This window comes from Mobula birostris, chromosome 13 (assembly GCF_030028105.1).
Source record: "Mobula birostris isolate sMobBir1 chromosome 13, sMobBir1.hap1, whole genome shotgun sequence".
NCBI classification, from domain to species: domain Eukaryota; kingdom Metazoa; phylum Chordata; class Chondrichthyes; order Myliobatiformes; family Myliobatidae; genus Mobula; species Mobula birostris.
The window spans coordinates 46,949,545-47,093,723 of record NC_092382.1 but is presented as its reverse complement, the minus strand read 5'-3'; the positions used below and the strand labels follow the sequence as shown (position 1 = coordinate 47,093,723).

The window sequence follows — 144,179 nt, the reverse complement described above, 5'->3', positions numbered from 1 at the left end:
ATTCCATCATATTTTTGTGGCTGCCAATAGCTTATACCAATAATCAACCCCAGGCAGTGATGCAGGTTCATTTCAGATCCTGCTACTGGACAGAATGATGAACGAGAAGGTCCCCGAATACAATTGAATAGATTAAGATTGTACCTTCAGTTACTAGACTTCCCTACTGTTGAATACATCTTGTCCCTATCCGCTCTATCTAGAACTCAGGATTTCATTGAGGTTCCTGTTCCGAGAGTCACCGCCCCTCCATTGAGAACAGTCCCAGAAACACCAAGTGCTCCTCATACATAAAACGTTTCATTCCAGAATCACTCCCGTGAACTTTGGAAACAACAACTGTAATGAGCACATGTCCACAGATTCAGATAATTTGGTGGCAGAATAATTTATTGAGCCAAATGTATTGTTTCTTACTGCTCAATTAACTGTCAAAAAAAGACCAGCGTGCTATCTAGTCGAGGAACCGAAAGGGATGGGGTAGATCTTCAATGATTTTTGCTTGTCCGTATTTACTTGAGAGGCACAAACAGAGACTACAGAAATCGGGAAAAGTTAGTCTTGTTATAGATTGTATGCAGATTACAGAACAGGTGGTTGCTCAATTAGAATGGATAAATCCCCACGGCCTGACAAGGTGTTCCCTCGGACCCTATGGGAGGCCAGTGCGGAAACTGCTCGAACACTGGCAGAGACATATAAAATACGCAGATCTACAGTATATGATATGCCAGAGGATGGGAGGATAATTGGTTTTGCTCACTCGAGTTGGAAGGGCTCGAAAAATAAGAAGGCATACTATAGGGACGTTTTCCTGACATCAGTCTTGGGTATGTCCTTGGAAAGTATTTTTAAGAAATGGAATTTGTAGTATTTCGAAATACCGTGGTCGATGAGGGATAGTCAGACTGGTAGGTCATGTTTAATCAAATTATTCTGCATGGGAGGCTGGTCCAAAAGGGAAAGGTGCGTAGAATTCAGGATGAAGCAAGTGGAAAAGCCAGAGAGTGCTTGCAAATGGTTGCCTCTCTGAATATAGCCATGAGACTCGCGAGGTGCTTCAGGGAAAGCGACTGGGTGCTTGGTACTGATGCTAATGATTGAGATAACAGATGAAAATGTGGCAAACTAGAGCAGCAAATATGTGGATTATACCGTGATGGGATGTAGTAGGGAGTGAGAAAGGTGCATTGTTCTCTGTGTCAGCTGGGAATTTAGGTTACAAACTGGCAGAGGGAATTTAATGCAAACAACAGGGAGCTGTTGCAATTTGGCAAGATAAACCGGGGTATAACTTGTACAGGTAATGCCAATGGTCTGCGGTATGTGACAAAATGAACTTAAATGGGGATGCAGATCCACAATTCCTTGAAAATGATCTCGCAGTTACCTGTGTTAACAAGCTACAAATGCAAGACACACTCAAGAGATAAGGAACAGAAAATAAACGAAAGGGGAAATAACAGAGCTGGTGGTGATGCAGGCTGGGCAGAGGTTGAACAAGATGGTTGATATGTATCACTAACTTGACGGGATACAAGCTGGACAGAGTTTGAACAAAATTAGCATGGGATAAGCTGATGGAACCACGTGGGAGAAAGGATCAATGACAGTCACAGATGGTCCTCCAGCGATGCACAGATACTAAATTAGTATTGAATGAATCGATTCTCAATTGTTCAAGTTAGAACAAAGTCTAGGAACTTTGATATGTTTCTCTGTCCCACACTAAATTTCATCAACCTACCATAGAGAGTATCCCAAAAGGGTACTTCACGCGTTCGTACGGCTACTGTTTTGCTCGTGACAGCAAAGAACTGCAGACAGCTGTGGAGAGCTGACGATATCACGGAAACCTATCTGCCAACCGTGGACTGTGCCTGCACTTCCTGGGTGATCAGGACAGCAGGCACAGCATAACCTCACAATCCTGGAGAGTTTGGCATCCCACTTCGGGTAGAAGATAAAAAATGGAAAACACTACAACCAGGCATAAGGACGGCTTCCATTCGCTGTTATAAGCAAATTGAACGACCCCCAGCTAGATTAGGTGGACTGTAACCTCACAATATAACTTGTTATGACCCTGCACTATATGTCTACCTGCCCTGTAACTTCTCTATAACAATAATGCTTTATTACTCTCTGTTATTGTTTTATCTTATATCACCTCAATGTACTGTTCTGTTCTTTTGATCGGTATGGGCTGTATGCTAAACAAGATTTTCATTGCCCCTCGGTACATGAGAATAATAAGCAGAATGACCATTTTAATTGTGTGGAGATAATTGACAATCTGGCCAAAAATAATTTTTATAAAGGTGCAAAGAGACTCGTGAGTGTTTGTGCGGTTCCCTACATATTAATATACAGGCTGAGCCGGTGGTGAAGAAAGCAAATGTTTTCAACAGGACTGTAATATAAAAGAAATGATGTACTTTTGAGAATTTATGAAGTCATGATGATGTAACACATAGAAACATAGAAAACATGCAGCACAATACAGGCCCTTTGGCCCACAAAGCTGTGCCAAACATGTACCTTGGAACTACCTAGGTTTTACCAAAAGCCCTCCATTTTCCTAAGCTCCATGTAGCCATCCACGAGTCTCTTAAAGGACCCTATCGTTTCCTCCTCCACCAACGCACCCGGAAGCTCATTCCACGCACTCACCACTCTCTGCGTAAAAAATAAAATACTCCTGACATCTCCTCTGTACCTACTTCCAAGCACCTTAAAAATATGCCCTTTCGTGCTCGCCATTTCAGCCCTGGGGAAAAGCCTCTGACTATCCACACGATCAATGCCTTTCATTATCTTGTACAACTCTATCAAATCAACTCCCATCCTCCGTCGCTCCAAGGATAAAAGGACGAGTTCACTCAACCTATTCTCAGAAAGCATGTGCCCCAATCCAGGCAACATCCTTGTAAATCTCCTCTGCACTCTTTCTATGGTTTCCATGTCATCCCCATAGTGAGGCGACTAGAAGTGACAACAGTAGTTCAAGTGGGGTCTGATCAGGGTCCTATATAGCTGCAGCATTACCTCTCGGCTCTTAAGCTCAATCCCAAGATTGATGAAAGCCAATGTAGATTATACCTTCTTAACCACAGAGTCAACCTGCGTAGGAGCTTTGAGTGACCTATGGAATCGGACCCCAAGATCCTTCTGATCCTCCACACTGCCAAGACTCTTACCAATATATTCTGCCATTGTATTTGACCTACCTAAATGAACCATTTCACCCTTTGAGTTGAACTCCATCTTCCGCTTCTCAGCCCAGTTTTGCATCCTATCAATGTCCTGTTGTAACCTCTGACAGCCCTACACACTATTCACAACTCCCCCGACCTTTGTGGTCATCCGAAAATTTACTAACCCATCCCTCCACTTCCTCATCCAGGTCATTTATAAAAATCACAAGCTGTAGGGATCCCAGAAGAGATCCCTGATGCACATCACTGTTCACCGGCCTCCATGTAGAATATGACCTGTCTACAATCGCTCTTTGCCTTCTGTGGGCAAGCCAGTTCTGGATCCACCAAACAATGACCCCTTGGATCCCATGTCTCCTTACTTTCTCAATAAGCCTTGTATGGTGTACATTATCAGATGTCTTGCTAAAATCCATATACAATACATCTGCAGCTCTACCTTAATCAATATGTTTAGTCACATTCTCAAAAAATTCAATCAGGCTTCTAAGGCACGATCTGCCTTTGACAAAGCCATGCTGACTATTCCTATTCATATTATGCCTCTCCAACCGTTCATAAATCCTGCCTCTCAAGATCTTCTCCATCAACTTACCAACCACAGAAGTAAGACTCACTAGCCTATAATTTCCTGGGCCATCCCTACTCTCGTTCTTGAAAAAGGGAAAATATCCGCAACCTCCAATCCTCTGGAACCTCTCCCGTCCTCACTGATGATGCAAAGATCATTGCCAGAGGCTCAGCAATCTCCTCCCTCTCTTTCTACAGTAGCCTGGGGTACATCCCGTCCGGTCCCGGAGACTTTTCCAACTTGATGCTTTCCAAAAGCTCCAACACATCCGCTTTCTTAATATCTACATTCTCAAGCTTTTCAGTCCATTGTAATTCATACCTACAATCTCCAAGATCTTTTTTTCCGTAGTGAATACTGAAGCAAAGTATTCATTAACTATCTCTGCTAACTCCTTCAGTTCCATACACACTTTTGTACTGTCACACTTGATCGGTCCTATTCAACCACATCTTATCATCTTGCTCTTCACATACTTGTAGAATGCCTCTGGGTTTGCCTTAATCCTGTCCGCCAAGGCCTTCTCACAGCCCTTCTAGCTCTCCTAATTTCATTCGTCAGCTCATACATGCTAGCCTTATAACCTTCTAGATTCATATCATTACCAAGTTTTTTGAACCTTTCCTAAGATCTTCTTTTCTTCTTGACTTGATTTACAACAGCCTTTGTACACCACGGATCTTGTCCCCTACCATCCTTTCCATGTCTCATTGGAACGTACCTATTCAGAACCCCATGCAAATATTCCCTGAATATTTGCCACATTTCTTCCCTGCTTTTCGCTGAGAATATCTGTTTCCTATTTATGTTTCCAAGTTCCTGCCTGATAGTCTCGTTTTTCTCCTTACTCCAATTAAAAGTTTCACTAACTTGTCCGTTCCTATCCCTCTCCAATGCTATGGTAAAGGAGATAGAATTGTGATCACTATCTCCAAAATGCTCTCCCACTGAGAAACCTGACACCAGATCAGGTTCATTTCGCTATACCAGATCAAATACAGCCTCTCCTTGTGTAGGCTTATCTACATATCGTGTCAAGAAACCCTCCTGAACACACCGAACAAATTCTATCCCATCTAAACTCCTCATTCAAGGGAGATGCCAATCAATATTTGGGAAATTAATATCTCCTACCACAACAAGCCTGTTATTATTACTGCTTTCCAGAATCTTTCTTCCTATCTGTTCCTCGATTTCCCCGTTACTATTGGGTGGTCTATAAAAATACCCAGTAGAGTTATTGACCCCTTCCTATTCCTAGCGTCCACCCACAGAGACTCCGTAGACAACCCCTCCCTGACTTTCTCCTTTTCTGCAGCCGTGACACTATCTTTGATCAACAGTGCCACGCCCCCACCTCTTTTGCTCCCGTTTTATCCTTTCTGAAACATCTAAAGCCTGGCACTTGAAGTAGCTATTCCTTCCCCTGCACCATACAAGTCTCTGTAATGGCCACAACATCACAGCTCCAAGTGCTGATCCACTCTCTAAGCTCATCCGATTTATTCATGATATTCCTCTCATTAAAATAGACGCATCTCAAACCATAGGACTGAGCGCGACCCTTCTTTATCACCTGCCTATCCCCTCTTTCTCACTGTCTCCAAGCTTTTTCTATTGTGAACCAACTGTCCTTTCCTCCGTCACTTAGAGTATTGTGCGCAGGTTTGGGCTCCTAACATGAGAAAGGATGCGTGAAGAGTGGAGAGGGTTAAAAGGAGGTTCAGGAAAATGATTCCAGATTTGATTCCAAAGCGCGAGTTCCCGTGATATACTATTCTATGTTTTATTCTATCTCCCTTCGTCCATACGATATAGGAGCAGAATTAGTCCATTTGGCCCATCGAGTCTGCTCCGCACTTTCTTCATTGCTGATCCAATTTTCCTGACATTCCCGATCTCCTGCCTTCTCAGCACATCGTTTCATGCCCTGACCAATAAAGAAAGTAAGAACGTCTGTCTTAAATACACACATAGATTTGGCCTCCACAGCAACCTGTGGTAAAAAAAAAACTTCCACAGATTCAGCATGCCTTCGCAAAATAAACTCCTGCTCACCCCGTTCTAAAAAGGTGTCCCTCTCTTCTGATGTAGCGTTATCTGCTTGTAGACTATCCCACCAGAGGAACCATCATCTCCGCAACCACTCTATCAAGTCTTTTCACCATTCAATAGATTTCAGTAAGGTCACTCCTCACTCCTCGTTCTTCTGAATTCCAGTGAATACAGGCGCAGATAAGCTCTCTTTCTATGACAAGCCATTCATCGTGGAATAATTTCCGTGAACAATCTTTGAACCCTATGGAGTTTCAGCACATTGCTTTTGAAATTAAGAGGCGTAAACCTGTTCTCAATACTCCAAGTGCGGCCTCACCAGTGCTTTATAAATTTTCAACATTACATCCTTGCTTTTATATTCCAGTCCTCTTGAGATGGATGCTAACATCGCATTCACCTTTCTCACCTCAGACTCAACCTACAAATTAATCCTTAGGGAATCCTGAGGTCTGTTTGCACCTCAGTTTTCTTTTGTATTTCGAAAGTAACTAACCCCTTCATTCCGTCTACCAAAGTGCATGAATATACATTTCTCAACACTGTATTCCACTTCTTTGTCCAGTTTCTTAATCGGTCCGTGTCCGTCTGTGGTCTTTCTAATTCCTCAAAACCACATTCCCCTCCACCTATCTTCATGCTGGAAGAAAGTGTTAAGAAGATCCAACATGTCAATACTTGAAAAATACAGGCAGACTGCTCACTGGGAAGCTTAAAAAGCTGAAATATTTTGGCCACATCATGAGAAGACAGGATTCCTTGGAGAAGACTCTCATGTTAGGGAGAATAGAAGGTAAAAGAAGGAGAGGATGACAGAGGCTATGATGGATAGATAATATTACTTAGAAAATGCCTACGCCTTTGGGGTATCTTAGAGATGCAGTTTCCAGCAAGGAGGCTTAGTGTGCGGTAACGCTGTTGTATTTGGCTGTATTCATGGGTTTTTACGTATGTTTTGAATGACTATTAAACTTGAACAGAAGTCGGACAATGATTGTATCATAAACAAAATACAGAATAAATACATATGTTTTCAGTGAATACCAGACTTGTAAATGTTGCATTCTGTCCTTCAGATAAATTGCTAATTCAGAGAGGAAGCAACCATACTCCAAGCATCTGTCCCCACAACACCCACTGGGACAGCCTGCTGGCCCAAGATGGGTTTGTTTATTCCATTGTTTAAACCCAGACACCTCAAACAAAAGGCGGCCACTGGGTCCCTCAAGCCCATTGTGTCATATAGAAAGTTGGTGAGTTGCTCTCAAAATCACCCCCCCCCCCCCCACACACACACCAACTGCACTTGCAGGGCAACTCATCACCGGTGTCCGCTACAACTATACTGAAACCTTCTTTATCCTCGCCACTTCAGAGGAGATACAGCCCCTGATCTCCCAGTTCAATCCGTCGCGGTTACAGTTCCGCCAAGTCCTTGTCGAAGAAGAGCGGCATTAAAAAAACGAGCTTATTGGATCTTTCACGGGACTCAGGGCAGTATACATGTGGCAGTGTCCACGTGTGGGCGGGGGGACTCCTTAATGACGAAACCCATATCCCCAATGGTTGGTATGCTAAATTGGCATTTGCTGTCACCAATGAGAGCTGGTGCGTGCGGTAAATGGGGAGACCGTAGAGTCAGCAACAGGGAAAGGGGAACGCGAACCTCGGTCTCATACCGTGCTGGCCAGCTCACCGAACGTAGCCGCTGGGGTACAACTCAAATCTCCATGTATTTACTTAATCAATGTAGTGTTTACTTTCAGTTCCACAATGTAATTAATATGCAAAAGTTATATTGGCTAATCAAACTGTCAGAACTTTTCTAATCAACACACCAAATGCATAAGTGGGCCACTCGGCTCACCGAAAAAGCTGCTGATGTAATTTAAACTTCCGTTACGCATTCCCCCATGTTCACCTCGATGACAATACAACCCTACTCTTTATAAAGGAACTGGGTTTTGAATGGAATCAAAGGCTTTACTTTCACTGGTCATTGAGTTGAAAGAGTTCCTGACTCCCGCGATTAACACCGACAAAAAAAAGGAGTGTGAGAGGGGGAGCGAGGGAGCGGGGGGGGGGGGGGGCGGGGACTGTTGCTGTTTTTCACTACATGATGCCCTGTCCACAGACAATCCTTCCACAGTCTCTCTGAACATTGCATCTACCTGAATATCAACTGGTTCATCATCTGAACGAACACTCTGGGGTTCCCATCCCGCAACGACTGGATTTAAACCGACTCCTGCAGCTCCAGCAGTCCTGGCTGCAAGGACGTTCGTTCATCTCAAGTACAGGTATAACCCGTGCCTTTGGTACAGGGTCAAATGGGAACATTGCAAAATCTATAATACTCAGTTGGACACGAGGCGACTAAACCAACAACAAAAGGCAACACGGATCTTGACACGGAGTAGCACATGAAGGGAAAACGGCTGGCAATCGCTTAGCTGGACACAAAGGGGCAGAATTCCTTACTCGGAGTTGCGGCAAACGGCTGACAATACTCAGCTGGACACGAGACGACAAAACCATACAACGACAGACAATTATTATCTTAACTCGAAACAGCGGCAAACGGTCAGCAATACTCAGCCGGACATGAAAACGACAGAATTCGCATCTTGACTCGGAGTAGCGGCAAACGGCCGGCATTCTCAGCTGGACACGACAACGACAAAATTCTCAAAGCAACCCCAGACACCGATGCAACTTAGAGTCTACGATTCTTGGCGGCCCGGAACATGCATTGCCGCACTGGCTACGGTAACGGTCCAGCCGGAGTAGATGTGAGCCGGAGATTTTATGCTGCCCGTTCGCATGAGAAACAGGTGCCTTAGTCAAGGAGCCCGTAAAACACAAGGAAAGAGAAAATAACAGACAATGAGGAATCAACGTACCGGACCGTGGCACAAACATCCGAATCTGGAATAACTGTCATCTAACTGACCTTGACTGTGGAATGACCACTTGTGCCAGAGAGGGGGGCATGAGCATTACTGCAACTTTCCATCTCCTGGGACCTTCACGCACAAAAGACTCGGTTTACAGAGAATGGTACGAAACAAAACGAAAGAAAATCCAGTGAGCAGCAATCTGAGGGTGAATGCGCCTTGTTAATCAAAGAGATTAAGCAGATTGGCCAGACTGATTAAATCCGAGAGGAAGGCGACAATTACTTAAATAACCATGCGCTCCAAAAGTGGGGTGCAGAAGAGCGTTACTGAACGCCGAACATTGGATTTGGACAGGGTACAATGATGAGTTTTCTCTAGAAAATTTGATCCGCTCCAGAGAGGAATCACAACTCTTATCCTGGTCAGGTTCGGTTGGTGTCATCGCTTTGATTTATTGATCACCTTGGGACCAGTTTATTGTCTGATTATAATCTTCCAGCGACAGTTCAGGGCAAAGATCGCTGTGGGTTTATTGCACAGAGACAGCAGAAGGAAGGGCGCTGTGAAATCTGGTGAAACACTATACATGGAGTTTTTTTTTGTAGACTGGGCATTTCCTTTCTCCGGATTTAACTGTGCCCCAGCTGCCTGGAGCTAACTTCAAGGTCAGCCTGTTCATAAACACCCATTTTTAACAGAACTCCGCAGTTGAACCATTACAGTAATGCACCGATTGAGGAGGAACTGTACCGAGATAACCATCTCCCAGAGATAACAACCGGTCAAAGTTGACAGCAAGATAAGGACGCCCTTCTCCTGCAGCCTATTGCTCACTTACAGACCGCTGCAATCATATGAAATTAAGACGATCTCCCGCTGGTGAATTTGCCTGACATCGCATTCACTTTACACATACATCAACCTTTTTTCATGAGTGACTGATGGAAAAACTCTGGGTGTTAAATTCACTGGGTCCATTTGTCGGAAGTTGCTGCTGGCATATTAAATTAGTAGCAGGACTTTCGGCCTCTCAGTCCTGTTCCGTCAGTGTCTATGATTCTGGGGTCACGACTGAACTGTGATCTGAGCGGCCCAAGCCTGCCACAGCCTGCAACACGTCACTCTCTTGCCTGTCAAGAATCTGTCTTCTGTGGAATTAAACACATCGAAAAGACACCGCTTTGGAAACTTTGAGGAAGAAAATCCCAAAGATACGCTATCCCACCTATTTTCACCTGTTGCAGCTCCCCCTGAGGCAGCAAACATGTTCTCCACGTTCCTGTCAAGATGTTCCGTTATGTTGTATATTATCAGCTCATAACTCATTTATCAAAACAAGCGGATAAAACTCCTCTCATTCATGTAAATAAAAGTGAATACCATCAACTCCTCATCTTTATCTAATACCCACGCATAAAGTCAAATTCCCACATTCCTCCAGTAACAAGGCAAAATATGGATATAATTCTATTTCGACAAAGTCCGCAAAAAACAAGCTGAGGTTCATAGGCAATTCCTCACTAGGGAATTCAAGTAAACCATCTATCAGAAAATCCGGAATGGAGCCCTTAAACCGCTGGACGTAACGAAACATCTATCAGACAGCTCCTGCAGCCAAGCATGTGCCAAACACATTGCTTTGCTTTCCATTGGATTACACTGGTGAGGCCGGGAGTGGTGTTCCATTGTCATCTTATGGTCTTATGGTCTTATGGTCCCAGCAATAAAGCCTTTCTGCTTTCTTAGAAGTTTGCAAAGATTCGGCACGTTATCTAACCAAGTTCTGTTATGTTCGCGGTGGATTGTTCAGCAACAATTTGTACCGCTCAAACAACAGGCTCCAGAACCAGAGTAGATAACTTCACTCAATCCAATACTGAGTTGATTCTACAACCTGTGAATTCACTTTCAATAATTTATAACACGTGCTCAATATGTGTTATTTACTTCGTTATTATTTTTATTATTGCTATTTATTTCTGTGTTTGCACAATTTGTTGTCGCTTGCAAGTCGTCTGTTTGCCTGCTGCGTGTAGTTCTTCATTGATTCGATTGCGTTGCTTTATATTTTCTGTGAATGCCCTCAATAAGATGAAACTCGGGGAGGTGTATGCTGTCATCTCTGTACTTTGATAATACATGCATTTTGAGCGTTTATCTTTGAACAGTAATGTGGATTCTATTCAGATTTCCGGTTCAGTTTTACGATGATCTTTACCTTTATGATTCAGGAAACACGTTCGGGATCTGCTGCCCACAAGATCAGCTTGACTGTCAACACTTTAAACAGAAATTTTGAACAAAACACCCGCAATAAATATTGACAAGATTTCAATCGGGTAGACGTCATCAAAATCTGGCGACGTAAAGGCATCCTGTCTGCATTCAATAGCCCAAGAAGGGCTGCCAATCGTTTACTGAGTCTGAAATAAATCCAAGTGGGGGATGTTTTTTCAAGGAAAATCAGAAACAGTGTGGTCGGTGCAAGGACTCTTTTCAATCTGCAAGACCTCGTTTTAAATTTCTGACAACATACATCGACACACATTTGCATGCCATATCCACTGCCAGAGACTCAACTGAGAGCGAATTACAAAAGATACTGGCAATTGAAAACTCATGCATCTCAAGGGGACAATACTGTTACAGTATATGAAAGATACCGCACACAAGCTTTACAAAGCCTTTATACCATCTATGATGTGATGAAATGCTTTATTGCGATCCGGTGGACAAAATACAATGGCCCTTCCCCACTTATTCACTTCGTTACTGCTCTGAAACCTCTGTCAAATTTGCGCAAAAGTACATCACTGCAAAAAAAGAAAACTCACGCTGATGCTGATAATCCCTAATAGGTCTCCTAATTTTTGCATGCAAACCCAGACTGTCCAAAACGCCCTTTATAATAATTTATCTACTAATGACCCTGTCCTTCATTTCCGTGTTCCTCCTTCGTGAAACTTTTCAAGAAATGAACAATATGGGAGAGTCTGTACTCTTTTATTAAAGTGAGGCCACAACTGTGGGGAAAGGCAGATCACAATCACAATATATTTCCCATCTCATCTCATGCCTCCATCGCACCGTCGGCCTCGGAAATTCCAGGCGGCCTTTTTCCTCCTTTGGTTTAGTACTCCGGTGTTCCACGATTTGCCAAGAATGCCTCAGCACAGCAAATAGTATTTGCAGAATTTTAACATGATTTTCCCCACCATTCTGAGTTAATTGCAAACTGAACACTTAGCTCTTTTTCCCCAGATTGTATGCCGAGTCTATCTCCAGACAAACTATTGGAGCGGATGATGTTTGGCCTGTACGTTCAATCGGCCCTAAACATAGGGATCCTGACAGCTCATGTTCCTCATCGTAGCTACCCACTGCTGCGGACTCCGGTTGGACTCTGATTATTTTCTGTTTGGACACCAAGATCCGACTGTCCTGCGCGCTCGGCAGCGTGATATGTTATTTTGATCAATAGCAGATGCTGAGAAAAGATCAGGCAGAATCTGAAGACAGATATAGAGTCATGGAGAAGTACAGTACAGAAACAGAACATTCGGCCCATTATTGCCTGCTAAAAACACTTAAAATGTCAATTCCCATCGATATGCTTTAGCCTTCTATATCCCGACTATCCTTGTACCAATCCAAACTTCTGTTAAACGTTGAAACCAAGCAGTGTGCCTGCACTACTTGCGCTGGCAATTTATTCCCCACTCTCAAGACCCTTGGGATGAGAAAGTAAACCCTCATGATCCCCTCAAATGTCTTACCTTTTTCCCTTAATCCATGACCTCTGGTTGTATTTCCGCCCAATCTGAGTCGAAAAAGCCTACTTGCATTTACTTTATCAAACCCCAAGTAACTATGTATACTTCTATCAGATCTCCTCCCAATCTTCTACGTTCTAAAGAATACAATCCTATCCTATTCAATTTTTCCCTTCAGCTCTGGTCCAACAGACCCAGCCACATCCTTGGGCATTTCCGCTGCACTGTTAAACTTTGTTTCCATAGTTTCTGCTCGCAATGCACCAAATCGCGCTTCAAACTCTTTTTATACAATTTCAAAATAACATCCCATCTTCAGTACTCAATACATTGATTTATGAAGGATAAAGTGGTAAAAGCTTTCTTTACGACTCTATCTACATGTGACGCTACTTTCAACCAATTACTTACCTGTGTTCCGAGATCCCTGAGTTTTATCACAATCTTCCGTGCCATACTGTTAACCGTGTGAGATCTACCCCAGATGGCTCTACGGAAGTGATTTTTTCTGCATTAAATTTCACTTTCCTTTTTTTTTTCAGCCCACTTTTCCAGCTGATGCCGATCCCGCTGCAAGGCATGATAGAATTCCTCGCTGTCCACTACACCCCTAAACTTGGTGTCATCCGCAAATTTGCTGATCGTTAACCACAATATTATTCAAATTATTGACATTAATGGCATACAACAAAGGACCCAACACCTCTCTCTACGGCAGGCTACCAGTCGCAGACTTATAAACCAGTCCCTGATATCTCTTTCGGTTCGCCTTGGTCTCCGTTCTCCGGGCAGTCAGCAAAATCGATCTTCCCCTAATCATTTTGTGCTTGCAGAGTTGGAGGAGATCTTCGGTTGCAGGGAACCTCACCTCGGATTCTTATTCCAAAATGAGAGGCCGTGGATAACCAAACTGGCACTTAAACGGTGAAATCCACTGCGCCGAATGTTGTAAGGTGTTGAGGGCGACTTCTGCCAAAATCAACTGGTCACATTATTCAACACGCACAAAAGTTGCTGGTGAACGCAGCAGGCCAGGCAGAATCTCTAGGAATAGGTACAGTCGACGTTTCGGGCCGAGACCCTTCGTCAGGGTGCTGCCTGGCCTTCTGCCTTCACCAGCAACTTTTGTGTGTGTTGCTTGAAATTCCAGCATCATCAGATTTCCTCGTGTTTGGTCACATCATTCACCAGGTCTTTCCAAGACCAGGTATCTTACATCTTGGTTGGTTCATTCCGTCTGGCCGTCGGAGTATGGGCGAAACCAAGAGAAAAGAATTGTTGTTGCCCCCATCAGTTTACAGAACGCTATCCATAAGTATAAATTTTAGTGTGGATCACGATCCGAGATAATGTCTTGAAGACCTGTTCCAGAACAATCTAGGCTCCCTCAAAATCCCGGTCACAGTGTGTGCTACAACTTAACCACAGTGTGGGCATCGGGGTCTCCCAGCACACGGGTCAGTCACAGTGTGGGGCTCCCTCTACACCACATTCCACAGTATGTACCCCACTTTATCCGCAGTGTGGGCACCGACCGCCCCTGGGACACTCGTCAGATATACTGTGGACATTTATTTATCGCCCTCAAAGTGTGTCCCCACACGGTAAAGGTTAGGGAGTTGTGTTTAAAATGTCCGGCATGCTCAGCAACGGAGACATTTGTCACCTCATCTGGCTCACTGTTTGATACTAGATCCCACAAGGCCAGTGCGGGGCGGGGGTGCGGAAAAGCAGTGTGGTGTCATGGAATACTCCCAATTGTGTGATTGTTCCTTACCTGTTACAGCGGCTTGCGCGTCTGCTAATTATAACCGAACTGGTGACAATAATACTTATGGTACATTGCTCAAATGAGAATATTTTTCCGAAAAACATCATGACATTTCACCATCGATAGCGAAGGATAACAGATTGGTTATTTACCTCCTTCAGGTGTATCCATTACGGGAATGACTGGAACTGTCGACGCTCCAATTGTTCATCACTAAGCACACTGGTATCATCACTGCTTGTTCACACCTATCACCAACCATACAGATAAGATCTCTGCTTGTTCAGTTCCCTCAGTAACGCAGTGTTATTATCACAGCCAATCCGGTCTCACTGCTAATCACAGGGAGAATATCATTGCATATTCGGACTCACCTCTGGCTATAGTGGTACTTTCATTGCTCGTCCAGTCTGTTGATCGACACAGAGAAAACATCCATCTTTATAGTCATGTTCCTCAACGCAATCACACTGTCAGAGATGATCTGACAGTCATCTGATCACACTGACACTCGATATCAGCACACATTTGTCATGGATTTATTGGTCAGTTCCGGTTCTTTGCCAGCGAATAAAAATGCTGATAATGCCAAAACTTACAAACTGCAGAATGAATTCCTCAAAACTACAACGATTGTCGGAATTCGTGATTGGATGCATAATACCAGATGACTGGCAGTATTTCCATTCCGTGGAACGTGTCGTTTTGGATTGAAGTTTGCCGGTTATACAGTACTGAGAGAGAGGTGCAAGGACAATGTACCAACACGCGACCAAAATAACAGCAGAACAGAAAGACATTGAACTTATATTTTGTTACTATTTTCAAGAATGACCAGGCGGTTACGAAAAATACTCACTCATATTTTTTGTATCATCAGTTTGGGCCGCGTTTTTATTTCGAGGCAACCAGAGAAATCTAGCGATTAACTGGCACTTTTTATTTTTGTATATCTAAATGAAATTCGGTGCTATTCATTTATTTTCAAGACATCTTACGGTCTTATATTTGCGCGCTCCAGGCTCGAATGCAAATCCGGCATTACTCAGTGGGTAAAGAATATAAATTATGCAAATAAGTGCGCCTTGTATCGGTGAGTGCTGATAATCTAACCATCGGAGAGCATTAGAATATCGAGCCGACGTCATTTACAGCTTTAACCCATGTTTAGCAGATATTTAATACACATAACATTTGAACGAAATATATGTTGTTCTGATGCTGCGAATAAATACACACATTTTTTTGTGGTTTCAAGCAAGATATGTAATAACAACAACAAGGGAGAATTATTACACAATCCTAATCAGATTAATTACAGTCAAGAAGCGACCTAGTTAACTCGTTATTGTACGGATATGTATAAGGAAAAGAAGAGAATTATCTTCTGAAAGATTTTGAAATGATTTGTAAATATTGCTGTAATAAGAGGAAATGAACAGACTGAAGAGGTCTCTGCAAATGGAGATTGAAGTGAAACACAGTCAGATGAAGTTGCTCAAACTATTCAACAAGCGCACTCACCCTCATCTGTCTGATCTTTTGCAGCGTCACAACCTGGACTGGGATTGCACGACATCTGACATAAAGCGGACACTTTGTCTGTAATATTGAACTGTTTGAATGATTAAGGGCCTGGTTTACTGCTCGTATTGATACTTCCGTTACATAAGTAGAATGGTCTGTACCGGCTTTCATTGAACGTCACTTGCCATTGCTGATGTTATCACTGCTTCTCAGCCATCACTAAACTGAGATGATGATATCATTTCGGGCAACGCTGACGGCGTCATTACTAATCCACCCCATTGTTGACCATTATGATAATATTGTTTCCTCTGCACAGTCGCTGACCAACGTGATGATGTCACAGCGTACGCTGGTCATTCACTGAAATGCACTGCTAAGAATCCATATTTTAAATTTATCCTCTCTGTGGAACATTCAGCTGGTGATTTATACAACTCCTTGAGCGATCGCTGCAGTCAGTCAGCTGATCGCCCACGAGCTAGATCAAAGACTTCAGGTAAGTGCAGTCCTGTATTTTATGCATTTCTGTTTTTAGTTGTTGTCTTCGTGGACCGTATTGGCATTACTGCCCCAAGCAATAGCACAAATAACAACTCGAGTAAGAGTTAGACCAGATGCTCCTGTCCTTCAGCTGCACCGCCCACCACTAATGGAGGATTACTATCTTCCCCCTACACCGGCTTCAACATTCCATCTGCAACAAAGTCGCTATCGCAATGCAAGTAGATTCCAATTTCTCAGAACGCAACTGATCTCGTTTCGAAATGGCTAAGCCCTGTTAATAATAGTCGATAAAATTGAAATAAAAATCTACGAGGGGCCACGAAACAAGAGTGAAATGCAACTAAACACAACGGTTAACAAGGTATACTTTATGTAGGCAGAGTGAAAGCTAGGGTCGACCGGCTGAGGACGGTTGTTTCGATGATAGAACAAGGACGGTGGTTGAGTGCTGGGGTTAAATAGGCTGCAGATGACGAGTATTTAGTGAGTGACAGGGTAGATAGCTGGGTAGATAGGGAACGTAGCAGGCTAGGCAGCATCTATAGGAATATATGCAGTGGACGTTTCGGGCCGAGACTTTCCTGAGAGCTGATGCGGCGGAGACAGAGGAATTGCGAGAAGGGGGCGGCATTTTTACAAAAGACAGAGTGAGAAGAGGAATAGTCCAGGTAGCTGTGAGAGTCCGTAGGCTTATAGTAGACATCAGTAGATAAGCTGTCTTCAGAGATAGAGACAGAAAGATCTAGAAAGGGGAGGGTGGTGTCTGAAATGGACCAGGTAAACTTGAGGGCAGGGTGAAAGTTGGAGGCAAAGTTAGTAAAGTCAACGAGATCTGCATGCGTGCAGGAAGCAGCGCCAATGCAGTCGTCGATGTAGCGAAGGAAAAGTGGGGGACAGATACCAGAATAGGCACGGAACATAGATTGTTCCACAAATCCAACAAAAAGGCAGGCATAGCTAGGACCCATACGGGTGCCCATAGCTACACCTTTAGTTTGGAGGACGTGAGAGGAGCCAAAGGGGAAATTATTAAGTTTAAGGACTAATTCCGCTAGACGGAGCAGAGTGGTGGTAGAGGGGAACTGATAAGGTCTGAAATCCAAAAAGAAGCGTAGAGCTTTCAGACCTTCCTAGTGGGGGATGGAAGTATATAGGGACTGGACATCCATGGTGAAAATAAAGCGCTGGGGGCCAGGGAACTTAAAATCATTGAAATATTTCAAAGATGCAGATTTCCTCGTGCGTGCTAGGAGGTGTCAGCGGCTAGGATCCGGCAACGACGGCCGGTCTGTAACGGTTCAGGATGTTTCGGATGGATTCGATGGAACTCTTCGCTGAGCGATTGATCCAAGATGCAATAACGACATCCTTTCTCATGGATCGTCCAAAGCAACGTGCATGCAACAACGTGGGAGTCGTGTACAAAGGATCAGATTCCACCAGCAGAGGTTTTGGTGCTGCAGACTCAGGTAGGTTGTGTGATCAACAGACGGCCTGCTTGGGGTAGACTTTGTGGTTGTGAGGTGTGATCCTGAGGGACGGTGGCAGCTGGGGACAGTAAGTGACTAAGTGAATGCACTGCATGATCTTCAAACCGGAGCGAGAGCTTCCGAAAATAGTTGTGCAGGGGCGGATATCTGGTGTACATCCAACAAGTTTCCCAAGCCTGTTAGGTCTGGTTGTACTGCAGGGTAATTGGCACGGCGGCAATAGGCATAGTTGGCAGCTAGGATGGTCCTAAATGCCGTCCTGGAAGTGCATGGCTGTGGCTAACGGAACCTACACCGGGCTCCTCTGCAGGGAACAGCGGAGGCTGGTAGCCATAAAGACATCAAAGGGTGACATACCCGTTGCTGAGTAGGCGTATAGCTTTTGGGATTGCTCGGTGCAGAGAAAATACTTTTCCCATGTAGAAAGATTAGAGACGGCAAATCATTGAAAAACGTATAAAACTGCTGATTTTTTCATTCTGACTGACCGTTGGTCTGCTGATAATAACCAGAGGAGAACTTTACTGATGTCGGAGGAGGGAATGGTACACTCTCTGGATCGGAGACGAATTCGGAGCGCCGGCACTGCATTATGTCCTGGCGGAAGCAGTGGAGGTGAGCTAAATGTTGTCGAACCAAGATCGCCGTCTCATCGGCTGACGAAAGCCTGGGTAGGGCAATCAAATGGCCGCTTTGGACAACTGCTCTACCACACTCATGATCACGTGGCCCTATCAGAAGGTGGTAAACTCATTATGAAATCCATGGGGATGTGTGCATTTGATTGTCGAGGAAACCCTAGGCACCGCAGGAGGTAAGAAAGCCGCTGTTTGGACACTCTGAAAACAGGCATTGACGAACTGACGTGCATCTGCGATCATGGAAGGTTACAAGAACTGGCGTCGCAGAAAATCTAGGTATATCGTGCTCTAGAATAAATCTAGAGTACGTAGCGAAATTAAGATGGCTCTAAACTGTGAATCATTTGCTTGCATCTTCGGAAACAGTCCTTGTTCCATCTTTAATATATTTATTCTTTACCTTTCAGGATTCTTTTGAAGACCCTGTCCTTGAGTTACACGCTGACATCGGTTCATTGAGCAATGAGACCCGTTCTCGGGTTTGAGGACTGACCGTTGTTCTGCACGCCAATGGTTCCGCCTCAGAGTCCGGCTCGGAATTGGAAGCCTTAGATCTCGGGGCTCTGGACATGGGCGGATTGAGAGTCGGTGTCACGGCAGGTGGTCGGTGTGTCGTCGGGGGAGGCGGAAAATCTACTGCTGTGTGCCCGAAGACCCAGGACCTTTGCGATCTTCAGGCACAGAGCTCGAGAAAAGCGAAATAACGGACTATTATCATTGTAAACTAGCGAGTTCTTCATTCGGTTTCCCCGCTCACTGGGAAAATGGAGACATCTTTTTCTCCCTTATTAGGGAGAGAGAGAACCTGCAGTATGTCCAATGCCGCGTGAAACGCGAAATCTTTCGGGTAACCGCAAGTCTGTGTCTTTGCTATTGCTTTGCTCCCGTTTGAGTGCTCGCTGGCGGTGTCGATGCTTGCTTTTTGTGCAGGTAGGTGGAGGGGAGAGAACCTGCGAGGATAGAATAATGAACTAAGGGTCGAACTCTGTTTCAGCAGTGTCTAGCTGCCGTGACAGGGCGTTCAACCTTAGGTAGCTGGAGGCGAGTCGGATGGAGATTGTGAAGTAGAATTTTCTGAAGCGGCGGCTTCAGCAAGCAAGAACCGGGACAGTTTGGCGGGTGTGATTAATAGATATAGATCTGGTAGTTAGGCCAGATCAGGAAGGGCTCGATGTTTCAGACATCCCTCCATTCATCCAAGGCCTATTTAGCGAGAAATACATCCCTGTTTCCTACTCCATAACGGTGCCGGAGATTTGAAATTGCGTGAGGAGAAGGCTCAAGAACGTACCTTTTGGTACAGTCCTCGCTGGGAGAATATAGCCATGCCGCGCAGATCAGATGTGTCAATCTTTACCACAAAATTTCCAGAGGTGTTTGGATAACGGAGAACGGGAACTAGTCCTCTGCTTGCTTCCTGTTATTCAGCCAATCTTCTGTGCACCATAGCATCGTCCATTAATACCTAGGGTGTTCTATATTCTTTAGCAATCTCGTGTGTGGCATCTTGTAAAAGGCTTCTGAAAATCCAGTGGAACAGCATTCATTGATTCTCCATTATCTAGTCTGTCTTTTCCTTTTGACAAAGAATTCCAAAAGTTTTCAAGCCGTATTTTCCCTTGTGGAAACCATGGTAAAATTCGGCCGATTTTATTATGTATCTACATCTAACCGAAGCTCATCCTTCATAATGGTTCATCTTTACATCGACTGAGGTCAAGCTACCTGTTGTATAATGTTCCGTCTATTGATTACCTCTCTCCTTAACGAGTTGGCTGGGTTGACATTGCCTATATTCTAGTCAGGCGAACTATTCCAAAATCCAGTTTTACTGAACGTTCACCGCTAATGCTTCCACAATCTGTCAGATCCCTGTTTCAGAACGCTGAAGTCTCGTCCACCTGGTCTATAGAACAAATTTAAATTCACATCTTTCGGCCTCCCAAACACCTTCTCCTCGGTCATAGCAACTCCCGTGCCTTGACAATCTCGAACAACCGGCATACTGCTGGCGTCTCTCCCGGTGGGAAATGTCAGAAATTATTGAATTCGGCTGTCATTTCTTTGTTCCCTAATTCAAAGAAAAAAATAGATTATATTGGTTATTGTATTAACAGAAAATTACAAACGCCATGTTCCTATTGTTGTCATTCGTAACCGAGACAATTTCTAGAGTGAAACCGAGCAGCCCAATGACATTATACTATTGATGATAAATTCGATGGACGGCAAAGCCTGGGAATGGACAAGACGAACAACAACAATAATAATAAAACCGAGAGGTGAGCCAGAGACTGTTTCCCAACAACATTCACTGACTTCCCGAATAGTCTTTGAGATTTTGCAATTTCGTGTCAAGCTATCCATACCTCATCACGATTGGGATTTTACTTGAATGACATCATGTTTATTTTTACCCGAGATGTTGGAAAACACGCCAGCCTTTTGTAGTGTTAAATATTCAGTGTGCCGGAGCGAGTATAAATGAATTAGCGTGGAGATTTATCAGCTCAGAGTTTCTTCAGTGAGATCACGGCCGGTGGCAGACAGTCTGAATCTCACACAGTATGCTTGAAGCATTTTACAGCGTGAGAAAGATATATTACATGATCGTTTCCGCTATTGGTGTTCCTGGTAAGAACAGAGGAGAATTAACATTTGCAGATTTGTGTACACGGTATTTGAACTCGTTCAGTTACTGACAGCGTTGTGTATCAGGGAGTGCCGTGCAGACATTGTGACAAAACTCTGTGTTCGTTCAGAAGTTCCCTTGCCGTTCATTGCGTGGGCTCGGCTGAAAATAGACCGGCAGCTTAAACAGGTGTAGAGCCAAAGATTTGGGAAGTGGATTCATGCAAGGCAGTTTTCATATATCAATGCAAATTCGCTGGCAACGTGAACTCCGATAATCGAACGTGACCGGTATCCTTGCGACCTACTTGGTGTTATTTCATAGTGATAGTGCAATATGCTTCAGTTTGAAATTTAAATATATTGCGCTTTGTTTTAAATAATTGCTGTAAGTTTGAATGGAACGTATAAAGCATATTCCCGGCGAGATTCAGGAAAGACCGGTAAACATCGCTTGTGATTCAAACTCCGAACCATCGGGAGCATAGAAAATTCAAATACGGGTCTGTGTGTTTTGCTGTACCAGGGTTAGTTTCAATATTCTATTTTTTGTGCAGCGGTGTCCATTAAATTTTAGACGGGATGAGGTACGTGTGATACTCGGCTCAGAAACGAAAATCATTCAGAATAATGTTCCAGTGTTTTGGAGCAAATTCTGAAGGACAAGCTGTTGCGAAGCATCTACATCGGCTTTTCTTTAGAAATTAGATATTTTAAGCACTAAATGAAAGATGCCTGAAAAGTTCAGCGGGTAACACAGAATATTTAAAATCGAAAATGGGAATTTTCTGATCTAATACCTAGATACAATGAAAAGGAGCCGCGGCTAAGAGCAGTTGCAGAATATAAAAGAAGCGAGACAAGCGTAGCCCCTGTGGGTGAGTGACAAAGGAGAGTCGAGCAGGAGACGAAGACATGCAAACAGGTGAAATGAATTTTGTAAATCGTCAGAGGCGGAGGGAGAAGGACTTCGCCGTATAGAGGATGTGATAGGACATGGGGACGGGAACACTACCCCTGAGAAAGCTGCCAAGGTATCCAGCCTTTACACATCAGTCGATAAACTGATGGTAGGAGATTTACATAGATTTATCCAAAGCGCACTCAGTGATGAGTCGACAATACATCATTCCCAAACACAGCTCTTTATCCAGTACAGAACACTGTTACCTTTCACCCAGCATGCACGCGTGTGAGGCATCTCCGTCTCCCGCTCTGAAAACTTTGAACCTCCTGAAATGACTGGAGTGCAAATTCCAACTTATCCCTGCCCTGAGATCGACAGAGCGGCGATACAGTAATTCACTCTATCTTTTTGCTGTTCCCCCAGTGAATTTAGTGGCGATTGTGATCCTGTCCCGGGGAAAGTGCGGCCTCTCCATCTGCAGTACTCGGTACCTGGTGGCCATGGCAGTGGCGGACCTACTGACCGTCATTTTTCAGGCCTTATTGTGGCGGGTCAGTTATTATTACTTTCCCGGGACTTTCCTGGATATCACCCCGGTGTGCAGCGCGATCTCTTTCGCGAGGGTGGCAGCCACGGACTGTTCTGTCTGGTTCACCGTCAGCTTTACCCTTGATCGGTTTGTCGCCATCTGTTGCCAGAAGCGAAAAGCAAAGTATTGCACCGGAAAAACTGCGGCTGCGGTTCTGACAACAACCACCGTTCTGCTCTGTTTTAAGGATGTACCCTACTTCTTTCGATATCGTCCTGTGAAAGTCATTGACAATATACCCTGGGACTGTATTACAAAGCCGGGCTACTATACGGATCCCGGGTGGGTGGGATATGACCGGCTTTCTACGGTTCTAACGCCGTTACTCCCGTTCGTGTTAATACTGCTGTTCAACGCTCTGACAGTTAGACACATTTTAGTGACCAGTCGCGTTCGTAAGGGGCTGAGGGGTCAGAGCAAGGCGGAGAACCGCAGTGACCCGGAGATGGAGAGCAGGAGGAGGTCTGTGATCTTACTTCTCACCATCTCCGGAAGCTTCATCACCCTGTGGTCGGTGCGTGTTGCCGAATTCCTTTATTACACCATCGCCGGACTGGATCAAAATAATTACAATGATTCGGAATACATATTTGAACATACTGGAGACATACTGCTGGTATTAAGTTGCTTCACAAACACTTTTATTTATGGAATAACTCAGAGCAAGTTCAGAGAGCAGTTTATCGACGCAATGAAGTATCCACTCACGTCAATTATTCACTAATTAATAAACAAACTACTTAAGTTTTTCACAGAAGCAATCGCAGTGTTTTCTATCTCAGCACTACAGAACGAACTGTCATTGTAAGTGGGGTTATGGGGAGAATAAAACCGGTTTCGTGCCCGAGAGAGATACAGCACAGGAAAAGCCCCGCAACTCGCGACGCCGACCTCCTACCAGTTATTAAACTCATCCAAATTTTTATATTTATTCCCCCATGTTCCCGCATCACAGCATAAATACTCAACGCTCAAGTGGCCTACAAAGCGGTTGCATCTCGGCAATGGAAAGGAAACTAGTCTCCTAGCGCAAATACTACGGCTACCGGGAGAAGAGGCGGATTTCACTGAGCGCCTGGAGATCAGATCGGGACTGGCACGGGTTGCTCAGATTGAGCAGGCAGCGCCGCGAAGAGAGTTAGTTGATTATATCGAACATCGCCACATCTCTCAGTTCCCTATCAGCTGGCAACATCCACGTCTACCGATATCCTAACTTCAACAGTCGAGTTTCTCTGTGTTCAGTGAGATGGTATGAATTTTTGCATGTGTACTGCTACACAGAGTATTCTCCTCAGGGTCGATTTATCATCTGAAGCGAGTCATTTTCTAAAGATGATTGCATGACTTCATGTGGAAGCGACCTTCATTCCCCGTTTACCTAGGTGTACTTTAGTCGGTAACAAAGAGGTTTAATGAACGCAATGCAGGAGAAGCCGCCGATAAGCATTTTAGTAAGGCTTTGGGCGGAGGCCAGATGGTTGATTCAGATAATCAACTGACATGGAATAAAACTATTAAACTACGGGAGTTCCATCGAATTCTTCCGCCTATCCTTTTTGGATAATCTGTTCCTCAACCACAATGTCCTTCCTCCCATAAACCTCTAGCACCCTCTCCAATCAAAAATCTTTAAACCCTTTTCTTAGTTAGAACCAGTAACTTGGCCTCTCTACCTTCTGAGGCAGCAGATTCGAGTCCTCTTGAAATGAATTCCCGGTGTAATGTCAATAAGAGTAGGAAGTTTGAATATATTCGACATGCCTCGACAGGCGGAAAAGCCTTGTTTCTACATTGTTGCTTCTCCATGAATGCTGTTATCAGCAAAAGAAAGAGGGGTAAAATTAGAGGAGTAACGGAGTTAATGGGCAGGAAAAACATGGCGGAATTTATACTAGAATCCAAATCTCTGTGATATTGATAAAGGCAGGAAAATAACTGAACATCGATATAATGCCGTAAATATTGGACCAACTTTCATGAACGCAATGAAACGAGGTCAAGCTATTTAGTGCGCAATTCTCGGTGCTTGGGGCGGAATGGTCTCTTTCTGTGCCGTTGTATTTCTGTATATAAACTGCAGCCGGACTCGTGACAAAAGGCTGCTTGACTGTGTGTTGAATCACAGGAGGTTTGCGATTACTTTCGACTGGTTGAATTCATGAGGGGTCAGGGGAAGCAATAGCCACAGTATTTTTTTCAGAATAAGAATCAGAATATAACCGACATAGGTCATGAAATTTGGTAACTTTTCGACTGCAGAACATAATAAACATAGAAAATAAAACCATATTATTGTAATAATATACTATATGTACATTAAACTGCTCAGTTAAAACAAGGGTTACAATAACATAAGATATTTAAAATAGTAATTTAGTGTTCATGGCTTCAAAGTCCAATTAGAAATCCACTGGCCGAGGGGGCGAGGCTGTTCCTGAATCGGTGAGTATGTGCCTGCAGGATTCTGCACCTCCTTCCTGACAATTAAAGTTAAAGTCTGTCCCGAGCCTAATAGGTTCATCAGGTCGGTGCTTTTGCTGGTTTCCCTGGCGTGAAGCGACTGAGAGTACGAAACCTCCCCCACCCCCCGGATAGGACGCCAGTCTATCGCGAGGTTAACCCCCAGCATTTTGCCGGTACCCATTTTCAGCTGGGTGAACTGGAGCATCGTGTGGGTCAGTGCCCTGCTCAAGGACACAACACGGTAACTCGGCTGAAGCTCGAACTCACGACCTTCAGACGCATTAACCCATTGGCCAGGCGCCAACACCCTTCCTGACAGTAACAATGAGAAAAGGGCATGCTAGGTGGGGGAGGGGGTCCTTAATGATGAACGCCGGCTTCCTGAGGCTACACTCCTTGAAGATGTTCTGGATACCACGGAGGCTCGAGTCAATGATGGAGCTGACTTAGTTTTCAATCTTATGCAACATATTTCGATTCTGCGTAGTGGCCGCCCCACCATACAACACCGTGATGCAGCCAGTCATCTGCTCTCGACAGTGCATCTGTAGAAGCCTTTGAGTGTTGTAGGTGACAAAACCAAATATCCTGAAACTCAGAAAGAGATGTAGCCGCTATTTTGCTGTCTTTATGGCTACATGGAGAACAGGCTATCTCGTCAGCGATATTAGCACCGAGGAACTTGAGATTGCTCACTCTCTCCACTGGATTGCTTTGTGTTCACTTGTTCGACCCTTCCTGAAGTCCACAATGAGTTCTTTGGTCTAACTAACATCAAGTGCAAGGTTGTTGCTCCAATCCACCACTCCACCAGCTAGTACATCTCGATCATGTACGCCCTCTCGTCAGCATCTCAGATTCTGCCAACAATAGTGGTATCATAAGCAGGTTTATGGATTGCATTTGAGCTGTGCTTAGTGACACAACCATGGGTGTACGGAGGGTAGAACAGTAGTCTTATTCTTGTGGCGCGCAGTGCAGATTATCAGCGAGGTGGAGATGTTATTTGCAATCTGCACAGATGGCAGTCTTCCCTTTGGTAAGTCGAGTATCCAGTTGCAGATGGTGGTGCAGAGGCACATGGTCTGTACCTCTTCGATCAGGACTGTAGGAAAGACGGTGTTGAACGCTGAGCTATAGCTAATATACTGCATCCTGAAGTAGGAATTTGTATTGTTCAGGTGACCCAAGGTCGCGAGGAGGTTCATTCAGGTCGCGTCTGCTATAGACCTACTGTTGTGTAGGCAAACTGTAGAAGATCCTAGACAGTTGGCACTTTTCGTTCAATTGATCGCCGTTTCTGGCAGAAAATGGGATATCTAGCAGCCGTTGATATTCCAGGTAAGGTCGCAGAAATGCCCTATATGTGACATACTGTAGTCTTTATGTTATGCGTTGCAACTTAGAGCGGATGTGTTTTCTTATCCAAGTATTTTCATATCAACTCTCTCAGGAAATTTTGAGAACAGAAACACGGTTTTTGTTTTAATATATTTTATTATAACCGTACAAATTTATATATCGTATGTAATGAATTTCACGACATTTTCCGCAATATGAAACCTGGTTCTAGTTCAGAATCTAATGCTAAGTGAATGTGCATGATTCACGATGTCCTCTAACGTGAATACTTATGGTGGTTCTACTGTGCATTCCGTCTAATGTTGTGACCTATCATTGGTGTTGGGACCGATCCTTTTCAATGATTTGAAAGAAGGAACTGATGGTCATGTGGACATGTTTTCGGAAGTTAGGAAGAACGGTGGTGGGGCAGATAGTGCTAAGGAAGCCGGGTGTTTGTAGAAGGAATTTGACAGAGTGGGTCAATGGACAGCGAAGTGGCAGGTGAAGTTTGGTTCACCGAAAAGTATTGAACGAATAAAGGAGTAGATAATTGTCTACATGGGGAATACATTCAAAAATCAGAGGTGCAAAAGGAACTGAGTGTCCTAGTTTAGGATACCCTTAAGGTCAACTTGCAGGTCTGTTCAGGAATGCATATGTAACCTTAGCATTCAGTTTATGAGAACCGCGAACGCAAACGCCAGGATGTAATACTGAGGCTTTATAAGGTATTCATCAGAATGCACGACGTATTATAAGAAGTTTTGAGCCTTTAATCAAAGGGAAGATGTGTTGACTTTGGGGAAAGTCCAGAGAATGTTTACGAGAGGGATCCCAGGAGCAAAAGGGCTAATATATAAGGAATGTTCGATAGATATGGGGCCGTACACGCTAGGGTTTACAGTTGATATCATTTAAGTATACCGAATATTGAACAGTGAACAAAATGTGGAAGTCCAGAGGATGTTTCCAATAGTGGGGAGGTTTAGGACTACAAGTCCCAGCTTCAGTATAGAAGACATCGAATTTAAACAAAGATTAGGAAAACATATTTCGCCAGTGAATCTCTATAATACATTAGCACGGGTGACTGTGCAGTCCAAGTCTTTGGTTATATTTAAGCTGGAGGATGGCAAGTTCTTGATTAATCAGGTCACAAAGGTTACCGGGAGAAGGCGTAAGAATAGGGTTGAGGAATACAGAAACAGTCAATAGAATGGCGAAACAGACTCAGTGGGCCGAATGTTTTATGGTCTTATGGTCTTGCATTCTTCCTTCCCGCAACGTTTCTGTAATGGCATAATATCACGATAGCGTGTTGCTATATCGTCTCTGAATGCATTCAATTCACTTTGCCCCTGTCATTGTCTTGCTTGTCTACTGAAGGTAATCCGACTGACTTCTGTACCAACTTCTTGCTTTGTTATTGCTCCTCATTTGCCTCCCTTGTGCTGCTGAATCAATCACCTGGTCAATTTAATCGTAGCATAGCAAACCCAGGTTTATTGCTCCTCGACCGTACAGGTGCAAAATGCCCTTCTTGTGCAGATCACTGTAGAATAAAACGATGACAATATTCAAAAAAATCTGTCTTTGCATTTTCCACATTGCTTTTCAGCCACAGATTCATCTGAGAACCGCCAATTCCTAACTTCTGCAGCAGACGACGCTGGTAGTAATCCGGACGAGTAGAATGATTCCATTACGACTTGCCCGGCCTGATATTAATTTATTTCCTGGAACATTATTTCCACTCTGCCCCTTTCTCTGCCGGTGCCTTTTGTCCACCCGTGCACAACCAATCCCCACTAAACGAGGGGAAAGAACACGAGAGCATCATAAAACAACACCAGAGAGAAGGACATGGCGCAGGACAGTTAACGAAGGATGCCCTCAACCAATCTGATCCAGATATACCCTGTTTTCTGTTCTCTGCCATAGGAGGTTGTGCCGCTTTTCTTCTTGCCCATTGTCATCTCGGCGTGAAAATGGTGAGAGCTCAGTTGCATGTCGCTGAAGGTGTGTCAGAGTGATCGATCACCAACACCGCATCTCAGTCAGCGCAGGCGCTCTCCGGCAGCGGCACGAGCTCGTCCACTAGCCTTACCATCCAGATAAAGTCACACTGAGCACTCGAGACCCATTAAGCAATAAATATTTTTCTTTTGTTGCAGTTAATTTAGCGGCGATTGTGATCCCATCTCGCAGAAATTGTGGGCTGTCCAAACATATCACTCGCTACCTCGTGGCCATCGCGGCAGCTGATCTTTGGTGTTGTATTGGATAAAGTCAATGCTGTCTATTTGCATGCTGACTTTGTGATGAAATCTCGGCTGCGTGCTCTGGGATCTAGTCTGTCGATTGCAGCCATGGATTGTTCTGTTTGGCTGACTGTCACTTTCACTTTCGATCGCTATGTCGCGATCTGCCTTCAAAAGCTGCGGACCCGATATTGTACGGAGAGAACAGCCACCGTGGTGATCTTGGCAGTGGTCATAGGGAGCTGTGTTCAGTCATTTCCATTTTACTTTCCAGCAGACTCAGAGAAACCCAAACCCGAGTATGGTACTATACATCATCCCTGTGGGGCGGGTACGAGTTATTTAACACCATCATGACCCCATTATTGCCAGTTAGTTTAATTCTGCTATTCAATGTTTTAACCACCAGATCTATTATAGCAGCGAATATGGTTCGCCGTGGACTTCAGAACCGGAGAAAGTCAATGGTTTTGTTGTTAGCTTTATCTGACAATTTCATATTATTGTGGACAACCAATATTGTGCAGTCCATGACCTGGGCAGCGATAAACGTTTATTTCACGGACAAATATTACAACACACCGACATTTATCCTACAGGAGTTTGGGTATGGTTTGATGTTGCTCAGTTCCTGCACCAACACGTGACTGACACAGAGGGGATTCAGGGAAGAGCTGAAGAATGGGGCGAAATAGCTGTTTACACTTCATGGGAAGCTTTGTAAATAAAATGTAAATGTAATCATCCCTAATTGTGTTTTGCCATAAATCTGTAGAATATTTTACTTCTGTATCCCGGCTCAGTGGAGTACTGATTTCAGCTCTCACTCCATAACTCAGTGTGTTTTGCATGGAAACGTGACCAGCAGATTAAGCAGCAACAATGTGATAATTATCTTCGCGCACCGCATGACATACGTATAACATTAAAGTCCTCTGTTGCAGATGAAGAGCTGAAACTCAGAACTAAGACTGACAAAGTTCAAATCTCAAAGTAAATGTATCAAAGAAGTACGTCGATGTCACCAGATACGACAATGAACATGCAAAAGAAGACAAAATGTGCAAACCACTGTGAGTCTGGAGAACTTTGTAAAAGTGTAAATGACGTGCAGAATCTGAGAAGTCTTCTAAGAAGGCAAAGGCTCTGTTCTGCCTTCTCTATTTGGGCACTTCAATATGTGTTCACAGCTCGAACCACATCACCTTACTCCGACTTCTGTCCACATCCTTTCCATTCTTAATAAGGTCACGGGTCACGACTACTAGTTTCCCTCCATAGATGCTGCCTGGTTTACTGAGATTTTGTTGCGTGTAAGAAAACTCTGCTGAATCCAAAATGCTTGCTGTCCGTCAGGGTCACTTATGCATGCGCAGCTATCAGTGATGTTTTTGTTACGTGCGTTGCAGTTCTAATCTTCAGTATTATGACGTCACACGTAATCATGGTTGAGTGTGACGTGTGATTGGGGACATCACATTCCCTGACCTATAACGGAATAAGGATGGCAGAGATTCAGACTATATCAGGGTTTCAGGCACCTACAGGATCGCTAGCCGGTGCATTTCGTTATCCATGAGCTATGTTACGTTTTGTTAACCCTGCATTTATACAAACTCATTGAGAATATAGTCCTGTGTAATTTAGTTTGCTTCCATTAAATCAGATTTAGCTATGTTGTACTCTAGGGGTTTCCAAATCTTTTTTATGTCATGGATTGCTACCATTAACAGAGGGGTCCGTGGACCCCAGAATGGAAAATACATTTGTAACTATTCCATTTGAATTCTTCATTAGGTGTACTAGAATTCCAGACAGAAACTGTGTTTTTGTTTTGCAATTTGATGGTCAAGGGACGGAAGCATTCTTTCATGGCCCGTGTGCCCGCTGTAGTTCTGTTGTATAACTGAGGACCAGGAGAGAACATTATGCGTATTTCCCCGATTTTTTTTTATATAATTGAAACGGGTGCAAGTATTGTGTTGCAGAACCTGAAGGCAAAGTGTCCTTCCATATCCGAACAAAGTGCTCCGGTGATAAAGACCCAGTCGAATCCTAAAGAAGGGGCTCGATCAGAAGCATCGACTGTTTATTCTGCTCCAGCATGTTGAGTGAATTTCGCTAGATATCCGTTATATGCGTAGTCTCTTATATCGGCATTACATATAATTGGCATTATAATTGTTTGATTTTGTTAGCATTCTGTATGCAATCATTTATCACTGACAGCAGCCAGTTCAAGCGCATAGATTTGCGACTTTCTCTGTGCGGATGTTATTCTCTGGCTCCGGGATGGCCTATCAGTCTATACTTAAGAAGCAGTGTTAGCCTTTTACCAGGGAGCTGATCCGGCAGCACAGAAGTCTTTACAAAACACAATCACCTTGTTAATTCCTCGGATGAATCTGATACCTCAGGCTGTAAATTCTCCCTACCAAGGATAATACGTTGGTATCTGCATTTTGTTTGAGTTCCGAACAATCAGGGCGATCTTTCTTTGAAAATGGATGTTTGTAATGAGACAGAAAAGCTGTTGAATAGTTCTCAATTTTCTGCCACTCTTAAAAAGGCGGATTCCTGAATAAAAACTGATTTTAACTGAAATGCATTGACACAACATTCCCTGAAATGAAGATCATTAGAAGTAGCTCATGCGAATTAAATGAAAGGAAGGTAAAGCAATAGCGAGCGTTTCGGAACTGCCATCGAAGGATTACGGATGCCGGCAGGCACACATCTGTCATTATTGAGCCGAATACCAACGCAGGCGTGTGAGGCCTTTTGACACACTGTTCGTGCAGTCTTCTTCTGTTCTGCCTGCCTCTCCCTTCCATTCGTAAGTAGTGATGACAGCCGTAAGCTGTTATATAAGAGAGCACACATAATATGCGAACGACGCCAAACGGGTTGAAAAGTAAAGGTAAACAGACATTTTGCTTGAGTAGTTTTTTCAGTATATTTTCTGTATGAATTCAACCCTGAATTTTGAAAAAGATCACCTTGATTCTTCCAAAAACCCAAACAAAATGCAGGTATGAACGGATTATCCTTTGCAGGAAGAACTTACAGGCTGCAGTATCAAATTCATCCTGGCAATTAGCAAGGCGGTTGTGTGATTTGTAAAGACTTCTGTGCTGCCGGATCAGTTCCCTGGTAAGAGGACATTTCCAAAATGAATGGCATACCTAGGTAATAGATGTTGTATAAGGAAGAACAAGGGTAATAAAATGCTAAACCAGTTGATTAGTATTTGGAAAATTAAGATCACTTATGCACATTTCTGATGGAGTTTAATCCAAGCGTGTGCGGGCGCTGCACTAGGAGTTCTAATGTGAAAGTATGCAATTAATGACAGACCGTTAACAGAATTTGTACGCTATTGCTTTACAGAGTAATCTGTCCGCCTAAATATAGGGCTCACTGACAGTTTGTATGCAAGCTGGCAGGATGCTGAAAGCGAAAATGGCATGTTTGCCTTCAGTGGGACGGCTAGTGAGTGGACTGGCCAGGAATTCATTTAAACCTTGGTAGGATTTCAGTTACAATTTTGTATTTAATGTCAGTTACCGGGAGGATTGGGCATAGAACATTACAACACATCACAGGCGCATCGGCCGACGACGTTGTACCGACCGTTTAATCTGCTCTGAGATCAATTTTTCCATCCGCTACATCACAGACTACTATTTACATAACCAATGTGCCTAACTTAAAGCAACACACATCAAAGTTGCTGGTGAACGCAGCAGGCCAGGCAGCATCTCTAGGAAGAGGTACAGTCGACGTTTCAGACCTGATGTATGTTGCTTGAATTTCCAGCATCTGCAGAATTCCTGTTGTTTGCCTAACTTAAAGTCTTTTTCAAATACCCCTAATGTATCCGCCTCTACAAACACGTCTAGCGGAGCGTTTCATGCGCCCACCAGTCTCTGTACAACGAATGTCCCTCTAACAAACCCGTGGAGACCATAAGACCATAAGAAATGGGAGCAGAATCAAGTCATTTAACCAATCGCGTGTACTCTGCCATTCCATCATGGCTGATCCCAGATCCCAGTCAACCCCATTTACCTGACTTCTCTCCGTGTCCTTTGATGCTCTAACCGATCAGGAATGCTCCGTTCCAAACAAAATAATCCTCCACTCTGTCGACGACTCAGTTAACGTTCGTATCATCTGCAAACTTTCAAATCCAATCCCGCCTCCACTGCTCCAAACAAATCATTTTAAATATCTCAAAGAGCAGTGGTTTCAGAGCAGTTTCCCCTGAAGACGCCAATGGTCTTAGACTTCTAAGCGGAATACTCTCCCGCTACTACCATCCTCTGACTTCTCTGCGAAAGCTAATTCTGTATCCACACAGTCACATTTTACCGACTCCCATGCCTCCAGAATTCATAAAGGACCCTACAATGGGGAACCCTATCAGGCGCCTTACTAAAGTCCATATATACCACATCCACTGCTCTACCTTCATCAATGTGCGTCGTCACATTATCACAGAATTCAGTCAAGCACGTGATTCATGACCAGAACCTTAGAAAGCCATGTTTATTATTCTTAATCAGACTGCATTTCCTCAAATGCTAGTAAATCCCGTTTGTTCAGTAATTCAGCCACCGCTGATGTAAGACTCTGTCTGTAATTCTCAGTATCACCTTCTCCGCATTTCCTGACCAAAGGAAGAGCATCTATCATCCTTCAATCGTCTTGTACTACTCCTCTGGCAACTGAGAATACGACAGATTTTGAAAGAGTGCTTTACCGGGATACTGTCTGAATTGCAGGGTGTGACCGGGAAGACAAGGAGTTGGCCTACAGAGCCAAAAGATCAGGAAATCCCGTCACTTTCGGAGACAGGATTGCAGAATATGAAAGTAAAGACAATATCACAGAGGAATAATCGACCGAGTCCCATATGTCTACTTGGGAAGAAGTTGTTGTGATGCAGTGACTTTGGGTCCGACCAACTTTCTCCGAGGTTTTCCGCATCGAGCGCGGCAGCTATTGAATCGGGCACTCTGAGTTCCGGAATCACGTGATGAATCTGGTACTATGGATGCCTGGTCTGCGCACAGTTCCACCCTCGCAATTAATCAGAAAATTCTGGACCCCTTGTGAAGCTTACTGTGGGAAGTATGGTGCCACCGTTAGCGCGTCACTGTGAAGAGACTCACTCTCAAACATAATATCTGATTCACTGCTAAATATAATGAAAATATTGCCTCCTTGGTCTGGACATTGAGTCCTTTTATTTTTATACAACTCGTTCCAGTGCAGTCCCTTTGTTTGACCCCTGTTTCATATACCCCTCCTCGTTACACTGAAAGGGAGTAAATTAACTATATTTCCGACACATTTTCTGTTGCTTACAATCCACATTGTTTCGCTGCCCAACTTATTGTCCAGTGATTTGCAATTTTCCGTCCAATGCCAAGTATGTAAAGCTCTACATGTGAAACTCAGGGTAATTTGCCCATAGATAATAGAACATAGACATTTACAGCACATTACAGGCCCTTCAACGCACAATGTTGCTATCCACACTGTCAATGCCGCTCATCCTATTATACACCTCTATCAGTTCACCTCTCGTCCTCCGTCACTCCAAGGAGAAATGGCTAAGTACACTCAAAATATTGTTTCTATGTTTTTATGTTTCTATATTCTCATAGGGTTCACCCTTTAATCCAGGCAGCACCCTCATAAATCTTCTCTGCACTCTCTCTATAGTATCCACATCTTTCCCGTAGTGAGGTAACCAGAACTGAACACAGTACTCCAAGTGGGAGTTGGCTAAGGTCTTACGTAGCTGTAACATTGCATCACGACTCTTGAACTCAATCCCACAGTTGATGAATGCAACACGTCTTACGCGTTCTTAACACTGTGAAACTCCGCAAAACTTTGAGTATCCTATCGACACGGACCTCAAGATCTCTTAGATGTTCCAGACTACAAAGTATCTTATCATTTATATTATATTCTATCTTCACTTTGGACCTACAAAAATGAGCCACTTCACCCTTATCTGGGTTGAAGTCCATCTGCCGCTTCTCGGTTCCGTTCTGCGTCCTATCGATGTCTCGTTGTAAACTCTAACAACCCTCCGGACTATCGACAACACCCCCAAACTTTGTGTTATTGTGTTATCAGCAAACTTACTAAACGACCCTTCTTCTTCTTCATCGAGGTCATTTATAAAAATCAAAAAGAGAAGGGGTTGCAGAACAGATCTATGCAGAACAGCACTGATCACCGACCTCCATGCAGAATACGAACCATCCACCTCCACCCTTTGCCTTCTGTGAATAAGTCAATCATAGATCCATAAAGCAAGGTCTCTTCGGATCTCATGTCTTCTTACATTCTGAAGGAGCCCTACATGGTGAACCTTATCAAATGCCTTATGGAAAACCATATACAGTGGCATGCAAAAGTTTGGGAACCCAGGCCAAATTTTCTGTTACTGTGAATAGTTAAGACTGTAGAAGATGAACTGATCTCCAGAAGTCAGATACTTAAAGATGAAACATTCTATTCAACATTTTAAGCAAGATTAGTGTATTATTTTCGTTTTGTACAATCTTAGAGTGAAAAAAAGGAAAGGAGCACCATGCAAACGTTTGGGCACCCCAAGAGATTTGAGCACTCTGATATCTTTTACCAAGGTGTTAGACATTAATTAGCTTGTTAAGGCTATGACTTGTTCACAGTCATCGATAAGAAAGGCCAGGTAATGCAAATTTCAAAGCTTTATAAATACCTTGACTCCTCAAATCTTGTCCCAACAATCAGCAGCCATGAACTCCTCTAAGCAGCTCCCTAGCACTCTGAAAATTAAAACAAATAATGCCCACAAAGCAGGAGAAGGCTATAAGAATACAGCAAAACGTTTTCAGGTAGCTGTTTCCTCAGTTCGTAATGTAATTAAGAAACAGCAGTTAACAGGAACGGTGGAGGTCAAGTTGCGGTCTGGAAGAGAACTGATCGTAGGGTTGCTAGAGAGGCAAATTAGAACACCCGTTTGACTGCAAAAGACCTTCAGGAAGATTTAGAAGACTTTGGAGTGGTGGTGCAGCGACACCTGCACAAATATGACCTTCATGGAAGGGTTATCAGAAGAAAATCTTTCCTGCGTCCTCACCACAAAATTCGCGTCAGAAGTTTGCAAAGGAACATCTAAAGAAGCGTGATTATTTTTGGAAACGAGTCCCGTGGACTGATGAACTTAAAATAGAACTTTCTGGCTGCAATGAGCAAAGGTATGTTTGAAGGAAAAAAAGGTGCAGAATTTCATGAAAAGAACACCACTCCAACTGTTAAGCACGGGGGTGGATCGATCATGCTTTGGGCTTGTGTTGCAGTCAGTGGCACGGGGAACATTTCACTGGTAGAGAGAAGAATGAATTCAATTAAATACCAGCAAATTCTGGAAGCGAATTATTCATCGGGGCGAATTACAGCTGAGGTGACCGTTACATATTACCTATTTGATGAAGGACACATTTCACCTGTACGGGGTAAACAGCGAGTGAAATATATCATCGCAAAATTCACGCGTATTTCAAAGGCCTCAGTTGTTACCCGTGGTTCTACACATCAGCAAGTAGATAGATTATGAAGGAAACATGGTGTTTGACTTAAATCTCCGGCAGAAAGCAACAAGTCGCTCTATGATTTAAGGAATTTGGTTAACAGTTTCAGTGGGTATATCACCGCGTTCTTCAGCTCCTCTCTGAACTTGCTCTGAGTCACGGCGTAAATACATGTGTTGGTGCAGGAGCTGAGGATCTGCAGCATTGTCGCCGTGGAGTCTGCGATATAAATCGGACCAGGGTCCGAAAAATGAGGGATGCTTGCAATCAGTACGTAGATGTCAACAACCAGCAGCGTTAACCACAGAAATAAAACAAAACTACCAGTTATACTGAATAGTAAAACGACCAATTTCATTCGGTTCTCCATCTCCGGGTCCTTGTCTTTCTTTCCGTTACTGCGGCCCCGGAGCCCCATCCGGACGTTACTGGCGGAAAAAAACCGTCTAACTATCAGAGAATCGAACAATAAAATCAGAACAAACGGCAGACAAGGCATTAAAGTACGATGAATCATCAGAAGTGCGGCCCACGAGGGGGACGTATAGAAGCTCTCTTTGGTCACACAGCCATAGGAAACTCCATTAATTATCGCCAAAGGCCCCAATGTAATGTAGAAAGTGACACTTTCTGAACAGCCCAGAACACTCACTGTCCCGATAACCACAGCTGCCGTTCTTTCAGTGCAATATTTTGTTTTCAGCTTTTCACAACAAATCGCCATAAATTTGTCACAGGTGAATGCGACTGTCAGCCAGACAGAGATCCCGGTGCTTGCTAAAAGCAGGCAATGAACAGCCCTACAAACGGGAGTCCAGCAGAGGAAGGAAGACCTAAAGTATACGTAAACAGTCCACTTCAGCAGGGGGTCAATGATCACGACCAGGAGATCGGCCGCTGCCATTCCCAACAGGTAGAGAGTGATACATTTGGAGAGACCGCACTTTCCTCGGGACAGGATCACAATCGCCACCAGATTAACTGCAAGAGAGAGGGAAGGAAACAGAGAAATTACTGACCTGTCAGGGAAATACAGCAAAATTATAATAGTATTATACTTGATCTTTTTTTTTCTGCTTCAAATGGTGGAAACCGGACCAAGGACATATGAAGCTACTGACAGTGTGCAATATCTGCGTGAGAGAGAACTTGCCGCGAGTTTTGTAAATGAGTTAAATCTGGGCGAATTTCCAAACCGACGAGAGGACAGCTGGTTAACTGCTTCCTCGGCAGCAGTAAGGAATGGGTATTAACTACCAGCATAACTGCTCTGAGCAGCACAGGAATGAAATGAAATCCACATCGGCAGTTCCCTCTGCTCATATATCTAACATCAATGAGCCACCATTCGCGTTGTTCCATCACCCACTCGCGCAATTCACGGACAAAACAGAAGGTCCCCTGGCTCTCACAGATGCAGTGTCGCCCGGTGTCCTCCTGTGCAGTCATTGCAATTCACTATTATTACGTGATATCGAGACAGTAGAGAGGATTTCAGTCAAAGGCAGCATCTCGGCTCCAATGTGGAACTCTGCCTGCTACGAAAGCAATGAGATGGATATTGTCAGCGCTTCCGCCCATGACTGAAATGCAGGGACCAGGCAGGTGGTTGTGGAAACAAGTAGCGAGAGAAACACTTCAGAACATAGGAATTAACTATCAGTTCCTGCCGATTGCAGGTGTGACAGCGGCTTACCGGGAATTCCAACGGCTGAAATAACTGGGTAGTAAATGTCTTCTATCCGCCAGATTACTGGATATCCCATTTGTGTGACGCAGTGTACGCTATTGCTCTGAATTCCACAGCTCGGCAAGACACTCTGGGCTGACGTACTGCAACAGGCTCTGATTTATACAGGGGATCAGTCTCCAGTGACGAGGCCCCACCTCTGACCATTGTTATTGAACAAACACATTACACCACCAGCGTTGTCTCCAGTGCAAATGTAGTGGGGATGTATTCACATCACGTCAATTACCATATTTCGATTCCTCTGTGTAATTCGAACAAAATGTGCAATGAGACCAGTGAACGGACAATGAGCATCTCTATTTACAACTTGTCCACAGTTGTATTGGCAGCCGTCACGATTGTTCCCATTTTTAAAACTGAAACTTTCACTGTGGTTCTGTTTCCACAAGCAATTCGGAATCGATGTTTCCAGCATTTTCGGCACTTTTCACTGTCACACCCGCTGTTTCATCTCAGATAGATCCGGTTTCCCCTCAGTGTGCTCTGGATCCAGGGACACATGAAAACCCCTCTCAGTCTCCTCCTGCAGACTTTAGTTTAACATCTTTCACTTTTTATTAATTCAGCAGCTGCACATTGGCCGCTCAGTCACCAAACCCAACCCACCCTTCACACTATGTGCCACCAGATCATTCCCGCTGTGGGTACAGACACTCCATCCAGTTCTCCGTCAGCCCTGGGCGACATCGATGATGACGTCATTTTGATTAGTCTCCCCTGTATAATATTTATTTTCGATACCTTGAATTCCAGAGCTCTCGATAGTTTCCTTGATCGCTTAAGCTATCTTCTCCACATCAATCAGTAGTATGTGTGTGTGTGTGTGTGTGTGTGTGTGTGCGTTTGTGTGTGAGCGTGTTTGTGTGTGTGTGTGTGTGTGTGTGTGTGTGTGTGTGTGTGTGTGTGTGTGTGTGTGTGTGTCTGTGTGTGGGTGTGTGTGTGTGTGTGTGTGTGTGCGACTGTGTGTGTTGGTGTGTGTGTGTGCGACTGTGTGTGTTGGTGTGTGTATGAGTGAGTGTGTGTGTGTGTGTGTGTGTGTGTGTGTCTGTGTGTGTGTGTGTGTGTGTGTGTGTGTGCGTCTGTGTGTGTTTGTGTGTGTGTGAGTGTGTGTGTGTGTGTGTGTCTGTGGGTGAATGGGTGTGGGTGTGTATGTGTGAGTGTGTGTGTGTGTGTGTGTGTGTGGGGGTGTGGGTGGGTGTGTGGGTGTGTGTGTCTGTATGTGTGTGTTTAATTGTGCATATATAGCTATGCGTGTATGTTTTCTATTTTCTATGTGTTACTATATGAGTGTTTGTGTGTAGTAGTACCGCTTATATATCTTTTATAGCATATGAATACAATTTCCGATTCCTGCCGTGGATTGTGAAACGGTAAGTTAACGGAGAAAGCCGCTGTTGAATCCACCTGAGGAACAGTTTGATCCTGAAATACTGCAGCGTTCAATTGTCTATAGGAATACAATGGGCTGATAAGACCGCCATTCAGTGCGCTGTGGGTTCCGAGCACAACCATCAACACGATCGTCTCTGGTGTAAATACTGGCATGATATATTCTGTCATTTATAGGGTCAATTCAGTAAACAGATGTCTTTATCTCCTACTTTATCATAAAATACGGGCGCAGTTGGTATTATCTCCGCACTGCCCTCGTGTAAATAGACGCTGGGGAGCCAAAGAAGGTCACAGACGAAACAAAGTGAAATTAGAAACCATTATCACCACGGACACACAAATACAGACACACAGACACACACACACACACACACACACACACACACACAAACACTTTTTCCATCTTTCTCTCACACACGCACACCCTATCACACTCACACACATTCATTTCCTTCATCTCCCTCTTTCTCTCACTAACTCTCTCTCTCCACAACACACAGATACTCACTTCCTCCAGCCCCCTCTCTCTGTCTCTCTGTCTCTCTCTCTGTCTCTTTCTCTCTCTCTCACACACTCTCTTTCTCTCTCACTCTCTTTCTCCATCTCTCTCTCTCTGTCTCTCTCTCTCTGTCTCTTTTTCTCTCGCTCTCTCTCTCTCTTTCTGTCTCTCCCCCACCCCCTCTCTCTCTCCCTCACGTGCTCGATCTCTTGCCAGTTCACTCACTAAACTATTTGCAAATGTCCCTGTTCATGTCTTTCTCTCCCGACACCGAAGGCATTAAACACGGTATGTTACGGTTGAGTCTGCAAATAGATTAAGAGACAGAAAACAAACCCGAAACGACATTCAAACGGTCGCACGGCCATGTTGCAGAAAGAATGCAACGGTAGCAGCATGAATGAACCAACAAACAGTGTGTTGGGGGAACAGAGAGTACATTTAATCCGAAAATGAAGAGGAGGTGATTTGCAATTCACATAAAATACAGATTAGTGGTAGAGAACAACAGCAGTGCAGAGACAATCAACAAATGGGAGACGTTCAGTCGGATAATATGAGAGTGTGCGTTTCATTCTCCGTGTGCTTGTCGCGTGAAGAACGTGAAGTGGGTGGTTCATTCTGTACCCACCAGTCTCCGGTGCTACGTCAGAGTGTGGGGTTCATTTTGTCTATATAAGCCCCTGGTATAGACTGAGAGAGTGGTGTTCTGTAGCTGCCAGTCTCTGGTTCGACGAATTCATTCTGTAAGAACCAGTCTCTGCTAAAGTGCGAGAGCCGGGGTTTCTTTCTGCGTCTTTCGGTCTCCGCTCCTGGGCGAGAGCGCGGGGTTCATTCTGCATCCGTCAGTCTCTGATGCAGTGCGAGAGCGTAGGGTTCATTTTGTGTTAGTCAGGCTCTGTTTGGGCAGAAAGTGTGTCGTCTCTGTCCAGTACCTGCGCACCTCTGATTCAGTGTGAGCGGGAGTATATATATATCGTTTCCGCTCTTCCTCAAGTCAATTAAATATATTAAATCTGGTAAAAATATATTCTATATTCCCAGAGCAGTTTTTAAGAAGACGAGTCTTCTGCAGTTGGTTATGTTAAAATTGTGAGATGGACAGTTCACTTATGAATGATGACGTTTTATGGAGCAGTACATCCTGTACAATGGAGTCATATGATAACAGACCGTTCGGCCCGAGTTCATTCTGCACGCTATTGGTTGCTTAACCACATAGAGACAATTGAGCGGCGCCTGATCTGAAACTTTATATGGCTTGGCAACACAAGTTCTTAAATGTTGAATGAAAATAAACAAAATATTGAAATTAATTTGTTCGAGCAATGTCCCATTCATAAATAATATAACATTCATTTCGATTTTCTTGTGACAGCTTCAGGCTGGTCTGCAATATATCTTGCATATTTTGTTTCATGGAGAGTGATGGGACGGTGCGGCAGGAGCTACACTCTGTCTCTAACCCCGGGAGAGTGTGTGATAGCACAGTGTCGAGGGAGTTTCACTGCTTTCCGACAGCCGTGATATACTGTATTTACTGAGGCAACTAATGCTGTCGAACCCCTGTCATGCTATCGCGATTGCATTACCGTGCTGACCCTATGCCGGATCCTCGGAGGGATTATCGCCCGAGATTTTGATTCTGCTCTCCGTATCCACAGCTGAGCCATCAGAGAGGGTTGCTGTTTTCTCCCGAATTCCTCTTCCGGAGTGCTGCCATCAGTCCCTCAGTCATTCTGATGTTGTTGTGCGGGATAAGCGTTTCCGCAGCATTTAACTGGCCGGACTGGTCATGGACGATTGCGCCGAGAATCTCTAAAGTTAACGTTTAACATTTCATCCAATCATCCCGATTTATAAAGCTGTAGTTTTGAATTTCAGATACTTTGCTGACATACCTCTTTCTACTGTTTGATGAGATACCAGGCTGCGTCTCTTGCTGAGAAGAATTGTGGTTCAGTGTTATGATATCATCATTGTCATCATTGTGAGGAAATGTATCACTTTGTAGGAGTTTAAAATTGCACCTGACTTGCTATTTATCTGAGTCATGTCCCTGTGCGGTTTGTTCTTTTGAGCGGATTTTCTTTTTTGTTTATTTAGTATTTTTGCCGATTTTAAGATTGTATCGGGTTTTGTATACGGAGAGAAAATAAAGACCGTCATTACACTGTTGAACAAGACTCTGCATCCCGTGTGTTAAAGCAGCTTTGTGCGGTGTTACATGTAAAATGGGGCAAGGACCTGATCTTGATCTTTCCGTCTCTATCTCTGGAGACAGCTGATGTCCGTATACTGATGCTTACCATAAGCCTACGGACTCTCACAGCTACCTGGACTATTTTCTTCCCACCATGGCACTTTCAAAAATGCCATCTCCTTCTCGCAATTCCTCCGTCTCCGCCGCATCTGCTCTCTGGATGAGGCTTTTCATTCCAGGAGATGGCTTTCTTTTTTAAAGAAAGTGGCTTCCCTTCTCTGCTCTCAAACACATCTCTCCCATTTCACGCACATCTGCTCTCACTCCATCCTCCCGCCACCCCACTAGGGATAGGGTTCCCCTGGTCTTCACCTACCACCACACCAGCCTCCGGGTCCAACATATTATTCTCCGTAACATCCGCCACCTCCAACGGGATCTCACTACCAAGCAGATCTTTCCCTACCCCCCTCCGCCAACTTTCTGCTTTCCGCAGGGATCGCTCACTACGCGACTCCCTTGTCTATCCGTACCCACTCCCCCCGCCCATCCCTCCCCACTAATCTCCCTCCTGGCACTTATCCTTGTAAACGGAACAAGTACTACACATGCCCTTACACTTCCTCCCTCGCCACCATTCAGGGCCACAGACAGTCCTCCTCGGCTGGGATGATATACTGCGTCCGGTGCTCCCAGTGTGGCCTTCTATATATCGGCGAGACCCCACACAGACTGTTTCGCTGAACACTTACGCTCTGTCCGACAGAGAAAGCAGGATCTCCCAGTGGCCACACATTTTAATCCCACGTCTCATTCCCATTTTGTTGTGTCAATGCATGGCCTCCTCTATTGTCAAGATGAAGCCACACTCAGGTTGGAGGAGCAAAACCTTATATTCCGTCTCGGTAGCTTTCAACCTGAAGGCATGAACATTGATTTCTCTAACTTCCGTTAATGCCCCTCCTCCCTTTCTTACCCCATTCCTTATTTATTCGTTTGTTTCGTTTGTTTGTTTGTTTACTTATTATCCCCTCGCCGTTTTCTCACTTTTTTCTCTCTCTGTCCCTCTCACTCCTTGCCTGCTCTCCATCTTCCTCTGAGCTCCCCACCTTCCTTTTTTTTTCTCCCTAGGCCTTCCGTAGAATTATCCTCCTCCTTCTCCAGCTCCGTATCCCTTCTGTCAATCAACTTTCCAACTCTTAGCTTCATCCTTCCCCCTCCTGTCTTCTCCTATCATTTTGGATCTCCCCCTCCCCCTCCCACTTTCAAATCTTTTACTAGCACTTCCTTCAGTTAGTCTGACGTAGGGTCTCTTCCCGAAACGTCGACTGTATCTCTTCATAGAGATGTGCCTGGCCTGCTGCGTTCCACCAGTATTTTGTGTGTTTGCCCTGAGGTATTGTATTTATTTGGAGAACGCCCTACCTGATGTGTTAGAATGTTTATTTTGAATGCTTGAGTTTTATTCTGAATCTCGAACATTGCTTGACTTCAAATCAGATTGAAGTATATTCTGTATATTACGGTACCAGGGTCACTGTCTATTAGGGGGAGATCACTAATCATGCTGTTCTGGGTAATTTTCATGCCCTCTTTGGCCCGAATAGTTGTACAATTTCAACTAACATGTTCAATTGTTTTATTTGTTCCATGTTCCTTCAACTTTTATCATTGCCGTGGTCAATGCTAGACTGCAATATAGACGCTTTATCGGCCCGCGGTGCTGGAGGCGTGATTTCAGATGAAGATGCTGAAAGCGTTTTCCGCAGTGCTCTGCACGGTCACAATTTCTTTGTCGGGGTGCATCGCTGATTCGAATTTGACCTTGTCTCCATCAGTTTGCAATTGGATCTGATGATGATGACCTGTGGCACAGTAATTCTGAATTTCTCTGGTTTTCTTATATTTACAACCATTTATATGTATTTAGTTACGACCTCAGAAGCTGAATTGTCTGAATACGGTGCACCTGTCTTCATCAATCGTGGAATTGGGTTTAAGAGACAAGACGCAATGTTGCAGCTGTATAGGACCCTGGTTAGACCCCACTCGGAGTATTGTTCTCAATTCTGGTCTCTCACGACAAGAAGGATGTGGAAACCATCGAACGGGTACAGAGGAGATTTACAAAGATGTTGCCTGGGTTGGGTAGCTTGCCTTATGAGAATAGGTTGACTGAAATCGGCCTTTTCTCCTTGGAGCGACAGAGGATTAGAGGTGACCTGATAGAGGTGTAGAAGATGATGAGAGGCATTGATCGTGTGGACAGTCAGAGGCTTTTCCCCAAGGTTAAAATGGCTTGCACGAGAGGACATAGTTTTAAGGTGCTTGGAAGTAGGTACAGAGGAGATGTCAGGGGTAAGTTATTTTACGCTGTATTGGTGAGTGCGTGGAATGGGCTGCCGACGGCGGTGGTGAAGGAGGAAACGATATGGTCTTTTAAGAGACTTCTGGATGGCTACATGGAGCTTAGAAAAATAAAGGGCTACGCATAAAGCCTAGGTAGTTCTAAGGTAAGGACATGTTCGGCACAGCTTTGTGGGCCGAGGGGTCTGTATTGTGTTGTACGTTTTCTATGTTTTTTTTTGTAAGAGATAAACTATCACCGGCTATGTATTATTTTGAGGTACACCAGCGGTGTGAGGTCTTGTATTACTACAGGGTCCTTTGTCGTTCGGATAAATTCCATCACTATTAACAGCAGAAAATCAGACGGGATATATTTTGTTTATTTTTGTGCTGAAATTTATTCCTGCCACAATTTCTTCCTTTCACATTTCCCCCGAGAAGTTAATCTCCGAAATCACGTGCAGTGGGAATTATTTGTGAATGAGTCTGTCATCCGTGCATCTCCATCCATTTCAAATTTTCAAAATACTTATATTTTAATATTTCAAATATTTGAAATCCTGCACATGATGGAATCCGAAGCAACACACAAAATGCTGGAGGAACTCAGCAGGTCAGGCAGCATCTATAGACATGAATAAGCAGTTGAGCTTTATTCCATCATCTACCCAAGACCTTTCTTCAGTTCTGATAAGCAAGCGGGGAGACGCCAGAATAAACGACGTGGGGAGGGAAAAGGTGATCGATGAAGTATAAAAGATAAAGCGCTGGAGCGGAAGGAATCTGGTAGGAGAGGACAGAGGAGCACAGGGAGAAGGAGCAGGACGGGGTCGATGTGTGAGCTGATAGGCGGGTGAGTATAAACATGAGGCCGGAGCGGTGAATAGAAGTAGAGGGGAGGAGGAGGGATGGATTGTTTTAACTGACATTCATGACATCAGGTTGTTGCTCCTACGTCTTGAGTGTATCCTCACCGTGGCACAAGAATAACCCATGGTCCGAACATATCGGGTCGGGATTGGAAATCGGAATTCAAATGTTTGGACACACCGGACATCTTCGCTTTCCACGTCTGGAGCGCTGGTGCTCGACGAAATGTAGCCAGTTAATCACAAGCCTCGCCAATGTGGAGAAAGCCGCAATAGATCAGGTAAAGTGTTACCTCACCTTGCAGAATTGTCCGAGGGAACGAAATAGTGCTAACGGAGGAGGTGAATGGCAAGTGTGGTAGGCTGGCCGCTTGCAGGGCAAAGTACCGTGAGGGAGATCAGTCGTGAGGACAGGTGACAAAGGGAATCACGGAGGGAGTGATTCCTGCCGAAAACGGAGTGATAGCGATGGGAGGTCGTAATATGTTTGTTTGTAGCATCCCTTTAAAAATATGGTCAGCCTATCCGCGCTCACCTATTCTTCCCCCTGCCTTAACAGTGGCAGAGTTTCTCTTGTCCTTGCATACCACCGAATATCACCTTGCATTCAACATATTCTGCACTGCAATTTCAAGCATCTTACTAAGAAACTTATGTTTATCTCTCCCACACCCCCAACTCTCCGCTTTCCGCACGGTTCAGGTGCAACGCTTTTCAATTTTCATTCCAACCTAATGACGTGAATATCGGGGCTCCTACCGGTAACAATGCTGTCTCTCCGCTCTTGTTCTGTTCTCCACACTGGCCTCTTCTCACTTGCCTATCACCCGCTCGTGGTCCCCTCCTTCTTTGCTTTCTCCTATGATGTATTCCCCTCTCCGATCCGAGACCTTCCTCTCCAGCGCTTCAGCTTCCCGGTCCGGCTGGCTTCACCTATCACCTTCTTGCTATTCCCCTTCCCCTCCTCCAGCTTTTCCATTCTGCCGTCCTCACCCTTCCTTTCCAATTCTCAAGAAGTACCTTGGACAGAACCGCCAACTGTTATCTTTTTCACTTCCGTGAATACTATCTAGCCATCTGAGTTCCTCCAGCATTTTGAGTGTGCTGCTTTTAATATTGGGTGGTGTGATATCGTGCCGGAACATCCGGTTCAAATGCGTTATTGCAATGTTCTCTTCAAGCCCGTGATGCTTCGCTGTAGTTCAATGTTGAACTTGCTTTAAAAATCGGTTCCCTATAATGTTCAGGTTAATTAATGACTATGGAAACTTACACTCATATAAGGTGTTTCAGAGGCCAAATACTTCCCATCCTTGCAGCTACAACAATTTGCAACTAGTTAATGTCATGAGCACCAGGCTGTCATTGTTCTCACTATGTGATTTGAGATGGTCATTTGTCTAAAAATACATTGTAGGAAAACAGTGTTGAATTTACTTGTAAGTTTTACGGCTCCGAGTTGTGACTCGGAAAGAAAAGGCTGCACCTGCTTGAAACAATTGGGCTGAGTGAGGTATTGAAACCAAATGAACAGAGTCGCAGATGACAACAGATGAGACTGTATCAGGGCAGCGTCAGTGTCAGGGAGTGTTGAATCAGAGAGTTGTGTCCGTCCATCCAGGGAGAATCTGGAGCGACACGGAGCATCAATGGACAACATTCTGACCTCCTTCTTGAAAGGTGAAGAGAAGGATGCTGGTCACATGGGCCCTCCGTTTCGAATTCGTTTCCAAATGAGAGTGAGAGAAGAATTCAGCACCTGCTTCAGCTGCTGACTGAACTTAGTCTGGCTGACGGCGTAAAGAGCGGTGTTTGTGCAGCAGCTCAGAAGTTGCAGCACGTAGCACAGTTCAGTGAAAACTGAAGGCATCGTCACCCAATACCGGGGCTTCACTACATGAGCCATTCTGTTCCAGATAGCCGTCACGACATACAAGGCCCATAATAGAATGAAATTTCCCGAGACGACCAGCAGTAAAACGAGGGATTTTCTGCGGCTGTGCATCTCCGGATCTCTGGAACTCCGACCGCAGCTGGAAGCCCGGAGTCTCCCGCGGGCTCTACTGGCCAATAAAACGTTTGTGATGGTGAAAGCATTGATCAGGATAACAACGGGGAATGGGATCACAGTTGAAAAAACGGAACGAGCGACATCAATTGCTATCCAGAACAGTGATCCCTGTAATTCCCATCTCTGCATGCAAGGCCACGGTATGTTAGAGAAAGTATATTTATCTTGGACCATGAAGAACCAGAAAACAGTCTTTAAACAACTCAGTGCAGTCACTGTGCTCAGACCCACAGCCGCCGTTCTCCCAGTGCAATAGATGGTGTTTAGATCCTGGAAGCAAATGGCCACAAATCGATCAAAGGTGAAGGCGACGGTGAACCAAACAGAGCAATCTGTGGCGGCCTGCAACAGGAAGACGTGGGTTCTACACACGTGGACGTAAAACAAGATGGAAAATCATCCGGAAAAGCCATGGGAATTTTCATCAATATAACGTCCAAGAAAACGACGCAAGGTCTGCCGCTGACATGGCCAACAGATAGCGGGTCACAGTTTTAGAGAGTCCGCACTTTCCCCGTGACAGTATGACAATCGTCACCACGTTTACTGTGAAAAGCAGAAGTACAGAAATTATACATCAAACTGAGAGCATCGTTGTAAAATTTACTAAGAACAAAATCAAACACTTGCACGATTCAGAGGTAGAAGAATATATCGCTGATTGGAGACGGATTTTGGGTTAGTCATTGATTAATATTCAATAAGAATGCTAATTAGTGAAAGTGACGTCACCCACTGGACAGAAGACGCTTTGAAATCCGATATTCCAGTGGGGACAAAAATGAGCGGAAGTCGTTTGCATTATTTCTCTCCCCAAGTAAAAAATACCATCTGAGAGAAGCAGCAATTATTAAGTTCAACAATGAGCCAAATTCAGACGAACAATTCAAGCTGTTATTTGTCCCGGTTCAGTGCAGTATCACCGAGCTCCGTACATCATGGTAACAAACGGTCAAAGTCAATAAGGCAGAGGTTGTCCTTTTTGATCGAATACCTTGGCTGCAAACAGAATGGTACTGAGGTCAATAAAACTCATAACATTTCAGCTGGATATGGTTCGGGTAAATGCCAAGCCTTTGCATCTGCTATTGCTTTTGCTCCTGCGTTATCAAATCAAATATTTCACCAAAAGGCAAGGATCTGATCAGTATATTATAATTGACCACCTCTTTGGTCTCTTTGAAAGGGCAGTAATCGGGTGCATAGAAAAGCTGGAAACAGTAGAGTACTGCAGTGTGATGTTTCAGATGGGAGTAATGCGTAGAAACGCCCGGATGCAGTTCATGCGGAAACTGTCGGACGCTCATTGAGCGCCTCGGCTATTAAACCACAGGTGGAACATATTTGGAGAGTTATGGAAAGCACTAATACCCAATGAACACACGGGGACACAATGAGAGTGTGAGGAGGCTGCAAGGAATCGAAACTGGTGGCATGAGCAAAAGCGTAAAAGAAAATAGTCAGGTAGAGATCCGGTGGAGAGAGTAAAACAATGTGACCAATAGTAAATTAGGTACGGGTAGATTCAACGTGCATTGGTCGCATTATGAATGGCTGGGGTGGACTATTTCAATTTCCTCAAAGCCACCGGGGCAACATTAGTGAACAAACAAGCACGAAGCTTAATGGGGCGGGATGCAGATTAAGTATTAGCTTCACGCACTGAATAGATGGACTTCAAGTTTTCATTAATTCTAAGCCCACTGATTTTCCGTCTCATCCGACCGTAATATTCCAAGCTCTCTAACACCACCCCCCCCCCACCCCACCACCACCCACCCCCGGACTGATAGAGCTGTTATTTCTGAGCCATTTTACTTCTGTCACTAAGGTCATTACTCCGTATATACTAATCTTCCTGATTTGTTAAACAGTTACTCTTTCTGCGGATAGAAAATGTTCGACTGTCTGTCAGCGGTGCAGATGCCATGTACTGTTTGTTGGTTTAACCCTATCAGAGTTTGCAATCCGTGTTTTGGACTAACAATCCATAGAAATGCATAAGGATTTTTTTTTTATTCTTCACGTATCACTGTTTGGTCCGCGCTGAATACATTGCTTGCCTGACCGGCCTTTAGCGAGAAAGTCAGACATGGCTCAAGTATTCGTGAGGAGCAGAGTTTGAAGTCCCGCACAGATGTTGTTTAGAGCTTCGGGAGGGGGACAGAGTGTGGATGAGACTTCTCTCTCTCTCCGAAGCCGGGAACTTAATAGGGAATTATGGGTTCATCATGTCCGGTGACAGGGAGAATCAAAGTCATTATCAGACGAAGGACGTCGATTATCTCCATGAGGAGCTGATTCGTGAGGTTTAGTTTAATTATTGAGTAATGGAGAGGACAGAGGCTTGTACTGTGATCAGAGTCAAAAGCAAACGGGGATGAAGACGTCCATTGCAGCTGCTCGTGATATTTATGGAAGGTTAGTGCAGCGGACAGGAACAGATTTTTGAATCGGCGCAAAGGTAAAAAGCAACACAAGAAAAGAGTACGGCGCGTAACTTTGAAAATCTGCTGTAACTGGTGCTGTCTGCACTATACACTGGAGCAACTCAGCAAGGTTCATTGACAAATTCCTAACCTACGACTGCGACCACCTGGAAGTGCAGGAGCAGCACTGCATGGGGATTCCGCTGCCTGGACATTTCCCTCTAAAATACGCCATTCTAACGTGGAAAAGAATATCACAATTCCCCTACAATTTCTGAGTCAGGACCCTGGTACTGTCTCCCCAACAGCCATGTGGGATACCGAGTCCTCAAGTACATCAGCTGCTCCACAAGACAACTGACACGCCCGTTCTCTAAGAGAGGTACGGATGGACAATACAATGCTGTGTCAGCTTGAGAAATTCACGGCTGTTGAGCAAATAAAACAGAAACTGAATGTAAAGATTTGACAGCATCCCTAACTGTCGGAAAAGAAAATAAGTCGTCAGTCTGACACGGGCGTTTTCAACATTTAACGAATATAAACGTGGAGTTACGAATATATATCAAGCAAACAAAGAGGACATTGTGTATTTGTGGGTAACATGGGGAGGAGTGGACGTGACATACGTGTTGTGTGCGATCATAAGACCATGGTATAGCTACCGCTCGAAATAGTTTCTACATAAGGTTTTGACTTACCAGGGATGGCAACGACAGCAAGAATTGGATAGTAAATTGGCGCGAAGTCCAAGAGCGCAATTTGGATCCGCTGTGATATTGTTAGTTCAATTAAATGAGTTTTGATGTGAGCATCTGCATTGAAACGCTTTGATCCATTGGAGTAACTTTCCACTGAACTGATCCCAGATTCCGACTCATTCTTGAACTGTCCCGCTCTACTATCCAGGATCGGTGCGTCGGAACTCCGATTCGCAGGACAATGTCATTCCCGGAGGCGTTGCTCGTACTGACAATCACAGTAGGAAACCCCTATTTGTACTAAAGAAGCACAAGCCGATGACGCAATCAGATCCCGTGGATGTTCACGTAACTAATCCCAATGGATCAACAGGTGCAGTTAACCCCTGCATCGACAGTGAAATAAAGCAGAAAGGATAGAGTGGAGGGAACAGTACGTAAGGAGCGGGGTTTAAACCTAGATGTCATGAGCATGCGGTAGAGTAAACTAATAGAAAATAAGTAAGTAAATAAATAAGTAAATAAATAAAGGCATCCGTTGGTCTTGCGAGACCATGGATCTGTACCTGGAAACTCTTCACTCTCCAGGGCGCAGGCCTGGGCAAGGTTGTATGGAAGACCGGCAGTTGCCCATGCTGCAAGTCTCCCCTCTCCAGGACACTGATGTTGTCCAAGGGAAGAGCATTAGGACTCATACAGCTTGGCACCAGTGTCGTCGCAGAGCACTGTGTGGTTAAGTGCCTTGCTCAAGGACACAACATGCTGCCTCGGCTGGGGCTCGAACTCACGACCTTCAGATCGCTAGTCGAATGCCTTAACCACTTGGCCACGTGCCCACAGAGTAAACTATCACCGGGACTAATACACCGACCATTTTCCCAAGACGGCTGGAGCATTAGATAGTTGTTTTGACATAGGCAGTCTGTAGTCGGCTTACAAGCCCTCGGTGATAAGTTTTCTAAGGCTGAAAGGACGAGATCAAAGCCTCAACTGTACAAAGCCACAACTTATAAAAAGAGAAATGTTGGAAGCAGCAAGGTGCCTGTAAAATCTCGATGTACAAACACGACAGAGCATATGGTAGACCGAGCAGCTCACTAAGGATATTGCACTCTCCGGCTATATTCTATCTTGCACACTCGGCTTCTATACTCCCACCACGTTCGCTTTTTGTAAATTAGGATATCATTCAATTACTCATTTTAAGTTATTGAGCGAGGGGCAAGTAACAGTTTCCTGTCAATTACTTTGGACTGGCAGTAGCTTCTGATTACAGTATGTCAGGAACGGGATTTAAGCGCAGATGTGATGAGCATGCGGCAGAGAAAACTATCACCGGGACTGATACTTCGAACATTTTGTCCTGACAGCTGGAGCATCAGATGGTTAGTTGTTGTTGTTTTGACATGTACGGTCTGTAGTCAGCTTGTTTCAGCCCTCGGTGATAAACTTTCTAAGGCTCAAGGACAAGATCAAAACCTTAACTTCACAAATGTACAAACCGATAAAAAGCCGATAAAAAAAAGCGAACGGTTTAAAGTAACAAGGCGCCTGTGAAAAAATTAGATATCGAAACATGATAGAGCATAAGGCGGACAATGATGCTTCGCAAACAATATGCGCTTTCCAATACCAGCGCATATATTCGTTGATAAGCGGTTTCAAACAGCTCACAATACTTCAAGTGTGAAGTGACCAGCGACATCTTTCACCCACTACGACAGGAGCCACCGTAGAACAAGGGGTGTAGGATGGGGAAGATTTTCTTCAGTAAGACTACTGAAATCTCTGCCATGTCACATCACGTGCGATGCGTCAGCACCGTTACGCTGTTTACTTTTTTCATTTGTATCGTATATACACTTCATTACTTGTGAACCTATGTGTGTAATGTTACTTCTGTACTGAGTGGGTGTTACAGGTATAGTGTTGTGCACCACGGTCTGGAGGAACGTTTTCTCGTTTGGCGGTGTACATGTGCACGGTTGAATAACAATAGCCTTGAACATACTTGCTTTTATTTTCTGTCGAAATGATTGCTAACATTCTATTTGCCTTTCTTATCACCGACTCAAGCTGCAAGTTATTATTTAGGGAGCCCTGCATGAGGTCGACCACGTCCTTTTGCACCTCTGATTTCTAAATTTGTTCCTGGTTTAGAAAATGGTCTGCGACTTCATTCGTTCTCGCAAGTCGTGAGAGCATACAGCTCTCTACACGCTTTTCCATGTGCCACTTCCATGTGCAACCTCCGAATCTGTCTAAATTGTTCTGCAGACTTCCCGCTACGTTAAACATTGCCAGTTCCTACACCAGCCTTCCTACAATGCTCCATCTTAACCACAAAACCATCAGATCCATTGGCATTTAACGGGAAAACGCTCATAATTATAAAACTCTTTAGAGATCACACCTACCACGTATTATTATTATTATTGTTATTACTACTACTACATTTTCGCAGCTAAAGCTGGTAAAACCTGACATACGGACATAGCCAAGCATACTCATTTGTCAGTCGCTGGAAACATTTGGGCTATTCTAGTGGGTTTTAGTTTTGCGGCTTTCTGAAGGTTTACATAAATATTGCTGTCCAGGTTTAATTGCTGAATGCTATTGTACAGTGGTTTTGTGATGATAACAATTATAGCTATTGGGGATCAACGTTTGTTGCCGGCAGCCAACCAGAAACTGCTCCCTTTATTTCTATTCCTTGCGTCCTGCCAATCAGCCACTGTTTTATTCATGCCAGAATCTTCCCGGTAAAACCATGCTCGTAGTTTGTTAAGCAGCCTCTTGTATGGCACCTTGTTAACGGCTTTCTGAAAATCTAAGTATACAACATCAACCGATTCCCCTTTGTATATGCTGCCTGTTAGGTCTTTAAAGAATTCCAACAGATTTGTTAAGCAAAATTTTCCTTTGAGGAAGCCATGCTGACTACAGCCTACTTTATCATTATGTCTCTAACTACCCTGACACCTTGTCCTTAATAATTGACTTCGGCATCTTCCCAACTCTGAGCTCAGAATAACTGGTCTATAGTTAGTTTTCTTCTGCCTCTCTCTCGTTGAAGAGTGGAGTGACATTGGCAGCTCTCCAGACTTCCGGAACCATTCCAGAAACTACTGATCCTTGAAAGATCACAACCAATGCTTCACGATATCTTCAGCCACCCACTTCAGAAACCCGGGTGGGACACAATCTGTTCCAGGTGACTTACCAGCTTCAGGTCTTCTAATTATGACCCCTGACACCTGGAAATTCTACCATACTGCTCGTGTCTTCCACAGTGAAGACTGATTCAAAATACTAATTCTGTTCGTCCCTTACTTCATTGTCCTACGTTACTCCCTCTACAGCATCTTTTTACAACTGTCTGATATCCACCCTCGCCTCTCTTTTAGACTTCCTGTGTTTGAAGAAGCTTTTGGTGTTGTCTTTATACTATTGACTGGCTTGCTTTCATATCCTATCTTTACCTTCTTGATATTTTATTTTTTCACCAGGACAGACTGTGGCATTTCCATTAAGAAATACAGGATCTAGTTACACAGAGAGGTGTTGAGACCCAACAAGGACCGTTTACCCACAAGTTTCTGAATGATGATCTTTCTCAATGCCAAGCTGAAGATGTAAAACAGTATGCTGGCGTATGAGTTACTAATTCCTGGTGGGATAACACAGAGTGGAGGTGCAGAAGCATCCACTAGATCGATTTCAGTAACAGGCGAACTAGAAATGTTCCAATGAAGATCGGATTTAATGCCATCCATAATAGGCCACTCAAAGCAATTCATTTTGCCCCAGAGGTCAGAGTCTCTGGACGATAGTCGTTGAGACGTCTTTCTAGCGGCCTCTTGGGAGCCACGATGATGGAGACCGCCTAGAAGCCCGAGGGTCAGCGAACTGTTCCAGAGAGATGCTGAAGATATTTGTTAGAACCTGTTAACCAGGCTGCACAGCCCCTCAGAATCCTTCCATATCAGTAATGAGGACCCGCCACTTTAAGTGGGTTGATTCTGGCTTGGGGTCTTCCTCACATCAGCTGCAGTCAGACAGGATGCCTGTTCCTTGGGGGTATGGGGGGGGGGCGCTCGTCTCCGGCACGTCGTTCCCTGAATCAGACTGAGTATAAAAGACCTGAGAGCTGTCTTTTCCGTGATATGACGGCAGCATCCCGATCTCAGCCGTGCTCGGACTTCTGTTGCCAGCCATAAGCCATGATTTGTCCTCACATAGATATGTTTAATAACGGTGACGTTCTCAATGCCCTTGAGAGACCTCGCATATTTATCGATGTCAATGTGACGGTCGTAGGTAGCCGCCTCTATGAACAAGATCCAGCCTGTGTTTTCAAAACAGTCCGGAAATGCCGAGATTACTCCCTCTGGTCAGGTCTGCATCTTTCTCTGAACTCGTTTGACTAGTTTCATCAGTGGGTGATATGCAGGAATCTGCATGACAGATCAGATGTCAGGGAGGCAGACTCGGTGCCAGAGACCCGGCCACTGTGACTTTTCTCTGTTTGATCACCACCCCACAGCAGTATGCAAAGTGGCGAGGGGCTGGCCACAGGGATACTCTACAATGATTCCGTAACCCCTTTCCGCTTCCTGTCTGTCCTTCAGTTTCCTGTGTCCGGCATCTTGGGTGTAACGACCTCCCTATTTGTCCTATCCATCACCCCTCAGCCTTCCAAATAATGCGGAGTTCATCCAGTTCCAGCTCCAGCTCCTTAACGCGGTTTGTTAGAAGCTGCAGCCGGATGCACCTCTCGCAGTTGTAGTGGTCAGGGACACTGGCGATCTCCCTGTCTACCCACATCCCTGAAGAGGAGCGTTCAACTATCCTGCCTGGCATCTCCGCTGTCCTCACTGAGCAGATGTAGTTTTAACCGAGATTATAATTATTTATTTCTCAGACTGAAGTCTGTCTTCTCCGAAGTCTGGAAGAGCTGAAGCCTCGAGATCGCCATCTCACTCTATCCACTCAGACTATGGCCACTGCGACAGTATGCAGACACTGAATTAATTCTACATATTTCTATAGAGTTTTATAAAGTTACAAAGTAGCTTACTGGCTTTTTAACTCAGTGCCTCGACTAATAAAGTCAACCCTGCCATTCGCCTTCTGAACCACCCTGTCAATCTCTGTAGCCACATTCAGGGAGCTGTGGACTTGGACTCCAATATCCCTCTGCTTATCAACACTGTTAAAGGTCTTGCACTTAACAGTGTACTGTCTCTTTACATTTGACCTACCGAGGTGCCAAGGACAGGGTCCAGCGTAGGTTCACAAGGATGAGTCCAGGAATGAAAGGGATATCATACGATGAAAGTTTCATGGCTCTCGGTCTGTACTCGCTGGAATTCAGAAGGATGAGGGGAGATCTTATTGAAACCATTCGGCTATTGAAAGATCTAGACAGAGTAGATGTGGAAAGGATGTTTCACATGTTGAGAGAGTCTAGGACAAGAGGGCACAACCTCAGGATAGAGGGGCACCCTTTCAAAACAGAGATGCGGCGAAATTTCTTTAGCCAAAGGGTGGTGAATTTGTGGAATTTGTTGCCACATGCAACTGTGGAGGCTAGGTCGTTGGGTGTAGTTAAGGCAGAGATTGATAGGTTCTTGATTGGGCATGGCATCAAAGGTTAAGGGGAGAAGGCTGGAAACTGAGGTTGAGGAGGAGGAGACAAAAAAAGGATTAGCTATGTCTGAATGGTGGAGCCGACGCGATGGGCCGGGGGGCCGAATTCTGCTCCGATATCTCATGATCATCACTGCTCAAATCTCACTGAGCTGTCTCAGGTCCTGTTGAATTTATTGCCAAGTGCACAAGTACGGGAAGGTACAGGTACAGGGAAACACTGACTTGTGGCAGCATCACAGGCAAGTACATTCAGATAACACACGGAACATAAATTATACGATTATGTGTCATTATTAACATATAAATATACATTTTGTGTCATTCGTCTTTAGGTCGCATCTGGAATTTCAAGTTGGCGGACGATTTCCCTCCACGCCGTTCTGACATATTGGGAAATCCTATACCTGGCAGGTTACTGCAGTGATTTGCCTTTGCCTTCTTCTGGGTGAGTTTAAAGAGATCACCACCTCTTGCAGTGGATGACCAGGACGTCTACCTGCCTTGTCGTGCTCTTAGCATTCCACCAACGCCTGCTGGCCTGCCTTCTAGAGCGCTGGACCATTAATCGGTCTCCTTCGCTCAGTCTGCCAGGACCAGACTTCACACGCTGGGATAGACAAATCCCCTACCTCACAGAGGGTCGAAGCCCCGTCGGCTACCCTCAGCTGGTTTGGCCCGTCTGCCGAGACAGTTTACCGGGGTGTGGTAAACCACCTTGGAGCCACAGGTGAGAGCTGAGCGCCCGGTGGGGAACAAAGGTAGACGAGCGGCCCTGAAAAAGGGCACGGTAGGCCCCCTGCCAGAGGTGCTACCCCTCTCTAGACACCCCATATGTGTAATGTGTCATGAACAAGGTATAAATATAAATATAAATTTTGTGTCACGACCGATATATAACTATACATTTGTGTTATACATTTTGTGTCCATAACGGCCTCGGAAATATTGAATTTGGTCCCTCAGCCAAATAGTTGACACAGTTTGGGAACAACTGAGCTCCGATCTCCGGTCCCTACAACACCAACTGGATCACCCTGCAGGCCCAAGAAGGGTCTGATTATTCCTTCTCTTTAAACTCTCAGACAACAAGAACAGGAGCAGGCTACAGGAGATGGGACGGTGCACGGAGAGATTATCTCAATGACTGAAAACTGATGGTGTGAGATGCGACGCTGTGGAGGGATCCTCACTCTGTGCCTGACACAATAATTTTGTAATGGGTCGGCCCATAGTTGATTTTCTCAAGGTCTGATCTTGGAAATATATCGTGGGATGGTGTGAAGGGAATTCTCTGTCTCTCACCCTGTGACTGTGTGATCCAACGGTCTGGAGGGAGCTTCATTCTGTGTCTGATCCGGGATGTGTGTGATAGTATGGTGTGTAGCGAGCGTTACTCTGTGTCTGATCTGGGGAGTGTGCGATGGACAGACAGTTTAAAGGGAGCCTCACCCTGTCTCTGACCCGGGGAGTGTGTGATGGGATGGTTTGAAGTGAGTTGCATTCTGTGTCTGAGCCTGGAAGTGTATGATGGGACGGTGTGGAGGGAGTTTAAATCTGTGTCTGATCCGGGAAGTGTGTGATTGGACTGTGTCTTGACAGCTTCACTTTGTGTCTTTTCCCGGGAGTGTATGATGGGGTGGTGTGGAGAACAGAACACTGTGTCTGAACTGGGAAGTATGTGATGGGACGTTGTGAAGGGAACTTCACCCTGTGTCTGAACACAGGAGTGATTGATGGGATGGTGTGGAGTGAGCTTCCTCTTCTGTATGATCCAAGGAGTGTGAGGTTGAGTGTTGCAGAAGGAGTATCTCTCAGTGTCTGACCCTGGAAATTTGCGATGGGACAGTGTGGAGGGAACTGTGATCTGAGTCTAATCTGGGAAGTGTGCAATGGGGTGGTGTGGAGGTAGCTTCAATCTATACCTGTTCCGGGATTGTGTGTCGGGACACTGTTGGAAGGAGCTTCGATCTGTGTCTGTCCATGTGTGTGTGGAATGAGACGGTGTGGAGGGAGCTTCATGCTGTACCTAATCCAGGGATTCAGTGATGGGACGGTGTGGAGGGAGCTTCATTCTGTATCTGACCACGGGAGTGTGTGATGGGACAGTGTGGAGCGAGATTCACTCTGTGTCTGACCACGGGAGTGTGTGATAGGACGGTGTGGAGGGTGCTTCACTCCGTGTCTGATATCGGGAGTGTGGTGGGACGGTGTGGAGGGTGCTTCACTCTGTGTCTGATCCCCTCGTTTTATATAAAAGTTTCTTTATTACATATTCAGTGCTATACAGTATATACAGACCAGTGACTAACACGAACATTTCACTACAAATAGGCAATACAAATTGAACCTATTTTTTTCCATCTCTGTCAATTATGGCAATTACACACCGTGGAGCCCAACGGTCCCGGAACGCCTCTAAGGTCACCGTGGACTGTGCGTGTTCCTTTCCAGGATTTACCCAGGAACGAGCATATTCCTTAAACATTGCCAGGCACTCCACCCAGGCAACTTGCCGCGCCACCCATTTCCAAGATCCACGGATGGCTGTTTTCGCCAGCATCAGGAGCAAGTTGACAAGGACATCCTCATCCCTCCATGCCCCCCTCCTTACTGGAAGACCGTATATAAATAGTGTGGGGCTAAAAATAGTCATAGTCAGACTTTATTGATCCCGGGAGAAACTGGTTTTCGTTACAGTTGCACCATAAATAATAAATAGTAATAGAACCATAAATAGTTGAATAGTAACATGTAAATTATGCCAGGAAATAGGTCCAGGACCAGCCTATTGGCTCAGGGAGTCTGACCCTTCAAGGGAGGAGTTGTAAAGTTTGATGGCCACAGGCAGGAATGACTTCCTATGACGCTCTGTGTTGCACCTCGGTGGAATGAGTCTCTGGCTGAATGTACTCCTGTGCCCACCCAGTACATTATGTAGTGGATGGGAGACATTGTCCAAGATGGCATGCAACTTGGACAGCATTCTCTTTTCAGACACCACCGTGAGAGAGTCCAGTTCCATCTCCACAACATCACTGGCCTTACGAATGAGTTTGTTGATTCTGTTGGTGTCTGCTACCCTCAGCCTGCTGCCCCAGCACACAACAGCAAACATGATAGCACTGGCCACCACAGACTCGTAGAACATCCTCAGCATTGTCCGGCAGATGTTAAAGGACCTCAGTCGCCTCAGGAAATAGAGACTATTCTGACCCTTCTTGTAGACAGCTTCAGTGTTCTTTGACCAGTCCAGTTTATTGTCAATACGTATCCCCAGGTATTTGTAATCCTCCAACATGTTCACACTGACTCCCTGGATGGAAACAGGGGTCACCCGTAACACACATCAAAATTGCTGGTGAACGCAGCAGGCCAGGCTGCATCTCTAGGAAGAGGTGCAGTTGACGTTTCAGGCCGAGACCTTTCGTCAGGACTAACTGAAGGAACCTTAGCTCTCCTCAGGTCTCCTTAGTCTTTTTCACTTTGAGCTGCAGATAATTATGCTCACACCATGCGATAAAGCAACCAGAAGGTGAGAAGCAGCCCACGCACACACGCAAAAAGAGGCTGCAGCCTCACACACTCCACGTAGTGGCATGAAGCTGGGAAATCTGTTCACGAGATAAAGAATTTATTACAAGTCACCACTATATACAACAGCCTCCACTCCAGATCCCCAAGGTGCATGGGAAGATCTCCCTCTTAAAGAGACTTCCACTGGGGACTCCCCTCACCTCCAAGTGGAAAGACCGACCGCCATGCCGTGTCGGGACTGTGGGCAAGGATTAGGAAGTGGAGGGTGTGGAGTAGCAGCCCATAGAGGTACCTCCTACATGCATTCCTGAATGGGATTGTGAGTGTCGAGGAAAGACGGCTCAAGTTGTGTGGACTCGGTCACCGGAAAAGATTGGCGGGGCCTGGGCCTGACAAACAGCTCAGCCTGAGTTAGTCCACACACCTGAGCCACACCGACATCCGTTGAGACAGGGCAAGGGTCGGTCAGAATTCTACCCTCTGCCAGAGGAGGGGATATCCGGCCTGAGGCAACCATGTTCCAGACTCTCAGTTGGTGCTGATAGAAGCCGGGCAGACTCCGAAGAGCAGAACGGCTGACGCCCGCCGGTGGTAGCTGCATATCATCGTGAAGACAGCAGCCCCTCCGGAGGAAGAATGTCGCCAACACGTGTCATCTGGGAGGGTGCTCGGCGTACAGTGATCTCTGCAGAGTCCTGAGGCGGAGAGCCGCCAGTCGTGTACGTACACAAACCAGCGACTTTCGACCGTCTCCCACTGGGAGACTCAGGACCACTGCGGAGACCCAGTGTTTCCTGTTACCCCAGAACAAGTTCACTAACTTCCTCTGCGTTCTCTCTGCAAAGGGGGCAGGAGGGGCCATGTAGACTATCCGGTACCACAACATAAAAGCTACCAGCTGGTTTATTACCATCACCCTGCCTCGATCAGAAAGCACCCTGTGAATGCATGACCCACGCCCGAGCCGGGCCATGACTTTCGTCTCCAGGTCCTGCCAGTTCGCCAGCCAGGTCTCCCCAGAAGGACTCAGGTAGACTTCCAGATAGAGAAGACGTCTGGTGCTCCACGCAAAAGCTCTCATCTCCTCCGGCAGGGAGTCCACCTGCCACTGACCCACAGAGAATCCGAAATATTTTGCCCAGTTGATCCTAGCGGAGGATGCCGCCGAGAAAATTTCTTGGCACTCGCTCATCCTCCGCAGGTCATTGGGATCTGTCATCATGAGGAGTACATTATCGGCGTAGGCCGAGAGGACGACCTCCACGTCCGGTTCACGCAGAACTAGACCCGTCAGACTTCGCAGAAGAAGGCTCAGGAATGGTTCGATACAGATCGCACACAATTGACCAGGCATGGGTCACCCTAAACGTACTCCTTTCTGAAGGGAATGGGTGCTCTCAGTGATACATTAATCTTAACTAAGCTCTCTGCGGCAGAATATAGGAGCCGAAATCGGGCCACAAGGTGTGGTCCGAGCCCAAAAGCCTGCAGCGTGCCCACCAAGAAACTGTGGTCTATCCGGTCAAACGCCTTCTCCTGGACAAGAGAAACAAACGCTGCCGGGGACCCAGTCTCCTGGAGCAGGTGGATCAGGTCCCATACTAGGTGGACATTGTCCTGGATGGAGCGGCCCGGGACAGTGTAAGATTGGTCAGGGTGGAACACCGAGCCAAGACAGTTGGTCATTGAGCTGGCGAAGATATTGTAGTCCGCGGACAAGAAGGAGACGGGACTTCAGTTTTTTAGCAGGTGGTGGTCTCCGTTCTTGGGCAGTAGGACCAGGACAGCTCTCTGCCATGAGAGGGGCATTTCCCCGGTGCCTAGGCTGTCCCCTAGGACAAGGCTGTAGTCATCTCCTAGGACATCCCCAAAAGCCTGGTAAAACTGGACACTCATTCCATCTGTAAGGGGGTTTCGATTTTTATGTTACTGCGGAGGCTAATTAAAATGGCGTTTTTGTTATGTTTATCTGTGGAATGCGGCTTTGTTGTGCTTTAACGCTGAGAAAGTTTGCACTAGCAGCTTGTTGTGGTTTAGAGGGTGATGAGAAAGTGCTATTAACCAATTGGGATAGTTGTTATGGTTTTGGTGTATTTGAAGATACTGTATGCGCGGGGTTTTTGGGCAGAAGGCGGGAGAGCGAGACAGAGGATGGACCAGGTGCTGTGAGTCCGCTAACGGGGTCGGACCCCGAGCGGGACGTTCGGCGAGGAGACGGAGACGGACTCGTGTGGAGCGTCTGGTCGACCACCGTTGTTGGTCCCAGGCGGCCGGTCGAGGTGGTCCGAGGGGTCACAGGGTGAAGAAGAAGGTCCTTGAGCTCCAACGGTTTTGTGCACGAAGAGATTGAACTTTGATAAGTGTGGCGCCTTTTATTTTCCTTTTATATTTTATTCTCTTTTAATTATATAGTTCCAGTAATATCTATAAACTGTAAATCATTTAATCGTATCTGGTGTATTGTCTGTTATTTGGGCGGGGTGGGGTACCTCACACAGCATCCACACAAACGAATTACCCAGTTTGGCGGGGCCGAGGCTGTTTCCCTAGACGACAGCGAGCCGAGCGACTCTGAGGGTAGCCGGGGGGGCTACACATCTAAGCCAGGGGACCTACCCCACCCGATTTGCTGAAGGGCAGTAGACAGCCCCTCCCGAGACAGGGCAGAGAAGTTGGGGGTCGCTCAGTGTCGTTTACAAACTCAGTTTACAGATGGATAATTAGCCAACAAAAACGTGAGATCTGTCAATGTGGCTGCCCCGTGACAAAGATCAGTCGATGTCATTACATCTCTGGCATGACGGCTATGTCATTACGGTTCCACCAGATACGTCACAGCTGAGGTAATGTCCAAGGCTTTGAATGCACATGTGATCAATCGGACCAATGTTTGCGCAGGCGTGTTGAAGCAAAGTGTTTGTTCAAGTAACTGTAACTAAAAGGTTAGTCAGGGGTATAACGGTATCTCCGGAGACTGATCGTCTGTATAAATCAGGGCCACTTTTAAAGCATCAAATCAGAGGGTCTGCCGGTGCTGTGAATTCGGGAGTAACAGCAGTCACACATTCTCACTGAAATGGATTATCCAGTCATCAGGCGGATACAAGAAGTTTACTATCTTTTAATTTCAGTCTTTGGAATTCCCGGTAAGCCGCAGTGTCAGCTGCCGTTGGTGCGAATAACAGTTTAGTCAATGGTTTCCACGGCCACATGCCCAGTCCCAGTATTCAGCATTTCAGGAATTGAATTGAGGATTCTGGGATCTGGAACTAAAAACAAACCGCTGCAGGAATTCGGCTGATCCGCCAACATATCCGTAATTCAACGTCTCAGGCAGTATTCTTCCAGCAGTTTGTGTTCATTAATGTGATGTTCGGGTGTCTGTGCTTTTGGTTTTGCAAATACTATGTTGAAACAGCACGCGAAGATTCCTCCAGTTGATTCTCTGCATTTGAATGTGAGAGGTTGTCTGAGTTAGGTGTGACAATCAAACTATCGACTTCGGCAAATGCGACCATTTCCATGTTGTGGCATGAAACTTGAGGATTTTCTTTTTTAGTAAATGTGTGCGCTATGACTGAATGTGAGGCAGTTCATGGACAAGGCAATGAATTGTTTGCTGACCCAATTAATACAACCGAAGCGTTGCTTTATGGTTATCGATCCTATTTAATGTAATCTATTATATCTACATCTCACACTTTGACAGACATCCGACTACGGCACTGAGCTTGCTGCTGGCCGTTGAAATCCTCTCCCCGGATTCCCTGTGATGGATTCATTGGGAAGCGGAATGTCTGACTGTGAGGTTGTGTCAGACTGCGCTGTATCTGCTCGGCTCGGCCAATTTCCTGTCGTGCAGTCAGTGAGGTGTCAAATGCTAGATAGGACACAAACACGGGGAATGCTCGAATCACTCAGCCCCGAGTAGCTGTCTGGAAAGAGAAACCAATTAACATTCGTATCAGGATCCTCTCTGAGAACAGTTCTGGAGAGAGACAATTTAACAGTGTGTGCTATATTCCGCACGAGAGATTCCAGCATTTCCTGTTTTTGTTCCGTCCATCGGCTGTTCTGTCGCTGACAGAAAGCGCCATGGAAGTTAATGATTGTGCAATGGAAGAACTCGCCATCAGCGTCCGGATTTATTCATTTCATCCTGACTACACGCGGAAGGCGCCGGTAGAAAACATTCCATTCAGTGTTGAATTTGTGGAGCTGGTGGCCAGTATTGCATTTCCTCTGTCACTGCAGAGTTCGATCGTCCTTTAGGCATCTGTATTCAGATCACATTCACTGTATGTTACTCCGCCTAAGTCTCCCACTGCTCTGCGCACCCTATTGCCTCTTCCAACGCTGAATGCAACAGAAAAGTGGAAATATTACAGGATCCCCTCAAACTGCCGCATTAGCTTCTGCTCAGTATTTTGTCAACTTGCTTTTCCCTCCCTCTTTTCCAGCGAACTTGGTGGCGATTGTGATCCTGTCCCGGGGCAAGTGCGGTCTCTCCAAATGTGTCACTCGCTACCTGGTGGGAATGGCCGCGGCCGATCTCCTGGTCGTTATCTCGGATCCGCTGCTGAGGGGGACTGCTGTGATTTATTTTCTCCGATCATTCCTGTTCATCACGCCTGTGTGCAGACTCCGTCTATGGCTTATTTTTGCGAGCACTGCGTCCTCTGTCTGGCTGACTGTCGCTTTCACCGTCGATCGATTTGTGGCTATTTGCTGTGAGAAGCTGAAAACAAAGTATTGCAGCGAGAGAATGGCGGCTGTGGTTATCGGGACAGTGAGTGTGCTGGCCTGTTTGGAGGGTGTCCCCTGGGGATTTATATACGGGCCCTTAGTAATAATTGATGGCGTTCCCTGTTATTATGTTCTTACACCGAGCTACACAAGTTCTCCCTCATGGGCGGCATTTACGCTGATCCACCGCATTTTAACACCTTGTGTCCCATTTTTTCTGATTTTGCTATTCAATATTCAGACTGTCAGGCGGATTATATCGGCCAGTAGAGCTCGCAGGGGGCTCCGGGGACAAAAGAGTGGAGAGAATGACAAGGACCGGGAGATAGAGAACAGACGCAAATCGATCGTTTTGCTCTTCAGCGTAACCGGTAGTTTCATATTGTTGTGGGTAACACAGCTGGTATTTTATATCTACCAACGGATTTCAAAGAGTGTCGCTGTCTATTCTGTCACAGATTCCCGTTACATCGTAAAACAGACAGCAGGAATGCTGCAGGTTCTCAGTTCCTGCACCAACACGTGTATTTACGCCCTGACCCAGAGCAAATTCCGGGAGGAACTAAAGAATGCGGTGAAATTTCCATTGAACCAGATTTTGAAAACCATAAAAAGTAAGAAATAAATGTTCTAATAGATCATAATTCAGCTGCCTTCATGCTCCCTGTTCTGCACATCCACTAACATGTAAATGTAAACAAGGTGATGCAGAGAGTTAAAAAAACAGACACGAGAACATCTGCAGATGCCGGAAATTCAAAACAACACACACAAAATCAGAGTCGTGATGAAAGGTGTCGGCCAGAAACGTCGGCTGCTTACCCTTGTCCATAGAAATCTCCTTTGCACCTAACCTCCTGGCACTTTTAAATAGAACTTCCAAGCACACCTGTTACCCCTGCTTCCCTGTTTTGACAAAGCCGCCTGATCCTGCTGTATATTTTCGTCAGTATCAGTTGCTCCTGCCGCCGTCATTATCCTTCGTTTTCTCCTCTTGCTCCTCCTGTAGGTTCTCCAACGCTCTGGCGCTTTCAATTGTGATCCAGCTGGAGAATATGAGCTGTTTTACAGAGTATGACAAAAGACAATTGCCTTTACTTGTAGCAGTAAGAGACAAAACGAAAGATATATACAGTATATATACCCATGCATATATTACAATATTTATACTGTATATATATGTGTGTGTGTATATGTATATTTAGAGAGGAGAGGGAGAGTGAGAGAGAGAGGAAGGGAGAGAGAGAGAGAAAGAGAGAGAGAGAGAGAGAAAAGGAGAGGGAAAGGTAATGATTGGGAGACGGAACAAGGGAAGGAGAGACAGAGACAGAGAGAGCCAATGAATAATCGGAGGGTGAATGCGAGGGAGAGCGAGAGAGGGACAGATAGACAGGATGAGATCAGTAAAAAGGTATGCTGACACTCTGTGCCGTACTGAAACAAAGGAGGATCTGGTGTTGGATCAAATAGCACTAAGTTAGGGAAATCCTTTGGGGGATTGAATACATAGGGAGAGGCAGACCACATGCAGTTTAAATGGTCACATTGTCAGCACACACACAGTGAGCTGAGTGAACTGTCCCTGTGCTGTACTGTAAGCTATTTGTTGGGCAATGGCTGGAGGCTCAGTGGGGACAGCATCCTCGGGGCATGTGAAGACATTTTGTATATCTATACTGACTGTGATTCTCATCTGGGGCTCTGCCTGCAGAGATGGCGGGAACAACCAATCGGAGTGTTCAAAGCGGAAGTGGACAGGGCCTCCAGAAGATTTAACCTGCCGAGTTTTAGGAAAAGAGTGGAGAACGGGACAGTGAGAACGTTTTACAAGATCAGTTTGTGTAATAAGAACACACTTCTCTAAAAGCACTTGCACTGCATTACAAGTACACAGAGCTGCCAGAGCACAATTCTGTCTGGTGTTTGCACAGGCCAGTACAATACTCTTAATACAAGGACAGAGGCTTATCAAAACCTAGTACTGATGACACTGAGCTAAACAATCCCAGTTTTGTTCTGTAATTCTGACATACAGACATCGCCAGCACCGTACTGTAAGGGCACAGACCTTTACAGCAGCTGTCACCAGACTAAGGACAGAGCTCTTTGCAGTAGTCAGCACTATACTGTAAGGACATAGAATTTACAACAACTGGCCACATAGTGCAAAGCCACAGATCTTCAGAACAGCTGGCACCAGACTGTGCAGCCGGTGTGATACTACAAGGGCACAGATACTGACAACAGATAACACCACACTGAAGGGGCACAGACCTTTACAAATGCTGGCAGAATGCTGTAAGGAGGCAGGCTTTTACACCAGGTAGATTGGAACGACCTGTATCACCATGAAACAGTACTGGAAGGGCAGCGATTCTTGCAATAAAGCGACACTCACTTGGCGCCCTGTGTGATCAAAGATCTGCAAAATCCCTGCAATGAACAAAAACTTAACAATAATACAGATCTCACTCTGTTCTGCACTCTGTGACAAACCCACTGGGCTGACTTAACATAACATTAAATGGCGGAACACAGATCACAACAAACGCAACACTGCTACGTCGAGGCACATATTCCAGCACAATTCATTTGCTGTAAAGTTAAACTTCTGAACAACTTCACATTTTACTGTGAGTTCACAGCAGACCATACGCAGCCTGCTGAGTACACCAGCAACCTGTAACACTGTAAGCTGACAGACCCACTGAGTACACCAGCAACCTGTCACACTGTAAGCTGACAGACCCGCTGAATACACCAGCAACCTGTAACTGTGTAAGCTGACAGACACGCTGAATACACCAGCAACCACTAACAGTGTAAGCTGACAGGCCCGCTGAATACACCAGCAACCTGTAACACTGTAAGCTGACAGACCCGCTGAGTACACCAGCAACCTGTAACATTGTAAGCTGACAGACACGCTGAATACACCAGCAACCAGTAACAGTGTAAGATGACAGGCCCGCTAAATACACCAGCAACCTGTAACACTGTAAGCTGACAGACCCGCTGAGTACACCAGCAACCTGTAACACTGTAAGCTGACAGACCCACTGAGTACACCAGCAACCTGTAACACTGTAAGCTGACAGACCCGCTGAATACACCAGCAACCTGTAACACTGTAAGCTGACAGACCCGCTGAGTACACCAGCAACCTGTAACACTGTAAGCTGACAGACCCACTGAGTACACCAGCAACCTGTAACACTGTAAGCTGACAGACCGGCTGAGTACACCAGCAACCTGTAACACTGTAAGCTGACAGACCCGCTGAATACACCAGCAACCTGTAACACTGTAAGCTGACAGACCCTCTGAATACACCAGCAACCTGTAACACTGTAAGCTGACAGACCCTCTGAATACACCAGCAACCTGTAACAGTGTAAACTGACAGACCGGCTGAATACACCAGCAACCTGTAACACTGTAAGCTGACAGACCCGCTCAATACACCAGCAACCTGTAACACTGTAAGCTGACAGACCGGCTGAATACACCAGAAACCTGTAACACTGTAAGTTGACAGACCCGCTGAGTACACCAGCAACCTGTAACACTGTAAGCTGACAGACCCACTGAGTACACCAGCAACCTGTAACACTGTAAGCTGACAGACCCGCTGAGTACACCAGCAACCTGTAACACTGTAAGCTGACAGACCCACTGAGTACACCAGCAACCTGTAACACTGTAAGCTGACAGACCCGCTGAGTACACCAGCAACTTGCAACACTGTAAGCTGACAGACCCGCTGAATACACCAGCAACCTGTAACACTGTAAGCTGACAGACCCGCTGAGTACACCAGCAACCTGTAACACTGTAAGCTGACAGACCCACTGAGTACTCCAGCAACCTGTAACACTGTAAGCTGACAGACCCGCGCAAACCAGCTCTGGACTGCATGGCCACTGACCAGTACAACTCCAGCACTTCGCAGCAGACCGGTGGAGAAGTAGAAAGCAAAACCTGTTGCAACACAGCATGTTAAGGAAGAGTAAGGTGTAACCGTGGTATAAGCCTGTCCTGCATACGAACCTGTACAAGAACAGTCGACGACGCGGTATTGAACTTTGCAATATCTAGACATTCACTAACAGGACACAGACCTATGCAACTCAAAACATTGTGCAGTGGGCACATAGACCTTTGCACACCCAGCACCGTACACCATCTTTAATGGAATGGGCGATGAAAAGCTTTGGATGCAGCCAGTCCATCACAGGTGAAGCCTTCCCCACGACTGAGCACACTGACACGGAGAGATGTCACAGGAAAGCAACATTCATCATCAAGGCCCATCATTCATGCCAGTGATTCTCGCTTCTCGGTGCTGCCATGAAGAAGGAGTTATAGCAATGCCCGGCCTCATAGCAACACCTTCAAGAATAGATTTTACTCGTATTTGATCAGGCACTTGAAGTGTGGGGGATAATTTCACTCACCCGAGCAAGGGACGCACATTCAAGGACTCCACAACAGCTGTCCTCGATATTTACTTCACACTTATAGATCCTTTCCCCCCCCCCCAGATTTGATGCCTTTGTTGTCCTTTACACATTGGCCTTTTGTCTGTCACTGCTGTGTGGAGTTTTTTCATTGATTGCATTGCGTTTCTTTGAATGTCCAGTGCATACACGCAAGAAAATGAATCTCAGGCTTGTCAATGGTGACAAGTATGTACTTTGACGATAAACGTACTTTAGACAGTGAACGACCTAGAGCATTTCCTGTTGGGAAAGTATGAGTAAGATAGAACTTCTCTCTTTGGAGGGAAGGAGGATAAGGTGTGACGTAAATGAGGCATACGAGATTATAGAGGACAGAAATCGAGTGAACAGCCAGACAATTTCCAGGAAGGGCGGGGTGTGATGCTAATGTTGAAAATAGGAAGGCATGATGTTAAAGTAAACAGAGAAAAATAGACAGATGGAAAACCTACAGCACAATCCGGGCTCTTCGGCCCACAAAGCTGTGCCGAACATGCCCTAGGGTTACCTATAGCATTCTATCCCTTAAAGCTCCATGTACCTATCCAAGAGTCTCTTATAAACCCTATCATATCCACCTCCAGCACCGTCGCCGGCAACCCATTCCACGCACTCCCCACTTCCTGCGTAAAAAAATTGCCCCTGACATCTCCTCTGTACCTACTTCCAAACACCTTAAGCCTGTGCCCTCTCGTGCTAACCATCTCAGCCCTGGGAAAAAGCTCTGACTATCCACACGGTCAATGATTCTCATTTTCTTATGCAGTACACTTCTACCAGGTCACCTCACATCGTCCTTTGGCCCAAGGAGAAACGGCCGAGTTCACTCAACCTATTCTTATAAGACATGCTCCACAATCCAGGCAACATCCTCAAAAATCTCCTCTGCACCCTCCCTATAGTTTCCACGTCTTCCCTGCAGTAAGGCGACTGAACTCTCGGAGATACCTGCAACAGTAGGAGAATCGCTACTCCCCATATCGTGTTAGACATGCATTGCTATATTTCAATGGCAATATCCACTTCAACTATACACCCGATACCGGCCATTTTGTTAAGGAATATCCACAGATTCCGTATCGCAGTTACATTTCCCAACTGTCGTCACTCGGTAGCTTTCATTCAACAAGAATATCGGCTGTCGTCACTTTGCCTTTGCCCCTTTAGAACGCGAGCAATGATGGGAAAATGTGGAGAGAGAGAAAGAGAGAGAGGGGTGGAGAGAGAGGGGTTCGGAGCGTGCGAGAGGGACTGAGAGAAAGAGAAACAGAAAGAGATTAGAAAAGACAAAGAGAGAGGAGAAAGGGGAAGACAGCGACAAAGAAAGAGGGGGAGAGAAGAAAGAGAGAGAGGGAGGGAGAGAGAGAGAGAGAGAGAGAGAGAGATGCACAGCATACAAGATTCAAAATGGCACATTCTTTCTCCACATAAACTAGACTGACATGATAGTTTTATCCCTTCACTTGAACCTGAAAGCGGAACTATTTCTGGCTGTTTAACTGTTTGCTCGCTTCATAATTATATTTTATGATAATTAGTGAATGCAACCGTGCGATACTTTGTCATGTTATTAAGTGAAGTATTATATGTTTTATTGTACCAGTTATAGACTGAAATGTAGTGATAGGTTACATCTTGTTCATGTCATAACTATCACTATATTTAATGTCTTAACTATCACTGTACCCCTGCTAGGGGAATACAACGTATGAACACTGTAGAGTTTATAGATACACGAAAACAATCATTGGGTGCATCCGAAGCCCGACTAAATAGATACATGAAACACACCCAGTGAAGAAAACAGAATTATCAGGTCAGAAATAATTAAAAAATGGTTTATAGAAACCACTGAAACTAAGTTCTATGCAACAAGGCGACACGAATCCCAGCACATATTTATCCAGAAACACAGAGATAATGAACTTTTGCTCTAATAGATAGTTAAACAGGGTTATGCACAATCAAGAAATAAGCTGCATTCGAGAGGAAAAAGATGGCACACGTACGACTGAAGAAATGCAAATACCTGAAGTTAGAATGTAAATGCTTACAGAGGTTATAAAAATCTCCACAACTTGAAAAGTACTGGAAATGATAATATTCATAATTATTGTTGTAAAAATTAGCTTGCCTTCATCCTTGCCTATCAATACATGTCAACAATTTTCTCAAAAATCGTGAAAACGTAGGTGAATTGTTGACAGAAGGTAAAAGATATTTATTCCCCAAAGAAGAAATCACAAAAAGATCCATCAACGTATAGTCCTATTACTTGTGTACAAACTATATGTAAAATTGTGACATCATGCATCTCGCAACTAATTACTACTCATGTCGATATCCACAATATATTTACACGAGTACAGAAACGATACCGTAAGGCTATGACAGGATGTAAAGAACAACTGATAATAGATTCCGTAAATATAAATCAAGCCCGGTAGAAAATCAGAATTCTTTCATGTTGCTCTATGGACTGCAGAAAGACATGTGTCCTATCTCTTACCTTGAACAGTAACCGAAACAAGCAGCTTACACAGAGAACAGAAAAGTGTAAAAGAGAAAAAAAATATGAACCATGCGAACCAGGGCATTACAATTTATTTATTTTTGGCATAATATCTTGGTCTGAAACCGATCTGGAAATTTTAATAAGAACTGGAACGACACATTTCAGAAACCATTATGTACATTAGAATGCGATTAGATTAACACTATCTGGGACAAAAGGGTGAAGAGGAATAATAGACGTTAAAAAAGCTACACAGAAGTCAGATGAATCTTCAAAGGACGAAAATATGAATCAGAGCTCCACGCAAACACAGGCAATTCCAATTATACGTGTACATCACACAACTAAAATGAGACCACAACCCAGAAAAAAAATGAAGACATTATCACTACTGAGGAAAATGTTAACCAGTGGAAAACACCACCACGATCTGCGCAGAATAAATGCAGCAAGGATGCGTAGACCGCCTGGCTCAGAGTTCTGTGAAGGATTCCTTTGGCAATACAGCTGCAGGTGGTTAACACACAAAATAAGATCAAAAATACATAATAAAAGACCGACATATTCGAGAAGATAAATGTAGAGATTGCTGGGGGGGGGGGGGGCGGAGGCAGTCCAACGTATTACAGGATCTTGTTGCAGATTAACAGAATCTGATTACTTACACAGGCACACTCAGTGACAAACATCATTCGTCATGAAAACACACATAAATAAAATTACACTAATTAATATAATCACACCTTATTATAAATGCAAGCTTGATCCAGTTTTTGAGTTAGAATACCACGAATTATACTATGACCGATTATTTATTACGGGTAGGGCAATTCATAATAATCGTTCAGATATAATAATGCAGGATAAAGAAACAAGAGCATCTTTTTTTTTAATAGATATAGCCATTACAAACAGCGTTACCTACAGACAATCAACAAGTTTAAAACACAATAAATATGCTGAATTAAAAGAGGAATTTGAATGTCTTTGGAACATGACCAGGGTATACATTATCCCGCTGATAATATCTGCAACAGGAATCACTATACAGAATAGTATTCAAAAAATAGGTCTACACTGTAATATCTATGTAAATCGTCAGAAATCCACAATGCTAAGTACCATTGGAAAAGCCTCATAGGTTGCTCATGTGTTAACCCTCTCATTCCCGGAATCATTGTAGTGAATCTTCTCTGTACCCTCTCCAACGTCAGCACATCCTTTCTTAAATAGGGAGACCAAAACTGCCCACAATACTCCAAGTAAGGTCTCACCAGCGCCTTATGGAACCGCAACATCACATCCCTGCTCTTATACTCTATTCCTCTAGAAATGAGTGACAACATTGCATTCGTCTTCTTCATCACCGACTCAACCTGGAGACAGACATGAGATTAATGAGGAACATCTGGAAAACTTCTGAAATGCCCGCTTCGCTGCCGCTGCTACTGTGTGGTAACCAGATTCTCGGGAGCAGAAGGCCCCGAAATTCTCGGCTTTGCGTGTTTCTGCGGCGGGAGCGAGGCTGCAGGCGCTCGGGAGACTGTTTCGGACGGCTAGTCGGAGGCTCGAAGTTATTGGATGGACGGACTTAGTATCGGCTGTGGTCGGCTGCTTCCAAGGCATAGGCAAGTTGACGGTGCTTGGAGATTTATGGCAAGGAGTTTCTCCCTTTTCCCGCCTGCTATCGGGGACTGGGGAATTTGAGACTATTTTTACCCAGCCCATGGTTTGTTCTTCATCAAATTATGGTATTGTTTTGCACTGCTGTAATTATATGTTATAATCATGTGGTTCTGTCAGTGTTAGTCTTTGGTTTGTCCTGTTTCCTGTGATATCATTCCGGAGAAACATTGTATCATTTTTTAATGCATGTATGCATTTCTAAATGACAATAAAAGAGGACTGAGTGTTCTCATAATCTAACCTTAAGGGTATCCTGCACGACGACTCTCAAGTCCCGTTGCATCTCAGAACTTTGAAATCTCCCCATTTAAATAATAGTCTGCTCGTTTATTTCTTCTGCCAAGGTGCATAACCATACACTTTCCAACATTGTATTCATTTGCCATTTCTTTGCCCATTCTTCCAATCTATAGTAACACACTCACGCGCAAACGCAAACACATAGAGTGGACACACACGCAGCACACACACAGACACAAACACACTCAGACACGTACGAACACAGATTTAAGTATGCCGACACAGACAGACACACACACATACACACACTGGCGCACACAATTACTGAAACAAGCAAACAAGCTCACGTAGACACAGATCAACACACACGCAAATGCAAAGACACATGCAAATGCATACACACATCAACACGCAGAGCCGCACACTATCACACTATTACCTTCACACAAACACGGATGCAGACACCGAGACACACTCATACACATTAACGCGCAGAGACAGACACAACGAAATAGAGAAACACAAACCCAATCACAAGAGCATACAAACACATAAAGTCACAAACATGCACAGCAGCATTTAGACACACCCACCCACATAGAAACACTGATAGAAACACACCCACACAAAGACAACTACAGTTTCTCATCTCCATCTCCAGCTCTCCGCTGTGCTCTGTGTTCTTTCAGTATTCGACAGATTTCAAGTGATTTCCTCCTACTTTTTCTGAACTCAGCGAGTACGGTCCCAGAGCCATCACGCGGTACTCATAGATTAACTCTCACCTTCCCTAAAATGTATTGAGTAGAGACTGTCCGAGCTCTACCCACTTCAGATATAAGCCCATAATTTTCCTGTTTCCCTTACGAACAATGTCATGCTTTTTAGCTCCCCGAACCAGTATATACATATCCCTCTGGAGAACTGAATACTTTCTTCCACATGAGCCCAAGTGTTCTCTGTATCCACGCTGTACCGACACAGACTGAGTGTTGTGTGCTTGCTGATCTCTTACAGAAACACATACAGACAGAGACAGACACACACAACACACACATCACACACGGGCACGTACAGGTATGTATCAAACACACACACACACACACACACACTCAGCTACAGGAACACTCAGCCACTACAGACATACACACAGAAAAGCACGCACTCACTCAACAGTAGACGTTGTGACCAAGTCACTGAAGAAATTGGAGATTGGTGGATATGAAAGTGTTTATTCATCAACATAAATAAACCTTTTCCTGACCCACTCCCCGCAGAGGCTCTCAAACTGAAACTACGTCGAGTTTATACTCTGGCAGACAATGTTAACAGTAGCCGATTTAATACAAGTTCACAAGCAGTTCTGGCACAATTTACTTCAATATTTTGTGTCTGATATCACGTACTCCGTGACGAGTTAAAGAACCAGCAGACATAGAAATCACTTTGGAGTCTTGTATTGCTATTAACTAATACTATTTATTACTAACAATGTAATGCAGTAATAAAAATCAGATACATCGAACAGGATAGCAAAGATTATATGTATATAATTGTGGAAATAGAAAAAAACAAATTTCATCAAGCCTAGGGGTAAATGGTGATGAGTAAAGTTCAGTTCAGTTCAGTTGGTGGTATTGAGTTGAGTAGTGATGGAGAGAGAGAGGTGTTGTTGTTCGAGTAATCGGATGCTGTCGATTCTTCCCGTTGTCCTCCGAAATCCTTTTGAATTCACTGAATGTGAGCACAAAAAGGGGACCGCTTTCTGTGGTGGAGTTATCAACCCAGGCGAGGAGTGGCCCCACTAATAACTTCCCAGCGGTCACACCTTTTCCACACTGCAAGAGACACTGATCGATTCTCCTTATCGATCCTCTAAAAAAAAAAACACTTTTCTGTGGGCACAACAAAGCTCATCCAGTCTCCAAAATCATGTGTCTGTCTGTCTACCAGCCTCTCTCTCTTAATAACAAGGTGTTTGTCTTGTACACCCCTCTCTCTCTCTCTCTCTCAGTTCATAAGGATAATTCAGGTTCCCGTCGCACTGACAAAATGGTCCTTTGACGTACATATTTCCAGTAGAAGCACCTTGCAAGTTATAAGACACTTTGAAGGTTCAGACACTTTTGTTGGATCCAAGTAAATCACACATATGGTTAAAAACCTTCCGAGAACAGAAAACCCAGAAGCCCAAGACACCTGCTGTGAAGTTTGACAGGTAGAGAATGTAGGGAGACGATCACGGGATCCGATTAACATGACGTCACGGTTGGCACAGGTTCTGCGTGCCGAAGGGTCGGTTTCTGTGCTTGACCTTTCTCTGTCCTATGTAGGAGTAAGACAACAGACGACCCCAACGTTTATTTTCAGAGTGCGCTTTTCTCACAGTGGTGACAAACATGTTTCTGAACCAGGACAAAGTTTGGTACCCTTCACACCAACAAGCTGAGGATGTTTGCTGGTAATCGGGAGTGGGAGATAAGGTTACAGTGGGATGAGCCGTGATTACAATTGGTGGAAAATCAGAGTGGGACGGCCGCATTACTCTCAGCGGGTCTCCTTATGCGATGGACAAAATGAGCACTGGCACATCATGAGGAGCAGAGTTCTGTCTGATGGTGTTTGAAAATACCCCCTTTGCTGGATGAATGACAATCGCAACCCCTTAACACCCTCACAATTTCCATTGTTTACAGTTTCACAATTAATTCGCTAAATTAACCAGAATAGTGCACCTCTGGGATTGCTCTTGTCTAATGTAATCACATTGTAATTGATCTGAAAATATTTTTAAGTAGGTTGAAATCTGCCCCTGCGGAGCGCTGAAATGTATTAAAACACAAAACATGTGCTGCCTCAACATTTCATTGGGAGGGATCGCCTGCAGCATACGGAAACAAATCACCGGACGGAGAATATGTTGTCAATGTTGGAAAGCTACTAGGGTGTGGAGAGAATATTGTACGTGTGCATTGCCGTCATTGGAGTTCCCGGTGAGTGAGCAGAACAACTCATGTTTGGTATCGCTGTGTGTTAAACGGTGTGAATCTGTTTATTTTCATTTGACAAGCTTCCAACTTGATGATCATTCCACAAATATCCATCAGTGATATTGATCCTGTCAATTGAATATTATAATTGAGCATTTTAATGACAACCCTCTGTCTCTCCTCTGATACACAGGATAGTCTCGAACGTTGTTTTTGCCTTTAATGGCACCTTGTCCAGAGTGTACTAGTGTTGGCGACAGGTAGCTCTCTGAAAGGTGTGACTGGAGAATTATACATTGTAGTGTTGACTCTTTCTGAGGTACTGGTATGAGCGAATTTCTGATCCTTTAATGGTACCTTGTCCAGAGCGGTACCAGTGCCGGGGATAGGCATCTCTCCGGGAATGTGTGACTGGGAGGGTATTAATGACAGAGTTGTGCGGAGTTGTTCCAGGGCTGGGGACAGAACGCTTTCCGAGAAGCTGTAATTTGGACGTTTTAATGTGCCCTTCTCCAGAGGTGACCCAATGCTATGGACAGTGAAGGGCGACTCTGAGGGTAATACATTGTGAAGTTCACTGTTCCTGAGTTCTGGTTCAGAGTGAACCTCTGGTCGTACGTGTCGCGTCTCCCTGTGGAGTCTGTCACAGTCGGATTCTACTGCCCGTCGTTTAATTAATTGTGTCTGATCGCCTGAAGCAGTGTCCACGGATTGTGTGTTGTTGAAATGAACTCCCCTGAGGAATTAACCAGCTCAGCCTTTTCTTATTGAATTGTCCCCGCTTTCCCTTTGAGATCCGTCGTAAAATGGGACACAGCTCCGACCTGGAGAACGATCTCAGTCCAAAACGTTCTGTTAATCTGTATGGATGCTGCCTGATCTGCCCAGTTGTTCCAGCTTCCCTCTGGATCTGGATCACTCCTCGGCCCCATCACATGCTGAGTTTCCAGAGGCCTGGTCAGTCACGGTTAAATCAGTGAAACCGGTTCCACCAGTGACTGGAATCGGGATTAGCACAGATTATTGTTGTTCATGCAGATTATTTTTATTCCCGATCATCCTCCACACATCAGTTTATCCCCACACTGAAAAAGACAGGTCAGTGACAGTGTGACCCGTGTCCGATGCTGCATTAGCAGCCGTTCAACAACACACAGCACTGCTGATCTTTAGCTGAAACCCGGTGCACGGTTAATTCGCTGAAGGTACGTTCAGTAATGGCCAGTGTCTGTTCTGCTCTCTCTATTTCTCTCCAGTGAATTTACTGGCGATTGTGATCCTGTCCCGGGGGAAGTGCGGCCTCTCTACCTGCACCACTAGCTACCTGGTAGCCATGGCAGCGGCGGATCTACTGACCATTGTCACCGAGCTGATCTTTGTTGCAATTAAATTCTATTACTTTCTCTGGAGCTTTGTGAGTGTTACTCCCGCATGTAAGGCTATCGAGGTTCTGAGGTACACAGCCACAGACTGTTCTGTCTGGTTCACCGTCACTTTCACCTTCGATCCGTTTTTCTTCCATTTGCTGCCAGAAGCTGAAAACGAAATATTGCACCGGGGAAACTGAGGCTGTGGTTCTGACAACAACCTGTGTACTCTCGTGTCTGAAAAACATTGCCCGCTACTTCACACAAGAACCCTTAGTGATCATCGACAATGTACCGTGGCTCTGTAAACCTATAGACAATTATTTCACTGACCCCGGGTGGGTAGGATATGACTGGCTCGATACCATTTTAACTCCGTTCCTCCCTTTCGCTGGGATCCTGCTGCTCAACGCTCTGACAGTCAGGCACATTTTAGTGGCCAGTCGGGACCGTAAGGGGCTGCGGGGTCAGAACAAGTCGGAGAACCGCAGTGACCCGGAGATGGAGAGCAGGGGGAGGTCTGTGGTTTTACTCTTCACCCTCTCCGGCAGCTTCATCCTCCTGTGGATAACACTGGTTGTGAATGTCATATATTATCAGGTCACAGGAGGAGTATACGAATTCAATGATTCAGAATGGATCTTTCACTACGTCGGATAACTGCACGAAGACATTTATATACTCAGTGACTCAGTCGGAATTCAGGGAGCAGGTGGTCAGCGTGATGAAATATCCGGTGACCTCGGTGTTTCAGTTCATTAATAAAGCCGCGAACTGAGCACAAACCGGAAGCGGCCATAGTGTCGTCATTCTGGGCTCCAGCTGCCTACATTCACCGCCGGATCTCCCGGGTGTTATTCCCTGGTCGATTGTCCTATGGACCGGCATCTCCGGGACTTTAGAAACAACAGGGACGTGGACAGCAAGACGGTAGACGATGGAGGATAGAGGATGGAGTGTATGCATGTGTGTTTGCGTGTGTGTGTGTGTGTGTGTATGTGTGTGTGTGTGTGTGTGTGTGTGTGTGTGTGTGTGTGTGTGTGTGTGTCTGTGTGTGTGTGTGTGAGTGAGAGAGAGAGAGAGATACAGAGAGAGAGAAAGGTGGAGATAGAGATAGATAGACAGAAGAGAGAGAGAGAGAGAGAGAGAGAGAGAGAGAGAGAGAGAGAGAGAGAGAGAGAGAGAGAGAGAGAGAGAGAGAGATGTGGTTACAAACTGGAGAGTGTGTGGAAAGCGTTTGCGGCCGGGACTAGGGGGCCTGAGCTATGGAAGAGTTTGGCCAGGATGGGCATTTATTGCTTAAAACTTAGGGAAGTGAGAGAAAACCAAACGTTAACGATTAAAATTGGCAGAGTTTCAGATCAGCCGGCCGGCGACAGTACAAAATCCCGCTGACGAATGGGTCTATAATACAGCCCCACTAGAGAGACACATCTTGCTTTTAAGTTCGACCCACAGTCAGTGTTGGGCTGGCGTTGTAGAAGGGGAGGGAATTCACATGCAGTTTTGCGGTCAGTCCGCAGTGCACTACGGGGCTGTAGTGATTGGGTCCCATTTCTGGGATCAGTGCACAGTCACAGTGAGCTGGAAGGATTGTGTGAATAAAACACGTCCGAGTTGTTTTATGGCTTAACAGAACTTGCAGACATTTACGTCCATCGTGAACAAACCAAAAGCAGTCGCGGTCCACAGACGTCATTACGTCAAGCTCCATCTCTTAAAGTGAATAAACGAACTCAATGACAGTGTTCGTCAATTAGTCAAACAGTTAACCTTATCAGCAGATGGTGTTATTTTCCACACTTGATATTACCCTGCAGTGGCATCGTGACAGTGGGGCCTGTGGTGACGGAGGGGAGAATCAGTGTTGCGTCACCCTCAGTTTTGGGATCAGAGCACACTCTAAATCCAGTCTCCTTCTGACTCGAGTCGTCCAGTCTCAGCAGCAAAAGTCGTGAATCCTTACCGCGCCCTTCTAGGATAATTACGTACTTTCTGAGGCGGCCTACCGCAGATACACACACTACTCCAGCTGTGGTCTCACCAACGCGGAAGAGTACAGCACGGGAGATGGCCAGTCTACTCATCATGTTGTACCGAATCAACTGAACTTCTCGACATACCTTACTAGTCCAATCCCTGCCGCATACACAGGGTTCAATCCCTCCATTGTCCACACATTCATGGAGTATCTCATAGTCCCGTTCGCATCTGCCTCCACCAGTACCCCGGCATTCATTCCAGCCACCTACCACTATCAGTGTGAACAAAATCTTGAAACGCATAACTCCTTCAAGCATTCTGAGTCAGGTTTAACATGATTGTCTTAGATAAGATGATTACTTTTAAATAAGTGTTTGGAAACGATAGTCCCTCTTTGCACCATTTATTTAAGTTGTAATCTGGAGTAGCGTTCACCATATCACCATAAGCGCTTGCCCTCTGGATTTAGACATTCCCTCCTTATGGGAAATCCCGGCTCTCCGCTCCGTGCCGACCTCTCATATTCCTATAGACTTGTATCAGGCCTCGCGCGGCCTCTGCTGCTGCAGAGAAAATATCCCTTGATTGTCCACACTCCTTATCCAGGCAGCATCCTGTTAAACCTCTGTTCCGGTGTGAGATGGCGAGCTGCCTTTCGGTGCAAATGGAGAACGGTAGCCTGTAACTGTGCCAGATGGCCCAGAGTGCTTTGCTGCCGGGTCTACCTCCAGCTCCGCCCCACGTAAAACAGCCTCAGGTGTTAATAGGGCCGACTGTCCGGAATCCTCCCACTCATGTCTGGCAAATTATTTTCCGAAAGATAAGAATATCACACCGAAGATTTATTTGAAGTTACGACCAACCAATGAGCAATGTTGGCGGAAGATGGGCTGCGTTTACGAGTGTCTGTATTTGGGGAAGATAGCGCTCTCAGTGTTACATGGCCATGACTCGGAACAGGACCTCTCGCACTCAATTGCCTACTCCCACCGACCTGCATCGTGACCAAAACCCTCCATAACTTCGTCAACTATGTACTTATCCAACCTCATTGAAAACGAGTGCAAATGCAATACTTTTGCTGACAGCTCGGCCACACTCTTACGACCCTCCGAGTGAAGAGGTTTTCCCCGATGTTCCCCTGAAACTTTCACCCTTAACCCATGACCTCTGGTTGTAGTCCCACCAAACCTCAGTGGAAAACGCCAGCATGAATTCACCCTATCTAGACGCCTCATAGTCAAGTATGGCTCCACCAAATCTCCTCTCAATCTTGCACACTCGAAGCACGACAGTCCTAACCTATTCAATCTTTCCTTGTTACTCGGGCCTCCGGAGCCTGTATTATCCTTCTAATTTGTTCTGTCCTTTTTCAAACATAATATCCGATCTCTTGCACTCAGTATTTTGAATGAGGGAGGAAAATGTTCCAAAAATTGGTATTTCTGACTCCATTTACCTGTGACAAACTTTGATGAATTATGCACCTGTATCCCCCGATCTCTTTGTTCTACCAAACTTCTCAGCACCGTACTGTGGACTGTGTAAGAGATAACCTACTTGCTCCTACCGAGGTGAAACGCGTCGCTTTCGTCTGCATTAAATTCCGTCTTCTCCTTTTCAACCCATTTTCCAATTGATCCAGATCCCCCTGAAAGCCAGGATGTCCTTCCTCGTTGTTCGCTGCACCATTACTGCTTGCATCATTTGGAAATCTGCTGATCCATTTAACCACACAACCATCCAGCCTTCATTCATTCGCATTTAAACCACGTGATATCAAAAACTGAGTCCGGACACTAGCAGAATAAAGTTAATGGTAACGAAACGTAAAGCGGGTGTTGACAAAAAGTTCTTCCATCCAACCTATCCCAACCCAGTCACAGTTTCTTGTCAATAATATATAAATTGCCCAAGTGGAACGAACATGAGCAAAATAATTTGACTGATGAAAAACAAAGAATCGCCGATTTGAATGGGCAGCGACAGGTTTGCGGCATCTTCAGCTGTGTTATCAGCAACAGAGGATGGCAAACTTCCCATGTGTGGATAAAACCGGGACCACTCGGCTTCAGACCTCATCACAGCGATGCTCTGAACATGGTTGAAACCCCCATGTGTAGAGATAGTCACTGGCTCTGATAACAGGGTTGCAAACATCCCAGCGAGTGTAACGTTGATCAGCACATTCCACCGGCTGCCTTTGTACAGGGGCGCTTCCGTCTGCTTCCCCACAGTCTTTGAAAGTTAGAATCTGAGCTCTGAAAGTGAATGACAGCACACTCGGCAATGACAACCAAAATCTTCATAAAATGTTCCTTCAGCTTCGCTTCCCCTACACAGGCCAGATTCTAATCAACTGGAGCGTGGCAAAGGTGCAGCGCGGAAGAAGGCCATTCGGCCCCTCCACCGTTCTGCTGCATAGCAGTTTTATATAAGATAAGTTATATGCTCGAATCATTGTGAGCTATTCTCGGGCTCTTATATGAGAAATGATCTGCTGGGATTGGATGAGGTTTGAAGGAGCTGTACCAGGAGTGATCCTGGGAGTAAATAGGTTACCATACGAGGAGCGTTTTATGGCTCTAGGACTGTACTCGTTTGAGTTTAATACAGTATACTGAGGGGGGGAGAGTAATCTCAATGAAACATATCGGCTATTGAAAGGCCTACATGGAGTGGACGTGGAGCACGTCTCTATAGTTGCCCTCGAGGACCAGAGGGCGCAGGCTCAGAGTTCAAGGACGTTTTTTAGGAAAGAAATGAGGAAGAGTGTTATTAGAATTTGTGAAATCCATTGCCAGAGACGGCTGTGGGACCCAACTCTTTGGGTACATTGAAAGCGGTGGTTGACATGTGCGGGATTAGTGATTGGGTTAATGGTTACAGGGGTAAGACATGTAAATGAGATGGAGACGCATATTTAGATCAGCCATGATTGAAGGGAAGTCCGCCATAGAAACATAGAAAAACTACAGCACAATACAGGCCCTTCGGCCCATAAAGTTATGCCGAACATATCCTTACCTAGAAATTACTAGGCTTACCTATAGCCCTCTATTTTTCTAAGCTGCATGTGCCTATCCAAAAGTCTCTTAAAAGACCCTATCGTATCCGCCTCCACTACCATTGCCGGCAGCCCATTCCACACACTCACCACTCTCTGAGTAAAAAACTTACCCCTGACATCTCTCTGTTCCTACTCCCCACTCAAACCTGTGTCCTCTTGTGCAAACATTTCAGTCCTGGTAAAAAAGCCCCTGTCTATCCACACAATGCCTCTCATCGTCTTATACGCCTCTATCAGGTCAACTCCCATCCTCCGTCGCTCCAAGGAGAAAAGGCCGTGTTGACTCAACCTGTTTTCGTAAGGCATGCTCCCCAACCCAGGCAACATTCTTGTAAATCTCCTCAACACCCTTTCACAGGAGAGTTGCACAGGAGGGTTGGGTACGAAGACATCAACGCCATCCCGTTTGAAACAGAGCCAATGAAACGCCAAAGGAAATCTCTAAGCTGTTCTTCACTGGGAAAGGAAGAATCAGTGAAGATGGGTTGCAGATGGGTACAATTTGAAAGGAAGAAGAGGAAGAAGAAAGCTGGAGGGCGAAGGAACGACTCTGTAGGCCGAATGGACTCATTCTTCTCATGGTATCGTCTTACAGTCTATAAGGGTCTGCACTGTGCTGTCATCTTCTAAGTGGAGGTCTGAGATTAGTGGTATTCCATAGGGATCTCTACTGGAGTCTCCGCAGTTTGTCTTATATATAAATGACGCGGTGAAGATGAACCTGGTTGGATTAATATTGGTGGAGAGTACAAAACCGACGACTGGCAACGAATACAGTGTGATATCCTGTCAATCATTTGCAGATGAGAGCAGAGAAATGGCAGATGGAGTTTAACGCTGCCAAATGTGAGGTGTGGCAACTTGGTGGGTCAAATGTAGAGAGGCAGTACACTGCTAAATGCAAAACACTGAACAGTGTTAATGAGCATAAAGATCTTAGGGTCGAAGTTCATAGCTCCCTGAAGGTGGTTCTGCGGGATTATTAGGTGGTTCAGATGGCAAATGGCACATTTGGTCTTATTAGTTGAAGCACTGAATCCAAAAGTCAGGAGGTTATGTTGCAGCTTCATAAAACACCAGTGAGGCCACATCTGGAGAATGATATACGGTTGTGTTAACCAATTATAGATGGACGGTAAGGATTTGGAGAGGGTGCAGAAGAGGATCACAAGGACATCGCCTGGATTAGAGGGCACGTGCTATAATGAGAGGTTGGCCAAGCTTGTTATTTACTTTGCAGCGGCGGAGGCAGAGGGTAGATCTGATGGAGGTTTATGAGATTATGAGAGGCACAGATAGATTGGGCACACCGTATTTTTTTCCTAGTGTTGAAATACTGTATCTAATACCAGAGGACATACATTTACTGTGAGAGGGGATCAGCTCAAAGGAGATTTGCGAGGCAAATTCGTTCACACAGTGTGTTGGGTGGCTGCGGTGGTGGTGGAGACAGATACATCAGAGATTTTTAAGAAAAGCTTAGATAGACAATTGAATGTGAAGAGATTCGAGGGATATGGATATTATGTAGGCACAGGGATCAGTTTAGTAGCCATTTGGATACTAATCTATTTGGTTCAGCAGAACATTTTGGGCCGGAGAGTCTGTTCCTGTGCTGTACTGTTCTATGCTCTATGTCTATGCTCTATAACATTGTTAAGTCGACAATGTTTCAATGTGATTTTCAATTTAGTGTGTTATTTTACCATAACGAGCTCCAAAACTTCTTTCAGCATTTTGTCCAACTTTGCCAACCCATTCCTCATTTCCGCAAGAGATTCCCACATCATTCCCTGAGACTGGGAGCCTTTCCCCATCACCAGGCTGAAGAAGAGCGGTGAATCCTCTGTCGGGCTTCGCTTCTCTGTGAGTTATGTGATTTTCTTTAAACAATGAACTTGGTGAGTGACAGACTGAGTGAGAGAGAATGGAGAAGACAATATCTGCTCAGTGATGGGAAGTCCCAGTGACATTGAACACAGGAACTGTCACTGGACAGCCTCTTCACCCACTCTGTAAATTTCTGGGTTCGGTCATTAGCAGAAAGGTACTGATTGTGGAAATTACAAATCAGAATATTATGAATTAATTATTAATTTTATAACTTGGTCAGTTCTGCTAAACAAATGGCAATTGATGAAGGTCCTTTTGTATTATTTAATTAATATTGCTTCCTTACGCCAAAACTAACCCTCACTGTGTCAGAATCAGTGATTAAATCCATCCCCAAACACTGTGCTTTCATCTCTGCACATTGCAACTTGAACCATCTCACTGAGGGTCTGATGGAGACACAACCCCTGCCCTCTGCACATGTGATCACATCTCCCCTGATTCTGACATTTCAAATACCCTCAGAATAGTTTTCTGATTCAGTCTGAAGATTATGGTACATTCAGCTCATCTTCAGACCTGACAAACTATGTCTTCCCACAGCTGGTTCCACCTGTTGGTGTGTCCTCTTTCCTCCACCTCCAGGGAAGCTGCATCTGCACACAAACCCCTCACCTGCAAAGATCGCCTATACTCCTGACACAGGAAACCACATCACTGCCACTTTCCCGATACTTTGTCTGAGTTGCTAATCCCCGGGTATACTCCCGGCTCACTCTCCTCCTCAGCAAGCCTCTTTCCTCAGTCACCATCTGTGAGATCATAACAGAACAACCAAACGATCCATTAGACAGTCCCTGTACCCCCCCACTGCTGACCAGTAAAAACTCTGTCTGCTCAGCCCCTTCTTTGAATATACAACCAGATCCGCATCCATTGTAAGGACAATTATATTTCTAAAGAGACTATGCAAACTCGTGTCCTTCTCTGATGCAGAGGTCACTGACACCCCACACCACTTCCCAATCTGCACTTGCAGCCCATGACGGTGACAGATATCCCAGACTCTGGGGCTTTCTAAGAAACACAGTGTTAACAGCAAAATTAGACAATAATTGATTTGAAGAGAGAATTGTTTCTTCCTGAAAGGACACCCGAGCTGTCTGACACAATGGACCAGATCCTCCCTTGTTTACCCCGTGTCCCGTGTCCATAATCCCCGGGTGGCGGAATGTTCAATCATCCCACTTTCTCCCAACAACATCCCCCCACGCCACCACATCTTTCGCATCACTTACCCCACACCCACATGTCCACCATAACCTCTCCCAGCACAGACAGAGAGATTCCCTTCACCCCAGACCCCCTCCCAGTTTTGGGAACCTCAATTTAACGATGCCACAGAGAAGGCACGGGCGGAACGCTCAAACCAGAGCAGCGGGATCGGAGAGCCCAGAGATTCCGACCATCCGGCAGTGCTCGGTCCCGGCCCTTTCCCACTGCAGCCGGTCCCCGACTTACACAAACCCGGAGTCATTCTGTTCCTCACCCCCGCCCGAAAAGGAGAACCAGCGGCAAATCCGGGGATCGGCACTGTGCCAGCAGTGGCCGAAGGTTCCCGCAGCGCTCCTACTTTTCGCCGGAGGTTACCACAGCGCCACAAGCGGCCGGAGGATCCCGCAGTGCCCCTGCGCGTTGCCGGAGGTTAACTACAGCGCCACCGGTGGCTGGAGGCGGACAACGCGGGGTGTTCAGCAGTTCGGCCTTTCACTGGGAGACGCTCGACATCCACATCAGCTTCAACCAGCCAACTGTGTGCGAACTTTGATGATTAAACAAACATAATTCCTCTCGGCGATCAGCTTTCTGAATGAGTCACTGTCTTTTAGAGGAAGGGGCATCTATGGTCTACATTGTCAGAGTGTTTTAGTTTTCCAGTGGACGAAGATTGCATGGACGAGAGGTCTTCTGTTGACTAATACGATGTGTATCTGGTCCGCGGACGTTTCAGGATTACTTTAGTAAAACAGTTGTTTATCAAAATACGAGAGGTAACCGATGTCACTTACTAATTAGGCCGAATAGCGGAGCGGATCAGTCGAGAGGACATTACCACTGCTGATCCACCACCAGCTCCCGCTTAGAACTCGCCATCTAAGCGGAGCAAACCTTAAAGTAAATGTCGCTTTTTAAATTTTATTTCGATTTCCCTCCGAGGGTAGATAGGGGCGATTATATATCATCTCCTGCGGCCAAAGTCTGAAGTTTCGCTGAGAGGTAGGAGGAGACGCTCGGAGCATCGCCTTGATGACGGTTCCCTGGGAGGGAGAGATCCCGACATGAGAAGCGGGGTGGAGGGGGGATGAATATGGTGTGACAGCGGGTGGACAGGATGTTTGTCAGGAAGGGTTCATCTGTGGAAATGTCTGAGCCCACGGTGGTGGCGAGCAGAGGGATTCACCACATTGGGGGGCAAACACCGGCGGACTGTTGACTTGCAAGTGGGGCCAAAGATCTGGGCAAAATGGGGATAGGAGTGGTGTTGGAGGAGACGGATGGATCGGCCCGGGGTTTTATTGAATGACAGGACGGACTGGAGTGGCCGAGTGACCTGCTCCTGTTCCTTCTGTCTGTGTGTTTAAATACAAGGATTAACCAGACCCTTCCTGAGCCTACAGGATGTCCCAGTCGGTGTTGTAAGGACCGATGCTTGGAAACAGGGTGTTCCCAAACTGTGTCAGCAATTTGGCTGAGGGACAAATTTCAACATTTCCAAGTCCGTTGTTGACACAAAATGTATATTTATATATTAATCATGACATAAAATGTGTATTTATACACTGCTAATGATATAAAAATTTATATTTATTTATTATTCAATGACATAAAACCTATATTTCTATATTATTAATGACAGGAAATTGTATAATTGATGTTCCGTGTGTTATCTGAATATACTGCCCTGTGACGCTGCTGCAAGTGAGTGTTTCTCTGTACTTGTATCTTCCCGAACTTGTGTACTTGGCAATAAACTCAACAGCACTTGAGAAAGCTCAGAGAGATTTGATTAGTGATGATCGTCTTGGCAGCTCAGCAGGTCGAAATTAAAGAGACGGGACACTGTTCCATGCAGAGCCTGGATAATGTCGATGAGCAGGAGCATCTTGGAATCCAAGTTCATCGCTCCCTGACAGTGGCCACACAGATTGATAGAGTGGCTAAGAAGGCAAATTGTATGCTTACCTTTATTAGTCAAAGCATTGAGTTCCAAAGTCAGGAAGTTATGTTGCAGCTTTATAAAACGGCTATTAGGCCTCAGCTGGAGTATTTCATGCATTTCTGGTCGCCTCATTCTAGGAAGGATGTCCGGGCTTAGAAGAGGGTACAGAAGAGTTTTGCCAGGATATTATCTGGATTAGAGGGCATGAGCTATAGCGAGATTTTGACAAACCTGGGTTGTTTTCTCTGGAGCCCCGCCGGCTGCTGCGATACTTGCAGAAGGATTATAGGATTACGATACTCGTAGATAGAGTAGACAGACGATGTCTTTTTCCCAGGTTTGAAATGTCTTATACAAGAGACCATGCATTTGAGGTGGAAAGGGTAATTTTAAAAGCGATGTGAGGGGCAAGCTCTTCCACACAGAGAATGGTGAGTAGCTGGAAAGTGCTGACTGGGTGATGGCGGATGCAGATACATCAGGGGCCTTTAAGAGCCATTTACATTGGCAGGTTGATGGGAAGTAAATGGAAGAATATAGACACTGTGTAGGCAAAAAAGATTAGTTCAGTTGCATGTTTGATTAGTATTTTTTTAAAGCAACACACACAGCGTGTTGGAGAAACTGAGCAGGTCAGGCGGCATCTCTGGGCAAGAGTAAACCGTTGACGTTTCAGGCCCAGGCCATTCTTCAGGACTGCAATGGAAGGAGAGAAGTCAGAATACCAAATGGTGGGGGTGTGGAGGAAGCAACCCAAGGACGCAGGCGATTTCTGGAGTAAAGATCTGGAACGTTAATTGGTGAACGAGATAAAGGTCTGGGGAATGGGGAACCTGATATGAGAGGGTAGAAACCATGGATAAAAACTAATGGGCAGGAGCACCAGAGGGAAGTTATGGGCACGTAAGCAGATAACTGGGAAAGGTGAGAGAGGGGGTGGGAAATTACCGGAAATTCGAGAAAGTCATGTTCATGGCGACAGCTTGAAGGCTGCTCAAACGGAATATAAGGTGTTGTTCCTCCAACCTGAGTCTACCCATGTCGCGGCAGTAGAGAAGGGCATGGACTGATATATCGGAATAGGCATGGGGAGTGGAATTAAAATGGGCATGATCCCTCTTTTTCTGGCGAAGCTGTCTCCAGTCTACGTCGGGTTTCACTGATACAAAGGAGGCCACACCGGAAACAGCGGGTGCAGTAGATGACCCCAACAGGAGAAATGCCGATTTCTCCTTCCGGTGATCAAAATTTGCACCTTTCCCCCTTTCCCTATTCCACACTCTGACCTTTTACTTCTTCTCACCTCTTATTACTACCCCCTGGGCCCCTGCTCTGTCACTTTCTCCAATTGTCCATTCTCCTCTCCTATAAGAATATTTCTTCTCCAGCACTGTCCCACCCACCTGGCTTCCCTTATCCCCTTCCAGAAGGCCTCTGCGCTCCCACTCCCAGGTCGGATCATCATGTGAAGAAATATCAATCGCGATAAGCTTTTAATTTAGAGAAACGAGGACGAAGAAGTGAATACATTGAAATACACAACGTCATTATCGGTTGAACCAATGAAAAATGGTGTGGATTCCTGGGGACTGATATGAGTGGAAATGTCTCCGAGGGTGGTGAAAGTTTGCAAATCCCCACCACAGAAGGGAGTAAAGATTCATGATTGTCCACACATAAAACAGAGTTCGGCAGATGTGTGGAGACCGAAGGGATCGAGGAAATAATGATCAGGGAGAAACATGTGGCTGAGATGCGAGCGCAGACGTCATCTTGTTGATCGTTCGATGGGCTGAATGGCCACCTCCTGCTGTTTCTCACTTGGTGATGTTATTTTTTCACTCTCCAGTGAGGGTGGGGAAATACGAATAGAAGTTAGTGTTTGTAAACATAGAACCGATCTGAATGGAGCCTGCGCATTTCCGTTCTGAGTGTAAACTATATGGCGGACTGGTATGGGGACCGAAACCGTAAATGTTGACCCAACGGAGGAGAAAGGGAAAATATACGGAGGAATAATTAAAAATGTAGCTGGTGTAAATATGAAATAATGTGGAAAATGCGGCAGGTGGGTCATGCAGCGTGTGAGGGGCGAAGAGTAGAGTCACCAGTTTAGGAGGGAGACCTTCAGCCCGTCACTTGATCCCGCTCTATTTTCCTATTTTACCGCAGATCTGCAGCATCTGTGGGTTTGTTTCTCGTGGTTGTGCAGTTTAATCTTCCTTCCGTTCAGACAAGGGAGTGAGATCCAGATCTGTCACGTCCTCGCATTGTGGGTGGGCATTTATTTTTCTTGACTCATTTCACTGCTACGAGCTGCAGTGCATCTAATGTTTCCCCATGTACGACAGTATTTATGAGAGAATTAAGCCTTTTCCATTTATCAGTGTGTCTCGAAAATGTATACACTTCAGTTAAACCCCCTTCCAGAAGATTCAAAGCAGCAAACAAGGTTGTCTAATATTTTCATAAAATTAAAATGGAGAATCGATTTATTATTATTTATATTATTATTATTACTATTATTTTTAAATTTTGAACAACTTTATGCTCTATGGTCTATCGTTCCTTTCTAACCTCTTTGTTCTGCCTCCAAAACCCCCGCCCCGGCTCTGAAGATTTGGAGCTCAAAATGCGCATGCTCAGCCTCCGATGTTCATTGGTTTTCTTGCCGTTCTGTGTTGAAGCGGATCGTCGCGGGGAGACGGGGGAAGGATTACTGTCTGCGAGGCAAATACATCAAGTTCCCATCGGTGAGTATGTGAGGCCGTTCCGAGCGGGCATGTTTGAATCCCGTTAACTCACACGAACTGGCGGGTCGGTCCGGGTTGATGGAGCGAAGCTGCCGGGGTCGATCCGGGTTGTGGGGCCTTCACACCGAACCTCCTGCGATGAGCTGCCGCTCAGCCCCTGTTGCTTTAGTCTTAGGAATAGGTGAGGTGGTGATGCCGGGACTGCACTCATCCGTTGAGTTGTACCTGGGAAAAATTGCCTCTATCACCTCGCGCGGTATCGGATCCAAACTTCACCTGGTTAGATGCCTGGGTCCGATAACTGTTTGAGGTAATACCAGGACACGGGAAGCGGCTATTTGGCCTGTTGTGTTCTTGCAGCCTGTAGTTAAACGAATCAATCGCATCTGCGGGACGCTGCTCCACGTGTATGAGCGGTTTCATCGTTCGTCAGTTCAGACAAAGCAGTGAGATCCAGATCTGTGACGCCCCCTCTTTTTTGTGTGGGCAAAAAGTATATTAGGTAAAACATTAACAGAGTGTAACAAAGGCTTATGGTTACAGAGAAATTTCAATGCAGGTAGACATGATGCAAAGTCACATCCAGTTACATTGTGAGGTCAGGAGTCCATTGTATCATGATGAGGAATTTTCAGTTTGCTTATAACAGTAGAATGGGAGCCGTCTTTGAGCCTAGTGGTATGTTTCCTGTTGTTGTTTTTTTTATCTTCGACCCGATGGGTGGTTGAGAATTGAGAATGTCTAGGGTTCTGGGAATCTTCGATTATGTTTCCTGATTCACTGAGGCAGCGGGAAGCATATAGACAGTGGAGTTTCTATGATGTGCTCAGCTGTGTCCATAGATCTATGCTATTTCCTGCAGTCAAACGAAGAATAATAGCCGTAGGAAGTTGTAAAGTATCCGGATGGGATGCTTTCTATGGTACGTTCAGGGGCTAAGGTTACATTCAAACGTTCTTATTGTTTGTTGTAGCTTTGACATTTCAGGTTCATATATATACTGCATATAGTAGTATGTACTATTAATTCAGTATCTGTGTAATGCTGAAGAGCCATCAGTGATTGTTCTCGATCCCTTCTCCCAACTGGTTCTATCTGATCATTCCGTGCCATCTTGTTAAACCTCCTTCCAGCCTGTATCTCACCACGTCAATGATGTATATCTACCATCTTTCTTCTAACCTTTGCCTCATTCTGAAGTATTGTACTGCACTTTTACATCACTGAGCCTTCCAGGAGCTGTGTTTTTTTTTGTTCGATTAATTGATGTTTACTTGAATACAGCACGAGGCAGGATAAATGCAGCAGCCATTAAACCATTACATTTTAATTTCACCGTTACAAAATGGCTGCAGTGCTTTTTTTTGTCATTATGAAACACGTAGCATATTATATTGAGTTTGTTATTTCCTTTCGCAATTATTTGCGGTGAGCTACTTCCTCCGTTTCCAGGGCAACAGCCCCCCGGAGCTGCAAGAAGTGTTGCACATGTTTCTCGCTCTGTGATCACCGTTACTTAGCGTAGAGACGGTGACCTCAGGAGCAACTGCAACAGAGTGATAGATGGACGAAAGGATGCTGTGAGTATTGACGGTATGGAATGTATTACACCAGGGTCGGAGTGAACTGAAAACTAATAAATTGGTGTGGTGCAGCTGGCATTACACAAATCTGTTAAACAGCTTTGGCCGCCCCAAATATTTTGCAGTCAGATATCATCTGTGCAGTAAAACAAAGAGAGAAAAAAGACAATGTATTTTTGCAGGAATTTTACATTAAGATGGATAGACGATCGTTAGGTTCGTTTCTCCTCAGTTTGTGAATCGGAAATGCTAGGAACACCACGGCAATCGCTGATGCCAAAGCGTCACAGGGCAGTCATTGTGTAGGTTGTAATATTCGGATGGAGTCTTGGAGAATATGGAACGGGCAGTATATCGGTAATTCTATAGCTGGGATTAAAATGTCCACAGTCTGCAGTGATGCTGAAGATCGTGGCGATTGTCTGTCAAACAATTTGTAGTTTTACCAGAACATAACTATTTTGACCAAACTCAATGACAGCAAGCGAAGGGTGATGATTGAAGATGGATTTAGTAAATAGAGGCCTGTGACGCGTGTGATGTGTGTGTCAGTAATGATAGTGGGAGGAAAGAACGCTGTGAGCATTGACGGTATGGAAAGTATTACACCACCTTCTTCTCCTTCTTCTTCTTCTTCTTCTTCTTCTTCTTATTATTATTATTATTATTATTATTATTATTATTATTATTCTCCTTCTCCTTCTTCTTCTTCTTCTTCTCCTTCTCCTTCTTCTTCTTCTTCTTCTCCTTTTTCTTCTTCTCCTTCTTCTTCTTCTTCTTATTCTCCTTCTTCTTCTTCTTCTTCTTCTTCTTCTTCTTCTTCTTCTTCGGATATCCATCCCATAGGATGATGATGGTTCTTTTTAGTCAGTTAGTGGGGTTTATATTCCACTCCTCAGAAAGGAATAGCGTCTGCGTGAATGAGTTTTAGGTCAGTAGAGGGTTGCACAGGTCCAGACCCACCCTGTCGACATCCCTCCCGGATCCTGCGGCACAGTGGGGTCCAAGACGCCTGGGGGAAGTTCTGTTGCAGTGAATGGCCAGACCAAACTTGGTCTGTATTACACCAGGGTCGGAATGAACTGTTAACCAACAAATTGGTAGGGGTGGTGATTGCATCTCCACAGATATGTTGAACAGTTTTTGGGTGTCCCAAACATTTTGCAATTTTAATATCTCTGCATTAAAATAGACAAAAAATACCACTGTTGCCGGAAATGTAAAGCAAGAAGAAGAAAATGCTGGAATCGCTCAGCAGATCTGCAGCATCTTGGACAGCCCCATATCTGAAACCGGGTGTTCCACCATTTCTCTTTTCACAGATGTAGACTGAATTACTGAGCTCCCAATATCTTATACAGTATTTTACAATTTTACATTAAAAGCATTTCGTCCCAGCCACCCTGAGGAAAAAATGGCAGCCAACAGTGCTGAGCAAATTCTCGCTGACCAATAAGATAGTGAAGAAATGAGATCCGTTTAGCTGCTGGAGACAAGCAGGTTTATCTGCATCCTCTCACAATCTACAGACCGGTGAGCCAGTCTGAGCCCCGACCCAGGCAGAGCTTTGTTAGCTTCCAGTTCCACCTTAGTTTGAGAATCAGAAATGGCAGGAAAACCACGGCAAATCGCCGGCTGCAAAACGTCCCTATGATAAGGAGGGCGCTGGGGGTCGACCCAAATGCAAGACACAGACAATGAAGGACTAGGAACAGGACTTGACTAGAGAGCTGGGGAAGAACACAGACTTGGGCTGGGACATTGGCTAGGCAAGCGGGACTAGGACAAGGAAATGGGAACTAGGAGCCTGGGCTTGGACTCAATGCCGGAGAGTGGACAAGGACACAGAACCTGGTCTTGACTCGGGTTCGGACTCCGTAACTAGGCGAGGACATGACGTGGCTACAGGAATGGACATGGCTTGGGTTCTTCATGGCTTGGCTTCTTCGAGGCGAGGACATGACGAGGCTTCGGCTCGGACTCCGAGCCAGGGACTGGGCAAGGACCAAGAACCTGTGCCTTGACTTGCGCTCGGACTCTGGAACTAAGCGAGGCTACAGGACGGAACGAGAGACTCCTTTCAAGACGAGGGAACTCCAGTACAGGACGAGGAGACTCCAGCACAGGACGAGGAACATGGGGAGGACGAGGCACATGGACAAGACGAGAACACGAAGCCTTGACTTGGTACTCAGGAACAGCCGAGCCTTGGACCTGGGACAACAGGAACCTCTGAACCCTGGACTTGGGACGACAGAAACGCAAAACATAGAGCACGGGTAGACGGATGATTTTCATTCCAGGACGAGGGAGATGTCCTCCTTTTTTAAACTAAGGGGCTTCCCTTCCTCCACCATCAACTCTGCTCTCAAGCACATCTCTCCCATTTCATTCACATCTGCTCGCGCCCCATCCTCCCGCCACCCCACTAGGAATAGGGTTCCCCTGGTCCTCACCTACCACCCCACCAGCCTCCGGGTCCAACATATAATTCTCCGTAACTTCCGCCACCTTCAACGGGAACCCACCACTAAGCACATCTTTCCCTCCACCCACCCTTTCTGCTTTCCGCAGGGATCGCTCCCTAGGCGACTCCCTTGGCCAATCGTCCCTCCCCTCCCTCCCCACCGATCTCCTTCCTGGCACTTATCCTTGTAAGCGGAACAAGTGCCCTTACACTTCCTCCCTTACCACCATTCAGGGCTCCAGACAGTCCTTCCAGGTGAGGCGACACTTCAGCTGTGAGTCGGCTGGGGTGATATACTGCGCCCGGTGCTCCCGATGCGACGTTCCATATATTGGCGAGACAAGGCGCAGACTGGGAGACCGTTTCGCTGAACACCTACGCTCTGTCCGCCAGAGAAAGCAAGATCTCCCAGTGGACATGCATTTTAATTCCACGTCCCATTCCCATTCTCATATGTCTATGCACGGCCTCCTGTACTGTAAAGATGAAGCCACACTCAGGTTGGAGAAACAACACCTTATATCCGTCTGGGTAACCTCCAACCTGATGGCATGAACACTGACTTCTCAAACTTCCGCTAAGATCCCTCCTCCCCCTCGTACCCCATTCGTTGTTTATTTATTCATTATTATATAGTTATATTCTTTTTCTCTCTCTCCTTTTTCTCCCTCTGTCCCTCTCACTATACTCCTTGCCCATCCCCTGGGCTTCACCCCTCCCCCTTTCTTTCTCCCTTGGTCTCCCGTCCCATGATCCTCTCATATCCCTTTTTCCAATCAACTGTGCAGCTCTTGGCTCCATCCCTCCCCCTCCTGTCTTCTCCTGTCATTTTAGATCTCCCCCTCCCCCTCCAACTTTCAAATCCCTTACTCACTCTTCCTTCAGTTAGTCCTGACGAAGGGTCTCGGCCTGAAACGTCGACTGTACATCTTCCTAGAGATGCTGCCTGGCCTGCTGCGTTCACCAGCAACTTTTAAGTGTGTTACATTAGTGATGACTTTGATTTGTATATTAATGTACATAGCCTGGTTAGCAAGTTGTGAGGCTAAACGACGGAGTCTTGTGGATATTGCGATATGTTGGAATGTATTTGAAAGAGATGTTTGTCAGTTATGGAGATAGAACCGAGAAAAAGTAAATGGTTTGCAACTTGGACAAGTGAAAGATGGTGCATTTTGGACAGTAAACATGGTGGGCCTGATATGCTGAATGGCGGATCACCAAGTGTGGTGGAACAGAGCGAAATGGGATTACAAGGGTAAAGTTCGCTGAAAGCAGATCTACAGATATAGAGGGTGGAAAAGCAGGCTTTAATCATGCTGGTCTTCATCAGTCAGGCATTGAGTTTTGGATTACAGACATTACATTGTAGTTATACAAATAGCTGGTGAGGCTACAACGAGTATTCTGTACAGTTGTGATCACCCTATTGTATGAAAGATATTATCGAGCTGGAGAGGACGCAGAAGAGATTGATGACGATGCTGCCTGGACTAGAGGGCCGTGTCATAGGGAGAGGTTGGCCGAGCTGGATCTTTATTCCAGAGAAGCACGGGAGAATTTGGGTGACACTATAGGTTTATAAAATCAAGAAGGAGAAAGAAGTCGATAACCATCCCCTTTGTCTTGTTGACATTGGGAAAGTGGTTATTTGACTGGCTCCAGGCCTTAAGCTGTTTTCTCTGTCTGACATATCATTATTCTCACTGATGAGCCGCACCACAATCTGCCTTCGGGGAAATTTTTCAATGTGGTTATTGTGTGCTTGGCCATTCAGACGTGTGTGAGCAGAGTGTACAACACGCAGCCGAGTTCACGGTAATGGGAATGGGCGAGCGGTGCAACCTGACTGGCTGCGGTCTGTTGTCCAGGAAGCCCAAGGTGTGTTTAGATGGCTGACAAGGGATTTGTTCACCAATGTCTGTGGGACAATAGTGTTACCTGCATAACTGAAACTCAGAAACAACGTTCTGACACAAGTGTCCCTATTTTCTATGTGTGTCAGGCCAAGGGGAATGACAGATGCTGCGGCATCTGCCCTGCAGTGATTCGGTAGGTCAACTTATTGGTGAGCGCCCAGTGAGCAAGGATTGGAGTTTCTGATGTGTGCCGTTATCAGCCGTTCAAAGCACGCCATGCAGGTCCACCGGGCAGGAGTCGTTTTGTTCTGAATGTGTAGAGTTCGTTGGTACAGGGAGGATGGTGGCTGATTTGAAGCATGTGGGAACAGCAGCCTGGACGAGTGAATTGTTGACGATGAAGACATGAATGCGCTGATGTGCACACTGTATGCGAGCTCAGCCTGGATGGTTTCTGTCCCAACACCTCTGCAGATTCCTTATTACGTCTGGTGTTACAGACATTGATTGCTCAGCTGTCGGGGGTGGGGGGGGGTGCGGGGGGAGTTAGTTTTTGTGGCTGGCTTGTATTGCATGTCTCGAAGCAGTGTTCAGAGCGCCAGGCAGGACAACGTCACTGGTACAGTCAAGCCTATTTTTTCCCTCACGTAGTCTGTCAAGTCCTTGATGCCCAGCCTCATACACCAGGCTGGACGGCGGAGAATCCACTAAGGCGTTCCCAGTCACCAGTGTCGTCAAACAGGGCTGTGTGCTCGCACCAACACTGTTCAGCATGATGTTTACTGCCATGCTGAATGATGTCTTCCAGGACAGTGATGCTGGAATCAGCCTCAAGTACAGAGTGGATGGGAAGCTCTTCAACCTAAGGAGACTTCAAGCTATTATCAAAGTGAAGTAGACTGTTCTGAGAGACTTCCTCTTTGTCAATGACTGCGCCCTGTATGCCGGCTCGGAGCCAGAGATGCAAGTCAATATGTACAAATTCTCCACGGCTTGTGACAACTTTGGACTCACCATCAATATCAAAAAGGCCGAAATCATGCACCAGCCTGCCCCTCATGCACCGTGACCAGAACCGAAAATCATGGTCAAAGGACAGAAACTACAGGCAGTGCACCAGTTTACTGACCTTGGCAGCACCCTCTCCCGACCAGTGACTATTGATACAGAAGTTAACTGCAGAATAGCGAAGGCAAGTTCTGCTTTCGGTAGACTGCGCTCCACTCTATGGGGACGTCGAGGAATCAGTCCAGCAACAAAACTGAAGGTCTACAGAGCAGTGGTACTCACTACCCTCCTGTATACCCGTGAAACATGGACTGTGTATCGAAGGAACGCAGGACAGCTCATCCATTTCCACATGACCTGTCTTTGCAGAATATTACGCATTAGATGGCAAGACAATGTACCAGACACTGAAGTTCTCTTTAGTGCAAGTCTACCATCAGTGTAAACACTGCTGATGAGAGTATAGACCCGGTGGGCAGGTTATTCATCCGTAAGCCGGACGAGCCGGACGAGCTCCTTTTGGGAACTCGCTGCTGGATGACGCTCTCATGGAGGGCAGAAGAAACGTTACAAAGACACACTAAAGGCCTCCTTGAAGTGGCTTGACATAGAGACGACCTCCTGGGAAATGCTGGCACAAAACCGCCCGACCTAGCGCGGCCGCGTCAACAAGGGCTGTCAAGCTTACGAAGCAAGGCGCATTGCTGAAGGACAACATAAGCGGGAGCTGCGCAAGTCCAGAGCTACTAGCGAAACTACATGTGCCAGGACATTCCGTTCCCGACTTGGCCTGATCAGTCACCTTCAGACACACGGAATCCAGTCTCAAAATGACTAATGATGTCGAGGTCTTCATCGACGACGATGGACCAAATACATACACCAGGGCTCGTTTCCCAGGGTTGTGGAGTCCGATGAAGGCACCTGAGAGATGAAGGTTCAATGTAGTATCTAAGAGATGTTTGAGCAGGTAGATAGATGAGGGAGGTATAGAGGGCTATGGTCCGGATGCAGGAGGATGGGACCAGACCGAACATGGCACGGACTGGATGGGCTAATAGGAATATGTAACTGGCAGTGATTGTGCTTCGGTCTACGTTGGTGCCTTCACTGATGCTGCGGGATGTTCCTCCTTCAGCAAAGAAGCAGACGTCTCCGGGGGCTGGATATTGGTAGCGTGAATCTCTCGGTGTGAGATGTGGGAACACCCAGCGTCAGATGTGGAAGAGATGTGCGAGGCTCTCGGTGTGGGCTGTGACCCTCCGAGGTTGGATTCGGGAATAGAAACATAGAAACATAGAAAATAGGTGCAGGAGTAGGCCATTCGGCCCTTCGAGCCTGCACCGCCATTTATTATGATCATGGCTGATCATCCAACTCAGAACACCGCCCCAGCCTTCCCTCCATACCCCCTGACCCCCGTAGCCACAAGGGCCATATCTAACTCCCTCTTAAATATAGCCAATGAACTGGCCTCAACTGTTTCCTGTGGCAGAGAATTCCACAGATTCACCACTCTCTGTGTGAAGAAGTTTTTCCTAATCTCGGTCCTAAAAGGCTTCCCCTCTATCCTCAAACTGTGACCCCTCGTTCTGGACTTCCCCAACATCGGGAACAATCTTCCTGCATCTAGCCTGTCCAGTCCCTTTAGGATCTTATACGTTTCAATCAGATCCCCTCTCAATCTTCTAAATTCCAACGAGTACAAGCCCAGTTCATCCAGTCTTTCTTCATATGAAAATCCTGCCATCCCAGGAATCAATCTGGTGAACCTTCTCTGTTCTCCCTCTATGGCAAGGATGTCTTTCCTCAGATTAGGGGACCAAAACTGCACACAATACTCCAGGTGTGGTCTCACCAAGGCCTTGTACAACTGCAGTAGTACCTCCCTGCTCCTGTACTCAAATCCTCTCGCTATAAATGCCAGCATGCCATTCGCCTTTTTCACCGCCTGCTGTACCTGCATGCCCACATTCAATGACTGGTGTATAATGACACCCAGGTCACGTTGCACCTCCCCTTTTCCTAATCGGCCACCATTCAGATAATAATCTGTTTTCCTATTTTTGCCACCGAAGTGGATAACTTCACATTTATCCACATTAAATTGCATCTGCCATGAATTTGCCCACTCACCCAACATATCCAAGTCACCCTGCATCCTCTTAGCATCCTCCTCACAGCTAACACTGCCGCCCAGCTTCGTGTCATCCGAAAACTTGGAGATGCTGCATTTAATTCCCTCATCCAAGTCATTAATATATATTGTAAACAACTGGGGTCCCAGCTCTGAGCCTTGCGGTACCCCACTAGTCACCGCCTGCCATTCTGAAAAGGTCCCGTTTATTCCCACTCTTTGCTTCCTGTCTGCTAACCAACTCTCCACCCACACCAATACCTTACCCCCAATACCGTGTGCCTTAAGTTTGCACACTAATCTCCTGTGTGGGACCTTGTCAAAAGCCTTCTGAAAATCCAAATATACCACATCCACTGGTTCTCCCCTATCCACTCTACTAGTTACTTCCTCAAAAAATTCTATGAGATTCGTCAGACATGATTTTCCTTTCACAAATCCATGCTGACTTTGTCCGATCATTTCACCGCTTTCCAAATGTGCTGTTATCACATCCTTGATAACTGACTCCAGCAGTTTCCCCACCACCGACGTTAGGCTAACCAATCTATAATTCCCCGGTTTCTCTCTCTCTCCTTTTTTAAAAAAGTGGAGTTACATTAGCCACCCTCCAATCCTCAGGAACTAGTCCAGAATCTAACGAGTTTTGAAAAATTATCACTAATGCATCCACTATTTCTTGGGCTACTTCCTTAAGCACCCAGGGATGCAGACCATCTGGCCCTGGGGATTTATCTGCCTTCAATCCCTTCAATTTACCTAAAACCACTTCCCTACTAACATGTATTTCGCTCAGTTCCTCCATCTCACTGGACCCTCTGTCCCCTACTATTTCTGGAAGATTATTTATGTCCTCCTTAGTGAAGACAGAACCAAAGTAATTATTCAATTGGTCTGCCATGTCCTTGCTCCCCATAATCAATTCACCTGTTTCTGTCTGCAGGGGACCTACATTTGTCTTTACCAGTCTTTTCCTTTTTACATATCTATAAAAGCTTTTACAGTCCGTTTTTATGTTGCCTGCCAGTTTTCTCTCATAATCATTTTTCCCCTTCCTAATTAAGCCCTTTGTCCTCCTCTGCTGAACTCTGAATTTCTCCCAGTCCTCAGGTGAGCCACTTTCTCTGGCTAATTTGTATGCTTCTTCTTTGGAATTGATACTATCCCTAATTTCTCTTGTCAGCCACGGGTGCACTACCTTCCTTGATTTATTCTTTTGCCAAACTGGAATGAACATTTGTTGCAGTTCATCCATGCAACCTTTAAATGCTTGCCATTGCATATCCATCGTCAATCCTTTAAGTGTCATTTTCCAGTCTATCTTAGCTAATTCACTTCTCATACCTTCAAAGTTACCCCTCTTTAAGTTCAGAACCTTTGTTTCTGAATTAACTATGTCACTCTCCATCTTAATGAAGAATTCCACCATATTATGGTCACTCTTACCCAAGGGGCCTCTCACAACAAGATCGCTAATTAACCCTTCCTCATTGCTCAAAACCCAGTCCAGAATAGCCTGCTCTCTAGTCGGTTCCTCGACATGTTGGTTCAAAAATCCATCCCGCATACATTCCAAGAAATCCTCTTCCTCAGCACCTTTACCAATTTGGTTCACCCAATCTACATGTAGATTGAAATCACCCATTATAACTGCTGTTCCTTTATTGCACACATTTCTAATTTCCTGTTTAATACCATCTCCAACCTCACTACTACTGTTAGGTGGCCTGTACACAACTCCCACCAGCGTCTTCTGCCCCTTAGTGTTACGCAGCTCCACCCATACCGATTCCACATCTTCCCGGCTTATGTCCTATTGTGTTAATCTCTTCTTTGACCAGCAACGCCACCCCACCTCCCCTTCCTTCATGTCTATCCCTCCTAAATATCGAATATCCCTGAACGTTGAGCTCCCATCCCTGGTCACCCTGGAGCCATGTCTCTGTGATCCCAACTATATCATAATCATTAATAACAATCTGCACTTTCAATTCATCCACCTTATACGAATGCTCCTTGCATTGACACACAAAGCCTTCAGGCGCTCTTTTACAACTCTCTTAGCCCTTATACAATTATACTGAAAAGTGGCCCTTTTTAATGCTTGCCCTTGATTTGTCGGCCTGCCACTTTTACTTTTCTCCATAGTACTTTTTGTTTCTACCCTCACTTTACACCCCTCTGCCTCTCTGCACTGGTTCCCATCCCCCTGTAGTGAACTAACCTCCTCACGCCTAGCCTCTTTAATTTGATTCCCACCCCCCAACCATTCTAGTTTAAAGTCACCTCAGCAGCCCCCGCTAATCTCCCTGCCAGGATATTGGTCCCCCTAGGATTCAAGTGCAACCCGTCCTTTTTGTACAGGTCACGCCTGCGCCAAAAGAGGTCCCAATGATCCAAAAACTTGAATCCCTGCCCCCTGCTCCAATCCCTCAGCCACGCATTTATCCTCCACCTCATTGCATTCCTACTCTCACTGTCGCGTGGCACAGGCAGTAATCCCGAGATTACTACCTTTGCGGTCCTTTTTCTCAACTCCCTTCCTAGCTCCCTATATTCTCCTTTCAGGACCTCATCCCTTTTCCTACCTATGTCATTGGTACCTATATGTACCACGACCTCTGGCTCCTCACCCTCCTACTTCAGGATATCTTGGACACGATCAGAAATATCCCGGACCCTGGCACCAGGGAGGCAAACTACCATCCGGGTCTCTGGACTGCGTCCACAGAATCGCCTATCTGACCCCCTTACTATCGAGTCCCCTATCACAACTGCCCTCCTCTTCCTTGCCCTACCCTTCTGAGCTACAGGGCCAGACTCGCATGTTTTGACCCAGATAAAATGCATCAGGGGATCAAGTTGTCTGGGTTTATGAGATGTTCAGCGAGTATTTCTGTTCTGGGTTCAGATATTTGGTTCTGCATTTCCTTTGGAAGGAAAGCAGGGAATGAATTCCCATTCCATCCCTCACAAGGAGAGGCTGTGATTAAATGCGCTGTTTTGTGTTTGCACCAGTAGAAATAGACCGGGGTTTCAGAATTCAATTCACGTTTGGAAATTCCCCTCACTGCCACCTGTCTATCTGCCAGTGGAAGTCAAAGAGAAACTCCAGATGCTGGAGAGAGAACAGAATATAGCACAGTGCATCACAGGAACAGACGCTTTGGCCACAATGGTGTGCCAAACCAGCTGAAAAGTAAATAAACCCCACTCCCCGCCCAAAAAAAAAAACTAATGACTCCTACCTACACAATGTCCATGTCCTCTCAATCTTCCTCACACCCATGGGCCTATCGAAACATCTCTTAAAACCCTCCAGTGTATTTGCTTCCATCACCATAACAGACAGCGCATTCCAGGCATCCACACCTCTCTGATGTAAAACAACTTACCCTTACATTTCCTTCGCACCTACTCCCTCACACCTTCATTGCATGTCCTCTGGTATTAGACATTTCTACACAAAAAAATGATGCTCCCTGTCTACTCTATCTATGTCTTTCATAATCTTATAAACCTCTATCAGATCTTCCCTCAGTCCACACCGCTACATAGAGAACAACCCATGACTTTCCACTAAAAACTGTATGATGTTTGATCCGTTCTGACGAAAGATTAGGAAACCGAATCGCTAGTATTTTTCCTCTCCCACACAGCTGTTCCTTACCAGCTGAGCGTTTCCAGTGATTCCAGTTACTCTTTATTACATTCACCCTGGAACATTATAAATCTCCTGCGAGTGGACCAGTGCACCTGCGCTCGTTTTGTGAGAGTTGATAGAAGAGAAAGGAAACCAGAGCTTTTCCCAGTACATCATCCTGGTACAATCGTCCTGTTTTCCCCGGAAATGTATTCACTACAGTTGTTGCTAACAAGCTTCACAAAAATAATCTGAGGAATGATAAGCATTATGCATGAGGAGCATTTGATGGCCCTGGGCCTGTGTTCAGAGGCGCTTAGAGGGATGGCGATTGAGTGTTGTTGGGGGGAGGTGAAGTTAAGACGGGAGTGATTATTTACACCAACTGAATAACAGCAAGTATGGATGCAGTGGGAATGGAGAAAACGTCTTGATTAGACGGAGAGTTTGGGATCTGAGTGTGCTGCCTCAGAATATGAAGCTTCACTTTAAAACTGAGATGAGAGCAATTATTTAGCCAAATGTTGGTTGATCTGTGGAATTTGATGCCATAAAATGTAGTGGAGGCTACCGTTGGGTATATTCATGTTCTGGATTGCTAAATAGGTGAGAGTTATAGCAGGGAAGCAAGAATACGGTGTTGGAAGAAAAAAATCCTCCATGATTGATTATGGAGCAGAATAGAATGACCGTATCCCCTAAATCTACTCCTACGTATTATGACACATCTTATACCATGACTGAACGATGACTTATTTGTATCCTATCACAAACAACAGAAAGTGTGCAGATTCTGGAGATCCAAGCAACAGACACGAAATGCTGGAGGAACTCAGCAGGCCAGGCAGCGGCTATGGAAGAGAGAAAAGTCGACTTACAGAAGCTGACTGGCCTGATGAGTTCCTCCAGCATTTTGGTTTATAAAATGTGAGGGACAGTTACAGATTTCTTCACTCGGATAATTATGTATGAGTTCAAGATTTAAATTTCAATGAGTTTAATGGTTTATTCTCCTTTGCATTAGTAACATGCTTCATTATCTCTCTGTTTAAAGTTAGATCTGGGCTGAGAGATATATTGGAAGAAACGCCCACGACTGGAAGAAAACCTCAGCTGAAGATGAGGGAACAGCAGCAAGTGGACCAGCTCGATGACTGAGAGCACCAACTGAAGAGAACCATTCTGACTCAGGGTTTCCATTGATTCACTCAGGGGAAAGTTTGGTGAGTCTTATTTACTCAAACTCTAGTCCTTTAGACATTACATTTCTGTACCAAGGCTGGTAGGAAATAGACAATAGACAATAGGTGCAGGGGTAGCCCATTCGGCCCTTCGAGCCAGCAACGCCATTTCCTGTGATCATGGCTGATCATCCACAATCAGTATCCAGTTCCTGCCTTATCCCCACAACCTTTGATTCCACTATCTTTAAGAGCTCTATCCATCTCTTTCTTGGAAGCATCCAGAGACTTGGCCTCCACGGCCTTTTGGGGCAGAACATTCCATATATCCACCACTCTCTGGGTGAAAAAGTTTTTCCTCAACTCCGTTCTAAATGGCCTACCCCTTATTCTTAAACTGTGGCCTCTGGTTCTGGACTCACCCATCAGTGGGAACATGCTTCCTGACTCCAGCGTGTCCAATCCCTTAATAATCTTATATGTTTCAATAAGATCCCCTCTCAGCCTTCTAAATTCGAGAGTATACAAGCCCAGTCTCTCCAATCTTTCGACATATGACAGTTCTGCCATCCTGGGAATTAACCTTGTGAACCTACGCTGCACTCCCTCAATAGCATGAATGTCCTTCCTCAAATTTGGAGATCAAAACTGCACACAGTACTCCAGGTGTAGTCTCACCAGGGCTCTGTACAGCTGCAGAAGGGCCTCTTTGCTCTTATACTCAATTCCCCTTGTTATGAAGGCCAGCATGCCGTTAGCTTTCTTCACTGCCTGCTGTACTTGCATGCTTGCTTTCAACGACTGATGTACAAGAACACCTCGATCTCATTGTACTTCCCCTTTTCCTAACTTGACTCTATTTAGATAATAATCTGCCTTCCTGTTCTTACCACCAAAGTGGATAACCTCACATTTATCCACATTAAACTGCATCTGCCATGCATCTTCCCACTCACCCAGCCTGTCCAATTCACCCTGCATTCTCATAACAGCATCCTCACATTTCACACTGCCACCCAGCTTTGTGTCATCGGCAAATTTGCTAATGTTACTTTTAATTCCCTCATCTAAATCATTAATATATATTGTAAACAGCTGCGGTCCAAGCACTGAACCCTGCGGTACCCCACTGGTCACCGCCTGCCATTCCGAATGGGACCCATTAATCGCTACGCTTTGTTTTCTGTCAGCCAGCCAATTTTCAATCCATGTCAGTACTCTGCCCCCAATACCATGTGCCCTAATTTTGCCCGCTAATCTCCTATGTGGGACTTTATCAAAGGCTTTCTGAAAGTCCAGGTACATTACATCCACTGGCTCTCCCTTGTCCATTTTCATAGTTACATCCTCAAAAAATTCCAGAAGATTAGCAAGCGCGATTTCCCCTTCGTAAATCCATGCTGACTCGGACCGATCCTGTTACTGCTATCCAGATGTGTCGTATTTTCATCTTTTATAATTGACTCCAGCATCTTTCCCACCACCGACGTCAGGCTAACCGGTGGATAATTCCCTGTTTTCTCTCTTCCTCCCTTCCTGAAGGGAGGGACAACATTAGCCTCCCTCCAATCCACGGAACTGATCTTGAATCTATAGAACATTGGAAAATGATTACCAATGCTTCCACGATTTCTAAACCCACCTCCTTAAATACCCTGGGATGCAGGCCATCAGGTCCTCGGGACTTACCAGCCTTCAGACCCAACAGTTTATCCAACACCATTTCCTGCTCAATATAAATTTCCTTCAGTTCATCCATTACCCTAGGTCCTTTGTCCACTATTATATCTGGGAGATTGTTTGTGTCTTCCCTAGTGAAGTCAGATCCAAAATACTTGTTCAATTTGTCTGCCATTTCCTTGTTCCTTGTGAATAGCTGGAGTGAGACTGAATAATCCTAGAAATAACATGTATGCCTCTATCAGACCTAGCTGCAATCACTCCAGATCTACTAATGTGCTGTCAGTATCAGCTCTGCGAAACCACGCCCATTCCCTCATATTGTTTGCTCATTTCAAACTCTCATCAGTTCTGTTTCCTTGCTATTCTGTGTTAGATCAAAATTATCTCAAAACGCGTTGAGAATTTTTGCCTTTATAAGACACCACAGTTGTTTCCTGCTGTAGTGATTGCACAAATGTGGAATTACCGTGAACTACAGCAGCATGTCATTGATTCCTCTGGCTATTGCAAGCTGCAATGATATACTTGCCCTCCAGTATATCGTCACGCAAGCCTTTGTTAAGGGCAAACACTCTTGAAGCCAAATGTCCCAGCATCGCATTTCACTCAGTAATTTGCATTTACATACGCTGTCATCATCAAACACTTTTCTACTAATAAATTGTCAGAACCTACGTACCTGTGACTAAGCAGAATAACTTCCAATGAAGTTATGTTCCCATTTGACCCTGTATCAAATGCATGGGTTATATCTGTAGTTGAGATGAGCAAATGTTCTTGGAGGCTGGTCAGCTGGAGCTGCGGGGGTCGCCTTAAACTCAGTAGTTGTGGGATGGAAACCAGAGTGTTTGGTCAGATGACAGAACAGTTGAAATAAAGGCAGATGCAATGTCCAGAGAGACTGTGGATGGATCGGTTGTGGACAGGGCATAATGTAGTCGGTTGGAAATGTGTTTACTTCAATAAAATAAGTATTAAAAATAAGAGTAACTTAGAGCATGGTTCAGTACATGGATGGTACATGTTATAACCATTTCACAGACCTGACTGTTACAAGGGCAGAATTGAAGTTTGATGTTTCAGGTTTTATTTGGGGGGGTGGGGAGTGAAATGGGGAGAATTGTCTTTACTAATTAGGGATGGTATCACAGGTACATAAAGAGAGGACATCCATGTGGGTGAAAGTCCGAAACGGGAAGGGGGATATCATTCTGAAATTATTCTATAGGCCTCCCCCAAAGCCACCGGTATAACGAGAGCAGATAACTTGGCAGTTTTGGGAAAGCTGCAGAAGCAACAAGGTTGTTATCATTGTTGACCTCCACTTTCCTGATGTTGATTCCACTTGCTTGTTCCAAAATGTGTCAATGGGGCAGAGTGCGTTGTGTGTCCCGGAAGGATTCTTGACATAGTTTGTGGATGGGCTCACCGGAGGAGTTGCCGTACTGCATCTAGTATGAGGCAATGACGCTGGTGTGGTGACAGATGTCACGATGGGTGACCTTCTTGAGATAGTGACCACAACATCCCAACTTTTATTATGATCGTGGACAAGGATAGTAGCAGACGATATGAGGCAGTATTTAATTAGTGAGTGGATAATTACAATGGTATTCGGAGCAGTTTAGGAGTGTAAATTGGGGGAACATTTTCAAAGGGAAATGCACAATGAAACTGTGAAGGTTGCTTCAGGAACACTTGTATGCGGTTCGGGGTCGATTTGTTCCACACACAGTTAAAGAATGTTTATATAAATGAACCGTGGTTCACAAGTGATGGGAACATTTCAGCAAGAGGGAAAAGGAAGCATTCTTTAGATTTAGGAAGCAACATTCAATCAAGGCTCTAGAGAATTATAAGGAAGCCTAGAAGGAGCTTAAGAAGTGACTTAGAGGTCAAAGGGAACTTGAGAAGTCGCTGGGAAGTAGGATGAAAGAAAGCCTAAGGCGTTCTACATGTGGGTGAAGAAGAGGAGGGTGAATAGATTGAGGGCAGGATTACACAGGAGCAAAGGTGGAAACGTGCCTGGAGGATGCGGTGATAGGCGAGGTGTTTAATGAATGTTTTGCTTCAGAGTTACCAATGAGATGGAAAGTGATTGCGACGTTAACATAGCAGCATGGCAATATTGAGAAAGAGATGTTGTTCAATCTACCAATATACACCACGTTACTACAGGAAGTGAGGGGGGAAGGTTACGGGGCACTGACCATGATCATTGAATCCACTATGGCCACAGGCATAGTAACACATGATTGGAGACTGTCAAATTATGTTCTGTAATTCAATAAAGCAAATGGGTTTAATCCTGGGGATTATAGACCAGTGAGAGTTACATCGGGGGTAGGCCAACCCTTGGAAGGAATACTTGGGGGCAGCATTTGGAGAAGCATAATTTTACTATGGGTTGCCATTTTGGCTTTTGGAGGGTAAGTGGAAAAATGGAAGGAGAGGTGCCGGAGCTATTTTTCCACAATATGGCCGAGTCACACACAGAATATAAACCAACATTTGGTTTGACAGATGTGATCAGGAGTTATGGCATTGTGCATGGAAAGTTGTGTTCAACAATACTTTTTAAAGATTTTTGAAGATGATTGTCCATGAGGGTGGGGGAGTGGATGTTGTACATTGAACTCCAGTAAAGCCTTTGGCAAGATGCCTCATGACGGCTTGGTCTGGAAGATAAGGTCACATGCAGTACAGAGAGGGAACGTTAGATGGATTCAAAAATTGCATTGAAGATATCAAGAAAAGAGTGGTGGTTGGAGGTTTCTCCTCCAAATGGAGGCGGGTAACTAGTTGTGTGCCGCAAATCCACAAGTTAGGACATGTGATATTCGCTATTTGATAGCAGTGATTTGAATGCAAGTGCACAAGGCTTGACCAGTAAGTCCGCGGATGACACAAAGTTAGTAGATGGTATTCAATGTGAAGCTTATCGTAGTTTATAGGGGATCTGAATGGGCAGAGGAGTGGTAAATAGATTGTAAAACCAACACGAGCAGCAACGGTTTCATGCAGAGGTTGGTGATGATGTCGAGGGACCTGCCAGAGGAATGAGGCAGGCACAATTGTATAATTCTAGAAGCAAATGGGATGTGAAGATGGAATTAAGAGGCCAGGAGGAAAATGGGTCCAACTTAGGAAATTAAGACCATCTCTGTGGGCACTGTGGTCAGCATTGTCTCGATGGGCTGAAGGGTATGTATCTGTGCTCTGTTGCTCTGTGACTCTATCAGTAGGATGTGCCAAATATTACTGAACAGACATACAGACATGGTGTGAGAGTTGATGTTAATAGTGAATGTTTGGTCCCTAAGCGAACTGCTGCTCTGGTACAGAGGATGGCGATACTGTCACATTTGCGAAGTAATTCTACTCTCTCTGACTCACTGTCCGCTTGTTGTGTGTAATTCAGGGCATCACCAGCAGGTGGAGCTGTTCTGCACCGCGACAAAAGTGTAAACAAGACGACGACAATCAACAATCGTCAGTCAGAATCAGAATGGCTACAGGTACGTTCACTGGGATATTTTTCATTAAACTTCTTCCCTGTTGGTGCACAATAGTTCAGATGAAGAAACTTACACAGGCGCTAACAGGGCAGAGAAAATTTTCATCGAGCAGTGTCATTGATCTCACGGGTAAAGCGGCTTTGTGTAATCGATCTATCCAACAGTTCCAGCACAGGGACCTGACACTAGTAATGGTCGAATGACTCCACTCACCATGCAAAGCTTCACCTGAGTGAAAGGAGCCGGAGAACCTGAATCAACAGGTTGAGAGTTAAACACAAACAGGAATGTGACAACTGTTTTTTGTTACGTGAAAGTCCAGGTTCACGGTTTGTTGCTCATTAGGGCCTGTTCAGAGGTAAAAGACATCGCCAACTTTCATTTATAAAATTCAGAGGCAGGTTGTAAGAACATTTCCGGGACTTCAGAGATTGTGTGATAATACAGCATTTCAGGTTTTGTCGGGGAAGCTATCAACTTCCTCCTCGCTGCGCAAAGTAGATGAGGGGAATTTTCCGAACTCTGTTTTCTGTAGCCGAGCCGAGAGCATTGCCAGCCTTGGAAATGGCTGAGGATCATGAGACACTTCATTTTAGATAATCCTGGGGTCTCTTCAGTGCATCACTGTCTGGTATGGAGGGGCTACTGCACAGGATCGAAAGAAGCTGCAGAAGGTTGTAAATCTCGTCAGCCCCATCTTGGGTACTAGCCTACCAATTACCCAGGACATCTTCAGGGAGAGGTGCATCAGAAAGGCAGCGTCCATTATTAAGGACCTCCAACATCCAGGGCATGTCCTTTTCTTACTGTTACCATCAGAAAGCAGGTACAGAAGCCTGAAGGCACATACTCAGAGATTCAGGAACTGTTTTTTTCCCTCTGCCATCCGATTCCTAAATGGACATTGAACCTTTGGACACTACCTTACTTCATTTTTTAATATATAGTCTTTCTGTTTTTGCACGTTTTTTTAAAAAAAAATCTATTCAGTATACGTAATTTGTTTACTTGTTTGTTTATTATTATTATATTTTCCCCTGCTAGATTGTGTATTTCATTGAACTGCTGCTGCTTCCGTAGGAGGTGTCCTGATACTGTGTAGTGCCCCGGCACTAAGCCTTGATCCCAAACGTGGTACTGGCTCTGTATTCCGTGTACGGGTCCCGGCCCTACGTCCTGTTCCCAAGGAGGTGTCCTGGCTCTGTGTTCCGTGTTCCTGTACTCACGTCCAAGGCTCTGTGTTCCCATACTCAAGTCCGAGGCTCCGTGCTGCTGCACTCAAGTTGAAGTCCAGGCGCCCTGTTCCAGCCCTGCCCAAGTCTGAGATACGTGTCCTCATCCAGTCCATGTGCCTCGCCCAGGCCAGCAGTTCCTCGCCCAGCCCGGTGCTGGAGATTCCTCGTCCCGTACTGGAGTACCTCATCCTGTCCTTGCCAAGATCCTAGTCCCGAGTCCTTGCCAAGGTCCTAGTCCCGGGTCCTTGCCAAGATCCTACTCCCGAGTCCTTGTCAAGATCCTAGTGCCGAGTCCTTGCCAAGATCCTAGTCCCGAGTCCTTGCCAAGATCCTAGTCCCGAGTCCTTACCAAGATCCTAGTCCCGATTCCTTGCCAAGATCCTAGTCCCGAGACCTGGCCAAGATCCTAGTCCCGAGTCCTTGCCAAAATCCTAGTCCCGAGTCCTGGCCACGATCCTAGTCCCGAGTCCCGGCCAAGATCCTAGTCCCGAGTCCTTGCCAAAATCCTTGTCCCGAGTCCTTGCCAAGATCCTAGTCCCGGGTCCTTGCCACAATCCTAGTCCCGAGTCCTTACCAAGATCCTAGTCCCGATTCCTTGCCAAGATCCTAGTCCCGAGTCCTGGCCAAGATCCTAGTCCCGAGTCCTTGCCAAAATCCTAGTCCCGAGTCCTGGCCACGATCCTAGTCCCGAGTCCCGGCCAAGATCCTAGTCCCGAGTCCTTGCCAAAATCCTTGTCCCGAGTCCTTGCCAAGATCCTAGTCCCGGGTCCTTGCCACAATCCTAGTCCCGAGTCCTTGCCAAGATCCTAGTCCCGAGTCCTTGTCAAGATCCTAGTCCCGGGTCCTTGCCAAGATCCTAGTCCCGAGTCCTTACCAAGATCCTAGTCCCGAGTCATTGCCAAGATCCTAGTCCCGGGTCCTTGCCAAGATCCTAGTCCGGAGTCCTTGCCAAGATCCTAGTCCCGAGTCCTTGCCAAGATCCTAGTCCCGAGTCCTTGCCAAGATCCTAGTCTCGAGTCCTTGCCAAAATCCTAGTGCCGAGTCCTTGCCAAGATCCTAGTCCCGAGTCCTTGCCAAAATCCTAGTCCCGAGTCCTTGCCAAAGTCCTAGTCCCGAGTCCTTGCCAAGATCCTAGTCCTGAGTCCTTGCCAAAATCCTAGTCCCGAGTCCTTGCCAAGATCCTAGTCCTGAGTCCTAGCCTAGACCCGGGTTCCGGTTCCGAGTCAAGACCCAGGTTCGAGTCCCAACCAAGACTCAGGTTCCGGGTCCTTGTCCAGACTCTGGTTCCGGAGTTCTGAGTTCCTAGTCCAGTCTCCTTGTTCCTAGTTCCACGTCCGGGTCCCGTGTTTCTAGCCTAGGCCCTGAATCCTAGTCTCGTTCAGGGCCTGTGTCCATCTCCAGCGTCCTTTCTTCCCGATTTCCCTTGCTTTCTGGATAATCTTCGTCCTGCTCCTTGTACTTCAGTGGCTGTTTCTTGCCTTTTTGGCCGCTACCATCACCCTCCTGACTTCAGATTCTGTTTTAATACCCCAGTCCATGTCTGGTCTGTGGCCAAATGGTGAACGTGAATTCTCAATACTTCCCTCTTCAGATGATCTGCTACCTGAATTTAAATTACCTGTATCTCTGATGCGAAATCCGCTTTAACCAATGACCAACTGTCTCTGTCTCTGGTAGGCATTGTCATTGTGCTCAACTCTGTATTCCAGGTGGAGTAAAACAGAGATTACAGTGTGGAAACGGGTCCTTCGGCTCAACTAATTCATGCTGTTCTAAATGTCTCTGAGCTTGCCCGATTTCCCAGCAGCTTTTCCCAAATTTCCCTTGCAGACTTCTTCTATCCTTTTCCCCGCCCACATCTTCACAACTTTGTAATTTTGTTTGTGTTTAAAGCCTCCTCTGGCTGCATGTAATTTATACCCATCAGCCGCCACGTGAAAAAAAGAAATGTCCTTTCGGTCCTTTTTAAATTTCTGCCCTGGAGTCTCAGACTCCCCTAACCTAGGAAACAGACTATGACCATCTACCTTATCTGCATTCCTGATTATTTTATGTAGGTGTGTAAGGTTACCCTTCAAGCTCACATGATCCAGGACAAATTTTACCCGAACCATGTAACACAAAAAACAAACAGCCCCATCCAGTAACGTACTTGTCAATCTCCTCTACACTCTTCCCAGCTGAATCACATCCATTTTGTAGATTAGCAACTGTAAGTGCACATAAAGTTCTCTAAGGGAGACTTTACGTTTAGCTACTAGAACTGCATACAAGACTGTCCTTTTGCCAATGACTTGTATAGTTGTTACCTGACGATTATCATCCGGGAGACGGGATGGACCCAGGGAACTAGGCATCAATGGCTTCAAGGTTATGGTCAGTCTGTACCCCAGGGAACTGGACATTTTTCGTCTCAAGTCAATGGTCAGTCTGTGACCCAGGGGACAAGACAGTGTGTGACAAAACAAACGCAGATCGTGTGATCTGGAGGATCGGACCATGAGTAATCCAGTGGCTTGTCTGTGAGTGACACAGGTGACTGGACAGTTTATGATCCAGGGAAATTTATGTTTGTGGAAATAATCCCAGTGATAATTCCCGGTATCACCTGAGGCCGTTCCATTAATAACAGCTGGGTATCAGTGTGTTCAGCTAACGCGTAGTCGGGCATTATTATTACTGTGGCTTATCGGGATGGTCCCCTAGCAGGACGTGTGATTCACATTCACCAGCACAGTCCCACTCCAAATCTGGTGAGACAGAGTCTCGGCTCCATTGTGGACACCCATTGTGAATCTTTCTTCGAGGACAAATCACTCTAAACCTGCTATTCATCATTTATTTCAGGTGGGAGGTTAAATCGGGTTCGGACAGTACTCAAGATGTTCTTACCATTGAAGTTATTGGGGGAAGATGATCGGGACACGGGAAGCAAGGTACCAAAGCAGGGTCGGATTGAGAGCAATGTCCCAATAGAATGTGGTCCGGCCGCAGCGGAAGTGGAGCAAATTCAGCCCAGAGACAGTGACGTCAGGAACACTGATCGGGACCCTGGAACCGGTACAAGTGAGGCGACTGTCTGTCAGCCCAAAGACAGTGACGTCAGGAACACTGATCAGGACCCTGGAACCGGTACAAGTGAGGCGACTGTCTGTCAGCCCAGAGACAGTGACGTCAGGAACACTGATCAGGACCCTGGAACCGGTACAAGTGAGGCGACTGTCTGTCAGCTCGGAGGCTCATTGAACACGGAATTGTCAAGTCCCCAACAAGGGGCAGGTGAGTGAAATATAAGCATGATGTATTCACAGAATGTGACAGGGAGGAGGGAAAATGTGAGGCCTTGTTGGAGGGTTGGTTAGAGAAGAGGGGGAATGTGTGGGTGTGTGTCAAGTGGTTTAGTGAGACACGGGTTAACCCACTGCAGGAAATGTAATACCTACTCTGAGGATTTTCTGGATGTATATTGGAGGAAATGCGGCTGTCCGGGGTATGAATTAAATGACTTGTATTCGCCAAGATGGAGAGAGCATCTCTGGGAAAAGAGCATCATTGACAGCCTCAGCAGGTATCGCCCAGCCTAATTTTAAATAACTGGATTGTGTTGGCTGGAGGTGGGTCGGTTTTCCAGTAAAGTTGCCCTTCTGGTGATGTGATGCCCAAAACATTGTTGGATAGGTTTTAAGGTCAGTGTTGGAAATTGGTACAAAATCCGTGTTTGTTGCTGAAGACGGCTGAATATTGAGTTTCAAGACATTATTGATTTGCTGAGTGCTGTGAGAGCCGTGAAGATAAGGAATATTTGAGTTCATGTCTACGTTCTCATTTTATAGTCACAGAGCCAGAGTTTGCAATCTCTGACCTCCTGGCGCAGGGGGGTGAATATCAACTGTACCAACTGACAAAGTTCTACAGGGACAGACTGGAACAAGCGATTGAAGAAAAAGTTGAAAGGCTCGGTTGGATGTTGACAAAGGAGGGACATTTCAGTCGAGAAGAAAATGAGGTGAGTGTATTTCTTGTATTGTCACCGAACTGCTGGTATCTGAGAGAAAAGTGATCAATATTAAACTCCTGCACATTCTAGGAATTCTACGTGACAACAGAGACTTTGATCTCTGACTGTCTCCAGCAGATCTGGTTTCAGCTGTTAAGGCGGGGAGCACTGGGAAGTGCAGAATCAGCGTCACCTTTTCCTCTCACACCTGCTGTATTTATCAGTGTGTTAGAAGTGCAGTAGTTCATATCTGGACTGTTGAAAAGGCATTCAGTCCAAACTTAATTTTGCATCTTATCAGGACCGTCGGTCAAGTTCACCTCAGATCATTAATTCAGTGTGAATATTAAACTGTCAGATTGTAAATTGGGCCAACTGGCTTCGCTGCGGTACTTGAGGGAGGGAAAACTGCTAACTACAGCTGGTCTGGTCTCCAGCTGAGATCCCGAAAAATGACTGGCTGAGGTCATAGTCATAAAAAGTTAGAGCACATAAACAGGCCCTTTGGCCCATCTATTCCTTGCCGGACTACTGAAACTGCCTATTCCCATTGACCTGCACCGGGCCATGACGCTTTATCATTCATCTATCTATCCAGTCTTCTCTGAACTGCTTGTACAACTTGCGCTGTAAATTCGTTCCACACTCTCGCCACCCTCTGAGTGAAGAAGTTTCCCCTCATGTGCCCCTTGAACTTTTCACCTTTCATCTTTTACTGATGACCTCTTGTTGTAGTGAGGCATAAAGTCCTAACCTGTTCAATCTTTTCTTATAACTCCGGTCCTTCAGTCCCGGCAAAATCGCTGTAAATTTTCTCGGTACTCTTTCAAACTTCTTTACATCTATCATATAAGTAGGTGATCAGAACTGCACACAATACTCACAATTAGGCCTCAGAAATGTCCTATGCACGTTCAACATCATATCTCACCTTCTGTAGTCGAGATTTTCATTAATGAAGGCTAGTGTGCCAAATACTTTCTTTCCGATTATCTACCTTTGCTGCCATTTTTAAAGAATTATGGACCTGTATTCCCAGATCGTTTTTTTTTCTACTACACTCCTCTGTGTCCTACTAGTTACTGTATAAGATCGACCCTTCCAAATTGCAACACGTCACACTTGTCTGCATTAAATTGCATCGGTCATTTTCAGCCCATTTCTCAGCTGGTTTAGACACCACTGCAAGCTTTGGTAGTCTTTCTCACTCTCCACTACACTAACCCACTCTGGGTGTCATCCGCAAATTTGCTGATCCAATTAACCACACTTTCATTCAAATCATTGATAACGATGACAAACAACAACATAACCAGCACCGATCCCTGTGGCACCGCACGAGTTACAAATTCCCAGTCAGGGATTCAACAGTCTATATCCACTCTGTCTTCTTCCAAAAAGCCAATGTCAAATCCAATTTACCATTTTAAGTTGAATGCTGAACAACTGAACTTTATTGACCACCCTCCTTGGCGGTACCTTGCCAAATGTTGTGCTAAAGTCCATAGAGACAACACCCACTCCTTCGATTCATCAACTTTACCTTCCTGTAAAAACTTTAAGATTGGTTAGACATGAACTATCACGCACAAAGCTGATACCTTATGACCCCAAAAATCAATAGGTGTCCTGAAAGAGCATACATATATATATCAGACGAACGTTTTGGTAAGCTATTTTACACTATTAGCTAGTCTACCTTCATATTTCATGTTTTCTCTACTTAGGGATTTTTAGTTGCTTTATGCTGGTTAGTAAAAGCTTCCCAGGCCTCCAGCTTTCCACGATATTTTGCTATATTCTATGCCCTTTCCTTTGCTGTTGTGCTGGCATTGACTTCCTCATCAGCCACGGTTGATCATCTTCCCTTTGGTATAAATTTCCATCTTTGGGATTATCTACCTCTACCTGCACCTTCCGAATCTCTCCCAGAATCTTCATCCATTTCTGCTTTGCTGTTGCCTCTGCTAGAGTCCTCTTCCAATTTATTTTTGCCCAGCTCCTCTCTCATGCCTCTGTAGTTCCTTTATTCCACAATAATACGGATACAGCTACCTTTCACCTTCTCCCTCTCAAACTGCAGTGTGGGTTCTGCTGTTTTCTGATCACTGCCTCGTAAGGGTTTACTTACCTTAAGCTCCCCAATCAAATCTGGTGCAATACACAACAACGAATCCAGATACGCCTTTCCTATAGTGGGCTGAAACATAAGCTTCTGTCAAAAGCCATCTCTTAGGTACTCTATAAATTCCCTCACTTGGGATTCAGCACTGACCTGATTTTGTAAAGCTTCCTATATATTGAAATTTCCCATGACTATTTTAATATTGACCACTTTACATGCCTCTTCTCTCTGCCACTGGAATTTGTAGCCCACATCCTGGTGACTGTTCCATCAGGGTCATTTTTCCTATGCAGTTTCTTAACATCTGCATCGTTCAATCAGATGTCACCTCTTTATAAGGACTTTTTATTTTTCTATGACAACAGAGTCAACCCAACCCTTTCACCCACCTGCCTATCCTTTCGATTAAATATTTATCCTTGGATGTAAGCACCCAAATATGATCTTCTTTCAGCCACGATTCAGTGATGACCACCATCATTTTTTTTTTCGCTCTCTCGCTCTCCCCTCTCTTCCTTTCTTGTTGTCACATCTTTTTGATGTAATGTTGCTCATTAGAAATATAGAAAACCTACAGCTCGATGCAGGCCCTCCGGCCGACAGGTTGTGCCGAACATGTCCCTACCTTAGAAATTACTAGCCTTACCCATAGCCCTCTATATTTCCAAGCTCCATGTACCTATCCAAAAGTCTCTTAAAAGACCCTATCGTATCCGCCTTTACCACCATTGCCGGCAGCCCATTCCACGCTCACTCATCCCTCTGAGTAAAAACCTTACCCCTGATATCTCATCTGTACCTCTCCCCAGCACCTTAAACCTGTGTCCTCCTGTGGTAACCATTTCTCCCCTGGGAAAAGCCTCTGACTATCCACACGATCAATGCCTCTCATCGTCTTATACACCTGTATCAGGTCACCTCTCATCCTCAGTCGCTCCAAGGAGAAAAGGCCGCGTTCCATCAATCTATTCTCATAAAGCATGCTCGCCAATTCAGGCTACATCCTTGCAAATTTCCTCTGCACCCTTTCTATAACTTCCACATCGTTCCTGTAGTGAGGCGACCAGAACTGAGCACAGTACTGCAAGTGGGGTCTGACCAGGGTCGTATATAGCTGCAACATTACCTCTCGGTTCCTAAAATCAATTCCAGGATTAATGAAGGCCTATAGACCGAATATCTTCTTAACCACAGCGTCAACCTGCGCAGCTGTCTTTGAGCGTCCAGTGGATTCGGACCCCCAGATCCCTCTGATCCTGCACACTGCCAAAAGTCTTACCATTAATACTATATTCTGCCATCATATTTGACCTATCAAAATTAAACACTTCACACTTACCTGGGTTGAACTCCAACTGCCACTACTCAGCCCAGTTTTGCATCCTATCAATGTCTGGCTGTAACCCCTGACAGCCCTCCACAGTATCCACAGCTCCAATCTTTCTGTCATCAGCAAACTTAATAACCCATCCCTCCACTTCCTCATCCAGGTCATTTATAAAAATCATGAAGAGTAAGGGTCCCAGAAGAGATCCCTGAGGCACTCCACTGGTCGCAGACCACCATGAAGAATATGCCCCATCTACAACCACTCTTTGCCTTCTGTGGGCAAGCCAGTTCTGGATCCACAAAGCAATGTCCTCTTGGATCCCATGCCTCCTTCCTTGCTCATTAAGCCTTGCATGGGGTACCTTATAAATGCCTTGCTGAAAGCCATACACACTACATCTACTGCTCTTCCTTCAACAATGTGTTTAGACACATCCTTCATAAATTCAATCAGGCTCGTAAGGCACGACCTGCCCTTGACAAAGCCTTGCTGACAATTCCTAAACATATTGTACCTCTTCAAATGTTCATAAATCCTCCCTCTCGGGATCTTCGCCATCAACATACCAACCATTGAAGTAAGACTCACTGGTCTGTAATTTCCTGGGCTACCTCTTCTCCCTTTCTTGAATAAAGGAACAACATCCGCAACCCTCCAATCCGCCGGAAACTCTCCCGTCCCCATTGCCGATTCAAATATCATCGCCAGAGGCTCATAAATCTCCTCCCTCTCCTCCCACAGTAGCCTACGGTACATCTCATCCGGTTCCAGCGACTTATCCAACTTGATGCTTTCCAAAAGCTCCAGAACATCCTCTTTCTTAATATCTACTTGCTCAAGCTTTTTAGTCTGCTGCAAGTCATCACGACAATCACCAAGATCTTTTTCCATCGTGAATACTGAAGTAAAGTATTCATTAAATACATCTGCTATTTCCTCCGGTTCCATACATACTTTCCTACTGTTACACTTGGTAGGTCCTATTCTTTCACGTCTTATCCTCTTGCTCTTCACTTACTTGTAGAATACCTTGGGGGTTTCCTTAATCCTGCCCGCCAAAGCCTTCTCGTAGCCCCTTCTGGATCTCCTAATTTCCCTTATAAGCTCCTTCCAGGTAGCCTTATAATCTTCTAGATCCCTAACATTACTTAACTCTCTGGACCTTTTGTAAACTTTTCTTTTCTTTTTGACTAGATTTATTACAGCCTTTGTACCCTTCCATAAGTTCCCTGTCTCATTAGAACGTAACTATGCAGAACTCCACACAAATATCCCCTGAATATTTGACACATTCTTCCATACCTTTCCTTGAGAACATCTGTTCCGAATTTAAGCTACCAATTTCTTGCCTGATAGCCTCATAATTCACCTAAATCCGATTAAACGCTTTTCTAACCTATCTGTTTCTATCTCTTGTCAATGCTATTTTAAAGGAGATAAAATTATGATCACTATCTCCAAAATTCTCTCCCACTGTGAGATCTGACACCTGACCAGGTTTATTTCCCAATACCAAATTAAGTACAGCCTCTCCTCTTGTAGAGTTATCTACATATTGTGACGAGAACCTTTCCTGAATACACCTAACAAACACCACCCCATCTAAATCCCTTGTTCCAGGGAGATGCCAATCGATATTTGGGAAATTAAAATCTCCCATCACGACAACTCTGTTATTATTGCAAGTTTCCAGGATCTGTTTCCCTATCTGCTCCTCGATATCCCTGTTACTATTGGGCGGCCTATAAAAAAATACCCAGTAGAGTTATTGACCCCTTCCTGGTCCTAACCTCCACCCGCTGAGACTCCGTAGACAATCCCTCCATGACGTCCACCTTTTCTGAAGCCGTGACACTATCTCTGATCAACAGTGCCACGCCCCACCTCTTTTGCCTCCTTCCCTGTCCTTTCTGAAACATCTAAAACCCGGCACTTGAAGCAACCATTCCTGTCTCTGAGCTATCCAAGTCTCTGTAATGGACACCACATCATATCCCCAAGTACTGATCCACGCTCTACGCTCATCCGCTTTGTTCATAATACTCCTTACGTTAAAATAGACACATCTCAAACCGTCCATCTGAGCGCGTCTCTTCTCTATCACCTGCCTATCCTCCTTCACACACTGTCTTCAAGCTTTCTCTATTTGTCAGCTAACCGTTTATTCCCCAGTCTCTTCAGTTCTGTTCCCACCCCCCAACAATTCTAGTTTCAACTCTCCTCAGTAACCTTAACAACCTCTCCGCAAGGATATTAGTCCCCCTGTGATTCAAGTGCAACCCGTTCTTTTTGTGCAGGTCACACCTGCCCCAAAAGATGTCCCAATGATCCAGAAATCTGAATCCTTACCATCTGCTCCAATCTCTCAGCCACGCATTTATCCTCTACCTCATTCTCTTCTTGTATTCACTGTCACGTGGCACAGGCAGTAATCCCCAGATCACTACGGCTGAGGTCCTGCTTCTCAACTTCCTTCCTAACTCCTTATAATCTGTTTTCAGGACCTCTTCCCTTTTCCTACCTATGCCATTGGTACCAATATGTACCACGGCTTCTGGCTGTTTGCCCTCCCACTGCAGGATATCTTGGACGCGATCTGAAACATCCAGGACATTGGCACCTAGGGGGCAGACTACCATCCCAGTTTGTTTCCTGAGTCCAGAGAATCGCCTGTCTGACCCCCAAACTATAGAGTTCCCTATCACTACTGCGTTCCTTTTCCTTTCCCTACCCTGCTGAGCCACTGGGCCAGACTCTGTGCCAGAGGCACGGCCACTGTTGCTTCTCCCAGGTAGGCTGTTCTCAAACAGGAGAACTTATTATCAGGGGGTACAGCCACAGGGGTACTATCTGGTACCTGACTCTTTCCCTTCCTTCGCCTGACTGTGCCCCACTTCCCTGTCCCCCGTGTGAACACCTGCCTATAACTCCGTTCTATCACCTCCTCGCTTTCCCTGACCAGACGAAGATCATCGAGCTGCATCTCCAGTTCCCTAACCCGGTCCCTTAGGAGCTGCAGCTCGACACACCGGGTGCAGATATGGCCGTCCGGGAGGCTGGGAGACACCAGAACCTCCCACATATGTCCCCTTCCTGCAATTAACACAAGTAGACCTACCTCTGTTCGTTACCTCCTCAGCCCGTTTGAGCCAAAGCACTATCACTCTGCCACCTCTCACTCCGCTCTCCGCTGGATATGGCGGCCTTCTTTTTAATTTTTTTTGCACTCTACGTGCTGACGTCAGGCGCCTGCGCAGTCTTGCCACTCTTTTACTCCGAGTAGTAAAACTGCCTCGCTCCGGAAATCCTTAGCCTTTCACCCTTAGCCTTCTTGCTCCCAATTAATGGAGAAGTAAATTAATCACGTTGAATATACTGTAGGGTATCACTAAATCCTTATTCTTTCACAATTTTGATGAAGAATTTCCTTCAGTTACTGTTTCTCTGTTAATGGCTGAACCCTGGGAGGATGAGGCAGCGGCCCAGTAAGTGCATCTGTTCAGAAGCTACTGGGGCCATGAACAGATATTTTCCTGCACATTCTCCATGTCTGTCTGTCTGCTCTGCAATAAATTCACTGTTTTTTTCTTTTATAGAAAGTCACTGAACTGACAGAGAAGGGACACCGCACAGAGAGTTCCAGACTATTCCTCAGTCTGGTGATGGGCAAAGGCTCCCAGGCCCGGCAGGCGATGTGGGAATCCTTTGTGACTTGGAGGACTGAGTTACCAAAGTTGGACAGAATACTGAGGGAAATACAGGAGCTCGGTACGTAAAAAACACTCACTGAACACAAAGGCACATTGAAATAAATTGTTCTAATTATTTTAGCTCTGTTTTCATGGACTTTTGTTTTATTTAAACAGGTCCTGATAGAGAGAAGTACATGAACATTGCCCAAGGGTTATCTGAGTTACCCACTCAATTGATAGGTGAGTGCTGAATGCACAGTTCAAACTACATCTCAAATGTCAGGCTGTGACTTGACAGAATCTCGGAATTAAAATTCACCATTAATCTTTCGGTGATCTCTGCAATTCCAGTAACAATTCAGAGAATCTCTCGTTTGCAGCCTGAATATTCTAAAATGTATTTTTTCTATTAATCCAGCTGTTGGTTCTGCAGAAGCCTTCACTCCAGGTCCAAATGCTCTGGGAATGCCCACACAACCCAAGGAGTCTCCTGATACTCTGTATCGTGTAGTGCAGGCGACTTCTCTATTTTCAGACCTTTCAGATACCGAAGCATCTTCTCCTTCGCAATGGCACTAGAAACTCAAATCTGTCCGGTGATGCTCTTTACATTTTGTAACATTCTCGCGACTTCCACATTTTTTTTTTCCTGGCATTTTCCTTTTCAGCCGTTACTGCATCTACAACATCATTTTTCAGCGGTCCGGTATCGACCCTCTCAATTGCTTTTACTCTTTATATATCTGGAACAGAAGGAAAAAAAAAACGCTTCAGTATCCTCTTTCTATATTATTCTTGCATTTCCTGCATAGTCACGTATGTCTAGGAGCATCTATGACATCGTTGCCTCCGACATGACCTAGACGGTAAATTTCAGGCACTACCCTGTGGAAAAAAAAAACAAACAAACTACCCATAAGTGCTGTAAATGCACCCCATCTCATCTTAACCAAATTTCCTCTGGTACAAGACATGGGTCCTGTGTGGAAAAACAAACAAACAAACAAACAAAATACAGGCTGTCTACCCAATCCCTTATCTCTCAAACTTTTACACCTCTGTCCGATCTCTGTTCTAACGCTAGAGTAAACAAACTAGGTTTATTAAACCTCTACTTGTCTCACATGCCACGGAATCCAGGCAACATCCTGATGAGCCTGTTCAGCAGTTCCTCTCTACACCATTACCCTGCCTTCTTCCAGCAAACGGTGATGCTCTTCCTAATCAGGAACGTATTAACCTCCATTTTCATTATACCCAACGACTTGTCCTCCTCAGCCGTCTCTGAAAATAATTTCACAGATTCACCATACGTCAGCGAAAGAAATTTCTCCCAATGTGTGGGTCCCCGCCAGCCAGGACAATTCACCACGGTTCCCAAACATGTTAATTTTCTGTATAAGCCTCTCGTGTTGGGCGTTGTCAAACATCCTGCTGATATCCAAGTAGACAATATCCATGTGTAACTTCATCCATCACTTTTGTCACCTCCTGGAAGATCTCAATCAAGTTAGCAAAACTCGAATTCCCCCAGCCAAAGCATTGCTCTTGAACCGTAACCCACCTCAAACATTCTTTCTTTCATACTCCTGTGGAGCAGTAGGTAAAAAAGGCCGAATGTTTGTAAGACCAGCCTCAAGGGCAGCTTTAATTCTGCATTTATAAGGCTGCTGAATGGTCACCTACTATGTTATTATTCGCTCTTAATAATAATATGACAACTTTATATATAAAATTGTAACACTGTGTATCTCGTAACTAATAACCACTCACTTAGATAACCGCAATATACTTACAGAAGAGCAGAAAGATACTGTTTGGGTATGAACGGATTTAAGGAACAACTGATAATAGATTGTGTAATTCTATATCAAGCACTGGGGAACGCAGTGCTCTTTCAGCGTTATATTGTCTATTAAAAATCATTTGATTTTCTCCCTTGCATGGTTAAGAGAAATTCGTAATATCTATGAAATGCATCGAATACTTGTGAAATTTCCACAAGATTTGATAAAGCATTTGTGTACAATAATTGCCCTATTAACAACCACAGCAGAACAACCACCGTTATCAAAATAAATGTGGGGATTTTCTAGAGCGACTCACTAAGCTCACTATGGTTTTATCTAGCTTTAAACCCGCTCTCTATTTTTTCAGAAAAACAAATCAAAAAAAAACAAACAAACATGCGAGTTATACCTTGAGACAGCTATACAGGGATGATTTGAAATTAGTTGCTCTTGCATGAATAAATCTAAAACAAATAATGCAAATAATGGAAGTAATTTCCAAAGAGTTGCACATGAAACTTAGACCAGAAAAGTACAGAACATTGAACATAAAGAAAGGTGCGGTAGAGTTAGTAGAATATAAAGCGGAGCATGAGGTTACAATACAACCGATAGGTGAATATGAAACATATAAGAAAATGGATGAGTGTGTGATAAAGGAAAATCTTCCAACAAAAGTTAATTCAAGGTTGAAGAAAATCTGAATTAACCTCAAACCTAAAGAAATAGTAAATTTACATCAAGGTGTAAGAATATCTGCCAAACAGAGCTGAGAAGTAAAAATAGAATAGACACTGAACACTCACTATGTACATATTGACGTACTCTTTTTGGTGTAGCATCTTGGTCTGAAACGGATCTGAAAGATTTGTAAAGAAAAATGAGAACTCAAATTAAAAAAAAAATAGAAAGCACTATGTTTACTCGAGCACACTTAGATTAACATGGACTAGGACAGTATGAGGAAGAGGAACAGCAGATATAAAAATGTACAGAACAGTCAGATAAACTTCTCAGAATCAGGTTTAATATCACCAGCATATATTATGAAATTAGTTGCAATGCGGCAGCACCACAATGCAATAAACATAATAGAGACCAAAAAAAAAAAAGAATTATAGTAAAGTGTGTGTGGTGCCTATCTCTATGTGTATGTGTATGGATGGCTGGTTCTTTACTTGTGAAGAGTAAGAGGTAACAAGATGGCACATCATTAAAATTAGTTCAACAATGTCCTGCGGCCTCTGTCACAAGCCGGCTGCTGACATTCGTTGACTTTGATATTTTCCTGCTGCTTAAAATGGTCTTTGTATCTCTTGCCAAGAGAGAGTTCTCCGTAGAGTACTGATTTCAGTAACCTGGAGTTGTCCCTGCCCGACACTTGTTGAATGCCTTGGGATTTTCCTTAATCCTTTCCACCAAGGCCTTCTCATGGCCCCTTGTGGCAGTCCTAATTTCATTTTTAAACTCCTTCCTGCAAGCCTTGTAATCTTCTAGATTCCTATCATTTCCTAGATTTTTTTTGATCCTTTCGTAGGCTCGTCTTTTCTTCTTGACTAGATTTACAACAGCCTTTGTATACCTTGTACATCTTGTACCTTATCATCTTTTCCATGTTTCATTGGAACATACCTACTCAGAACTCCACGCAAGTATCCCCTGAACATTTGCCACATTTCTTCCGTACGTTTCCCTGGCAACATCTGTTTCCAGTTTATGCTTCCAAGTTCCTGCCTGATAGCCCCGTATTTCCTCTTATTCCATTTATACGTTTCCTTAACTTGTCTGTTTCTATCGCTCTCCAATACTATGGTGCAGAAGATAGAATTCTGCTCACTGGGAGATCTGACACCTGACCAGGTTCACGTCCCAATACCAGATCAAGTACAGCCTCTCCTCTTGTAGTCTGATCTACGTATTGTGTCAAGAAACCTTCCTGAACACACCTACCAAACTCTACACCATCTAAACCCCTCACTCTAAGGAGATGCCAATCAATATTTGAGAAATTAAAATCTCTCACCACAACAACCCTGTCACTATTACTCCTTTCCAGAATCTGTCTCCCTCTCTGCTCCTTGATGTTCCTGTTACTATTGGGTTGTCTATATATATATAAAAACACAGCCGGTAGAGTTGTTGACCCCTTCCTATTCTTAACTTACACTCACAAAGACTCGGTAGACAACCTCTCCATGACTTCCTCCTTTTCTGTAGCCATGACACTATCTTTTATCAACAGCGCCACCTCCCCCGCCCCCTCCCCCTCCCCACTCCCTGACCTTTCAGAAACATCTAAAGCCTGGCACTTTAAGTAGCCATTCCTACCCCTACACCATCCAAGTCTCTGTAATGGCCACAACATCAAAACCCCAAGTGCTGATCCACGCTCTAAGCTCATTCGCTTTATTCATGATACTCCTCGCATTAAAATAGACAGATCTCAATCCATAGGACTGAGCGCGTCCCTTCCCTATCACCTGCCTATCCTCCCTTTCGCACTGTCTCCAAGCTTTCTCTATTTGTGAGCCAGCCTCCATTTCCTCCCTCACTTCAGTTCGATTCCCACCCCCGCCCCCCAGCAACATTCACAAAAATCTTGCTTAAACTACAACTGATGAAAGACACCATACCTTACCATAAATACAAGCCTGCTCCACTTTTAGTATTAGAGTCCTACACATCCAACTGTGGCCAATCCACTGTTACAGGTAGGACAATACGCAATAACTCTCTGGCTGTAATTTTACAGAATAAACAAGCAAAAACAACGTTTTAAAATAGCTATAGCCATTCCAAACACACATAACTGACAGAGATCAATTCATGAAAAACATCAGAAATATGCCGAATTTAAGGGAAATTGAAAGAATGTGGAACGTGAACAAAATGTACATTGTCCCGATAGTAATATCCACAACTGGTCTCATCCCAAAACCACTGTACATTAGTACAATTAGCTCCACCCATGTAAATCTTCCGAAAGTCACAATAGTATACACCACGACAGGAGTCTGAAGTTGCCTATCAATTGAGAAATGTTTGTGCTTGGATATGGCCGTACCTCAGGATTTAACAGTTTGAACTGTGAAAGGATAGAAATAATAAGTTCTTTATAAAGCACCTAATTCGGACGATGTTGTTCAATCTGGGATACAGTGGAAATTAGAAAATAAAAGATAAAATAATGGCAGTGTTAAGAAAGGTTCAATTAATTAAAAAAAGTTTTGCGCGTGTGTTTAAAAGTAACAACTGGAGTCTGCATCCCTTACAGTCTCAGTCTCCCTAGTTATAACTGTGTCGAAGACTTTTCACCAGTACTGTAGTGTTAGGTGCTGAACTCCACAGTTTAGGGCAACAGTTCAAAAAAAAAACCTAACCTGCCAATGATTTCGGCAACTGCAACACTGTTTCCCTCTAATATGCTGTTCTCTTTTACCTTGTACGACTTCATTGTACCGATGTGATTAAATTATCCGTTTGGATCGCATGCAGAAAGGTTTTCCATTGTACCGCGGTACGCGTGACAATAATAAACCAATTTACCGATTTATCGTTGTCAATAATACAGAGCCCCTTGGTTGCTAAGATTTTATACTGGCGTTGGTCGTGGGGATACGTTGGTGGAAGCATTTCTTCCGACAGGAGAAGGGCACAGGCGGGTGATTGGCGACTTAAAACCGGTCGCTTCGGGCAGATGGGACTCGACTCGTCGGCCATGACCGGCCGCTCATCCAAAAGAAGGAAAATTCTGATCTCAACCCTCCGCTGCTTTGCAACTTTACCCTCATTGGGAAGACTTTGGGAGTAAACCCTGTCACGTACACAGTGATGGGTTAAAGAGCCAGCAGAAATACAAAACACTTTGGAGTCCAGTATTGCTATTAACCAATAATATTTGTTAGTAACTACGCAATACAGTAATATAAATGCAGATAAATCAAACAGGTTTGCAATGATTATATACATGTGGAAATATAAGAAAACCATGCTTCTTTAAGTCTAGGGGTAAATAGATAGTCTTACGATAATGAGTAAAATTCAGTTCAGTTCGTGGTAGTGAGTTGAGTAGTGCTGGAGAGAGAGAGAGGGAGAGATTTGAATCTTCAGGTGAGCTGACGCCGTCGATCTTCCCGTTGTCCTCCGAAATCCTTTAAAAGTCACCGACTGTGACAACAACAAAGGGGACCGCTGTTCTGTGGTGGAGCTATCAACCCATGCGAGGGTTGGACACACAAATAACTCCCCTCCGGTCACACCTTCTCTGCACTACGAGAACCACTCATCGATCCGCCTGATCAATACCCCAAAACCCACTTTTTCGGTGGGCACAACAAAGCTCATTGTGTCCAAAATCATGTGTTTCAGGCCTATCATCTGACCTTCTATTTATCTCACCGTACTGAGTACCAACTGTCTCTCAAATAACTCCTCCCTTCTCTCGTCAAACAGGCAGTGTCCTTGGAGAAAGTATAAATTACCTGTGAGCAGTCTTCATCTCCCTCTCCCTCTCTCTCTCTCTCTCTCTCTCTCTCCCTCCCTCTCTCTTGCAAACAAGGTGTTTAAGGTGTTTGTGTTAAATAACTCTCTCTGTCTTTTTTCAAAAGCACAGTTCGTAGGGGTAATCGAGCACAGTTTATAAGGGTAATTCAGGACCCCGTCACAACCCAATGGGAAAAGCCTGGAGCTGGAGCAACGCAGACTGGCAACGCCAGCGCTTCTGGTTCCAAACCGTATCGGTCTCTGCCGTTCCTCTGGGTTCATCAGATGCATGGAGAGATGGAGCTAGCTACATGGGCAGCAGTTTTCTCTCCATATCGTAGTGTCCTGGCTTGCGTATCTAGTCAGCGGGACCCAGCATCCATGGTCAACCCTGACAGACAGAAGACCCATAATACAGCGCCCCACACCCGCACTGCCAGACTGATCAGTAGCATTTGCCAAGACTGCACCCCCTCTCCCAGAAACATGACTTAAATCACTCAGACGCTTGTGGTCTCTCTCACTCACAGAGATACCGTCTTTCACCGCTCCTCCATCTCTAAAACTGAAAACTACCCATTTTCGTTCTTATCATTCCAATGCGTTATCGATACAAAACTTCACGCATATTCCCCTCCTATTTTCATACAAGAGCAGTGGACACCTGTAACTACCCAGCGTGCAGATTTGCCAAAATGCACAGTGTCCTGCTCTCCATATTTCCACACCAGATGAATATTAACAACGCCTGTTAATGATACAAGTAGTGTTCTAAATATAGTGAAATGTTGTTTTGATGGAAGTGCAGTCAGGATTGCAATAGTATACCAGGGGAATGCTCACCTTCACAAGTAATCCGTACCAAATTATGAAGATTGGACATTTTCTGGGACATTCATCGCTGTAAATTCAGGTGCCTGTGAACAAAATGTTACTTTCTGTCCTAATATCCAGGGAGTCTTGAATTAATTCATGTAATCTTAAACACTGAATGTTGAAATGCAGTTATACAGTTCCTTGTCAGATGAGCCATTTAACATTTTGACAATGTTCTCTGTTCCCATGGAAGATGTTCAGCAGAAACACAAGGAGACTCTGCGGACACAAACTGAAACACTGAGAGTGAACACGATCCTGATGACGGAGAAGGTGAAGGTTTTCCAGCTGGTTGATCGATACGCTGAGCTCACGGTCATTTCTACTCTTCGAGATCGGAGACTGGTGGAGCATGAGCTGCTGGCAAGAGGCAGAGACCACGAGGAGTGGAGAGAGAAACATCTCCGCGGAGAGCTGGAGAAAATCCGCATTGATCATCTGTTTCAGAGCAGTTACTCATATAGTTCCTGGGAAAGAATGAAAAGGTTCTTCACACGATCATCTTCGGGAAGTTCGGCTGTCGTGGCCGGAGTCCCGGGGATCGGGAAAACAACAATGGTACAAAAGTTTGTTTATGACTGGGCCACGGGGAAAATATACCAACAATTCCAGTTTGTCTTCAGTTTCAAATTCCGGGATTTAAACACTATTAACTGTAGAATAAACCTGAGGGAACTGATTCTGGATCAATATCCTTACTTTGGGAATTTCCTGAGAGAGGTCTGGAAGAACCCAGAGGGATTGTTGTTTATATTCGATGGTTTGGATGAATTCAAGCACAGAATCGATTTTGCTGACGGTCGGAGAGACACAGAACTAAAGCACCAGTGCCCAGATCCCGAGTGGTGGTGTGAAGTGTCTGACATAGTGTACAGTTTAATCCAGCACAAGCTGCTCTCAGGGTGTTCAGTGCTGGTGACCACCCGACCCACTGCCTTAGATTTATTGGAAAAGGCGGAGATCAGTGTCTGTGCTGAAATCCTGGGATTTGTTGGTGAGGAACGGAAGGATTATTTCTATAGGCATTTTGAAGATCAGACGGTGGCAGCAGCTGTTTTCAAACACGTGAAGGAGAACGAGATCCTGTACACCATGAGCTACAACCCCTCCTACTGCTGGATCCTCGCTCTGGCACTGGGCCCCTTCTTCACACAAAGAGACAGGGACCCCCAGCGAGTTCCCAAAACTATAACCCAATTATATTCCTACTATACTTACAACATCTTAAAAAACCACGGCCGTGATATTGAGAATCTCCGTGATGTGTTACTCAGGGTTGGTCAGATGGCCTTCACAGGGCTGTCCCAGAAAAAGATCGTCTTTACAGATGGCGATTTGATCAGCTACAATCTGCAGCCTTCGCAGTTCCTGTCCGGGTTCCTGATGGAGCTTTTGGAGAGAGAGAATTCTGCCCGGTGTGTGGTGTACACATTCCCACACCTCACCATCCAAGAGTTTGTAGCTGCAGTCGCACAATTCCTGACTATACATCCCAGGAAAATCCGGAACTTCCTCACTGAGGCCCACAACACGACAGATGGGCGATTTGAAGTATTTCTCCGTTTTGTTGCTGGTCTCTCCTCCCCAATGACAGCTCGGGGCCTGGAGGAGTTTCTGGGTCCATTTGCTAATGAAAGAACCTGCCGGGTGATTGACTGGGTGAAGGAGGAGATTGAACGTCAGATTAGAAACACAGAGACTGAAATTGGTAAAAAGAGCCTCCTGAACACATTGCACTACCTGTTTGAGTCTCAGAATCGTGGACTGGCTCGGACTGCACTGGGATCTGTGGAGACACTTTCATTCCGCGGGATGACGTTGACCCCGATTGACTGCGCGGTCCTGTCTCATGCTATCGGACTCTGTGATACAATAAAACAGCTCAAACTGGAGTACTGCCATATTCAGTGTGAAGGAATCCAGCGGCTGGGACCCGGGCTACACAAGTGCCAAGATTTGAGGTATTTTTTTTTTTGTTGTTTTTTTTAACTTTTACTCTGAACAGCGAAACTGTTCCATTGTCTTGTTTCAATGTAAGGGAATTTGTGTAAAACTCTGGTAAATCAGATTGTGAAGAATTGTGAAAAATGCTCAGGAGATTGGTCGGTATTCCTCAAGGACGAGAGGGTTCTGGGATTCCTTGTAAAGGGACGTTGGAGACGTCATCAGATCAGTGAACAATGGCCACTGGTTTAATAGCAGTGAATCACAGGAATGGTCGTGATTCTCGCTGCCTGTGGCACGTCCATTGACAATGTTCCTTCTCACTGTCTCTGACACCCAGACCGACACTGACTGCAGCAGGTGGGTCAGAGATTCACACCCCCTTACCGGTGAGGGACAAGAGACCGTCAGCAGACTGTCCGAGTCAGTGGGAGAGCATTTCTTCTGTGAGATTCCCTCTCCCTTCCCTTCGCTGTGCCTTGCGATTTCCATCAGTCCACCTGTGTGACTGTGCTCACTACCAGATACCCACACCTCATGGGCGCATCTCTTTTCTCCGGTTTGTGGGCCTCTAATTAGACACACCCGTCCGTGCAATCTATTTCTGCCTCCTGGTCTTGTGGGTTCACCTTTTCCATTGGCTATCCTCATCATGGATCTCTCTTCCTCCTGATTGCATCGCTTCACCTTATTCTACTTCCTCCTATGGAATCTCTTTCCATTCCCCTACATCCTTTGGGACCTCCCTTCCACATACACCTTCGTACTGTGGGATCTCCCTTCCACATCCCCTTTCCTCTTGTCTGATCTCTCTTCCCCATCCCCCTGTCTCCTGTTGGATCTCTCTTCCTCATCCCACTCCCCGCTTTGAGGATCCCTTCCACCATTTCAATCGACATTTTCTCCTTCCTGCCGAACTTTCTCCCGCCCTTCTGACCCTCTCAAGTCACCAACACTTTTCTAACCATCGTGGAATGAGACAGAATTTGGTGATTTTTCTGTGTCACACCTATGGACTACATTACTGACGTTCGGTGAATACTCTGGAGCAGGGCAGTGAGGGACCTTGATAGTGATGGGAACTCCGACCAGTGATTTACTGAAGGGTTTAATGTTTCCTGAAATATCCGAGCGAAAGAAATTTCATGAGACCCACGATTTGAATCGCATTGTTCATCAATTTGTCTGTTTGCGTTTAGACTTGGGGATAATAAACTGGGAGATTCAGGAGTGCAAGTGGTGGCTGCGGCTCTCAGAAACCAGGAGTGTAAAGTACTGACACTGTGGTAAGTACCAGGCTGTGGGAGATTGTCTTTACAGTCACTGGGTGTCTGACACTGAACAATAATGTGATCATTAATTGTGCTACTGATAAACACTGGGGATTTTTATCTCCTGTTTCTATATCCTTCGCCCCACTCTCTCACATCTCCAGGCTGGACTACGTTGGTCTCACAGATTCTGGTGCCGAACATCTCGCCTCCGCTCTCAGTACAAACCAATCACTGGTGGAGCTGAACCTGAGTGGTAATGAACTGGGAGATTCTGGAGTGAAACTGGTGTCCGTGGCTCTGAGGAACCCGGAGTGTGAAATACAGAAACTGTGGTAAGTACCAGACTGAGAGATTGTGTTTACAGTCATTGGGTGTCTGAGACCAAATATTAATGTGATCAGTAATTGTATTACTGATAAACTCTGGGGATTTGTACCGTCTCCTGTCTCTCTGCGTCCTTTACTCTTACTCTTTCTCTCGTTCATCTCCAGGCTCTACAGTGTCGGGCTCACAGATTCTGGTGCCGAGGATCTCGCGTCCGATCTCAGTACAAAACGATCAATGGAGGTGCTGAGCTTGGCATCAAACTCGCTCACAGACCTATTTGTCCCCGCTCTCCGTCGCCTCGTACTGAACCTCCCGCATCTGGAATGGATCCGGTGAGTGTTTGTGTTAATGTTCAATGTGATAAAATATCAGCGGACTCACGGGTTTTCTGGTGATATTTATCTGTGTGTGTTGTTGAAAATTAACCCTAGTTCCCTGTTACGACACTATAGTGTAATCCATTTATTTCAGTTTTTTCCTCCATCTGTTTCAGCCTAGCGGGGAATCAGTTTAGTGAGACAGGAAAGATGGAACTGGAGTCTCTGACGGAACTCCGACCCGGACTGAAAGTGGAGCTGTGAACGTCTGCATGTGTGAACATCCCCGCCCGCGGGATAGGGGTATTTTGACCAATTTCCTTCCCTCCTTCAATGCGCGCCCTCCTCTTTAATTTCCAACGGATCTAATGGACCTTGGTCCTGGGCGAGCCCTCTGTGTCGTCAGAGTTGGCCCCGCAGTGACGTATTCCGCCTTACGTCAAGTGTCGCTGCCTTCCAGCGTTCGTCCGTGTTGAGAGCTCCGCCAAGTGTGACCCCGGGAAATTACACAGACAGGAAGACTCCGTGGGTGGGGCTCAGTTCCCAGGGTGGGGTTATCCCGGGAGAGGATGCTTTTGTTCACTTTGAGTTGAGGACGGTGCATTCGGCAGTCTGGCCGATATAATGATGTTAAATTGACAAATCCCTCGGCAGTGACACTGGTCTGCAGCGATCTCGGACACTACCCTGAGATGTGATTTTATAAACATAGGCTCTACGATGCAGAGTGTCGCTGAGAAACGGGACTGATTATTCAACCTGTCACTCGTTGTCTGCGGTCAGTTAATTGTGTGTGACTGTGGTAGAGGTTGCAGCCCCTGCCTAAGTATCTGACGAGGCTGCTGCTCAGGTTCGGGCTGCATTTCAGCCCCGCGCTTCTCATATACGGGCACCCAATACAGAACAGGGCGGGTCGCAAGGAGGATCTCCTGGTGGGATTGTTCCTGGGCCGGGCCAAAATGGTTATTCACGGATCCAGACGGCGGTACGTGGAGGGCTGTGCCCGTCCGAATGGTTGTCCCCCTTCCGAGGATGCGTTCGTGCCCAGCTGTCCTCGGAGAGGGAGCATGCGTCGCAATAGGTACATTGGGGGATTTCCGGGAGCGCTGGGCCCCACAGGGAATCGACTGTTTAATAGACGCTAGTAACCATTTTTTTTTAAACTGAGTGTACTCACAGTATTGTAAAATATGAGTGGTTGTACCTTGTGTATTTGTTGTGCAAATAAACTTTTATAGTTTTGTAAATAAAACGGTGAGCAGTTTACTAATTCCCGAATGCCACGCACTGTTTAATTTACATTTGTCATGATGAACTGCATAGACCGCTGTAACGCCTCGTCCATGCAGACAAAATCGAATGAAGAGATTAGAAGCACCGATAAAATATCTGGCGCTAGTCCACTGAAGTCCCGAAGAGGGAGGAATGCGAGTGGAACACCGACATTAAACACGTGGTGAATCACTATCACGTCGCACACTCCCAGCGTCAGATACGGACTGAAGCTCCCTCCGTACCGTCCCATCACACATTACCAGGGTCAGACACAGCGAATCCCCTACACACCGTCCAATCAAAAAAAAAAAAAAATCTCGGGTCAGACACAGTGTTAGTACACAATCCGAATCAACTCACCAGTTATCAGACACAGAGCGAACGTCCCTCGGCACCGTCCCATCACAAAACTTTGTGATCAGACACAAAGTGCAGCTCCCTACGCACCGTCCTTACACACAAAACCAGGGTCACGGTTTCATCACAGACTACCACAGTCAAATTCAGAGAGAAGCTCCCTCCGACAAAGCAAGTCCGTCAGTGACTTCTCCGGATAAAAGTGGGTGATAGCATATCAACCAGCTGAAATCGGTGGGGCAGAAACAGGAATGTTATCACCATCGGCACATAACAATTGATGTACATGGCAGACCTGACTTGGGAGACCTCAGAATGGAACAACTGTCCCAAGAAGATGGGAAGATGAGGATAAAGGGGAAGCCTGTTAGGACCGAGATTAGGAAAAACTTCTTCACACAGAGAGTGGTGAATCTGTGGAACTCTCTGCCACAGGAAACAGTTGAGGCCAGTTCATTGGCTATATTTAAGAGTGAGTTAGATATGGCCCTTGTGGCTAAAGGGATCGGGGGTATGGAGAGAAGGCAGGTACAGGGTTCTGAGTTGGATGATCAGCCATGATAACACTGAATGGCTGTACAGGCTCGAAGGGCCGAATAGCCTACTCCTGCACCTATTTTCTATGTTTCTGTGCTTCTATGGAACAGGCACTATCAAGGGGATAATTTTCAGTCCTCTCATCCTGAGAATCAGGACAGTTTTGTCAAAAGTAAAATATCCTGAATCGAAAATGGGTAAGTAAAGACGGGCGGCTTGAGTCCAACGACAATTGGGAGCCTAGATTGGATGGATTCGAAGAATAGATACAAAATATGGACATGAAATAATTTAATATTTAAACCGGAATTAAGAGCAGATATTACACTTGTGCGTTACAGGTTTAATTCAACATGAAGGGAATAATGTATTGTACTGCGATGGCATCAACCATGACTGGGGCCAAGTTCTGTCTTGTTCCAGAGACAGTAGAGCGGACAAATGTGTTAACAGTGATCTCGTTGCTTGGTAAACACACAGTGAACAGAAACGAATCATTTCAATGGGCACGGGTAATACGGTCTAACAAAGAATAAACTGAGGACCCAAACTTGTATTAGACATACCTGGACAAAAGGTATAGTCCCTATGCTATAAAACTCTAGATGTGAGATTATTCAGTATCCCAGATGATATATATATGAGTCAGTATCTAGGTCCAATTATTCAGCAGCCTTCAGGTAATGATGGCCATGGTAAGATCACAGTTATGTGAGATCGCACTCTTGTGTATATCGAGTGGGGCAGTCATCTACACAAGAGGTATATCGACTGGGGTGGTTTCTCAAAGGTTGCTTTTATCATTATAAACTGTCGACAGTGGAATGTAGTACACGGTGAGAGTAGAATGGGGCAGGTTCTAAAGGACCCGGAGAAGAGTTTCTTTGTCAGGGGCCAAACCCTTTCTAGGATTTCAATACTGTTAGACAAATCAGTACCCCATACCCACAAGAAACGGAAGCTACACTGGAGCCTAAATGTAGTGAGACCCAGCGTAATACAAACGGGTTAGGGTTAGTGTTAGGGGAAACAGGGGAATTTGTCACTTTGGTACCAGCGTACCAGCAGGTGCAGGTAATCTTTAATCTAACTGAAATAACGGCGGCTGAATGGTGCTCACATACAACAAAACCATGAAGTACTCACCTTCTTGGGAGACAATAAAGCAGGAGTAAGTTTAAGCCAGTCAAAGATAGAACGTAAAGAGAACTATTGGAGTGAGTGGGAGCAGGTTATGCATCGGGGTAGCAACGATCAATACCCTAAATATAGCAGAACGAGAAAACCAGGTACAGTCCCTCCATCAGAAAATAAAGAATATTACTGGAGAGAATTACCAAGAGCAGGTACAAACTGATTGGTCGAGATGCATCTCAGGTAACTCTGGATACTGTTAAATTTCTGAAGCCCCTTCAAGGTACAACAGATCTGATTATTGGCCACATAGACCTCATGTCTAAGGAAATGCTTAAAACTGAGATATGTGCTACATATGCTAGTTGGTTGCTTACCATGATCGGCACTAATTTATTACAACTTGGTGCACATGAATTGCCAAATTTGGTCTCAGATGAGCAACTAAATGAATGGGTCAGAGAAAGGGTGCCATTGTGTCATATTAGAAGCCTTATAATAACCGACAGAGTACGGGGTACCTGTGATAGTCATAGTAGTCAAAGTCACACTTTATTGATCCTGGGGGAAATTGGTTTTCGTTACAGTTGCACCATAAATAGTTAAATAGTAATATGTAAATTATGCCAGGACATAAGTCCAGGATCAGCCTATTGGCTCAGGGTGTCTGACCCTCCAAGGGAGGAGTTGTAAAGTTTGATGGCCACAGGCAGGAATGACTTCCTATGACGCTCTGTGTTGCATCTCGGTAGAATGAGTCTCTGGCTGAATGTACTCCTGTGCCCACCCAGTACATTATGTAGTGGATGGGAGACATTGTCCAAGATGGCATGCAACTTGGACAGCATCCTCTTTTCAGACACCACCGTCAGAGAGTCCAGTTCCATCCCCACAATATCACTGGCCTTACGAATGAGTTTGTTGATTCTGTTGGTGTCTGCTACCGTCAGCCTGCTGCCCCAGCACACAACAGCAAACACAATCGCACTGGCCACCACAGTCTCGTAGAACATCCTGAGCATCGATGATGGAAAAGGAAGGTTTTATGCTGGAGCAGTAATCCACATCCCCCAACATTGAAATAAGTCAACCTACCTTTTGAAAAGGGTTCACAATGTTGGGAAATATCATGAGAATACATAGATATCTTTAAGTAACTCACCAGTACATGCTATTGTTATGAATTGTACTGAGAAAGGGAATAGATTTATCAAGATTCTGTCAAGGGGGAGACCACTGGTCTTGTCCAGAAGAAATGACAAAGCAGAAGCTTAGAAATTGTGGTTTCACTACTTATCACAATTGTTCTTTTTCTATTTTCCCTGTGAATGATCAGTCCTTCTGACAATATACATTGGTGGAACAGACATATTATATCGCAACAGGAGCCACAAGTTATACCAAGTGATGGAAACAATGCCCTTTGGAAAGTCACAACGTCGCCATTGGGACTGTGGCTTTAGATAAGACCATTGGAGGATGAACCTTGCATCAGTCAGCAGGAGGCAGAGTAATAAAGGAGAACTTCAAGATCCAACACACTGATACAGATGAATATCTGCGGGGCTATTTTGCTACTGAATTGCCACCAATTCCTCACTTGACTGCAGACTGGATAAATGTTGCTGAGGAGGCAAGGGAGATAATGCATCAATGGACTAAACACACCAAGTTTATTAAACACACGCTGGTAAGGCAAATGAACTATTGAGTTACCCAGGCTTTTGGAATTGGGGGACAAATGTTTAAATACATCCATGGGTAAGAATAGTATCACATGTTGCTGTAATACTAATTTTATGTACCCTGATAATTGTATTGCTCAATGTATGTCAACTGAAAAGCCGGAAGGCTGAAATAATGCGAAAAATCGAGGGCAACGCTTTTTTGAAACAGCAGGGGCCATTTTCACTATACAGTGTGTGAACTTAGTTGGTAAATGTCAATACTTTTATAGAATATAAGTGTTGCACACCTACTGGGGATCCATAGCAGTCTTATGGTCAGTCAACTGAAATGGGAGGGGGATAATGATCCGAAGATAAATATATTTGGATCAAGAGGAGGGAAATGTTGGCCAGAGGAAACTGCAGTCTGATCAAGGACAGTGGAAGCAGGCAAGTCAGTTGCCTTTGTTCACCCCATCCCCCATTTTGTGCACTGAACAGTTTCTTGCTCTTGGATAATCCAATCAGAGCAACTGAATGTGGACATTGGAAGCTTCAGGTAATGATCTGCTAAACCTGAGACCATTCTCAAACAAGTAGCCATTTGTTATGTAAAGGGCGTGGACTCAGAACTGACGCCTGACTCAGGGAGAATCTAATCAGAGCAATAAACCTGAGACCATTCTCAGAGGAGTTGATACTTGTTATGTAAAATGCCAGACCTTCAATCGGTAACCTCATTAGACTCTGTCTGGGTTGCCTCATTTAACTGGTTTGGGCCAGTCAGAGTGTGAGAACACACATGCACAAGGCTGGGGTGGGCAGAGCCATGAAACAATGTCGGCTGTAGCCCTGTACAATGAGCAGTAAGAGGGCGACCCAGGTACGTCAGGTGACCTTGAGCCAACGGGATGGGAATCCAACAGTTCAATTTGTGAGGGTTAGTATGATACTCAGGAGTCCAAATAGACAGGGGCGATAACGCTCGAGCAGCCAGAGACCAACCATCGCGACTCGGGAGGACCTCACGGACACTTGGAGACCGGGATCACGTAGATCGTGCACTCCTTTTCCGGGTAATACCTTTTCTCTTCATTGACTGTTCATGGAGTGTCAGGGGTTCAAATAGGGTGCAGACCTGTAGATAAGAGTGTCAATCCACCTGTTTATTTTAGTTAAAATAATAAAGGTTACTTCTCGGTATATACATATTCTCTATGCCTCACTGATCATTTTTACAAGGGGTGATTCTTGTAACAAGTTAATCCCGTGATTGTACCCTTTCCCCCTTGATGGAAAATTAATAATTTAATATGCAGACTAGGGGCCGGGCATTTAGAACTAAATATAATATTAACGTGCTAATCGTGTTCGGATATTCAGTCACAGCCCGTGGTCAATGATGACGGGTATTATTACTGACAGCAAACTTGAGTTAATTGACGAGTTTAGATATCAACGTCACTGCTGTCTCCGAGTTGGGACAGAAAATGTAATAACAGTGTTAGTTTAGTGAGGGAAGTTCTGAATAAGCAATGAGATGATCTATGCGGATATTCATGGACCCGATAAAAAAACATTTCTCACATGATTGCCGATATTGAGGGACTGACCTTGTCTGTGTGGCCAATGACCGGTCTGACTACGCAATGAAAACACCAGTGATGCGTCATCAGCGACGTGATCGTTCTGTTTACTAAGAACTAGTCCCGGAATCGTTCTCGGAGTAAGAACGATCTTATCCCACGGCGTTGTCTGATAAGTTGGGTGGAAATTTCTAAAGACACGGACAAATACAGCACGGAAACAGGCCGTTCGACCCGTGTAGTCGTGCTAAACTATTCTCCTAAGTCCCATCGGCGAAGATAAGGCAAAAAAAAAACTAGAGCAATTCCGCCACACACCCCGCCCCCCGCCCACAGTGCGGATTGGCATTCGAATTTCCTCAACACTAACATCGATTTTTCAAACTGTCCTTAACATTGTGACTGCAAGATGTTTCTGGAATCCTATAATTTATCAGAGCGATACCCGGGACAAGAGCTAATTTCCAGTATCGACCTGCGAACTGGGTGAACTGGATCTTTCGCAGTCACTGTTAAACGTGAGAAGTTTCGCGAACACAGGAGAGGTTTCACGCTGGAGCGGAGCAGGGCGGCTGGAACAGGCGAACAGTGGGACTTTGACGGCAGAGCTGTGGGTCACAAGGAGGGCGCTGATCTGAACTAACAAATGTAGGTCTTTTCACTGGGAAGGGAGGGGGATAGCAACCTGCGAATGCAGGAAAAAAAGATTAAAATAATCGTCAATGAACCGGAGTGAGAAATCATTCGCGATGATAAAGCGGTGAGTAATGAGACAAACAAGGACAACGCCGGGCTCAGTTGGTGCAGAGTTTGCCTGCAATGAGTGGTGAATTAATTGGGCCAGGCAGGGAAACATCACTAATTCATGACATCCTTTCAGTAATGAGAGCCAGGGGATGTTTTAACGCGTCCTTCAGTTGCTCCCTGAACTTGGTCTGGGTGACGGCGTAAAGAGCCGTGTTTGTGCAGCAGCTCAGAAGCTGCAACATTGAGCCTAGTCCTCGCAGAGAATCAGCAGGAAGCGTCACGGCAGACAAAGCAGACAGTCGGTTCCAAGCAGAATACACAGTGAACGGTGCCCACAGCAGGACGAAATTGCCAGAGATGATCGCAGTAAAACGAGGGATTTCCTGCGACTCTCCATCTGCGGGTCTCTGGCACTCTGTCCCTTGTCAGCACGCCGGAGTCTCCTGCGCCCTCTGCTGGTGACTATAACATGCCGGACAGTTAATCCATTCGTCAGCAGGACCAGCAGGAATGGGATTACAGGAGTGAGAAGGTAATTAAATAAATCCATTGGTATTGCGACAGATGAAGGCACATAATATGCGGTGTCCCTACAAATAAATGGAGCAATTATTAGTGCATAACGCCCTGACAGCCGAAAATACCAGTAAGTCTTTATTAAACAGCTGCTTACATCCACTGTCCCCAGAATCACAGCCGCAGTTTTCCCAGTACAATATTTTGTTTTCAACTTCTGGCAACAAATGGCCACAAACCGGTCAAATGTGAAAATGACAGTGAACCAGACCGAACAATCGGTGGCGGCGTAAAGCAGGAAGCTATGGATTCTACACACTGGTGTATCCCTAGCCCCGAGAAAAAGCTCCATACGCACATAATTAAACGGAATCTTGTTCAATATCAGGTCCAGGATAACGACCATAAGATCTGCAGCTGCCATGGCAACCAGGTAGCGAGTGACAACTCTGGAGAGACCGCACGTTCCTCTGGACAAGATTAAAATCGTCACCAGGTTCACTGCGAGAAGCATAAAAAAAAAATCAGTGGACACACATCAGGGAGCGTTCTCTGTGAAGTGGACATACAATTTATCGGATTTGTTCTCTGTCATGTTAGTAAATCATTGGTCATCTGTAAGTCTAGTCATAGTCATAGTCATACTTTACTGATCCCGGGGGAAATTAGATTTTCGTTACAGTTGTTCCAAAAATAATGAATAGTAATAAAACCATAAATAGTTAAATAGTAATATGTAAATTATGTCAGGAAATAAGTCCAGGACCAGCCTATTGGCTCAGGGTGTCTACCCTCCAAGTGAGGAGTTGTAAAGTTTGATGGCCACAGGCAGGAATGACTTCCTATGACGCTCTGTGTTGTATCTCGGTGGAATGAGTCTCTGGCTGAATGTACTCCTGTGCCCAACCAGTACATTATGTAGTGGATGGGAAACATTGTCCAAGATGGCATGCAACTTGGATAGCATCCTCTTTTCAGAGACACCACCGTCAGAGAGTCCAGTTCCATCCCCACAACATCACAGGCCTTACGAATGAGTTTGTTGATTCTGTTGGTGTCTGCTACCCTCAGCCTGCGGCCCCAGCACACAACAGCAAACATGATAGCGCTGGCCACAACAGACTCGTAGAACATCCTCAGCATCGAGGGAATCAATTATTACATTCAAATCGTAAGTGAAATCAGAGAAAAAAAATCTAACGCAATATTTCCGAACTGATATTACCCAAAAGCAACAGCGAAAAGCACAGATAACGATCACTGATAATTGGCAACTTCGCGCGTTTTTGGGGAGAAGATGCAAATGGAACATCAAACACAAACTCTACAGAAACTTAAATAACTTTCCGCAACAATGACTCTTTAGATCAACAGCAGGCTCCCCCTCCTGATCATTATACCCCACCATGCAAAAGTCTTTTACACACACACACACACACACACACACACATACACACACACACACACACACACACACACACACACACACACACACACATACACACACACACACACACACACACACACACACACACACACACATACACACACATATATATATATATATATAGAGAGAGAGAGAGAGAGAGAGAGAGAGAGAGAGAGAGTTAGGGAGCCTAAGAATATTATACAGTATCGTATTGTCAACGTGGAGTGGAGAACCAGCTTGCAAATCTGGCAGGAGAAAACTATTTTGCGAATTATTGACAATTACAGAATGTCTCCTCGGTGTTTCACGCTCCCTCCCACTTTTCCCAACTATGATCCCCTCTGCCTGACCTCTTCCATTTCTCAGTCCACAACAGAGACCCATATGAGAAACAGGTTTATCATCAACATCTTATGACAGGAAATTAGTTATTCTTGCGACAGCAGTACAGTGGAATGCACACAATTACTACGGTACTGTGCAAAGGTCTCAGGCATCCTCGCTATACATAAAGTACTGTCAATGATCATCCTGTCTGCAGTAGCTCCGGTGAATTCGCTCAACGTGCGAGTGATTCAGAGCAGCGGAATCTGTCCAAGTTTCGCACAACCCTGTAACCGATTCGAAGCTGCTGACATAAAACTCGGATAAGCTGGTCGACTCTCCGGGACACTTTGAGCGGGAGATGTGATTTTGCTGCGGCAGATTCCTGCCCTTATAAAAGAGATTTTCCTCTATTCCTTTGCATTTATTCCATTCCTGCTGAAATTTTACTTATCCGCAGTAATGTCCCTCTTTTATCCCCAAAGCAATGCATCGCTGTCAGAATTTTATGGCCTGTTCGTAATTTTCCAGTTTGTGGATTTTTTTTTCGCTTCAGAACACCGACAGCGTTCACAGCCAAATGTAAACGCCGACGGTAATAAAAGCATTAGTGGAGAACGTTTTTGAATGGAATCTGTTGTACAAGGAGTTCTCTAAATCACTGAGGTCACAGTCAAATGAGCAGGCCGAAAATTTCAAAACAACAACAGTATGGACATCTGATAGAGACATCGTTTGGAGGATAGTCAGAGGACAGCGAATACTCGCAAGAACATTTTAACAATAGTATAGTAGAAATTGAGATCTCTCCTTTTTTTTGAATAAAATGCCAATGTAATTCAAGGAAGAATTCTAAACTTCGAACGGTATTGCAGAATTCAATCCATATAGACAACTACATTTTCTGCTGCACAATGTTATTCAGATGAATATTGTTTGAAATTACCAGAGAATAAGCGAGTCGAGAATATTCACCATAATGTAACTTCCCTCAGAAGAAGACAGATAATGAGCAGTTTCTCTTTATCATTATTATAACCCAATTCTGCGAAAGCCTCAGAGTGACATTTGAAAAGCGAATGAAGGATTGTTTTAAAGCACGTGAATTACAACAGGAAAGGACAGAGGTGAAACAACTTAGATATTTGCTCACCGATTCCGATAATGCGGAGATGGAGCTGCAACAGGACGAATGCCAGTGGTGAACCGTGAGGAAATGACAACGGATTACCTGGACAGCCCGAGAGTTTTAGAATAGACAGTCGGTTCTGGGAGAAGTGGGAAGGCGGGATGTTCTGTTCGGTGACGTGGCAGGCACATACGGAGCTTGGCGGCGCTGGGTGTGCAGTGACTTTGGCGGGTAGTTGATAGTCAGACGGGTTGTCTGCGAGAATAATCCGCATTTGGAAGTCAGATTAAATTCCGTTGCAAACACAAGGAGTTTGAAGCAACTTGATTCAAAAGTCGATATTTTTGAGCGGTCGATGGAGCGACTGAAAGGAAGCAACGCATCCAGAGGCAAAATATCAG

At 45.2% G+C, this 144,179-nt stretch overlaps 1 protein-coding gene across 1 annotated transcript; it reads left to right on the top strand.

Annotated features, from left to right (window-relative positions):
- Positions 1-90,501: 90,501 nt before the first annotated feature.
- Positions 90,502-134,329, top strand: LOC140206777 (NACHT, LRR and PYD domains-containing protein 3-like). Its single transcript, XM_072274988.1, has 12 exons — positions 90,502-90,609; positions 104,361-104,529; positions 109,592-109,688; positions 113,771-114,202; positions 114,757-114,929; positions 121,972-122,143; positions 122,242-122,307; positions 129,409-131,176; positions 132,359-132,445; positions 132,595-132,765; positions 132,925-133,092; positions 133,254-134,329. Exons 3-12 carry the CDS (start codon positions 109,679-109,681, stop codon positions 133,339-133,341), a joined length of 3,135 nt encoding a protein of 1,044 aa, XP_072131089.1. The 5' UTR covers positions 90,502-90,609; positions 104,361-104,529; positions 109,592-109,678; the 3' UTR covers positions 133,342-134,329.
- The last annotated feature ends 9,850 nt before the right edge of the window (positions 134,330-144,179 follow it).

Bases quoted from the DNA above. Each gene is read 5' to 3' on its own strand.
- LOC140206777 (XM_072274988.1), top strand. The intron at 114,930-121,971 runs GTGAGTGTATTT...TTTCTTTTATAG, and splicing joins TCAGTCGAGAAGAAAATGAG to AAAGTCACTGAACTGACAGA. The intron at 122,308-129,408 runs GTGAGTGCTGAA...TTCCCATGGAAG, and splicing joins GTTACCCACTCAATTGATAG to ATGTTCAGCAGAAACACAAG.